The following is a 144,179-nucleotide window of genomic DNA, read 5'->3' on the forward strand; positions in this document are numbered from 1 at the left end:
ATATCACCCTAATTCGACTTATAAGTGACACAGGGATGAACATGATGAGGTTGATCACCGTCTTCCTCAAGAGGATAACTACTCTGAATCCACGGAGCTTCTCTGGACTCCTCACAGAGACTTCTCGAATCCACGAGGAAAGAAAACAGAAAATAGAAATAAATTCTAATAAATTCAAAATTGATTAATTAAATTCTAATAAACGAGTTCACAACCCTTTAAATAGGGATACCAAGCAATGGGAAAGAAATCAGAAGCAAATTACAACTAAAACTCCTAGAATTCGCGACTTACTATAAATAGTATACTTACTATTTATATACGGTCATGATGTCTACTAGTGCGCATAGTTTTCGGCCAAAAATAGTAAGTGTCCTGTTTGGCTTCACCAAACCGTTCTCCTAATTATTCTAAGCTCTTTTCACATTGGACGCAACTCCTAAAGCCTGACGGATGAAGAGTTATAATCACACTAAAACTTACTATTTATAGTAAAAATGAAATTAAAACAGGGGAACGACCATCGATCCATAGGTATTTCGCAAATCCGGCTTGCGCAACCCAGCATAGCAGGGTTGGTTGGCTAAAGCAGCTCGTTTTACTCCAAAATCATATATTTTACGCCCGATAACTCATTTCAGATTGTGAGATACGCCCGATCTAAGGTCTGACGGTCCAGATCACTTCTATCGTCGACCGGCCCTTTTCTGATCCATCTTGGCCATGAAACTGTCCGCGACCCGCTCTACATCAAGGTATCACCGGTAACACTCGACTTCCTTCTTCCTCTTCTTCTTTTCTCTCTCTCTCCGCGACATTGAAAGTCCATGAGATCATCATGTCATCTGGAAGATCAACAACATAAGTGTTGTCATTGATCTTTCGAATGATTGGGACAGGTCCAGTCTTCTTATTTTTCAACTTGTTGTACATCTTGGTTGGAAATCTCTCTTTGCGCAGATGGACCATAACACGGTCGCCCACCCTGAATACTTTTTGTCACCGGTGCTTGTCCACTTATTCCTTGTACTTCTCGTTTGAGGCATGTAGCTTGGTCTGCACTTCCACATGGATGCCATGATCTTGTCTGCCGTATGTTCTGCTACAATGCTCGTGCCTGGGTACTTGGGTAAAGGGACTAGGTCAAGTGTGTGGCGAGGCACTCGTCCGTAGATAATCTGGAATGGTGATTTTCCTGTCGAGCAGTTCACCATGTTGTTGAATGCAAACTCTACTTGAGACAAGGCCAAATCCACTGCTTCAGTTTTTCTCCTGAAATACAGCGAAGGAGGTTTCCCAACGTGTGATTCACAACTTCGGTCTGCCCATCAGTCTGTGGGTGGTAAGCACTGCTGAATTGAAGTCGTGTATCAAATCGAGTCCACAAAGTCCGCCAAAAGTGGCTAATGAACTTCATGTCACGATCAGAAGCAATGGTCTTGGGGACCCTATGTAGCCATATGACCTCCCTGAAGAATATATTCACCACGTGTATTGCATCGAGGGTCTTCTTATATGGGATAAAGTGCCCCATTTTGGAAAAATAATCTACCAGCACGAACATCGAATCTATGCCGCGTTGTGTTCGTGGGAGACCAAGCATGAAGTCCATTGATAAATCCTCCCAAGGACCGTCAGGCATAGGTAACGGGGTGTGAGGCCCGTATTCTGAGATTGCCCCTTGGAGGTCTAACAAACATACAATGTTGTACGACTTTTCCCACATCACGTACTAATTGCAGCCAGTAAATACCGCTCTTCCACAAGAGCTCGCGTCTTGTCTCGCCCAAGGTGTCCACTGACCCCACCTCCATGTAGCTCCTGAAAAATCTGTTCCCTTAGAGAACTTTGGGGGATGCACAATTGATTCCCTTTGAAGAGAAAATCGTCTTGTACATGAAAGTCACTGGGGTGACCTTCTTGGCACTTCATCTAAGAATCTTTGAAGTCCTCATCCTCGGCATACAGCTCCTTGAGACAGTCAAAGCCGACCATCTCGTTGCTCATCGTAACAAGTAATGATGCACGACGGCTAAGTGCATCAGCCACCTTGTTCCGCTGCCCTGACTTGTGCTTCAGAACTAATGTGAATTCCTGTAAAAACGCAGCCCATCTAGCATGCACACGATTCACGTTAGTCTGACTATTAATAAATTTAATGCTTGATGGTCAGTGTACAGAACAAACTCTCTTTGAATTAAATAATGTCGCTAATGTCGCAGCGCCTGAACAACTATGTATAACTCAAGCTCATAAGTCACCACTTCTTTCGGGCTTCGCTGAGCTTCTCGCTATAAAAGGCTACCGGCCTGCCTTCTTGTAATAATACTCCTCTAATTCTGATGTACGGAGCGTCACACTCAACCTTAAACAATTTGTCAAAATTATGAAGCACCAAGACCGGTGTTGTAGACAAATGATGCTTAATCTCATGAAAGCTCTTGTCAGCTTTATCGGTCCACTGGAACAGTCCTTTTTTCATGCAATCTGTTATAAGAGCGACTATGGTGCTAAAATCTCGCACAAATTGACGATAGAAGGTCGTCAATCCTTGCAAACTCCTCACCTCATGAATGTTTGTTGGGATCATCCATTTCCTAATGGCTCGCACCTTTTCATCCTCCACACGGATGCCTGTGGACGTTACAACAAATCCTAAAAACAACATCCTGTTAGTTAAAAAACTATACTTCTTCAATTTGAGGTACAATTTGTTAATTTGTAGGACCTGCAGCACCTGCCTGAGATGTTTTCTATGCTCCGTCTCATCCTGGCTATATATCAATATGTCATCAAAATATACCATCACAAATCGGCTAGTGAACGATTTTAGAACTTGATTTATCAAACGCATAAAAGTACTTGGTGCGTTCGATAGGTCGAAAGGCATGACCAGTCACTCATACAACCCTTCCTTGGTCTTGAATGTCATTTTTCACTCATCACCGGGTTGGAAACGAATCTGATGGTACTCGCTCCTTAAATCTAGTTTAGAGAACAGCTTGGTCTCTTCTATCATATCGAGCATGTTGTCCAACCATGGTATTGTGAACCGATATTTGATGGTAATTTTATTGATTGCCCTACTGTCGACACACATGCGCCAGCTTCCATCTTTTTTTGGCGTTAATAATGCTAGTACGACACATGAGCTCATGCTCTCTCTCAAGAGACCCTTACAGATCAATTCCTCCACTTACCCCTGAAGTATCTCACACTCCTTCGGACTCATCTGATAATGAGGACGGTTGGGCAAGCTAGCCCCAGGGACGAGGTCTATATGATGTTGGATGTCCCTCATGGGGAGCAATCCATTATGTATATCTTCAGGCCAGACTTTTTTGAATTAGTTTAGCAATAGTCTTAAACTTGGAGGGATGTTTGAGGGTTCCTCTTCCTCGCCCTTCACCACTACGGCATATACCTCACCAGTTTCCTTGGATTCTTCCATGAAATCCCAAATGGTTAAGAGGGAACTCCCCTCCACTTTAGAGACTTCAGGGTGGTTCTCTGGTGCCATAAGGGCAATGATTATTTTTCGACTATCCTTGACGAATACGCAGACATTGTCTCGTTCCTGATGGGTCGCATCACGGTCCAACTACCAGGGTCAACCGAGTAGCATGTGGCAAACTTTCATGTTGACCATGTCACAAAGTATTTGATCCTTGTAATTTTTGCCAATTGAAAATGGGATAGTGCATTGTTCAGTTACCTTGGTCTCATTCGCCTTTTTTATCCAACCAATTGAGTACAGGGAAAATGTTTTGGCGTTGGTAGCTGCAACTTATCCACCATCACTCTTGAAATGATGTTCTCGTTACTACCACTGTCTATGATCACATCATAGACCTTTCCGTTGACAGTGCATCGAGTACAAAATATATTGTGTCGTTATGGATATAATTTCTTTGTGGGGTATACAGTAATCACCTCACAACTAGAAATTCGTCATGATCCTCTCCCGTCACTTCATCGCCACCTGTTATTTCTTCGGAGGTTTGTTCATGTTCATCAAAGCCATTGTTTTCTTCTACGGCCTCATATTCAGAGGTTTGTTCATGTTCATCAAAGCCATTGTTTTTTTCTACGGCCTCATATTCAGTTGTTCAACCTTGGCCGAGCATAAGGATTTAAAATCCTACTCGTGCCCGCTGTTGTGGGTGCTGCACGTTGAGGTCTGGATGAGCCATTCCCCGTGAGAATTGTAATTGTTTCCACCATGTAGAAGCACCAGATTTTAATTTAATTATGATCTGGCACGTTCATATAATTAAAATATCTTTCTACTTCAGCTAGCCAATTGAGGAAATCTTCTATACGTAATAAACCATTAAAACTAAGAAGTTCAACCTTACCTCGGTAGTCTCTTTTAGTACGATCTAGATGATCGCCTCCATGGATTGGTTGTCGGGCAAAACCCTTATTAAGGTCCTCGCCGCTAGAACTTGAATCATCTAGTGTAGCCCTACGGTTTGCCACTGGTAGTGCTCTACGGAAATCAGGGTTGTGTCGTATAGCAACCATGGGTGGTGGAGCAACCATAGGTGGTGGAGCACCTCTTAGGGCTAGGGGCGGAAGTAGCGCATCTGCAAGACGGTCAAAGGTTACCTTCAGCCCTTGCATGGTCAACTAACTCTCCCGGTAGAAAGCTCCAATTCTTTCTGAAAGATAACGAATCCCTGTATCACCGTTCACAGGATTTTGATTCACACCTTCATTGTTTGCCATCGGCTTGAAGGGAATCCTCACTCTGATGCCAATTGACGCAGGGATGAACGTGATGAGGTCAATCACCATCTTCCTCAAGAGGATAACTACTCCGAATCCATGGAGCTTCTCTGGACTCCTCATAGAGACTTCTTGAATCCACGAGGAAAGAAAGCAGAAAATAGAAATAAATTCTAATAAATTCGAAATCGATTAATTAAATTCCAATAAACGAGTTCACAACCTTTTAAATAGGGATACCAAGTAATGGGAGAGAAATAAGAAGCAAACTACAACTAAAACTCCTATAATTCGCGACTTACTATAAATAGTAAACTTACTATTTATAGACGGTCGTGATGTCTACTAGTGCGCAATGTTTTCGGCCAAAAATAGTATGGGTCCTATTTGGCTTCATCAAACCATTCTCCTAATTATTCTAAGCTCTTTTCACGTTGGACAGAACTCCTAAAGCTCGACAGATGAAGAGTTATAATCAAACTAAAACTTACTATTTATAGTAAAAACGAAATTAAAACAGGGAAACGACCATCGATCCAGGGGTATTTTGCAAATCTGACTTCATAACCCGACGTAGCGGTGTTGGTTGGCTAAAGTAGCTCGTTCTACCCCAAAATCATATATTTTATGCCTGATAACTCATTTCGGATTGTGAGATACGCCCGATCTAAGGTTCGACAATCCGGATCACTTCTGTTGTCGATCGACCCTTTTTTGATCCATCTTGGCCATGAAACTGCCCGCGACCCGCTCTACATTAATAAAGAAGGAGTTATGACCATTTTTGTGGGATCGTGCGATTTTAGAAGAACTATGATTACAATTGATTGTGATATGGACTTTGGACCCACTTTTAAAAGGTCATATAATCTCCAAGTGAAATGGTTATAACTGTATTTGAAGTGCATTGAATTTTCTTTTTAATGAGCCCAAGATTCCCCTATATTCTACTTGTAATGCAAGGGTTATGACCCTTTTTGTGGGATCATGTGATGTTGGAAAAAGTGCGATCACAATTGTAATTTGGGCTCTAGGCTAAATTTTGAAAAATAATTTAGTCTTCAAATAAAAAGATTTAAGTTTTATTTGAAAGTTCGTTGAATTTTCTTTCTAATGAGTCTAAGATCACCCTAATGTGACTTGTAACGAGGGAATTATGATAATTTGTATGGGATTATGCAAGACTAAAAAAATTACAATCGCACTTGCGGTTTGGAATTTGGGGCTATTTTCAAAAGGTCAAATAGTTCTTAAATGAAATGATTATAGTCTTATTTGAAAGCTTGTCGACTTATCTTTCTAAATAGCTTAAGATTGTCCAAATTCGACTTGTAACGAAGGAGTTAAAGACCATTTTTGTAGAATGGGAAAATTTTGAAAAAATTACGATCATAAGCCCAACATCACCGTACTCTAACAAATATAATGAACGAGTTCTAGTTCTGATTTTAAAGTCATATCAAAGTCTAAATCATAATCATGGATTTTCCAGCATTTTGTGTAAGGTGAGTGGGTGAGTGTTAGGTCACCTACGTATAAGGTGGACCGACTGTGTAACTGTTTGGTTACCCATATATAAGGTGGCCCAATGCACGCACGGACATGCTTCTTCGCACTTGTAGTTATGAAAAATTTTGCAGCTACGGTTAATCATATAACGAAGTTTAATATAAAAAGAGCATGTTAATCATATAACGAAATTTAATATAAAAAGAGCATGTGTCTGAGTGGGACATGATTTTCATGAATAAACCAAACCCTAATATAAAATCTTAGCCCACTTCATCAAAGGGCGCCGTGCGTCACCAGATCGACATGACTCGTCTACGGGGCCTTAGAGTGGATGTCATTCACGATTCTATAATTGAGGAAACATAACCGTTTACAGGAGATCCCAGATATCACACCATGGACTTGATCATGGTGACACACGTGCAATCGAGTCGGATGGGTGAGACACGTGTGTGATGAAAGCTTTGGGGCGTCCGAGATGGGGGAGGGACGTTGGCATTTCTCCTCCCCTCTTTCTGCAATCTGGCATTAAAGAAAAGTCAGTGCCTTAATCCCCCGAGAGGAGAAAGAGGAGAGAAGAGAAGAGAGAGACCTTAAAAAGCTGCTCAAAATCCAAATCCAATGTCTCCTTCAGATGCCAACATCTTCCCCTTCAACGCCTCTGTTAGGAAACGGACGGAGGCCCCTCGCTGTCTCTGCTCGCCTCATTCGTTTCCCTCCAAGAAATACAAATCACTGGCGGAGATAATGCAAACGGCGCCGATTGTTGTCATGGAGAATGAGGATGAGGAAAGCAGCAACGATGAGAACGACGACAACGACGTGAGGTGCGAGCAATGCATGTCGGGAGATGGAGCTGAGGAGATGCTGCTCTGCGACAAGTGCGATAAGGGATATCACATGTACTGCTTGCGTCCCATCATTGTTCGAGTCCCTACAGGGTCCTGGTTTTGCCCCAATTGCTCTCGGAAGAAACGGTTAACAAGTAGGTTCGTCTTCTTCTTCTTCTTCTAAAATGGTTAAAAACTCGGCATTGTTTGTTTATTTTTGGCGATAAGCTGATGTTTTGAAATGTTATTGAACAGTGTTTCCGCTCCTGCAAACCAAGATTGTGGACTTTTTCCGGATTCAGAGGGGATTGGATGCCTTGGATAAATGTACTTCTCCTCTAGGTAATTGGTGCTCTTTGTTCTGTTTATTTATTATTATTATTATTTTTTTTGGACCATACATTTTCATCTTTGTTTTTATGGCATTCGCCCATTCTTTGATTTACTTTCAGATACTTTTTGTTGATTTCTTTTTGTCAATTGTTTATTTATTGTGCTTGTTATATATGTGCATTTCTTCATTGAAGAAATCTCAGGTTTGTTTGCTTAACCATACACAAGCAGCACGGCATTTCCATTTGAAAGGCAATTGTGTGGATGTTCCACAGTACTACAAAACCACATTGATGGATTAATCCTAGCCTTTTGTATTATGGACTTTTCTTCTTTGAATGTGAACCATAGACCATCTTTTATTCCACAATCTGTGGAAGGCCATAGATTTGATGAATATCATATTGTTTTCGGTGGGTCTTTCTGTTATCGGACTGAAAGGCACTGATATGAAGCACCCCCTTTAAGAGGATAGCCATCTCCTCTTAAGCAATTCTGGTTCATGCAAGTGAACTTGCCCATTGCCCCCCGGATACAATCCAACTTGAATTTTCTACTAAAAAGGAGATGAACTCAACCGTAATGGATTTTCTACACCTAGACAAATCTACAACGAGCCTCTTTTTTTTATTATTTATTTATTAATTATTATTATTATTATTATTATTATTTTGGTGGGGATTAACTGATCACTTTATTGAGAGGGCGCCAAAAAAAACATAGCATTACAACCTCAGTAAGGAATAGTCTTGTAATGAAATTATACAAGAAGCCCATTCAACAACAGAACTCTCGACTTTTGAGGATAACTTCCCCTTCTTTAGAAGCCTCGTTCCGAAAACATATACCATTTCTTTCCCCCCAAATGGCCTAAAGAATAAAATAAAATAAATAGAGGCACGTTTTAGATTTGTCTAGAAAACACACACACACACACACAAATGGCCCAAAGAACGGCTAGCAAGGCCAACTTCCAAAGATCCTGGACACTTTTGTCCAAGCAAACGCCATGCCAGATAAGGAAAAGTTCCTTAAGCGTTCTGGCATAGACCAAGAGATACCAAACAGAGCAAGAATAGACCACCAAATTTGCTTGCCATATGGGCAATGAACGAAGAGGTCATTAGCTCACTCCGCATATGTCTTGCACATAATGCATACGTTCCTGAGAATCATGCTACTCTTTTGAAGGTTGTCAATGATAAGGACCTTTTCTCTTCCAACGAGCCAACCGAAAGCCGGTACTTTTGGACTTTTGGGGGAGCTCCATAGTGCCACACAAAAGCAGTATGTCCACAAGAGTCTTCTTTTTCATTACTCCTAAGAAGATTGTAGAAGGACTGGACCGAGAACTGCCCCGTCGTATCTTTCGACCATAACAATCTATCCCTTTCTCCTCTAATTGACACATGATCTTGAAGGCACCTGAGTAGTCTTGAAAACTCTTCTACTTCTATATCAAGCATAGTGCTACGACATGGTGGATTCCACACCACTTGAGACCCGATGACGTTGAAACACTTGGCCACCATGGTATTGTTTTTCAAAGCAAGGTGTGCCACAAAGGAAAAAGCAGTTTGGAGAGAGCTCTCCCTGACCCACGCATCTTCCCAAAATCTAACCCTTTTCCCATTACCAACCATGAAAGCTATTCCTTAAATCATGATCGGAGTAATGCAGGCTATGCCTTTCCAAACTGAAGATGCTTTGTAAAGAGAGGAGACATTGGTTGTCTAGTTGCCAATCTCACTTACATATTCGCCCGTAATTACCTCGTGCCAACCACTTTCCTAAGAGTCCCATATCTCACCAACCACTTTCCTAAGATAGCCAAGTTCAGCAATTCAAGATCTCTAATTCCAACCCCCTCCCCTTTCGCATACGGTCTGCACAACTCTTTCCAGGCCAAAAGATGAAACTTATTCTTTTGCTCCGAACCTTGCCACTAAAAATCCCTTTGCAACTTATCCAGCTTGGCTATGACTAGCATCTAACATCGGAATAAAGACACAAAGTAAAGTGGAAGATAGACAAGACTGCTTCGATTAGAGTTATCCGACCACCAATAAAGAGATACCTTCCTTTCCATTTGGGTAATTTTTTTCAAATCTTTTCACTACTACATATAGGTGTTTAACTAGCTTCCCTATACAAAGGGGAATATCTAGATAGGTTAAGGTAAAAGATCCTGCCTGGAAACCAAAAATCCTTGCTAATCTCTTTAAATCAATTTGAGATGTGCACCCCAAGCATCTCACATTTGATGATATTGACTTTGAGGCCTGATACCACTTTGAAGCATAGAATCACCATCTACAGTCTATCAACCACATCATCATCCACATTCCAAAATAAAATAGTATCATCTACAAAGCGAGATAGGAGAAGCATCCTTGCTTACTTGGAACACTATTATAATGCCCACCTCTTGACCTTTCATAAGCATTTTGCTTAGTGCTTGTGCAATCACAATGAATAGGAAAGGAGATGGAGGGTCCCCTTGTCGAATCCCTCTTGAAGGTTTTAAATAACCTTGGGGTGCCCCATTAACTAACATCGAAAAATTGGTTAATTGGACAAATTCTCCCATCCATCTAATCCATTTCGAACCACATCCCCTTCTGCGCAACAATACTCCAAGAACTCTCAGTTGATGTGATCGTAAGCCTTCTCAATATCAAGCTTACAAATCACTCCACTAGAGCATTCCTTGAACGACGAATCAATGCACTCGTTAGCTATTAGAGCACTATCTAAGCAGCTGTCTTCCCTCAATAAAAGTGCCTTGAGTTTTGAAAATGATGGAGTTCAGCATAGCTCTAAACCAATTTGCTAGGATCTTAGCAAGGATCTTATAAGGGCCCCCGATTAAATTGATGGGCCTAAAATCCTTTGATAATCCACACTTGAGACCTTGGGGATGATCATAATGAAAGAAGTGCCCATGGCTGAAGACAAATGTCCCCTCTCATAGAACTTTGCCATGATGTCCATTAGATCACCTTTTACCACCTCCTTGAACACCTGATAGAAAGCTATTGGGAAGCTATGCAGCCCTGGAGCCTTTTTTTCCCTTCCTAAAGAGTCTACTGCTGCTTTTAACTTCACTAATCTGAGAAAAGCTTCTCTAGATTGAGTGAATCATCCTCTGCTATTAAAGCTTTGATAATCTAGAGTGGGGAGCTTCCAACCTGCATCTGAAAGGAGATTCTTGTAATAGTTTACCACCACTTCACATGCCTTTCTTATCAACCTTTCTTTCCCCCACTACCAAACTACCAATTTTGATATTTCTAGCTCTCGCACTTGCAATGTTGTGAAAAAAACTTGTGTTTTTATCCCCTTCTTTCAACCAAGTGGTCCTCGATCATTACTTCCACTTAATCTCCTCCTCCATAAGACTACTAGGATAGACTGGAGCCAACTTTATTCTTTTAGTTCTCTCTTTTAGTGTTAACAGAGTAGCTTCAACTTTCATATCAAAATCCAAAATTCCACTTAAATTTTCATCTAGTTCATGATCCTGAGCTCCCATCACCTCCTTTTTCCAACAAAGGATTTTCTTTTCAACAATTTGAGCTTTTGAGATAACTGATATCTTGTGATCCCACTAACCTCGAAAGAACTCCACCATTCCCTAATCAGATCATGAAATGCTTCCACTTCCAGCCATGCGAGCTCTAAACGAAAAGGTTTAGGACCCCAATTGTCTATATCAACTGACAAAAAAACTAGGCATTGATCCAACGCTAGTTTCGGGAGCGGTTGGGTGGCCTCAAGCAGGAACCTCTCCTCCCACGATGGTGAAATAAGAAATTGATCTAACCTTGATATAATTGGCTCAACTTGTTCATTGAACCATGTAAACCTTCCTCCTGATGTGGGCAAGTTAATTAGATTTTGCTAGCTGACCCACGTCGAAAAGTCGGTCATGCTTTTGGTAATACCTCCCCCATAGGACTTTCCAAAAGAAAAATGGGTAGTGTTGAAATACCTCCCCAAAGCACTCGTAGGGGTTGATTAAACCTACCTTTCATGGAGTCGTGCTAATTCCAAAAGTCTCCCCTTCTTCTAGCTTGTGTTGGGCCATGGACTGCTGTGAAGCACCAATCGAAACTTTTGGCTATCTCACGAAGAACCACTGATGCCGAGAGCTCCACTCCAAAACTAGGCTATATGGGCCTTCTATGAATGGGCTCTCACTAAAAATGAGATTCCCCAATAAGCAACGGCTGAAAAGCCGTTGCCAACACCCCCCTCCCCCAGTGGTGTCCCATGCTACGACAATTCCCCCCCTGTAGAGCCCACAAAACCAACCTTTACCCAATCCTTGGAGTTTAGACAATCCAAAATTCTTTCATTGACAGCTTGAAACTTTGTCTCTTGGAAGGAAACAACCCGCACCTTCTACCTTTGGCAAACATCCCTAATCTGAATCCTCTTATGAGGATATCCCATTCCGCACACATTCAGAAAGAATAAGTACAGGGATTAATTTGTAACGAGGATGTGAAGTTAACCAAAAAACAATTTCCTATGGTTCCAAAACATTATAGACACTACTTCGAGTCCTTGGATTTATAAGGCTCTCATGTGTTTTTTGCAAATTAGGCTTTTGTGGTATTATGGTTGGAATTGTCTTGATGTAGGGTGGTTTTGTAGGAAGAAGTTGAGAAGAATAGTTAGATGATTTTACACCATATGGTTACAAGAGGTTGGTTTTTAGGGTTTTCTTCCTCTACCAGAGAAAAACCCTTCTTTGAAGAACATTACTTTTGTTTTCCAGCCATGTTGCATCTACAATTTAGCAGCTACTGTGGCGGGTGTTGCAGTGATACTATAGCATGTACCTTAGCAAGTTATTGTAATGTGGCATGTACTGTGCACACCTTGCTTATGAAAGAAGTCCTAATTTTATAAAAAAAATTAGAAACAGTAAAAAACTCAAAAGAAGTCCCTTTTTTGGGCTTAAACATGTGTTTGGTAGACGTTGGATATGTAATGGCCGTTACAGCCACCATCGTTACCTTTGCGGTATGGGCCGTAATGGCCGTCATAGTCTCTCTCTCTCTCTCTCTCTCTCTCTCTCTCTCTCTCTCTATCCTCTCTCTTTTATTGAAAAAAATCATAAAAAACTCGTATCGGCCCTGTAATGGACCATTATGGCCTGTATGGGGGGTGTAACAGGCTTTTATGGGTGTTGTAACAACCGTTACGGGTCATTTTCTCTATTACGACTATTACGATCCCGTAACGTGTAACAGTTACCACCATTACGTTTATGTAACGGTCTTTATAGCCCTGTAATGGCCGTTACAACACACCATGTAATGGACTAACGAATGAACGATCTTATCATGGCCCAATTTGGCCCCCACTAGCCTTAATTTAGTAGGAAGAACTCAGATTCAGGTTCTTCTCCATGCATCCATAGGCACGACCTGCCTTTCGTAGGATTCACTTTAGGCTTTGTTGGAAGTTGGTCATGTAGGCTCACCCATCAGATTGCCACTTTTTTGTGGGACCTCATATCATTGTGCGATGTTGCTTTCTCCATCTTCTTGCATATCAAATTCATTGTCTTGTCCCCTATGTCACACTTTAATCTTTAATCGTCTGCCTCGATCTTTGTGGAGTGATTTATATGTTCCCATCTACTTTTTGATCAATGTGTTCATATTGCTTCAATGTAATCCTATCAAGTGTCTTCGATCCATTTAATGATCCATATGTTCATCATTTAATTGATCCATTTGCCAGTCCATTGTCTTTGTTTGTGATGAAATCTTTAGATATTCATTGTAGTGTTTACTGTATCGGCATCGCACCCTTGGGATATAGATACATATCGGTTATCACTTGGGATGTATCGCAGAATTTATCACACTTTTTGGGAAACATGTGAAAACATTGGGAAATTTGTCGAATTTTTCAAAGGTACTTCAAGGATTGTTAAAATATACACTAATGCACTTTTAAATCATAACATCACAAAAACAAGTGCACATAAATCATAACATTATAAAAATAAGTGCACATAATAGGTTTCCTTTGTATAGGATCTTAAGCTATGTGCTGTCTGGCTGGACTAATGCAAGTATATTCAAAGTTTATTCATATAATTTATAAATGTAAGAAGATATGTATGGAAATACAAGCAAGACATTCAAAACCAAAAGAAGAAGTAGAAAATTAGAAATATACATATGAATAATGTATGTGGCTGTGGTTCAGACCCACATAGAGCTACGCGGTGGCTTAAAATCATCCATAGTTTCTAATATTTATTAATTATATTAAAAAATCATCAAACACCCTAAAATGCTCTAAAAATGTGGTCAATGTCTCGCTGATAGAAAAGAAATTTCGAAAAAAAATATTTTTAATATTTTTAATTAAAAATATAATTTTACTCTAAAAATCTCCAAAACCATATGAATTAGTAGATTAGGCTTTATCATGCTTGATTTTGTGTTTGGGCAGTAAGATTGCAACTAATTTGGGAGAAATTGCAGAATTTTCTATTTTTTTCCCCAAATTTCCTCAAATTGGACCATCTACCATCAAATTTCGAAATCGAAGGTTCAAATCCTTAATTTACATGCAAAACATGAAGAATCAAGCATTTCTAATCTTTTGACATTGATTTGAAATAATTTGAAAAAATGATCGAAATGCGAAAGATTCACCGAATCGAAACCGACCCTAATTTGCTTTGATCTTGATTCTGGTTCGAAAGCTTTATTTTTCTCTCGAAAGATGAGGATGAACTGAAATCCACCCTTGAGGTGTTTAGAAGAGGAAAGAAGGAAGGTTTTTTTAGTTTTTTTCTCAACACAGTGTTGGTTCCTGATGGTATTGACGATATCCGTCGATATCAACATGTATCGTCGATACATAGGAAAAAAAGCTAAAGAAAAAGTAGCAATATAAATATTCGTGATATCACGTGATACATTTAGCGATATCATGGATTTTTGATACTGAAGTAGCATTTTGTATCACTGAGTTATGATACCGATAATATTGGCCGATATTATCGATACTGCAAATATTGATTCCTAGTGGATATTGTGTTTGCTATTTGAAAATTTTAGGTTCTTTTTAAAACTTAGGCATCTTAACTTTTCCAGTATAGATTAATAGTCACAATCCTCTAATCAATTGTCTCTTCTGCTATAAGGATGTTTGAAAGAGACATTGTTTGAATTGTTAATTTATGATTCTTTGCTACTGTCAGTTTCTTTTGCATGAGGAGGCTATGTTATGTCGATGATGTGAACCCATCCAACTGATCCAAAATTTGATGTGGCTTCTTAATAAAGTTTTGTTGCCTTTCAAAAAAGAAAAAAAGAAAAGAAAAAAAGCTAACTCACAATTGATGAATAAATGGTTCATTGATTCCACATCCTTGAGGAATATAGAGCATGCATTCATTATAATCATATTCCTCTTTGGATGGCAATCGATGGTTAGCACTTTTTCCTTAGTAACTAACCATCCAAAAGAGATTACTCTTAGAGTGCCAACCTCCATAAGTGGGTGATGCAGGACAATTAACCACTTGCTTTAAAAGCTCGAATTGATAGAGCATGGTGAATTAATCCCTTTATCTCATAGCCCAGGCCTCAAATCTATGGGTTAGGTCCTCGGCCGAACCCTCCTTGTGGGCCCCAAATTCATGGGTTCAGCGGGCCGCCCACCCTGAGTGTGGCCCTGCATTTCACAAGCTACCCCACTTGAGCCCAGTGTGAAAATGCTCCCCGCATTAATTACCCACGGTGAGGAGTCGCGAACACGAGACCTCCCCCTCTGATACCAATTTGTTGTAGGACAATTAACCACTTGCTCTAAAAGCTCAAACTGATAGAGCATGACGAATTAATCCCTTTATCCAATGACTCATGCCCCAAATCCATGGGTTAGGTCCTCGGTCGAACCTTCCTTGTGGGCCCCATCCATGGGTTCTATGCACTCGTGGGCCCCAAATCCACGGGTTCCGCCTCACACGAGCCACCCGCGTCACACGGCCCCCCAAATTCATGGGTTCCGCGGGCTGCCCACCCCGAGTGTGCCCCTGCATCCCACAAGCCACCCCACTCAAGCCCGATGTGAAAATGCCCTGCATTAGTGGGCCATTGTATTGATCCATAATGTTTTGCCCAAGCATTTCATTGAAGTATTCAACTAAGAAAAGACCCTATCTTTCCCTTCCATCATCATTTATCATCATTAATTGGAGTTCACACGTGATCTTGGAGCTTGACAAAACCCTTAATTTTTCCATATGCCATTTTTGTGGTATGAGGCGAAGCATGTCATCACCTCCCTCAACATGCCAAAGTATGAGGATGTAAGTTCCATATGGTCGGAGGAGGTAGGATAGAGCTTTTGAAAAACAATCAGTCCGTCAAGCCATACATCTTCCCAAAATTTAATCTTAAATCCATCTCCCATAACACGAGAGCCCTTTTGAGAGATCACAATGTCCTCCCATTAGAGCCTTCCAAACCTTTGCAGAGAGCTCACTTAAGCACGAGTTGTTTACTGGAGTTGTGCCTCGAAAAACTGTTGTGAATTTTATTCATGGATGACATGGATATGATATTGATGATCTTGTCCATAGATTATAATGACCATGTGTCGTAAATGGATAGATTGAAATGCCATAGTTAATTTGTAGAAGTACATAGTTAATTTGTAGAAGTACCTTAAGCATACATGAACATGGGATAAAAGAGAGGTATTCCTGTGGTTGCCCTTGGGAATATGAGATTGAACACAAAGGTCACTGACGAAAGAGTTGTGGGCCATGGATCTCAACACTTCGTTGTTCCATGATCACCTAGCAAGCTATAGGACCGACCTGTGGTTACTACTATTGTTGTTATTATGTGGTCATCTTGTGTGAGGGGATTGAAGATGAGTCACGATGGAAGGTCTTCATCGTTGAGTGTGACGATGAGTTGGTGTACCTTATTCTACCCCACATAGGAGTGTGAGTGTGCTATGGGAATCAATGTTTTAAATATCGTCGATATTAGCCGATATATTCCATGATATATCTTGTATCCCACCCGTGCGATACGAAACGCACAGGTAGTGGCGATATATCCCACATGTTTGATCCGGTGATTATTTTCAATTTCTGATCCGTTTTTTCTTTGTTGAGATTATGTTCAATCGGTGTAAAATGGTTACAAATCCATTGGTTCTTCATGTTTTGCATGAAAAATCATGGAGTTGGAGCCTTGATTTCGATATCCATTGGTTCTCCATCTTCTCCATGTTTTTTTTTTCCCCCGAAATTTTCCTTCAACCAACTATCAATTGAGACTAATTTCAAAATATTTAGGAGTATTTGATGAAATGATCATTACATACACTCTAATTCTGAAATTTGAGTATAGGTGGTCCGATTTGGGGAAAATTGGGAAAAAAAATATAAAAATTTCCCAAAATTTGCCAAATTGCTTGCAATGTTGCACTCCAAACATGAAATCAAGCATGTATGAGGGCTGATCTACTGATTTGTTAAGTCCTTGTCAATTTTTGAAAAATAAAAATCATTTTTAAAATTATTATTTTTTAATTTAAATATTAATCTTTTTCGAAATTTCCCTTCAACTAGCTGTGAATTAAGACTAATTTCGAAGTATTTAGGGGTGTTTGATGAAATGATCATCACATATACTCTAAATGTTATGCATTCAATTTGAATATGGCTGCATTAGTTTAGTTAGACAACGCATAACTTAGGACCCTATACGAAGAAAACCTATTATGTGCACTTCTTTTTTGAGATGTTATGATTTAAAAGTGTATTAAGTTTTTTTTTTTGAAAAAACAATCCCTGAAGTTTCATTGAAAAATTCAACCATTTTTCCCAATATTTCCCCATGTTTCCCCAAAAGTAAGATAAATTACCTGATAAAAACGATATATCCCATGCGATAACCGATACTTATCTGTATCCCAAGGATGTGATACGTAACGCGATGCCGATATTTCGAACACTGATGGGAATAACCTTCTAGTTTTGGACTTGTTGGTCACTTTCATTGGAGGACTAAGTTCAAACCTCTAGATTGAGAGGCCCATCATGCTTGGACTGCGATCAACTTGAGGATGTACTAGATTTGATTAGTCCTTAGACCTGAGGATATATGAGGAGTTCAAGGTCTTGATTACATGTGTTTTGATTCGCTTTAGGAGGTCATCATGTGGCCAACAAAAGAGGGTGTAGCTGGGTGCACACGTTAAGGTCTGATTGAGGCTCACATCGACCAACAAGGGTTCCACTAGTTTCTTAGGAACATCCTATGGCTTAGATTTTAAGATCAAACATTCCTCAAGTGGTTTTTCCACTTAGTCCAACACGGTTTTAAAAGGTTTTATAAATGTTTTCAACCATCAAACTTTTGTTTCAACGGTTAAAATGGTTTTTATTGCACTTAATGACCCCATGATGATTTTGATATGGGGTCCACCACTTGTTTCACATGGGTATTGGATCAATAGTGGATGGTTATGACAATGGAGGGATCGGATTAGATATTGGATACATGGTGAGATAAGATCACAAACTTCCAATGTAGTAGGGTATATGGAAGACTGTAGGGTGATAGAGTATCATAACTAGTGTCTCCTTGAAATCTTCACTCCTTATTTATAGATTCTATCTTAGAGGGAGAAGGCAACAATAGGAGAGCCTTGGACGTCCCATCCCTTACGGCGTCACTTGCAGAGAGAGGAGAGAGAATTCTGTTCTCCTTCCCTCTTTCCATCACACGTTCACATGTGTGGGGTTTGCCTTCGATGGTTCTTTATGTCTCCCTTGGCCCTGCTCCAAGGGCTAATGTGTTTAGCTGTCATTGTTCTCCTCCATTTGGGATGAATTTGGGAGAGACCTTTTGATTTAAATGAAAGGCATTGACAATTCGATGGTTTTTTAGCGGCATGATCAAGGTAATCCCAATGTTTTAAATATCGACGATATCGGCTGATATATCCCACGATATATCTTGTATCCCACCCGTGCGATATGAAACGCACAGGTAGTGGCGATATATCCCACATGTTTGATCCGGTGAGCATTTTCAATTTCCGATCCGGGTTTTTTTTTGTTTTTTTGTTTTTTGTTTTTGTTTTTGTTTTTGTTTTTTTTTTTTTTGTTGTTGTTGTTGTTGTTGAAATTATGTTCAATCCATGTAAAATGGTTACAAATCCATTGGTTCTTCATGTTTTGCATGAAAAATCATGGAGTTGGAGCCTTGATTTCGATATCCATTGGTTCTCCAATTTTTTTTTTTCCGAATTTTCCTTCAGATGTTTATGAAATATTAGTACATACCAGTGTTTTAAATAGCGGTAGCGTGTTGCGTAGCGTTCAACCCTCCATAGCGTGTAGCGAAATAGCGTAGCGTGTAGCGTAAGCTACACAATACTTCTATTTTTAAATTTATATATATATATATATGATAAATATTAAATAGTAAGAAAAAAGAAAAATATATAAAAGTCACTCTCTTCAAAAAAAAAACATGCATTACAGTGGACCCCACGCATGTGGGCCATGCCATACACACCATAGTGGACCCGCGCATGTGGGCCATGCCATACACACACCACAATGGTCCCCACACATGTGGGCCATGCCATACACACACCACAGTGGACCCCACGCATGTGGGCCATGGCCGCGCATGTGGGTCATGGCATAAAACACCACAGAGGACCCCCACACGTGGGCCGTAGCATAGAACACTACAGTGGACCCCACGCATGTGTCCCACGTGATGGTTGGATGAGTCAAATCCATGCCATAGACACCACAACCTCCATTAAAAAAAAATTGAAAAAAATGAAAAAATAACACAACATTTCAGTATAAATAAAAATAAAACTCATTAACAAAGATTAAAGGGCTAAAACATACCTTGAATAGAGATTTAATCAACTGAAAATTGATTTTTGGGAGTTACGTGTCCGCGCGGCTGCGAAAAGAGGGATACGCGATTTCTCACTTGTTTGGGCTTCAATGCTTCTGAAATTCCAGCAAGATGATGCTCTTGTAATTCCGATTGAACTCCAAAAATCGGATTTGAGAAAGGGCTCTTCGAAATCTTGGAATCAAAGCTTCAAAAATGAGGAACCTGCGGCTGCTGCGGCACCGCAATAGGGCTGTTCGAAAGCCCTAATACGATTGTTTTAAGTTTTAAAAAAGTCTTGTAATATGAGTCTAACACCACCTACTCAAAAGGAAAGATGGCTAGTCACCACCATTTAACAACAAGTTTTTAACTAAAATGACTTTTATTTTAAAATTCTTACGGTAGTCTTGAGGCGTACGCTATATACGCTACACGCTACTTATGTGTAGCATACGCTACAGCCCTGGTAGCGCACGCTACTGCGTATTTACGCTATTCCGCACGTTATGTAGCGTTTTTTGTACGCTCTGTCAATTGAGACTAATTTCAAAATATTTAGGAGTATTTGATGAAATGATCATCACATACACTCTAATTTTGAAATTTGAGTGTAGGTGGTCCGATTTGGGGGAAATTGGGAAAAAATAAAAAATTTCCCAATTTCTGCCAAATTGCTTGCAATGTTGCACTCCAAACATGAAATCAAGCATGTATGAGGGCTGATCTACTGATTTGTTAAGTCCTTGTCAATTTTTGAAAAATAAAAATCATTTTAAAAATTAATTAATTTTTATTAAAATATTAATCTTTTTCGAAATTTCCCTTCAACTAGCTGTGAATTGAGACTGATTTCGAAGTATTTAGGAGTGTTTGATGAAATGATCATCACATATACTCTAAATGTTATGCATTCAATTTGAATATGGCTGCATTAGTTTAGTTAGACAACACATAACTTAGGACCCTATACAAAGAAAACCTATTATGTGCACTTCTTTTTTGAGATGTTATAATTTAAAAGTGTGTATTTAAGTTCTTTTTTAACAATCCCTGAAGTTTCATTGAAAAATTCAACCAATTTTCCCAATATTTCCCCATGTTTTTCTAAAAGTACGATAAATTACCTGATAAAAACGATATATCCCGTGCGATAACCGATACTTATCTGTATCCCAAGGATGCAATACGTAACGCGATACCGATATTTCGAACACTGGGTAATGCTTTATATGGGATTTTATTTTTCTTTTTTGGAAAGACAATTGGATAGGAGAGGCATATTGCACGTATGTGTGATCTGGAATTTTCAAAACTATTTTCCACCGCGTTTAAAAATCCCAACATTGTCTAGATCATCTAATCTAGTTAGATTAAGCTGAAGGTTCTTGGCTTGTTCTCCTAAACTTTTGTGAAGATTCATTAGTCACTTCGCTCATTTAACACCTAACTTTATAGTCAAAATCTCTCACTAAACACCCAATTTTCAATCTAAAGCTCCCACCCGATCCTTAGAAACATGCCTAACGAACCAAGAAAGGTGTAAGCCTGTCTGAGACTGGCCTTTCACCCCTATTTTATTCTCTAGGTATTTGGGGTGTGGAAATTCAATTTCCATGCTACAGAGAGCTATTTTATGGGGCCTCTATGATGTGGAATCCAATTTTTGTGCCGTAGACTGCGATTTCTAAATATCAGATTCGTAGAGGAAATGATTATTATGAGAATCACATGTTCTGCAAACATCAAGCCATTTGATTCCACATTTACTAGAAAAGCAGATAGAATCATTTAGCGAATAAAGGTCACCAACTGGATTAACACTAGCAATATATTTATCACGACGTTTAATAATTAACCTTTTCCAAAATTATAACCATGTTTAGATAATCCAGAAACAAAACCAAACAAGGTCTAACATCTGGTGCGAAAGACAATTTTTCAAAACTTATAGGCCACCATCTACTAGTCTAAGCTTGAATATGCTGACTTCAATGACTTTGGTCCATGCATCCATGCCCAAGTGCAACCGCATGTCCTCAACTTGCCGAACTCCCTGTACCCTGCAAAGAACTAGACATGTGGTGGCAGTGGCACTAGAGTCTATGCACCGCATGTTTTATGGGATCTAGTCAACATAAGAGACTGAGCCAAACTTTTTCTCTTCTTTGTTATCCTTAAGGTCCCAACAGTTTTTCCTCATATAGCCAGTCTTGCCGCAACGGTAACACTTGCCATGGAACTTCTTCTTACAGCCTGATGATCTACCTTTCTGGATATTCTTCTTGGCAACAACCTTGGAAGTAGTAGGTAAATACCTCTGCTTGGCTATATTGCCTTTTCCCTCTCTTGTTCTTTTTCCTCTTGAGCTTACCTTTGGTGGTGATTTTTGGGTGTGATTCATGGATTGACTTGATAATCTTTTGGGTGTGATTCATGGATTGACTTGATAATCTCGTAAGGTCCTGATTCAGCCACTTGAAGTTGCACAAGCAACTGAATCATGGTCGAGTTGGATTCTGCATCATGTAATTCAAGACAAAAGGTTTAAAAACCTTTGGGAGATAATTCACGATCATGTCTATCTGTGTCCCGGTGTTAATGTTAACTCGAAGGATTTCCATTTTGTAGATGAGAGCCATCATTTCAAGCATGTGATTCCTTGCAGGAGTCATTTCACCATTTTAGTTGCAAGGAACTTCATTGCTATGAGCTTCCTTTGTGCCTTTGGCTGCCTGCCAAACATTTCCTCAAGGTTCTGCATCATTTCTTGTGCTGATGCTGGAGCACATTAGACATGGACCCCAGCATGTATCACTTTCTCATATCATTGGCACGAATCTAGAGATCATATTCATCTTTCGTGGCCATGGAACTTTTTGGACTGGGAACAAAAGGAGATGGTTTGGTCGCAACATATTTGTAATGCTCAACCATGAGCATCAAATCAAGTTGCTTATCCAGTATGGAGTTTCTCATTATTTGAGATTTCAGTAGGCAGATTAAAAATCGCTGATGCAGGACAATTAACCACTTGCTCTAAAAGCTCGAACTGATAGAGCATGGCGAATTAATCCCTTTATCTCATAGCCCAGGCCCCAAATCCATGGGTTAGGTACTCGGCCGAACCCTCCTCATGGGCCCCAAATCCATGGGTTCTACCTCACATGAGCCATCCGCCTCACACGACCCCAAATCCATTGGTTATGCAGGCCGTCTACCTCGATTGTACCTCTGCATCCCATAGGCCACCCTACTCGAGCCCGATGTGAAAATGCCCCCATATTAATCACCCCCGGTGAGGAGTCTCGAACACGAGACCTCCTACTTTAATACTAATTTGATGCAGGACAATTAACCACTTGCTCTAAAAGCTCGAACTGATAGAGCATGGTGAATTAATCCCTTTATCTCATAGCCCGGGCCCTAAATCCATGGGTTAGGGTTCTCAGCTAACCCTCCTCGTGGGCCCCAAATCGATGGGTTCTGCCCTCTCGTGGGCCCCAAATCCATGGGTTATGCGGGCCGCCCACCCCGAGTGTGCCCCTGCATCCAACAGGCCGCCCCACTCGAACCTAGTGTGAAAATGTCCCCGCATTAATCGTTTTGTCTGCATGTTTCGTTGACCATATGATGGTAACTAATTATCCACAAAGATTGCAACTTGTCATATGTTTTATCATTCCAACAATGCATGGAGAGAAAAATGCATCATGATAAGTAGTCATCTAAGGGCTCTGACTAAAATAATAGACTTCTTGGTGATAACTTGGAATCCTACCTAGGGATAGGCTGTTGCATGTGTCACTAGATGGAACTCGTCTTAGTTTGAGGTTGGGGCCAAGGATAGCTGACTAATAGTCGTCATCAATATACCTTCCGCCCTAAAAAGATAGTATGTGGCTGTTGGCCTATTTGTAGGCTTTGATTTGTCTAAACACCTCACCAAATAACTTCTTAACCTTAGCATTGGGCCTGTTTGATTGCGTGGATAAGAAAGAAAAAGAAAACGTGGGGTTAATTATTACCTTTTCCAGCAGTACTCACCATCGGATTCCAAAAAGAGGGGTATGTTTGATTTGTAATTGGAAATCCTATTTTTATTACACGATGGTCACCTCAAATCTTGTGCTACAAAATTGTCATTGATGCTAGGGCTAGTGATTATTGTATGGAATCCGGTGTTTCTTGCATGTCAAACAACAGAAAATGTCCCATCAGCGGAAAATGTTTTCTTTTCCATGGGTTCCACATAATCAAACAGGCCCTTAGCGAATCTCTAAAGAATATCTTGGTTTCCTATGAAATAGGAAAACAGCCCTCTCAACTAGAAGTGTAGGGTTTTGTGGATTTGGTCAAAGACTGGTGGTACTCGCTTAAGGTGGACGCTTACCTGGGATTTGTTATCTTTCCAAAATTAAAATGAAAGGAAAGCCGTGTGTATGGAAGAACGAAGTTTTGGGTGCTAGAGAGTAAGAATTGGGGTCTATTTTGGCAGAAATTCAAATGCTTGATATTATGGAAGAAGGTAAAGTTTTGGAGGAGGAAGAGGTGCTTGGATGGGAATCCCTATTGATTGAATATGGCAAAAGGTTCAAGGAAGAATAAATTAAATGGAAGCAGCAATCTAGGGAGGTGTGGCTTAGGGAGGTTGATAGAAATACGAAGTTCTTTCATAACATGGCTACTGTGAGGGCAAGATCAAACAAACTCTAAGCTTTAGAGGTGGAGGGGAAGTGAGTGGAAGAAAATTCGAAGGTGCGTGATGCAATTGTTAATTTCTACAAGGATCTCTTATTTGGAGAAGGTTGAAAGAGACCTAGACTCGACAACCTCACTTTCAAAAGGATCCTAGTGGAGGTGGTGGAAGATATTGAAAAAAAGAGTTTCTAATGATGAAATCAAGAAGGCTGTGGAGGCTCTTGGTATAGAGAAGGCACTGGGTTTGGACGGTTATTCGTTGGCTTTCTTTCAGGTTTTTTGGAAAACGGTTGAAGTGGATGTGAAGGCTTTTGTAGATGAATTTTTCCTACATGACTGGCTAGCTTCTAAGTTGGTGCTACATTTCATTGCCCTTATTATGAAATTAGTGGGTATCGAGAATCTTAAAGATTTCCAACCTATTAGCCTCTTATTTGTTCTCATTATAAAATTATAGCAAAATTCTAGCTACAAGGTTTCAAGCTACCCTAAGCTATGTGACCTCTAAAAGCCCAAGGGGCCTTTGTTCAAGGTCACCAGATTCTCGATAGTGCCCTGATAGCCCAAGAATGATTCAATGCTCACTCTAAAGCAAGTAAGCAAGAAGTTGTGTGCAAGCTAGATATTGAAAAGGCTTATGAGCACGTAGATTAAGATTTTCCAGATTACATGTTAGACAGGTTATGCTATGGCAGAAAATGGAGGTGTTGGATTAAATGATGTACTTGGTCGAATAAATTTTTAGTTTTAGTCAATGGGTCACTTTAAGGGGTTTTTAAATCGTCCAATGGATTTAGGCGGGGAGACTCCCTGTTGCTTTGCTTGTTTCTAGCAGTTATGGAAGACTTCAGTATGGTGATGGATAAGGCAGTTGTAAGGCACATCATTTAATGATTCAAGGTCTGCAAAAGGAGAGCTAGCTATATCTCACTTACAGTACCCGGATGCCACCGTTATTTTCAATGATGGGGATAGTGCCCAAGTAGTGTGTGTGTGTGTGTGTGTGTGTGTATAGGAATGCTCACTTGTGCACCAGTTCTCACAAGAACTCGTGAGAACTCATCTCCTATAATATGAGCCCAAAATCTGAACCGCCCACGTGATGCAACACCCCATGGAACGCCCAGGTCCCAACTTTTACCCTGATTCAAAACTTTGGTGGGCCATGACAAAAGAGAGAGGCAAATCAAGGGAGGAAACAGTTTCATTTTTCCATGGCCCACCAAAGTTTTGGATCAGGGTAAAAGTTGGGTCCTGGGGGTTTTCATGGCGTGCTGCATCACATGGATGGTTCTGATCTTCGGTTCATATTACGGGAGATGAGTTCTCAAAAAGTTCTCACGAGTTCTCGTGAGAACTGGTGCGCAGGTGAGCATTCCTCTCTACATATATATTGGCTTGGAAATGGCTTTGGGATTGAAGGTAAATGTTAACAAGTGTGTGCTGTTGGTAATAGGTTAATACATCAAGGAAATGGCGGAGCTAGCAAAGGTTTTTTTGGTTCAAAGAGGGTTCTTTCCCCTCAATGTATTTGGGTTTGCCATTGTGTGTTGGGAAGCTTGCTTTGCATCTTTGGGACAATGTGATTGAAAGAGTGGAGAATAAGTTATTTACCTCGCCACTTATCTTTGGGGGGAACATTAACCCTCATTAAAGCGGCTCTTTCGAACTCACCAATCTACCACCTTTCTTTGTTCAAATGCCCCAAATCTATAATGAAAAGACTGGATCGCTTAAGAAGGGGCTTCTTATGGCAGGGTGCGGAGGAGAAGGATAAGTTCCATTTGATGTGTTAAGAGGATGTGTAGACCTTTCTTGGAAGGGGACGCGGACATAAAAAAATTGGCTACCATGGATGAAGTGCTTATTGGGAAATTGTTAAGGAGGTTTGGGTCAAAGGAGGGTAGCCTTTGGAAGGAAGTTATTATTGAGAAATATGTTATGGATGAAAGGGATGGTGGACCAAAAATCTTCTCTATACAAAGCTGCGGGGTTATGGAGAGATACAATGTGTATAGGTGGGTGGTTTAAAGATGCGGTTGGTTTCGCTCTTGGGGATGGTAGTAGGATTAGATTTTGGGAGGATGTGTGGGTGGGGAGTTGAAGTATAAAAGTGGAGTTCCCATTGTTGGCAAGTATTGTGGTGGATGGGGATCTCTGGATTGGTGTTACTTATTCTCAAAAGTGGGGGTGGTGTGGACTCCGCCTCTTTAGGAGGAGGCAGATTTTCTATCTTTGTTAAATCGGCTTGTGGAGATAAGGTCGCCTTCATTAGCGAAGGACTCCATGATCTAGCTCATTGACCAAAAAAGGATCTTTCTTGGTTTGATCCTTCTATATCTTTTTGGAGGGATTATTGTCAAACTCCGTTTGGGCTCACACTTCTGTTGGCATTGTGGCACGCCTCCTAAAGTTGCCACTTTCGCTTGGTTGGTTGGATGGAACAAAGTGCTCACGATTGACAATTTGCAGAAAAGAGGGACGACCATTGTTAATATGTGTTCCCCGTGTATGTGCAATAAGGAGACGGTGGACCATCTATTTATTCATTGCCCTTTTGCTAGGAAGGTGTGAGATGATTTTCTTGGCAGTTTTGGTGTGAAATGGGTGAACCCTGGTTCTATGAAAAGCTTTATGTGCTCATGGAGCAAATGGGGAGTTGGTAAAAGCAAGCAAGAGTGTTGGAGAATGGCTTATGGCAGGATTTTGGTAGCTATGGGGTGAGCTTGACAACTGTTGTTTTTGGGACTCTTCCTTGGAAGCTTTGAAGGTCATTTCAAAAGTCAGGATGGATGTAATGGAATGGGGGTCTTTTTCCTTTTAGTGATCGGTCTTAGCTTAATGGCTTGTTAGGTTTTGGTTTGGTTTTTGCTTGGCTTGTATTTTTCTGGCTTTTAGCCTCTTGAAATAAAATATCTCCATTAATGCTCACCAAAAAAAAAAAACTCAAATGCTATACCTATAAGATTGTTTGTGCATGTACACAAAACCATATGGCCCCTAGCGCTGTAGGGTTGGTGTATTTTTTTAAATAGCATATGAAAAACTCATTGGGACACTCGGTTGATATAAATAGGCTACTCTAATCATCTGCTTGAACATGTGGACCATCCAATTACATATTTTAGGCTCCTAAAGACCAACTTGACTGTTGATTGTATACAGATTGTCATTGGGCTACTTTAGACTTGATATGGTCTATCTATAGTCTGGATGGTTCGAAGGTTCATATCGTACATTCAGTTAATGGGATTTGATGGGGCTGATGTGAGGCAGAGTACACTTTGATGGTTGGTATCCTCAATTGGCCAGCTTGAGTAACCTCGATGCATCTCTTGCGAGGCTTTAGATACATCAAAAAGACCTTATAACCAGTGTACGAAATATCAGTATCGCGTTACGTATCGCATCCTTGGGATACAGATACGTATCGGTTATCGCACGGGATATATCGTTTGTATCAGGTAATTTATCGCAATTTTTGGGAAAAATGGGGAATCATTGAGAAAATGGTTGAATTTTTCAATGAAACTTTAGGGATTGTTAAAAAAAGACCTTAATACACACTTTTAAATTGAATGAATAGGTGATGACCATTTAGAGTGTATGTGATGATCATTTCATCAAACACTCCTAAATACTTTGAAATTAGTCTCAATTGCAGCTGATTGAAGGAAAATTTCGAAGAAAAAATTTAGTATTTTAATATTTTTTTAATTAATTTTTAATTAAAAATGATTTTTATTTTCCGAAAATTGACAAGGACTTGACAAATCAGTAGATTAGCCCTCATACATGCATGATTTCATGTTTGGAGTGCAACATTGCAAGCTCCTAAATATCGAATTTTCTCCATATTTCCCCAAAATCAGACCACCTGTATGCAAATTTTGAAATTAAAGTGTATGTGATGATCATTTCATCAAATACTCCTAAATACATTGAAATTAGTCTCAATTCACAGCTGGTAGAAGGAAATTTTTGAAAAAAAAAACATGAAGAACCAATGGGATATTGAAATCAAAGCTCCAACTCCATGATTTTTCTTGCAAAACATGAAGAACCAATAGATTTGTAACCAATTGACATTGAATAAACATAATTTCAACCAAGAAAAGGGATCAAAATTTGAAAATGGTCACCGGATCAAACATGTGGGATATGTCCGCACTACTTGTGTGTTTTATATCGCATACGTGGGATAAAAGATATATCGTGGGATATATTGGCCGATATCGTTGATATTTAAAACATTGCTTATAACTAGCCCCAATTCAAGTGAACTTTATTTGGTACCCAAGATAGACTTAAAAAATTTCATAATAGAGTAAATTCCAAACCCTAAGGCCTCATTTGGGAAAAGAATTAAGATTTGAAAATTACTTTGTCGAGAATCTAACATGCCACCATCCACAATTTATTCGATTCTATTCACATCATTAGTTGTTTGGTTGTCCTACTTAAGATTTGAAGTTCAAGCATTTGTAAATTTATTACTTGCTTGGTTACTAATTTAAAGAATAAAGTGATTACTTATTCAGGTCTCATTATTAATATGGCCTTAAACAACGAGCAGCTTGGTGCAATAAATCTTACCAGGAGTCCAATTGTTGATTTGGACCATCAATCATGTGGACCAAACCTTTGATTGCCCATGACTCCCAATGATCACTTTGATCAAATAATTCTAACCATTTTATCATTGTGTAGGAAAATACAATCCCCATAGATTGTGCTTGATAAGGTCCGATATCGATTAGGAGTAGGACTGTCCAGCGGTCCCCCTTGCATGTTCCTCGAAAGAGTAACTTGGCTTGGATTGTTCACCATATGGTTCCCAATTAATTATATTGCAAAGGGTCTAATCATTGATCTGGATTGTCCATCATATGGGCCACACCTTTTGCTACCCTGGACTCTTGATAGTTACTTTTTAACGTATGGTTTTAACCATCGATCAGCAGCTAGGAAAATTAATGGTTCAGGGTGATCATATTTGGAAAGTTGCAATCATTGATCTAGACCATCCATCACATGGTCCCACCCTTCTTAATTATCTGGCCTTTCAAGAATTGCTTTAACCTGACAGTCAGAATGATATTTCAATAATCAATTTTCAGCAGGCAATCTAAACTATATCCTAATGGCCACAAAAATGGCTGGTCCACATTGATTATACTTATAGCTGTTCACCTGGTGGGCCTCACATTTAATTGCCTGTGCCTCTGTCATGTGGGCCCCACATTCGTGAGAGAGAGGGTGAAGAGAGGGAAGGGGATTGTAACTTGTTATAATTTAGTGCGAGCAACAAAAAAATGTTTCTTGAGATAATTTAGTATGTTATAACTAATTCAACTCCTAACTCATTTTATGCCCTATAATGAGGAAGGTTTTGAATATTGGTATCACATAGACTGCTGGCTGATAACCACGCGTGCTGCGAATTTATTTATTTATTTCTGAAAAATTCCAAATAAAAAAGCTGGAAAAATTGAAAATGGGAGGATGCAGAATTTGTATTTTCCGACATGGATGTGATGGTCTCATGAGCCATTCTTTGATAAGAATGTTGTCTGTCAGCTTTATCTGTTGAGTGTCAACCAATAGCTCCTAATTAAATGCAGTAAAGCATGATTTAATGGATTAGGATCAGTACATTGAAATACAAGAAAAAGACGTAAAAAAAAAAAAAAAAAAACAAAAAAAGTGATGGTTTACTGCTTCCAATTTTTTCTTTTTTTTCCGAAGTGGTCCGTTCTGCTTTGATTTCCCGAATACCATTCAAATCTTGTGTTTTGATCCTTAAAATAGGCCTTGATCTAATTAAAAATGAGCGTCTAAGCTTCCTCTATTGTTGCAACGAGGAAAAAGTGAAAAAAAATAAGGGAAATTGAAGATAACAAATCATAGTGGGACCTTTATGGCGGTGTCGGGCTTGTCGAAACCCCCACTACCCCCATGTATTGCATAATGGGGTTGGCCAATATGGTTGTATCATAACCAATATTCAAAACCATGATAATTAGGTATCCAAATGATATTGAACAAGCAAGAAGTCAACAAAAAATATCCCTTCATAATAATAGTTGAAGTCTCCCAATCTGTGCAAGGATGGTAGACGATCTATACATTAGAGGTGGGCGCTGGATATTTGGCTTCTTGAAGCACTACAAGCCCTTCTTGATTTGTGTTGACCATGATGAGAACTTTTTTTTAATGGTGATGCGCAGTGTTCGAATTGTTGATATCACTACGAGTTTCATTGGCCGGATATAAATAAACAATATTGTTATTGCCGAGAAATGCAGGGAAAATATGGCGAAACATGGGGAAAACAATGGAATTTTTTAATGAAACTTTAGAAGATGCCTAATACATGTGCATATTTAGGAATAAAAAAATTACAAAAAGAATGGATATATAATAAGTTTTCATTTAATGGGGGCCTAAAAGCATGTGTTGCCATAAGAAATGACTCCAATAGTAACCAAAATGAGTTTATATAATATAAATGCGGCTACTTGCAACATGAAACTGTGAGGTCCATTGTGATGTTTGTGAGGGATCAACCCTATCCATCCGTTTTGCCATATCATGTTAGAACATGGGCCCAAAAATGAGCCAGATCCAAAACTCAGGTGAGCCGCATGACAACAAACAATGAGGATTGAACGTCCACCGCTGACCGTGGAGCCCGCCTTGATATATGCATTACATATCTACTCCATCCATCTGTTTTACCATATCATTTTATGGCATGGGCCAAAAAATGAAACAGATCCAAATCCTAGGTGGACCACACCACTAGAAACAATGTTCATTGGACGCCCACCATTAAAAACTTCTTAGGGTCCACCGTAATGCTTATTTGCCATTCAATCTATTGCAAAGGTCACATAGATTTGGATGAAGGGAAAACTCAAATCCCCCTAAATAGTATTCAACAATAGTATCCATGTGGCCCACAAAAAGCTTTTAATGGTCATTCACCACCATTTCTTGTGGTGTGGTCCACTTGAGATTTGGATCTGCTTCATTTTTGGGTCCATGCCAAAAAATGATCTAGCAAAATGGATAGATGGTGTAGATATACAACGCATACACTGAGGTGGGCCCCACGGTCAGGGTCCCACCCACATTGGGTGCGATTTAGCTGTTGCGTTCGGACAGATTGCATACCGACACTGCCAGCAGCGATGTAGCTATTGGACGGTGCTCTGTGGGCCCCACAATGATGTATGTGTTTTATCCATGCCATCCATTGATTTTGGGACATTATTTTAGGGCATGAGCCCAAAAATGAGGCGGATCCAAATCTCTAGTGGACCACACCACAGGGAAACAACGGTGATTGAACGCTCACCATTAAAAACTTCCCAAGGCTTAGTGTAATGTTTATTTGCCATCCAACTTTTTGATTAGGTCACACAAACCTGGATGAAGGTAAAATAAAAATATCAACTTGATCCAAAAATTGTGGCCCCCCAAGAAGTTTTTAATAGTGGGCATTCAATCACCACCGTTTCCTGTGGTGTGGTCCACCTGAGATTTGGATCTACCTTGGATTGCTTGCTAAAGCCTTTCGCATGAACTTCTTTCTACGAGAAGGCGGGAAACTAGGTGTGGCCCACCGTCATGCTTGTGAGAAATCCACCCCGTCCATCCATTTTGCCAGATCATTTCAGGGCATGGGCCCAAAAATGAGGCAGATCCGAAAGTCAAGTGGGCTGCACGACAAGATATAGTGAGGATTGAATGTCCACTATTGAAACATTTGTGGGGCCACAAGTTTTGGATCAAGGCCATCAGGCTAATATTTTGTTATTTTCAATTCATCCTAATAGGAATGACCTTATGAACAATATTGATGGCATATAAACATCATGGTGGAACCTAGGGAGGTTTCAACGGTAGGCATTTCCCTACTCAATTTTTTCCTGTTGTTCAGCCCACTTGAGTTTTGGAGCTGCCTCATTTATGGCCCATGTGATAACATGATTTGGCAAAATAGATGGATGGGGTAGATTTTTGATAAACATCACGATGGACCCCAGAAACCCCACCTAGCTTTTCGTTGTAGGAAGTTCCTGCAAAAGGCTTTCCAAGCTTTTGTGCCGCTTTTCTAGCGATGTGGGTGGGACGGGACTTGGCTGTGGGGCCCACCTCAATGTATGTGTTGTATATCTACACCGCTTATCTGTTTTGCCAACTCATTTTAGGCAATGGGTTGAAAATTGAAGTAGATCTAACTCTTAGGCGGACCATTGACCACACCACAAGAAATAGTGATCATTGACCATTAAAAACTTTAGAATCTTTTTGTGGGCCACAAAAGTTTTGGATCAAGCGGATATTTGTCGTTTCCCTTCATCCAGGATTGTGTGACCTTATGAACAACTTGGATGGGAATTAAACATTATGGTGGACCCTAGGAAGTTTTTAATGGTAGGTGTTCAATGACCACTATTTCTTGTGGTGTGGTCCACCTAAGATTATTTCATACCTTTTGAAGATTGGCGTGTCGATTTACTTCATTTTTTGGCCCATGCCCTAAATAACATGGCAAAACAAATGGATGGTGTAGATACATGACGCATACATTGAGGTGGGCCCCACGGAGTCACACATTGTTGTTGTGTCCGCAAGTCATAAAGAAAAAAAGGAAAGGGAAACGACCTAAAACTAGATTCTAATTGAAGCATCTTCAAGCCCCTTCAACGTAGAAATCGGCGATTCTTTGCAATGGGAGGAATTTTCAATGGAAAATTGCAAGAAGATTGCTACAACCTTGCTAAAATCCACTACCTTATCGAAAATTTTTGGGCTATTTCATACCTTTTGAAGACTGGCGTGTCGATCTGCAATCCAAGCATTCTTGATCTTTCGAAACTACTTCAAAATGGCCAAAATTGAGTTTTCAAACAGATTCAAAAGAAAAAAGGTATTTTTCTATATATATATATATATATATATTCTAGTATTTACCCTAGACCTTGGCTCGATTTTGTCATCGATAATTGATGAAAATGTCGAAACTTTCACCATTTTTTTTTGAGAGATAAAAGAAACTTCATTAAATACAAAAAGAATTACAGAGGATAGAGGGAGTTGGACCACTGAGATAGCGATACAACTACACTCCTATGAAAAGCAAATTACGACCCTTCAGCTTTTCTGTAGTAGTTGCCCACTCAACAATTAACTGCCTCACCCTATAAGCTATGGATTCCACCAAATTTGAAATACCAATGAAACATCTCCCATTCCTTTCTTCCCATACGGACCACCATACAGCCAGGAGAGACATTCTCTATAGAATAGTTCTGCGTTTTCCCAATCTAACTCCGTGCCAGGCCTTGAGGAGCCTTCCTACTGAATCTGGAAAGGATCATGAAATCTTGAAGCGATGTAGAATTTCTGGCCAGATCTGATTTATAAAAGCATAGTGAATAAAGAGATGTTCCACCGATTCTTTGTCTGCCATACACAGTGTTCAAAATATCGGTATCGCGTTACGTATCGCATTCTTGGGTTACGGAAACGTATCAGTTATCGCATGGGATATATCGATTGTATCGTGTAATGTATCGTTGTTGTTGGAAACATGGGGAAACATTGGGAAATTGGTTGAATTTTTCGATGAAACTTTGGTGATTGTTAAAAAAGACATCAATACACACTTATAAATCAAAACATTACAAAAAGAAAAAGAAAAAGTACACATAATATGTTTTCTTTGTATGGAGTCCTAATCTATGTGTTGTCTAACTAAATTGATCAAGTATATTCAATGTCTATTCATATAATTTATAAATGTAAGAAGATGTGTGGAAACACAAGCAATACATTCAAAAGCAAAAGAAGAATCACTAAATTAGGTTACAGACATGTTTGATGTGATGTTTGAATACAAAGATTGCAAACGATTTGCGAGAAATTGGGAAATTTTGAATTTTTTTCAATTTTTCGCAACTCGGCCCATCTCCTTCAAATCTCAAAATCGAAGCTCCCAATCCATATTTTTTATGCAGAACATGAAAAATCATAAATTTGTAACAATTTGACACTAATTTAACATGATTTACAAAAAATAAGAGCATCAAAATTTAAAAATGCTCACTAGATTGAACATGTGGGATATATCGCACTACTTGTGCGTTTCGTATCGCTCTGGTGGGATACAAGATATATCGTGGGATATATCGGCTGATATCGTCGATATTTAAAATAGTGGCCATACAACATAGGCAGACATTCGTGGTATACATACCCCTTTTTCTCAAATTGTCGACAGTGAGGACCTTCTTTTTGCCTACTAGTCATCCGAATGTTGCTATCTTGGGCGGGACTTGGTATTTCCAGACAAAATTAGTCGTTGCCTCTTCTCTTGAAGAAAGATTACTGACTATTGAATCATAGAAAGACTTGACCGAGAATTTGCACGATTTGTCGATTCTTCATACTAGTCTATTTGCTCTGTATGGATCTTGTTTGATATTGTTTATGCGATTAAGTAACGCCACATATTTTTCCACCTCCCAATCTTGAAGATATCTTTTGCATCCTTTGCTCCACACAACCTCCCCTCTTAGGAGTGAGTAGCATTCACCCACTGATATGGACTGGTTTGGGGCGAGGCAAAATATATGCGGGAATTCCTCTTTTAGAGCAACCTCTCCCACCGTTCCCTATATCCATTCTTATACCTTGAAGGACATCCTTCTTTATGGATAGCACCCTCTCCAGAGGGCCGAAGCTCTGTAGCAGGTAGAGTCCTTGGTCCACCAATCTCCTTTAGATCGCCCGTACTTGTTTTTGATTATCATGTTACAAAGAGTTTCGTTCTCGGTCCCAAGCCTCTAGGTCTACTTACCTAAGAGAGCTCGGTTCATGCTTTTGAGGTCTTTAACTCCTGCCCCTCCATATTGGGTCTGTTTGTAGACCTCCTTCCACTCCACAAGGTGGAATTTTTTCTTCTCTTCCTTCCCATGCCATAGGAAGTCACGTCTTAGCTTTTCTAAGGTTACCATTATCGACGTCGGGCATTTAAACAGGGACATGAAACACAGTGGAAGGTTCGACAACGCTGCCTTGATAAGGGTGAGACGCCCGCCCAGGGACAAATATTTGCATTTCCATCTAGCTAGATACTTACCGAACTTATCGATGACCCTGTCCCACAACGACTTTGGGGGCTTTCCAATGCATAGCGGGAGGCCCACAAACGTAGTCGGGAAACGACTGACTGAACATTTGAAAAAGTCTGCAAATTTGATAACTTCTTCTTCCTCCATATTCACTCCGAACATCTTAGATTTTGCCATGTTGACCTTGAGACCTGAAACTGCCTCAAAATATCTGATCGTAGTTCGCAAGTTGCACACTTTTTCCTGGTCTGCTTCACTAAAGAGTAACGTATCGTCCGCAAACTGAATATGAGATATCGGATTATCCATACCTTCCACTTTGAGCCCGCTGATGATACCTTCGTCCTGGCCTTTGGACAACATTCTACTAAATGCCTTCCGTACAATTAAGAAAAGAAAGAGTGACAGCGGGTCACCTTGCCGAAGCCCTCTGGAACTGCTGAAAAATCCTTTTGGAGATCTGTTAATTAAGATGGAAAAGAAAGCTGAACCCACACATTCCCCCATCCATCTTCCCCACTTGCATTCAAAGCCCATCCGATGGAGCATATATTGGAGAAAGCCCCCGTCTACATGATCATATGCCTTTTCTATATCTAACTTGCATAAAAGGCCCTTCGATCTAGATTAGTGACTCGAATCTAAACATGCATACGCAATGAGGGCGCTGTCTACAATTTGTCTTCCTAGGATGAATGTGCCTTGGTTGTTGGAAATTATTTTACCCATCACCCCTTTCAACCAAGATGCCAAAACTTTGGCCAGAGTCTTATATGGACTACCGAGAAGGCTAATCGGTCTAAATTCCTTAAAAGACTGCACTCCCAGGATTCTCAGAATCAACGCTACGAAAGAGGCCCCAGTTCCTTTTGAAAGCCTCCCTCTATCATAGAATTCGTAGATGAAATCCATGACATCTCCTTTTAATACTTCCCAGAAAGATTGGAAGAAGATTATCGGAAACCTATTAGGACTAGGGGCCTTATCTCCCCCCAAGGCGTCCACCACTCCTTTCACCTCTTCCAAAGAGAAGGCGGCTTCGAGAGCACTGGCTTCCTCAGCAGACAAACTGTCTACCTGGAGATGGTCGAGGTTGGGTCTTTTCCAATCTTCTCCCCAAAGCAGGTTCTTGAAATAGCAGATGGCCTCTTTCGAAATGCTCTGTTTGTCTTTTATGCAGATCCCGTTCACCACCATACTGCTGATTTTATTGGATCTCGCACGCGCACTGGCTATACAATGAAAGAATTTTGTTTTTTTGTCTCCTTCTTTGATCCATTTGCTACGAGATCTGTCTCCAAGAGATTTCATTTTCCAGTATGCTTGCAGCATAGATTTGAATCAGCTGAACTCGTCTGGTAACGTCATCTGCTGTCCTCAGGCCATCTTCTGCTTTAATGTCTATCGCTTTCAACTCGGCAAGGATCACATCCCTTTCTTTCACCCTTGAATGAAGCTCTACCGCTTTCCATCTCTTGATCTTATCTTTTAGTAATCTTAGTTTGCAACATAGCCTGAATCCTGCATATCCTTTCACATTAAATCCTACCCACCATTCTTTAATTAACTGATGAAAGCCTTTTATCTTCAGCCACGAGATCTCGAATCTGAACGGCTTTAGGCCCCACTTTTGATCGTCTTCTGCAAGGATCAACGGACTATGGTCGGACGTAGGATTCAAGAGGAGAGACTGCGATAGAAGGGGGGAAGAATTCAAGCCAGTCAGTCGATACCATAAATCTGTTCAACCTGGACAAAATTGGATTTGTCCTCCCATTTAACCAAATAAATCTCGCCCCGAGCAGAGGGAGATCCACTAGTTCCTGATCTTCAATCCATTGAGAGAAGATGCGCATACCAACAGTTACCTTACCACCATGGGATCTTTCTTCTGCATAACGCGTAATGTTGAAATCACCACCTATGCACCAGGGACCACTGAATTTCTGCCTGGTAACATTTAATTCTTCTCAGAAATTCTTTCTTCTGTCTTCTTGATTAGGGCTGTAAACGGAGGTAATCAGACGAGAGATTGGAGGATGTCTCTTTCAGAATAACCAAAACTGAGAAGGTTCCACTCCAGTTATTCTCCAGGGTCCAAGATGAGGATTTCCACGCCACTAGGATTCCTCTTGCACTTCCTATAGCATTCAAGGCAACCCACTTAGCATCCTTTTCCTTCCAGAGAGTACCCAACAACTCGTCGTTGAAATTTTGTACCTTGGTTTCCTGAAAGCAAATTACGTCAGCTTTACTCCTATCGCAGAGATCTTTGAGGAGTCTTCTCTTCTGTTTGGACCCCACACCTCTAACTTTCCAAGATAGGATCTTCATTTAGGGACTTAGCTGCCCCGAAGTCCTTGAGTCCTGTTTGCCTTATTTGACCGCTTGTTTGAATTCAGGCTCAGAATAAAACTTTGCAGCTCCCTGTTGCTGTATGTCTTGGTGGGATATTTCCTGGGAGTTCTTGTCCTAAGCATTGGTTTGCCACGTTTCACCATTTTATTGATGATAAAGAGTAGTTGTTAGCTACAGTGTCCACCCGTGATAGCTGGCAACGATAACTTATCAACGATATTTTCTAATTATCAAAAATCCAAAAAAATTGGTGAAATTTCGTCGATACCCAGAAGAGATACAACATTTGTGGTGTTTAGTTTTGGAGAGCCAATGACAACGAAATTATCAGTGACAATTCAATATTGTCGCCGACAACTAAAACACTAGTCAAGCGCCACCAAGCCCCTTTTTATCTTATTGGCTGGAAATGTCCATTCCTGAATTCACAAAGCAGTTTTGGTTGAACTTGGTCATATGCTTTCTCTATGTTGCTTTTGATTATAATCCCATCAGATCATATATTTTTGCCATCTGAAATCTTTTGTTTTGCTGCCACAACCCTATCTACTATCTGTCTTCCCTTTCAAGATTAGTTTAATATGGCAAAACCATGGATCTTCTAGATATGGAGGGCTAGAACTTCCACGTGACTCTTGCAAACTCTGCTCATAGCTCACTAAATCCATCAGTCAACTCCTTCGCACCCTTGAATCGACTCGATTCCTCTTCTTTGGAGTGGATTCAATGGGTCAACCCTCTTATTCCAAGTACTAGCTTGGGTCATTTGAGTGATTTGGGTGATCATTGAATTTATATAGTGATAAGAAAAACCACTTGGCTGATTCTTTATTTTCTTCTTTTGAGATGGAAAAACACAAATTATAGGTTATGCTTTTTGTTCACCCCTCTAGAATGGTCCTTTTAGGTTATTCCCAAAACTTGTACCATCTTTTACTATCTCTACCCCAAGAAGAAGGGAAAAAATAAAAAATCCTCGAAAAGCTAAAAAAGGAGGTTTAAACATTTTCTTGAGAAGAGGTTTTATTCTTTTTTGAAACTCAAGTCCTAGCTAGTAGTGAGTTGGTTCAAGTTGAAGGTTCTAAAAGGGCAAGAGGAAGGCCCAAAAGGCCGTGAATGGAGGAAGCTAGAAAAGATTTAATGACCTATGGTTTAGGTGATGATATGGTCCTTGGTAGAGTGGAATAGTGGAACGAGACTAGTGTATTCGACTTGAATTACTTGGGAGAAGGTTTAGATGTAGATGATGATGATGAAATAGGCTGAAGGTGAAAGAGTTCTCTCCAATGCACATTCTCTAGAAATATAGTACTTTTATTGTTTGTGCAAAATATTCTCATTTCTACATTTATTTATTTCTGCTTTCAATTTTCTGGTTATTTGTTTTGTTTTTATTTTCAGACTTAACTAGTTTGGTTGTTGGTGGTCTGGGTTTATATATGCTGTAGGTTTCTTGAATTAGTAGTTCAGTACATCACATCATTATGCGAAACAGTGAACTTATGTTGTGTTGCGATTATTGCAATTTGTGAATGAAACCTAGAGGAATCATTACAAAAACCTCAAGTTTTATAAGATGGATGTTTTCTATATTTTCTCACTCATTCTAGGTTATCAGTAGTTTTACTAATTTTCCCAATCTTTGTCTATTTAGAAACTGAAAATGAGTCTCATGAGCCCAACAACTTGACTCCCTAAGGAGCCGAGTTGTGCTTGAGTCGTGAGTTGAGCTTGAACTCCTTTCCTCCACCCACTAGCCAATTATGGCAATGTTCTTTCAAATTGGTGATATCTCTGGCTTTTGCAATTATGGAAATTGATGCAACCAAAAGGCTACACCAGCTGGCTGATCAAAGAGCTAATCAATCCAGCCATTGGGATTGTCTTGGTTGATAGTTTGGACCACATCCATGGTTTGATGATATATGTGATGAAGTCAACGGTCAGCTTACTTTGTGAGGCCCATGAGATTAATTGAATGCTCATCAAATTTAGTGGATGTTTTTTTTTTTATTTTATTTTTTATTTTTTTTATTTTTATAAATAAAAAAAAAACCAGTTTTTAGGGTTGGATTGGGTCACAACCTGTATTTTCGTCACTTTTTTGTTGGGATCCAGATTTCAGGCATCAAATAATGTCAAAATGACACGAAACCTGTTTGGTAGCCTATTGGCATTAGATGAGCACTAGATCATGCAATTCAGATGTTCGTTCGAGTGAGCTATGGCCAATTTATGGAAGGCCTATTTAGTTGTGGCGGGATTCAAGGATATTTAAGTCATTTTTATTGTATGAGGGTTTTCTCTTCTTTAAGCACGTATAAGGCCTATATGCTTAGATGTGTAAAGGCATTAGCACTGGGAATAAGAAAGTTTTTTGAGTTTTGGGTGTTATTTGCTTTGGAAGAAGAGGAGAGAGTGGGTTTTGTCATCTCTAGTTCTTGAATAGAGGATTCTGGTTCTTCCCGCAATCTTTATTTTCTTTTTGTTTGCTTCTTTTATATCCTTTACAGTTGGATTAGAAACGAAATTGTAAAGGATTTCTTCATATAGGATAATGGTACTATGCATTACCTGATGCAAGACAATTAATCACCCCCAGTGAGTAGTCTCGAACACGAGACCTCCCGCTTTGGTACCACTTTGATGCAGGACAATTAACCACTTGCTCTAAAAGCTTGAACTGATAGAGCATGGTGAATTAATTCCTTTATCTCATAGTCCAGGCCTCACATCCCTTGGGTTAGGACCTCGGTTGAACCCTCCTCGTGGGCCCCACATCATATGGGTTTCACCTCACATGAGCCACCTGCTTCACACAGGTGGGGCCCACCTCACACGAGCCACTTGCCTCACACGGGCCGCCCACCCCAAGTGTTCCCCTGCATCCCACAGGCCATCGCACTCGTGCCCAATGTGAAAATGCCCTTGCATTACATCCCGTGGCAGGTGTGCTATTCTATTGGAGGAGTCTAACCTCCCACTCGCAATTGTATTGCTTCTTGAAGTATCTGAGTAGCTGATAATGGTCTTCTCGTGTTGTGGCTCGCAATTAACTCCAGGTAATCCACCACTAGCCTTGGATATATGGCTGGATGGCATGGACTCGAGTCATCCATATTTCTTGTTCTTGACTACGTCTACTGTCAATGATTCTGTGCAAAAACATTCTCGCTTCTTGATGCCCTTGATTATAATTCTCCATTTGCAGGTCCTATGTTCAATTCCAGATCTTTGTTTGGATGATTGTTCTTGACATGCCCAAGCATCCAATGGCGCTTGCCTCTTTTTCCAGATTCTCTGGAACTCTGTTGAGACTAACACTTGAATGTTTTAGTGCCACAGAATTCCAACAATTCCATATCTTATTTTCTGTAATATCTTATTTTTACTTGCATTTCAGTGTCTACTGCCAGTCATTGCTCATATGACCAATGTTGTCTCCTTATATAGGTTATTTTTTCTGTCTAGATGCCAGGAAACGTCGGAGGCGTTCCACCCCTTTAGTTATGTGTAAGAAGAGGAGGAGATTATTGCCATTTAGTCCAACAGAAGATCCTGTTCGGAGGCTAGAACAAATGGGTTCCCTTGCTACAGCATTAACGGCATTGCGGATGGAGTTCAGCAATGAGCTCACTTACATGCCTGGCATGGCTCCCAGATCTGCTAATCAGGCCAGGCTGGAAAGGGGTGGCATGCAGGTATGAACTTTTCCTTCAGAATTTTGGGATTTACGACAAGAAGTAATTTACGCTTTTCCTTCCATTTGGTCTATTCTTACTCTGTTATCTACTTTATTCTTCTAGGTTCTCTCAAAAGAAGATACAGAAACATTAGAGTTTTGCTCAGCAATGTGCAGAAGGGGGGAATGGCCTCCCCTTGTAGTAGTTTTTGATTCTTGCGAAGGGTATTTTCAATCTTGGTCTTGTGTTTCAGCATGTTAGTCATCTTCTTTGTGGGACTGGGGGATAACAAACTCTGCTGTTGGGTGCAGTTTCACTGTAGAAGCCGATAGAAACATAAAGGATTTAACCCTCATCACGGAATACACTGGTGATGTTGACTATATCAAGAACCGGGAACTTGACGATTGTGATAGTATGATGACCCTCCTTTTATCAACAAACTCATCTGAGAGTCTTGTTATATGCCCGGATAAACGTGGAAATATTGCTCGCTTCATTAATGGCATTAACAATCACACTCCGTAAGTCATATCCCATCTCATTTTCATTTATGTATCAAGGTTTTGCTACTTGTGGGGTCCCCATTTATTAAATGGTGGTGACTTATCCACTTTACTCATGGCACCCGTGCAAGTCAATGTGGAACTTCCAAATCGTGGGTCGTACTGTGGGAACATATATTGAAAATCTCAATGATTGTAGGGATCTTAACCATCTTATATTTTGGACTTCTTCCATTTTCTATTCAACAGACCATTTGATGGCCAACCAGTGGATTTAGTTATCCAATGCATTTTTTTCTTGGGAAACATTCCATCCGATTAAGTGCCCCGACTATGGCATAGTCGCATCTGTAGTGGATGATTCACCACCATTTTAGAAATGGTGAAAAATGCATGTGGTTCTCCACCCTTGTTATTATTATGAACTGTTAGTTATAGATACTCTCATATTCTATATATAGGTATGCTTTTATTTCTTCTATTTTATTATCCTTATTTTTCATGTAATTACTGCACAAATTGGATTTTTGGCTTTATATTGCAGTCTACTACCATAGTTTCCCTAGTTTAGTTTCTCCTTCTCCTCTGTTTTTTTTTTTTTTTTTTCCCAATGGTCTATTTTGATTTCCCCATTGAAAATTGCATGTCGAAACCTGCCTGGGAATATTTATTATTAATTGAAAACACCAATTCCTCTCCTCTACTTGAAAAGTATTTGTTGTGGTGCAGGGATGGTAGGAAGAAACAAAATCTTAAATGTGTCAGGTATAATGTAAATGGTGAGTGTCGGGCCTTACTTGTTGCCACCCGTGATATTGCTAAAGGGGAGAGGCTATACTACGATTACAATGGATATGAGCAGGAATACCCAACTCAGCATTTCATCTGACTTACTCTACAACTACGGAATTTCCTCTAACCAGTCCATGCAAAGTGTAAATCAGGATCCGAACGGGTCATTTTTGAGGTAGTTATTTGAGGGATTCTTTTACAGCCCATTTGGTTCTAACGCTGAAATCAGCACCATTCCTTCTCTATTTATTGTGGTTGGACCCTTCATTGTTTGTCCAATGTAACAGTGACCATTCCAAGGCCATGAAAGATATGGGATTAAATTAACATGGAGTGTCATTTCCAGTTCTCAGTTAAGGATAATGTCTTCAATTTGCATCATTTTGAAATGCAGATGTCAGAATGAGTCGATCTTAAGCTTTTGATTTTCGTATTCAGTGAGTGACTTGTCTTTCAGAACTCCCAACTTTTCTCTGATGTGTGCGTGCAGTAGTTGCGCATTGTTTTGGAGTTCAACAGTAAAGTTTAAAGAGCAGCTGGCCTTGTGCAAGTGCTCTTGCCACCTTGTGGCAGAGCAGCATTTTTTCAGATCCAGGCTACTCATGAGGTTGTTCCCACTGTGTTGATGCCCTGGCCAAAAGAGGGAAGGTTGGTCTGCTTTCTTTGGGCCACACTCAAATTGTGAATGTGGACTTCTACACATTGAAATGTTTGTTGAGCTGATAGATCTGATCTATGTAGTGAACAAGGGGGCATCTACATGGTGGGCCCACCTAATAAGTGGCTTTGATCTTGATCCCATTTTGGCTTGCCTGTGTCTACATACATGACTGCAGTGGCACACGCTTGAGTTTTGCCACCCTGGGCTTAACTCCAAAATCTTTGGGATGTTTGAATTAGCTCTTTGCTGCAATATGGATGGAATACTCATCCTTTAGTGATGTTGTGCTTTTACTTACAGGGGAACCAGTTCCACATTTAAAGGGTTCTTTCTTCAACTTGTGCGTTTACTTGGGATTGAATGTTGCCTACCAATATGCCACATTTACTGGGTTCTTCCTTGAACGTGAAGATGGTGGATGTGGACCGCTTTACACATTTCAATTCCTGTTGATTTTCACGACTCTTCTCATGGAAAATGGTTACCTTCCAATGATCCTTGCCTTATTGGAAGCCAAGGATCGTTTGAATTGAGAGATTGTAATGCCATCCATGATCCATAGTGGGGTACACCCTGATCCATAGCTCAAGTGGTAGACTGAGTGAAAGATACCTCGTTTCAACACTGAGGTCTTGGTATCGATCCCTAGTGGGGGTGGCTAACAGTGAAGTGTGAACTGACAGTGGGGTACACTAACAAGCTAACAAAAAAAAAAGAGATCCATAGTGGGGTGTATCTGTCAATTAGCCTGGATGGCCCACTTGATTATTGTTATTATTATTATTATAATTTTTTTTTTTTTAAAGAAGAAGAAGAAAAAGAAAGCACAAACATTTTGATGAATGCAGTGGCACGTTCCTTGGACCATCCTATACTGAGTCCCATAGTGGTGTCCAGTCGTGATGCATGTGTCGCATGTCTATGCCGTCCATCCATTTTGCGAGTGCTTCTGGGGTCCACCGTGATGTTTGTGATAAATCCATCCCGTCCATTCGTTTTAGGAGATCATTCTAGGATGTTATACCAAAAATGACATGGATTTAAAACTCAAGTGGGCCGCACGAGAGGAAACAGTTGTGATTTAGTCACCACCGTTGAAACATTTTTAAGGCCACAAAAGTTTCTTATCATGTTAAGTTTTTCATGTTTTCACTTCATCCCATTGGGAATGACCTTATAAACCGTTTGGATGGCATATAAAAATCAAGGTAGAGCCCAGAAAGATTTCAACGGTAGAAAACTATTTCCTCAGTTTTCCCTCTCGTGCGGCCCAGTTGAGTTTGAAATCCATGTCATTTTTGGTGTAATGTCCTATAATGATCTCCTAAAACGAATGGACGGGATGGATTTATCACAAACATCACGGTGGACCCCACTTACCATCCCAGCGCAGGAACTTCCTGCGAAAGCCTTTCGCAGGAAATCCCCGTCCCTGAGGGCATGGGGAGCGGATTAGGTTAGACCCCGGATCCACTAAGGTGGGTGCGACCCCTGACTCTGGGGCTCGCTGTGCTGTGTGTGCCTTAAATCCACACCGTCGAACCATTTTGACAGCTCATTTTAGGGCATGATCCCAAAAATGAAGCTGACTCAAATCTTAGGTGGACCACACCACAGGAAGCGGTCAGCTATTGAATCCTCACCATTAAAAACTTCATGAATTCCACCAGAAAGTTTAGTTTCCATCCAACCTGTTGTGAAGGTCAAAAGCACCTAGATGAAGATACCATACAAATGTCATTTTGATCCAAAGCTTTTGTGGCCTGCAAGAAGTTTTTAATAGTCAATCACCACTCTTACCTAAAATGAGCTTTCAATAGGGACTGCGTGGATGTAGTAAAGCACATCACAGTGGGCCCCACAGTCAGGGGTCCCACCCATTTTTGGTCATGCCCTCGGGAGTGGATCCGGGTCTCACTTAATCCACTCCCGAGGGCATGAGCTTAAAAATGCAGCGGCGAATTCTCAAGTGGACCACACTGTAGAAGCAGTGGTGATTTAACACCTACCATTAAAAACTTCTTGGAGACCACCACAAGGTTTATTTGTCATCTAATCTGTTGATAACATCGCACAGACTTGAAAGAAGGGAAACTCTTAATACCAGCTTGATCCAAAATTTTTGTTGCACACAAATTTTTTTTAATGGTCAATCACCAGTTTTTCCTGTGGTGTGTTCTACCTGAGATTGGATCTGTTTCATTTTTGGGCTCATGGCCTCAAAAGAGATGGAGAAACAGTTGGACGGCGCGGATATAAGATACACGCATCATGGTGGGCCCCAGAGTCAGGATTCACTCACCTCCATGGATCCCACACTGTTGATGCATGTCTTATATCCACCATCCGTTTTTCCAGTTCATTTTAGGGCAGGAGCCCAAAATTGCAGCAGATCCAAATCTAAGGGGGAACCGGTTGGGTACCAGCCCCACCTAGTCCAAAATGAGGCAGATCGAGTCCCCGACTGCTTTCAGGGCTTCAGTGGACCACAAAGTGTGGATTGAACGTCCACCATTAAAAACTTCTTGGGAGCTGGAGAAGTCTATCTGATGTTTGGTTTTTTCACTTCATCCACGTCTAAATGACCTTATTAATAGGTTGGATGGTAAAAAGTCATCACGGTGGCCCTTAGAAAGGTTTCAACGGTGGATGTCATTATCAATGCCGCTTCCTTTGGTGTGGTACACTGGATCAGTGGACCTGCCTCATTTTTAAGATCATACATTAAAATGACCTGAGAAAAGCGATGAACGGCGTGGATAAAACGCTTACATCACGAAGGGCCCCACAGAGCCCTGCCCAGACGGACGGATTACCGTCCAGGCGGGGGTAGGACGCAATCCGCGTCCCTTCACGGACACCCGAACTTCATCAACCCAGAACTCACAATCACAGCTAACCTTCGCCCCCACCCCTTCAAATACCATCGACGCCAAACTCTCTCTCTCTCTCTCTCTCCCTCTCTTCCTGCCTATTTCCATCTCACAGGGAGAGATTCGCCTATTTCCATCTCACAGAGAGAGATTCCAAGGAAGGAAAGATGGCTCGGAACGAGGAGAAAGCTCAATCGATGCTGAACAGATTCATAACGTTGAAGAACGAGGAGAAGAAGAAGCCAAAGGAGCGCCGCCCGTTCCTAGCCTCTGAATGCCGTGATCTCGCCGAGGCTGACAAGTGGCGTCAGCAGATCATGCGCGAGATCGGGCGCAAGGTCGCCGACATCCAGAACGAAGGTCTCGGCGAGCACCGTCTCCGCGACCTCAACGATGAGATCAATAAGCTAATTCGCGAGAAGTCCCACTGGGAGCGCCGCATCATTGAGCTTGGTGGCCCCAATTACGCCAAGCACTCTGCCAAGATGACTGACCTAGAGGGCAACATCGTCGATGTCCCCAACCCCAGCGGTCGTGGCCCTGGTTACCGCTACTTTGGTGCTGCCAAGAAGCTGCCTGGCGTTCGTGAGCTTTTCGAGAAGCCCCCCGAACTCAAGAAACGCCGCTCCCGTTACGACATCTTTAAGCGGATTGACGCCAGCTACTATGGCTACAGGGATGACGAGGATGGGATTCTCGAGAAGCTGGAGGGTCCCTCGGAGTCTCAGATGCGGGCTCAGGCCTTGAAGGAGTGGCAGATGATGGAGGATATCAAGAAAGAGGCAAGGAGGTCGGTGAAGAGTGGGGATGTGGCAGGGGCCACGGAGGTGACTCCGACAACCATCTTGTTTGAAGGAGAGGAGGATGTGGTGGATGAGGAGAGGCGGGCAAAGGAGAAGGAAAGCAGGATGGAGGAAGAGGAGTTTGTTGTGCATGTGCCACTTCCGGACGAGAAGGAAATTGAGAGGATGGTTGTGGAGAAGAAGAAGATGGAACTGTTGAGTAAGTACACAAGTGACAATCTTTTGGAAGAGCAGATCGAAGCCAAGGCCATGCTTAATGTTCAGCGGTAGTCGATTCTTCGTCTTGCTTGCTTGTGGGTACTCTTTTTTTTTTTTTTGCCCCTTTATGCTATTAAACTTGGATTTTGGTATTAGTTTCTATGGAATACAAGGATGAAAAAAAAGTGAGAAGTTTTTTTTTTTTTTTTTTTTGTTCTTTTATATTGTTATTATAGTTTCTTTAATTTACATGTTCCTACCGGGGTCAAAGGTAAGTTGTTGCTGTGATATGCTATAAGATGTGCTATCTTGATTTTTGGCATGTTTTCCTTTTTCTTTGTATAGGAAAGAGCACTTTTGCTCCTCTTGGTTGACATTTTAAGCGTGGCTACATCACCTGAAAGCTTTTGGTTCCCTGCCCAACTGATGACTCTCCCTCTAGCCTTTTGGAACATATCGATGGACGTTTCTGCTTAATTGCAGAACCTCCTAATCTTTTGTTCCTCGTTCCTTCCAAATCAACAAGAACCCTAACAGATTGGTGAGTTACCAAAGGAATTTTTTTTTTTGGCCCCATCCACGTCCCTACCATACCATGACTGAATAAAAACATCTATTGACCCTAGCATCGCTTATGATACCCCAATGATTCGAAACTCCTTCCAAACATCCCCCGTGTTAGTGACAATGCACAAACCAATGCTCCACTGATTCCCCATTACACATTTATAGAGTAGAAGATGTTTGTGATGTTCATCTTCCTGCTCAGGTGATTAATAATGAGGACTTCATTCTTGCCAATTAGCCATACAAAAGTGATTGCCATTGATAGTCCCAAGCATGGATATGAATATCGGTAGCGTATCGGCCGATACGGCCATATTGTATACATATCGGCATGAGATGATATGCGATACAGGGTCGTATTTGCCCAATATGAAAAAATTGACCTTTATCAGTCTATTTTGGCCCATATTGGCCGATACAAGGCCTATCGGCGCACTGATACGAGGCTAATACGGCTAATGCTTTCATAAAAGTCCAATTTTGATTTTTGTTTTTTTTTTTTTTCAAAATTTCACTTATGTCTCCTCTTTGTTATTTATTTATTTGAAAATGTATTTAAACTATGGAAGAAGCTTAAAAACTTATTTTAAGCTAGATCTAGACCTATTTTGGGATCAAAATAAATGATTTGAATGGGATTCAACAAATGGAAGCAAAGTGGACCATTATGGAAAAAATCGGAAAGAAGAGCAAACCTTCACTTTCTTTTTTATATTTTCATCATCTTTTTATTGTGTTTCAATGTAATTGGCCCTAGTTCACCAAATCATGCTTGATTTGTGTTCAATTAGGGCCCATTTAGTTGCCCTTCAACAACTCAAATCAATAGACAACATTCTCATCAAAGAATGATCCGATACACCATTGAATATATATATATATATATATATATATATTCTTGGATATTTCATTTTTTCCCCTATTTTTTTACTTAAAAAAATTCTGACCGGTATGGACCAACACGACCCGGATACCGATACGCGACGCCATATTGTATCATTTTTCTGCTAGGCCAATACACCTACTGATACCATTATTCAAAACCACGGTCCCAAGTAGCTCCAAACATGGGCCATGAAAGCCCACTCCTCCCTACCAACCCCCACTAATAGTAATGTGGGTAGTGATTTTACAAAGAACTTCTCCATTCTTCAAACATCTGGGTGTACATTGGCTGTAGAAAATGAGTTCCAAATGCTTTTGAGTCATAAGAAGAACCTTTTGAGCACTCTTTTCTGCTTTCCTATTGAGTCCAAGAAGCTTGGTTAGGATTATGTGGTTATGCAGAAAGAATGAAGTACCTAGTTCTAGCCACTTGAGATATGCTATTTGTGATGTGAATCTATTTTTGGGTACCATGATTGTCTCCCATTCAGTTTGTTACGGTTTATCATATGGGAGTTACATTTAGATGATCTAGATGTGCATTTTGGCCACGATAAAACTATGATACCCACTGAATATAATTTTCGTTGGCCAATCTCGAAGCACACCACTTGGAACACAATCAAGCACTGTAGAGCACCTTAGTCATGAAAAGGTCAAAAGTAAAATACCGGTCTATAAAGCCCTTTACTGATATTAGATTCACCATGGAAAGATGATAGTATGGATTATGTTATGAGGAAATCGATAACGTTGTGGGTTTATGATTGAAATTGTTGATCATTTTCTAAGATGGTTCAGTTCATTTCTTATAAGAAGATCATTTTCTAAGATGGTTCAGTTCATTTCTTATAAGAAGGCTACATGTTACATGTGAGGCTTGTTTGGATGCCTGTAATTGGAATACACTGAAACTAAAAAATTGTGTTTGGATGCCTGTAATTGGAAGCATTGGAATTCTGCAGAGTATTCACATTGACCTTAATTTGATTAATTATATTAGTTTTGAAATCCCAAATTAGTATACATACGTGACATGAATGATTTTAATAAGCACATTGGAACTTTGGGGAAAAAATGAGAAAATTTCTAGCCTCAGGTGGGCCACAAAAGCAGACCCACTATATGGTTCAAACCTTAGATGATGAAAATGAGAAACATAAATTCTTTAGAGTCGTATGAACCCAACTATGCAAAAAAGACGAACGACTAACTAAAAATGTTGGAAACAACACACTGAGGATGCAATCAATCTCCCACAATGATGGAAAAGAAAAACATCTCTACAAAATAGGTAGCACTACGATGATCAGAATTGTTGATTTGGTGGGATGGGCTCAAAAGGAAAAACAATCACACCGTCGTGTATCAGCTGTTGTATCCACAACCAATGGGTCCCGATTACAATAATATATCAATAAGGTTCTCTCCTTTTTCAATGACTGATCCACGATGAATCATGGCGATCATGTCAGCATTCCTCACTGTAGTCAGGTGATGGGCTACAATGACAGTGGTTCAGTTGACTCCATTGAAAGCACTGTCGCTTCATCTAGGAGGAGGATTCATGGGTCCTTTTAGAATTGCTCTGCCTATAGCAATCTCTGCTTCTGCCTTCCTGCTAGCTGAGTTCTGTGCTCCCCCCTGTGAACACACACACACACACATACACAAAAGGCTCTGCAAGTTTTTCTTTTTCATCTTTTAAGTCCCTTGATCCATGCTTCATAACTGAAAAGTCCCTATATTTTGACGACTGGTGCAAAGTTTCCCTTTGTGGCGAAATGGTTGGATACAATGTGACTTTCTTTCTGTATTCCAATCCATTCTGACCAAAGAAGCTCTTAGTATGCTCTCTCTAATGGTTGAACCCCCTTTTTATGTTTTGGTCATGCAGTGCCTATCAATTGGTATTTGCAGTATTTCCAGATGATATTTTGCTCTCTTTAAAGGCCAAGCTCAGATGTAAGCACTTCCGAATTCATTTTTCCCTTATTTGGAGAAATATAATATTCAATCCTCCCAACCAATAAACAACAATTATGGACATTCAGCATTCACTAACCATAAAAGTTCAGATATATGTAATATATTATGATTTTCTTTTTGTTAGTAATGAGAGAAGTTGCATCAAGCGAAGTCCTGGAATCTCCAATAGAGGCACCTATTTTAGAAACACTCTCTTTGTAGGAACACCAAATCTTTTAACAATATGCTTTAGCGAGAGGATAAATCCTAACTTCTGTTAAAAGATGAAAGCAAGCTTCCAAAATTTTATTGGGCCTGTCCATGGCCAAATGTTTCTATAGATATCTCATCGAACCATTTATTCTTTTGTTGTCCGGAACATAATCTTGATGCATTCCAAAGAAGTCATATATTAAGAGTCATCTGGAGGTGGAAGCTGTTTGTCAAACATGCTAGCATGTTGGTTTTCAATTGGATGATTCCTTAAGAGCTTCACTAATGATCGAGAAATTTATGAAATTGTGACTTTATGGTTTAGGGAAAAGAAAGTTATAAAGCGGAATTACCTTTAAAAAAAAAGTTTTAAAGCGGAATGGAAGAAAGTTTATTGTTGGTACCTTGAGAAGGGCTTCAATGGTCAGATTGGATGAAAACAAGCCTATAGAAAGTTAGCTTTGAGAGTGATGGCTTCTTATAAACTTGGGTCTTATTTTATGCAATTCCAATATTTTAGAGCATTTGGAAAGCTTATAAGAAATTGTGAATCCAGAAATGTCATCTGCTACAAATGGATAAAGTGAGAAATAAAACCCTGTGCATGGTCTGGAATGACATTGAACAAGTGATTTTTATTTTATTATTATTATTATTTTTTTTTACTGCAACCAAATCAAATAAAGAGACATTAATTTGGAAATGGACCTTTTAATTGAAGATCAAATCATTAATTTTCTACACAGATGGAACAGAAAGTTTAAAATAAGGGTTGTAGATTAATACCCAAGAGTTTTAGATTTAGTGGTAGTGAAAACATTGGTTGTACCTTAACCAACTTTTCTGTATGCCCCAGGGTGCATGTGTTGTGGCCTGAAAATCTGGCCTCTCCAATTAGTCAATCCTCCTTAACCATCCACTCTTCCTAAGGGCCTGTTTGGATACCACCAGATAAGTTACTTTTTCTACTTACAACAGTAGATAAGTGGCTTATTTCAGATAAGTTTGGTTTATGATTAGTTATAGGAAACTTTTTTTTTTTTTTTTTACTTAAAAGTACTTTCTTGCATGCCCATTGTAATACAGAGGACAAAATGGTGCATTTGCTTAGCCCACGAGGAAATATGAGATTTTCGGGATAAAAAAGCTGTAACCTAAAAAAAAACGCTACGAGTCACTAAAAGAAAAAAAAGCTGTGGGAAATATTTGGGGCCAAAATTTGATGCAGGACCATGATCAAACATGTTCGTAATGCACAAAAATTTAGCATAGTTAACCGATCAACCTTTGTGGTCGACATGTCGAAATTCTACCAAAAATTCCATATTACTTGCTGACTGATTTATGCCTGTTTAGACAGGTTGAAATAATGTTCCAGACTGCTTGCTAACTGATTTCTGTCAGTTTAGACATGTCCAAATACTCTTCAAGAGGTCAAAATACTGTTCGATCTGTTGACCAATTGGGTCGATAGGTCGAAAATCAAAGGGAAAAAAAAGAAGCTATGGGCAAGATTTGGGCCAAATATCCAACTTTCTAACTTGATCACTTTTGCATGTCTATTGTTGGTTTAATTTTTAGCATTTATAGATGGACTATCAGTCCATTTGCTTTTGGCATATGGAAAAATGTGTTTTTTGAGGGTTTTTTTTTTTTTTTTTTTTTTAAAAAAAAAAACAAACGTGGGTAGATTCGGTGCCAAAGTTCCAATGTGCTAAATTCGGTCAAGTGTGCATGTGTATTGTAATGTTATTTCTTTTGCTCTTTTAGATAGATGATGACAGGTCTTTCCTTTCTTTCTTTTTCTTTTTTTTTTTTTTGATAGATGCTGACAGGTCTTTTTTTTTTTGAGAGAGAGAGAACAGAAATTTGCATTAAAAGGAGGAAATACAAGGAGGAAATCAACCCACCGAGATAGCGGATCAATTGCCCTCCATACAAAAGAAAATTACAATCCTTTAAAAGCACCGCATTGGAAGTCCACTCGAAGATATAATACTGAACTCTTTTCACTATGGACCCCATCGAATTAGACTCCCCCTTAAAGCATTTACCATTCCTTTCTTCCCACATTGCCCACCAAACTGCCATGAGGGTCATTCTCCATACCAAAGTTCTTTGATTGCCAAGTGTAACACCATACCAAGCTTTGAGCAACCGACCCGTCGAATTTGAGTGGACTCAGGACATCGAACCAAGAGAAAATAGCTGACCATATTTGTTTGATGAAAGGGCAGTGAATGAACAGATGGTCCACCGATTCTGCATCTGCCATACAACAAAGACAAATATTGGTGATATTCATTCCTTTTTTTCTCATATTATCAACTGTCAATGCCTTTCTTTTACCGATCAACCAACCAAAGGCCGCAATCTTTGGAGGAAGCTTATATTTCCTGGAGATGGAGTTGTAAAGGGATTTAACCAAGAAGGTGCTCGATTTGTCAAACCTCTACACCGGCCTATTTGTTCCTGTCTGATCTGGTTTACCTTGGCTAATACAACTAAGAAGAGCCGCTAACTCTTCGATCTCCCAGTTATGAAGATTTCTTCTAGTGGAGAGGTTCTACATTATGTTGTTCCCATGAGAATAATAACCATCAACTACTGAAATAAGCCGATTCAGGGCCAAATGATATATGTTTGGAAAAGCATCTTTTAGAGCTTGATCTCCCTCCCGTATATCTTCCCAAAAGCGAGTATTGTTGCCATTACCAATGATGAAACCAATACCTTTGAGAATCTCCTGTTTCATTTCTAACACTCCTTTCCATAGAGCCGAAGCTCCATAAGCTGTGGAATCTCTAGTCCACCACTCTCCTATTGATTGGCCATATTTGTTCTTAACCAGCGAATTCCATAAAGTTCCAGTTTCAGTTCCAAGTCTCCATGTCCACTTGCCTAAAAGGGCCCGGTTCATACTCTTGAGATTTCTAACATCTGCACCGCCCTTCTTGAGTTTGCTGACACACCACCTTCCAATCGACCAGATAGAATTTCTTCTTGTCCTCCTTTCTAGCATACCATGGAAAGTCTCGTCTTAGTCTTTCAATTGCATTTGGACATTTGAATAAGGACATGAAATATAAAGGCAGGTTTGAAAGCACCACTTTTATCATAGTGAGATGACCCCCCAAGGATAGATACATGCATTTCCATCTAGCAAGATATTACTCAAATCTGTCTATGACTTTATCCCATAGGAACTTTGGAGGCTTACCCACGCATAAAGGGAGACTGACATATGTGGTCGGAAGGCTTTCCATTGGGCAATCGAAAAAATCAGCATAATGAGATGTCTCCGTTTCATCCATATTGACAGGTCCTTTTGCTTTGCACATATAAAAATATGAGTTTTTTGGGCTTAACAAACATGTAACTTACAAAATAATAATAATAATAATAATAAGCTTTGACTTACTCCAACAAAAACAAATAAAATAAAGCGGTGGGTAGGATTTCGTGTTAAATTCCAGTGCACTGAATTCAGTTCATTTTGCATGCCCATTGTAACAAAAAAAATTTACGCGTATAAAATGAGGACCTAATGGTGCATTTGCTTAGCACATATGGAAATATGAATTTTTCAGGGTAAAAAAGCTTTGACCTACCAAAAAAAATGAAGAAGAAAAAACCTATTGAGTAACCACAAAAAGATTTTTTTAAAAAAAGCTGTGAACAAGGTTTGTGGCCAAATTTCCAACTTTCTAACTTGGTCACTTTTGCATGTCTACTGTAACATTATTATTATTATTGTTGTCATTATTATTTTGCGCTTATGGAAGACGACCAGTCCATTTGCTTTGGACATATGGGAAGAGAAAAAAAACCACCAACACTGCCAGCAGAATCACAAAGTCAGTGGTAGAAGATTGGTTCATATCAGCCTGTATTGCCCCATGACTGGGATTTCTGGCCCAACCCCATATGTTTAACAACTCCAATTTCACATACTTTAAATCTAAATCTCCCACTAAAAATTTGACAGTGTAAATGGAATGAGGAGGCACATGAAGACTTTAAAATATTACCTTAACATATCTTAAGAGCACAAGCGAATTTATCATGCAACTTGCCATGATTTAAGGAGCGCCGCTGAATCGATTCTAATATTCAAAGTTCATTGTGATGAAATTCCCTAATTATTTCTAGAATTTTTGTTTTATATTGGCCTTTTATGAAACACACGTGATCCTAATTCGTCCTCCTCCTTGGCTCGAATCAATTCTTCAATTTTCTTTGAATTTTTCATAATATTTTTTGAATTAATTTCTGAATTCTGAACTATTCATGATTCTTAATATTTCCCAAATTTGAGGGATTTATCTTTTGTTTCCATGTTGGCTCATCGAGCCTTTTTGAGTTTTTAGAGCAATTTAGTTGATTAGCTTCAATTGTGGAATGCTTTTTGGCATGCCATGATTCGGCCATGGATAAAAAGGATGAGCAACGGTCGGTGGAATGCTTTTGTGGCAGCCAATAATTGCCATGATTCAATTGTGGAATGCTTTTGTGGCATGCCATGACTAGTTCCTCCTCACCCCATGGATCTTCTTTATCATAAATGGAAAACACATGATAGCAGAGTGCTTCAAAGCCCTTAGGTTTATGGATCTTGGGTTTGGATTGGCAAAAGAGTGCCATGTAGATAAATGGGTCGAAGGCATTGTTATCAAATGCAATCGCACATGCGTATACTGTTGATCAAATCACATATGCCATGATGGCATATGCGATCCTTGCAAGTATGCCATGACATACATTTATATGCAATTGTTGGAGGAAAAATTTAACAAGTCCCTTGAGTCGGTTCAAGAGTCGGAAAAGTTAATGAAGCAATAGCTTTGACTCGTTGGATGCCGAGTCTGGATGAAGCCCAAAGTCCAGAAAACGCCGCATGGAGAGATGTATCTCGGACCGTGAGGCTCCTGACCCAGCCGTAGCCTGAGTGTCTGGAGTCATGAAGTGAAACCTCTAAGGAGGAAGTGCATCTCAAGGCTCAATCGAAAGCCTCATAGAGGAAAGCCCAAGCCGACCTAAGATCAGTTGGCCTTAGAGCCGCCCGAGCTTTAGTCCAACCCAAAGATTGAGTCGGTCAATAAAGTAGGTGAAGATTGGCTGTAAAACTTGTCTCGGCGCAGGCATGTTGAAGAGATAAGTATCAGCTGTGCTATATCGCTCCATATCCGGAAGTTACCTAGTAAAACTCTAGATCTCCACTCGAGATTTTCGGGAGATAAATTAAGATCCCGAAAATCCAGGAACATCATGGATTACGAATCCCAAGAGATTGAGATATACTCAAATTACGGAAACCATACGGGGTACGACTTTATTATAAATAAGAATACTTACATGGTGAAAGGTAAGAGAAACGCTCACCCTAAAACCTTAATTCAAAGACCCAGATTCTGACTTTGCCATCGGAGGGTCCCCTGGTAGAGCAAGAGTCACCTTTTCCTTCTACTTGTGCAGGTTCCAAGGCCATTAAAGGGGGTGAGCCGAAAACAGCATCAACAACGATAAATATGTGATCGCATATATGAGTATGCGATCGCATACTGCACATGTGATCGCATATTTCCCAATAGCCAAGAGCAGAAGATTTTTATTTTTATTTTTTATTTTTTCAAATTGGAGAACTTTTGCCTATAATTAGGCACTCATATCCCCTCTATTTTCACTATTCTTTACTCCAAAGCTGTAAATCTTTTACTCTTTCTCTTCTACACCTCTTGCTTTCTTACTCTAATCTCTCTACAATTATTTCAATTATGTTTATTTTTTGTATTTTATAAGTTGGGCTTACTTTTTGTAAATTAAGTTGTAAGCTATAACTTGTAAGTTGTTTCAAGTTATCCATTTATCATTAAAATTTTTTTGTTCTAAGTTTATAATAATTAGTTATCTTTTAATGTAGCTTGTTGATTGTTTTGTTAAAATTTATATAATATAATATAAGTAATTAAATATATCACTTGATGAAACACTCAAACTATAATGAAATAAGTAAAATAACCCAATCCAATCATGTGTACTAATTAGATGAGTTTTTCCCTCCTTTTATTTATTTATTTATTTATTATTTTTTTTTTATAGAATTTTTAAAATCTTTTTTTTTTTTGAAAGCATATGCTGATTGCATGCAATCACATATGCAATTTGACAACATTGGTAGAAGATTATAGGCTCTTGATGGATATGGTTGATATTCTGTGGAGGAGGAACATCGTGTTTTGGAAGTGGGTTGTTGGTAACATTCGGGCAGTTTTGGATAGTGGGTGCAAGTATTTTCTTGCTATCAATGAGGCCTTGGATTTCATAATGGAGTCTCATGCAACGGTCAGTGGTGCGGCCATGTCCTTGATGAAAGGCAATGTATTTGTTCGGGTATATTTCTTTACTTTATACAAAAATTATTTCAGTCATTTGTGTTGGTGTGTATGCAACTACGCATCAAGCTAAAACACTGTAAACACATCAAGCTTATTAATTATAGTATTAGTTTGAAGGATGCCTTGTATCGCTTAAATGTTAGCGAGAGCTTGACTTGATATTTATCTTGATCCTTTTTCCTTATTGTCAATCCGTTTTGGGTTAAATATTTCAATATGGTATCAGAGTCAAAGCCACAATGTATTTCGGCCGTGCCACGCAGGGGTCACACCACCTGTTGCTAATTGCCAATTGATATTGGAGTCAAGAGTTATACAGCGATTGGCCCGTGTAGGGATCACATGATCCGTTTGTTACCTCCACGCTGACCCACATAATATCTCCACCTGGAATCCATATCCTCTGCTTGTCACAAGTAGGAAAATCCTGCTTTCCTGCATATTGATTGGTCTACATTGTCAACATTGCTGCATCAAATGCCGTGTGTGATAATGAGGTTCAATTAGATTGGCACAAGCAATATTTGATTTTTCCTGCTTGGCAAGCAGAGGATCTGGATTCCTCCCTGTGAAGCATTTATGATGGAGGGCCTATCAAAATACACATGTTGTTGGGAAAATAGCACAAACACAATAAGTGCAACCAATTCTTTTCTGTGTGTGTGATTAAAAATAGGCAATAATATCAACAAGCTAGTACGCACCAAACAACAAGTAAAATCACAAACAATCACCAACAATCAAGACACCAAATTTCTACGTGGAAAACCCTTCAATGTGAAGGGAAAAACCGCGGGACCTCCACTACTAAAAAACAATGGGATTACAACAATGTCTTCTCTAGTAAAACATAGAGGCTCACAGCAACAAAATATCATCAAGAACATGACATTCTTGGTTCGTCACAACAATATTCATCATCTAGAGGTGGATTCCAACATGAACAATAAAGAAAGATCTCACCGAAGTGGGTTGATGTTGGTGCTTCAAATTCTCTTTCCATGCACTAATAAAAAAACCGAAACTATAGACTTGTAGCATCTGTTGCCGGGATTCACCTCCTAAAATTTGAGCAAAAACGGACTTCAAATGGACCTCCAAATCAAAGGACAAAGTGCTGCCCTAAACCCGTCTTTCTCACAACAAGAGATTTTCTCAATGGCTTCTTTGACACACCACCCCAGCTGCACCGAACAGGCCATTCCAAGGTTTTTTTTTTTAAAAATATAAAAACTTCAAAACTTACCAAAATGTGCCTCACAAAAGAAGGAAAACAAGGCCCATTTGTTGGGCTTGCGTGGGTCCTAGATTAATGAGGAGGAACTTCACCCAACACTTGCACTACAGGGAATCTGTATTCTAGAAAATGCTCTTCATCCACTGTTTTCTCTATTTGTTATTCTGAGCATGAATCAGTGGAGCATCTTCTTTTTGGATGTAGATGGACTGCCCAAGTTCTGTTTGACAGTGGTCATAATTTCAAGGATGAATCCACACTTATTGCTTCTATTTCTAAATGCACCGAACAGCTTTTAGCTATGCCAAATAATCATTCTACCCATCCTTCATTATTGGCAAAGTGTGCTGTCATTAGCTGGGGTATATGGAAATGAAGGAATGACTTGATGTTTCAGTCTACAGTACATCCTCTCTAAAAATCATTTCTTTATCTAAGGCACCACTTTTTCTTCCTCTAAAGATCAAGATCAGTCCCTCTTTAAACCAACAGTACTTAATCCACCTCTTTCTAATTAAATTAAAATCTCTAAAACAATTCTGACAGTGCTTAAGTACTGTTCTAGAGAGGGGTTGCAAATAGTGATGTTTAGAAATTAAGTTACTTATTTTAGTGAAGCCAATAATATGAAAGTTAGTCCTGCTAACCGGAATGCAATAACACCACTCGAAGGCACAAGTGCTCCATGCATGCCTAGAAGAAACACCTATATAAAACACAAGGTGAAAAGTTAAAGCCACAAACAAACACTGTTATAAGAAAACATAGAAACAGGACATGAACCCATAGCTTCCAGTACTAGACAACAACACAACACAGACACGATTGATATTATTTTATGCTAAAGCATCAATCGCCATTCGCTAGTGGAAGTGCATGTACACTTAGCAACAAGACCCAGCACACACCCCAACCAAAATTCCAACCGGAATGCAATAACACCCATTACAGCAATGGTCGTTCATGATATTGCATGAGGAACCGGAACAGCCATCATTTCTGCCGAGTCCACCTTCCAGCATTATCCTTGACAGAGGAGTCCCTCTGTTAGTAACCCCATTGCCTTTCTGACAGTGGGCAAAGGCAGAGGGAGCAAAGCTGGCCACAAGCACCATGGCCACCAACATGAGCAAAGTAACCTTCTTACTCTCCATCTCTACCTTAATCTCTTGCTTACTTCTGAATGTGTATGTTGTATGCCTCTCCCTCGACTCCTTTTTATAGCCACGGAACACCGCATGAATGCAGATGCATGCGGAATGAATGCATGTCTTGACCCCACCCCCCAAAAAAAGAAAAAAAGAAAAAAGGAGAGCATGAATGCAGATGCATGCGGGTTTCCTACGAAAGCCTTTCGCTGGAAGTTCTTGTGCCAGGATGCTAGGTGGGCCCCACCATGAGTTTGGGAGAAATCCATCCCTTCCATCCATTTCGCGAGATTATTTTAGAACATACGACCAAAAATGAGGCAGATCTAAAACTCAAGTGGGCCATACAAGAGGGAAAATTGGGAAAAGAGTTTCCTACCATTGAAACCTTTTTGGACTCCACCTTGGTGTTTATATGCCATCCAAACCGTTTGTAAGGTCATTCCCACCCAGATGAACTGAAATCACAAAAGCCTTAGCCCGATATGGAGCTTTTGTCGCCACATGAATGTTTCAACGGTGGTCACTAAATCCCCAAAAAACTCATATTTCCTCATGGGCTAAGCAAACGCACCATTTTGTCCTCTGTTTATAAGTGCAAAAAGGACAAAATAATAATAATAATAATAATAAGAAATCTGTTACAACTAGCATGTATAAAAGACTGAATTTGTATGGAATTCCCCGCATCTATCCCGGCCCTAATTTTAATGTTAGAGTTATTAACTCGATGAATTCGGTGTGCCTGGTTCGAATACATGAAACTAGCGCCTTACCTAAACCTTAGGGCCTGTTTGGCCGGCTGGATTAGATGGGCTTAGGTGGGATGAGAATTGCATCTGGTCCTGTGCCAATTTCACTCCATGTCTGGGAAGAGCGGAACAGCGTGGAAGTAGGTTAGATGGAATCGTATTGGGTCCCATGCCAATTTCACTCAATGTTAGCAAGTTGGGTAGGTCCCACCATGATGTGTGGGCTATATCCACACTGTCCACCCATTTTTCCATATCATTTTAAAGCATAGGCCAAAAAATCAGGTAGATCTAAAGCTCAAGTGGACCCCACCATAGAAAGCAACAGGGATTGAATACTTACCGTTGAAAACTTCTTTGGGGCCACATAAGTTTTGGATCTTCCTCATTTTTAAGCCCATGCCATAAAATGAGGTTACAAAATAAATGAACGGTTTAGGTACAACGCATGTGTGTTATTCTCAAAAGTTTCAAATGATGGTGGGTATATCCTTTCAATGTACCACCATATTACAAACAAAGCAGGGAATTAAGCTCATTCCATGGTAAAAGGGAACAACCCCTGCCATGGGTGATAATTATGTTTTTCGAATCCCATCCTACCTAATCCTTTCCAATGCAACTGGCCAAACAGGCCCTTAAGTCCACTTAAGGAAACTAAGTTAGGAAGGGTGCTCAAAGAGAAGTACTAAAACTTGGGGCTAAATTGAAGTATTTTGAGGTGCTTGAATGAGTAAAATCATGGGAATTAGGGGTATGGAGAAATTCTATCAAAATTGAGGAACTAAGTGCAATTTTTAAAGAATTATAGCATTTGGGCTTTTATAGCTAGCCCATAGGAGAGCCTTGGGCCTTATAGGCCCAACCCATAAGAGAAAGCAAGAGGTGGAAGGTGGAAGCTATAGGTGGAAAGTGGAAGTAAGAGCGGGGAGAGGAGGTAGTTTGCTAAGTGTTATTAGGTGAAATTAAAGAGAGAGTTCTAGAGTTTGGGAGGAAGATGAAGACCTAAAAAGGGGTTTTGAAGGCTTTCATGCTTGATAAATTCAGCCAAACAAGTTACTAACCTAAAACTTGGGAGGAAGCAAGACTGAGTGAAAGATACCTCATTTCAACACTGAGGTCTTGGTATCGATTCCCTAGTGAGGGTGGCTAATAGTGAAGTGTGAACTGACAGTGGGGTGTGTTGGGAGAGTTGCACAACAACCTTAGGATCTCGTCTCCCAAAAACACCAGAATTATAGGATATAATAAAGCAATGAAATAAATCAAAGCACAAACCACACGACATAAGAGATTTTACGTGGAAAACCCTCGAAGAGTTAAAAACCACGGGACCTCGTCCAGGGCAACAATTCACTATGAAGTAGAACGTTACAACCGATCACCAGCACACACCGCTTGGATCAAACCTTCTTCACTCACGTAGGAGCGGATGAACAATAAGAGAATAAAGAAAACGGAGAGATCTCAACGATCACAATGACGTAGAAGTGCTGAGACGTCGACTGCGAAGTAGATCACCTATATGACTAGAACCCTCCCTTCCGCAAGCTTCCTCTCTCTCTCTCTCTCTCTCTCGCCTTTGATAACCCTAAAACCCTTTAGAAACCCTCTTGCATTGCCTTAGAATAACCCTAAGACCCCTATTTATAGTTTGGGAAACTCCTTTCCGCACCTCGGTGAAAATCGCCTCAAATGTACGTAGTCCGTATCAAATCCGGACTGAATCTACGTAACCCTCGACTGGTCGAGCGGCCCACTCGGCTGGTCGAGCCTGACCCTCGACTGGTCGAGCACCATGAAATTTCAAAATAAATAGCTCACTGGACTTTCAGTCGAGCATCGCTCGATTGGTCGAGCGGCCCACTCGACCGGTCGAGCAATGCTCTCGACTGGTCGAGAAGCGCGGTAATCCCAAGATTTGTGGCATCCGATCTGCGCTATATATCTTCTGAACTAAGGAGGAAAATCTCATCGAATCTCCCCCTTTTAGACTTAGGAGGAATTCGTCTTCTTCAAGCCAGCCAGGTTTCTACAAACCCCAAACTTACCCTTAAGCAATGCCTTGGTCAACATCTCTGACCCATTATCGTCCGTGTGGACCTTCTCAAGCTGTAACATCTTATGTTCTAAAGTATCCCTGATCCAATGATACCGAATCTCTATGTGCTTCGACTTGGAGTGCTGACTTAGATTCTTGCTCAAGTGTATAGAACTTTGACTATCGCAATAGACCACGTGCTACTCCTGCTTCAGGTTAAGTTTTTGTAAAAACTCTTCATCCAAAGCATCTCTTTACATGCTTTTATGACTGCAATGTACTTGGTCTCTGTCATCGACAATGCTATGACCTTCTATATCTTGCTCTGCCAAGAGACCGCTCCCCTACAAATGTGAACATGAACCCTAATGTAGACTTTTACCTGGATGAGCCTCTTAAATACCGCAGTATCCACTTCACCGCTGCCCAATATTCTTTGCCAGGATTGGCAAGATACCGGCTGACAACGCTAACCCGCATATGCTATATCTGGGCGCTACACACCATAACATACATCAAACTTCCTACCACTGATGCGTAGGGTATCTTCCTCATCTCATCCACCTCTGCCTTCGTCTTGGGACACTGCTTGTTACTCAATTTGAATTGACCATCCAGTGGAGTACTAACCAGCTTCGGTGCATTCATATTGAACCACTTTAGGATTTTCTCAATATACTGCTCTTATGACAGCTAAAGCTTTCTGTTGGTTCTGTCATGGGTTATCTCCATTTCTACGATCTGTTTAACCGGGCCCAAGTCTTTCATTGTAAATGACTTGCCCAACTCGTGTTTCAGCCTGTCAATCTTCTTGATGTCTTTACCCATGATGAGCATGTCATCAACGTATAACAACAGAACTAAGAAATCACCATCTGAAAACTTGCGCGTGAACACACAGTGGTCCAACTCCGTTCTGTCATATTCATGCTTTAACATGAATAATTTGAACTTCTTGTACTATTGCCTTGGAGCTTATTTCAGCCCATACAAGCTCTTCCTTAGCTTACACACCATATGCTCTTTGCCCTTGACTTCGAACCCCTCTGGTTGGTGCATGTAGATCTCTTCTTCTAGGTCACCATGAAGAAAGAGAGTTTTAACATCTAACTGCTCTATCTCTAAATCCATGCTAGTCGCTAACCCAAGTAATACCTGTATGGATGTTATTTTCACCACTGGTGAGAATAGCTCCTTGAAGTCTATACCTTTCCTCTGACCAAACCCTTTCAACACAAGTCTGGCCTTGAACCTTGTTTGTGAATTCTTCTGCTCAATCTTCTTTCTGAACACCCACTTGTTGCTCAGAGCTTTCTTGCCCTTAGTTAATTTCACCATATCATAGGTATGGTTCTTATGCAAGGATTCCATCTCCTCTTGCATAACTTTAACCACTTCCCCTTATGCTCGTCGGCTAGGGCCTCAGAATAATCTTCTAGCTCTCCCTCATCAGTGAGCATAATGTACTCATGCGGCGAGTACCTCTTGGACGGATATTTGTCCCTAGATGACCTCTTTACCTGTGGCTCAATAGGTGGATCAAGTGGGGGCTGCTCCCCAGTCTATCTTCTGTAGGAATTCTCTCGTCCTCTACACATTGCTGTACCCCCTGTCATCAGGCACCATGGGAGGAATAACCAGATCCATGTCTTCTAGCTCATCTGAACTAGACTATGACTTTTATGGCTTACAGATGTCTTCTATATATTGATCTTCAAAGAAAACCACATGTCTGCTCCTGATGAGCTTCTTCTCGGTCGGATCCTACAATTTGTATCCAAACTTTTCATCACCGTACCCCAAGAACACATATTGCCTGATCGTCATATCAAGTTTGGACCTCTTGTCCTTAGGTACGTGAATACGATGGATCTTGTCCAGTCCACACATTCTCAGGTACTTCTCTATTCAACGGGGCTGATGGAAACTTGTTTATTAAATACACTGTCGTGTGCATTGCTTCTCCCCAGAATAGCTTGGGCAACTTTACATGGGATAACATGCATCTGATTCTCTCTACATTGGTGCAATTCATTCGCTCAGCCACACCATTATGCTGAGGGGTCTTGGGATGTCACGCCCCAAACTCGGAAAACGGGCTCACAAAATTTTCGATCGCCGAATCCTGCGTCGACAGCCTCTGTAGTGTCCCATTCTCGGATTCCGGCACTCATATGCTAGATTCTGATCCTAGGATCATATAAAGAGGATTTTTAGTATAAATTTTTTTTGTAATGGAGCATAACCACAAGCATAACTAAGTCACAAAGCAACATCACCACATATCCACTATATCAAAAACATTAAGTACAATACGAAAAGAGAAATACAGGGTGATCAAAAGCTCTAAAATGATCAGATGTGCACTCTTGCCTCAACGCTGCTGCTGTCCAATGACACCTGCACGCAACGGTCTTGTATAAGCTTACAAAAGCTTAGAGGATGGTGTAAGTGTGTGCGCAAGGCAAGCGCCAAGTATACAATATCAGAGTAATGCGAAAATATGTGGGTAAGTCCACGAATGCAATCAACTATACCAAAACGATGTGATGCAAGGCATGAATGTTATCGGCCAGACCAAGGCCATGCGATGCGAGACCTATGTAGCCAAATGTCATATGCGAGATGCAAAGCAAGCATGCCAGTCCTCATCAAGTACACATATCAGTATAGTTCCTCTCTAGATATCACCGGGGTCTAATACACTTCACACTGACTGCCTCCTCCCTAGCTGCATAGTCAAGCAAGTGGAAGAGACCATACTATCCGCCTGACCAGTAGTCTGCCAATACCTACCCGGCTCGTCGATGGCGGACTCATTTGCGAGCTGGTTAAACTCAACCTAGCTTATAGCCCCCTCACTCGGGTGGATAGGGCCACATCTCTTTCCAATCGACCACGACACAGTGGGAGATGCGGCCTACTGGTATTCGGCACTCGGGCGCTCGTGTATCCACTCGGTTTAGACGTTGGAGCATTTCTTGGTATCAAAAAGGTTCTGAAATTTTTACCCAAGGACATCCTAAGTACCCATAATGCTAGAACCAATATTTCCGGTATCCAATACGACCATCCACGATGTGTCTGTAGAGGTCACGACCCTGATGTCGCTAGGGCGTGCAGTGATCAAGTCACACATATGCAAGATGCATGAGTCACACCGTATAATCATGCCACAATCCTACGCATACTACGCGATCATGTGGGGTACTTCGTCTCATAAGGAGTCCCGTAAATGTTTCAGCAAAACGGCTTATGCTATGATCAAACATTCCTCATATCGAGCATACATATGATGCGTATGGGCATGAATCATGGAGCTATACTAAGCATGTTACAAAGTGGTGAACCATCAATAAGTATGAGCCTACCAATGGGCTCTAGGGAGAGTTATAAAGTGGACATTTAACCAATATTATTCTTACAACGTGGACGTCAAACCAACATTGCTCCCAAGGCATGGCCCACCATAAAACATCATTACACACACCATGGAGGAATCACACATTGCAATGGACCTATGTACATCTTATTGGGCCTCGACCCATAGGCCTCGAATACATTAAATGGGCCGTATCATATGGGCCTTATATAATCAAGTGGGCCACATCAATGGGCCGCACTAATGGGCCTTATGTACATTACAATGGGCCATAACCCATGGGCCTTAGAATTCATCACAATGGGCCTCATAACATGGGCCTTACATTTACAGCAAGGTGGGCCTCAACAACTGCCTCATACACATCAAGGTGGGCCTCAACAACGGGCCATAAATATGGGCCACATCCAAATATAAGTGCTGATAATGGTTTTTACCATTAAAATTCCTAAGGCCCACCATAATATATATATTTTCCATCCAATCTGATCTGAATTAAGAGGAAAACAAATTTCCTACTGACCCAAAACTTCTACAATCCCAAGGGATTTTTAATGGTAGACGTTCAATCCTCACTATGCAGTGTGGTCCACTTGATAAATAGATTTGCCTTATTTTTAGATTCAAGCCTCGAAATGAGCTTTTAAAATGGTTGGATAGATTGGATGTAACACAAGCTTCATGGTGGGCCCATAGATGGATGGCGAGGGTGAACAGGTGGGGCCTACATAGCCGTCCAGTAGCCCAGCCAAATGGCTGGACGACATTGATAAAACACATACATTCTGGTGGGTTCCATCATCCATGGCAGTGGACGGTGTGAATAAAACACATACATCATTGTGGGTCCCACGTGGGGCCCATCATAATGTTTAAATGCCATCCATTTCATTGATAAGGTCACGTAGACCCAAATAAAGAGGGAAAACAAATTACATGTTGATTCAAAACTTCTGGATGCCCAAAAAGGGATTCCAATGGCAGACGTTCAATTCAATTATTCCCCATGATGTGGGCCATTTGAAATTCAGATCGGGCTGATTTTTGGAGGGGGGGCCCACGGCCCTAAGGGGCATCAAATGCACGGTATGGATTGCCCGGAACACATCACGGTGGGGCTCACGGTAGGGACCGTGGGTCCTGCTGTCCGGCCGTTCGCCCGCCAGCGCAGGATGCTGCTGCGTCCTTGGGTTGTCAGCAACAGCAGCGCCTGCTGCTGTTGTGTTTTGTTTTTTTGTTTTTGAAAAAAATGAAATTATGAGGTTTTTCCTAGGTGGGGCCCACATCAGGTGAATCCAGCCCAACCACTGGATTCCAGGACTCAAGATGGATCAAACAAGCCCAATATGTAATGTGTTTTTAGTGGGTAAAAACATCAAGGTGGATTTCAACGGTAACAACTACTATTTTCAACGCTATGGCCCGCCAGAGAATCAGATTTGCTTCTTATTTTGGCTCAACGCCTAAAATAATCTGGGGAATGTAATGGATGGCGTGGATTTAATCAATGGATCAAGGTGGGGCTTGTATGAGTGACCCACCCCAAGTTTCAAAGCAAACTGATATTTTTGTTTCACCGACAGTGCACCTTACTGTCCGATCTCGCTCCACTCTGAAGACGTGTCCAGCGTCCCTGGACGTTGGACGGTTGTGTATGCAACAAATCTAAGGTGGGACCCACCCACAGGCGTGCTACCTAGGTGGACCACCAAATAGTTGGATGGTGTGGATAAGACATACATCAATGTGGGGTCCATTCAAGTGGGCCTCACAATCACATCATCATATAAAATAAATAAATAAAAAAGAGGGAGAGAGAGATAGAGATAGAGAGTGGGACACGTATGATGGAGGGACCCCGGCACTATGGGCCCTCCCTTGCATAAACATACATCAAGTGGGTCCCAATACATATGGGCCCACCCAATCAAGGATCAACGGTGGAGATCACTTCTCCACCAAAATGAAAGGTCTAGATGACCCTATTTATGTAAGGAAAATAAACATCATGATGGGGTCCATGGAGGCTAGGCTCATCATGGAATTTAAAGTGAGCCATCGGCCACATCTAGGGTCCAAAGTGAGATCCATACCATCAATCGGTAGGCCTTACTTGGCCCATCATCAAAATAATGAAATCTAGCCTATGGAAGCACCCACCGTTCGGTCTTCTCAGTCCTTTGGAAAGCCAATCTCCTTATGCTTCACTTTGATGGAGGGTGATGAGGTTTGAATGGCTAAGATGGTGGTTTTTGGGGTGGGAAAGGTGGGCCACACAAAGTCACTTTTCTCCTTCACATGGAATGCTTGGACGTGAGTTCTCTTGCTTACTTGGGATAGAGTGTTGAGAAAGAGAGAGAGAGAGAAGAGGTTGTAAGGAGAGAGAGAGTGATGGATGTGAGTGATGGGTGAGGTGATGTTGTACTTGACATGTATGGGTGTGTAAGGGAGAGAGTGAGAAAGAGTTGACTTTGGGGTTGCTTAACTTGAGGAGAAAGAAAGCATTGATTGATTGATTGATTGATTTGAGTGATTGATTGATGAGACATATTGTAGAGATTCTCTTGGGATTACAAATGCGCGGTGTTTCTTCGAAATAAACGCCGGCGCACATCTTCTTGCCAGGGTATCGGATCGGTGTGTAAGGCGTGGCGTTGGAACCTCGGCGACGGTGCGGTCGTAATGGTACAAGTCTTGGATTAAGCCGACTCAATTCTATAGGATACGACTTAGGGTCGTGCGCAAACGTCGATTATCAGTCGCAGGTTGCCGGAATTCGACGGGAAGGATCGCGAGATTCGACGGAACAGTACGGTTTAGGATACGGGTCTTACATGGGAACCGTCTGTTCATGTCGTATACCCAGGGACTTACAATACTCATGAAAGTCACCAATGTATTCACCATTATTGTCAGTGTAGATGCACTTTAATGATCTGCATGTCTCTCTCTTGACCATAGCATGAAACATTTTAAACACACCAAAGACCTCATCCTTGGATTTCAAAGCATAAGCCTAAACCCTCCTAGATGCATCATCTTTAAAAGTGAAAAAATACAATGCCCCACCTAAGGTTTTTATCCTCATAGGACCACAAACATCAGAATAAACCAAATCTAATGCATGCATCTTATTAACATGGGAAGTAGATTTAATAAATGAAACTCTATGTTGTTTCGCTAATAAATAATCAATAAAGGTTTTGATTGGTATACCTGTCAGGTCTTGAAGGAGCCGCTTCTTTACTAGTAGCTGAAGCCCTTTTTTTTACTCATGTGGCCTAGACAATTGTGCCACATGTTAGTAGCTGAATCTTCTATTGCGTTCAACCCACCCTTGCACACATTGACACTTGCCTTGTAAAGGGTGCAACACTTCTTCCCTCTGGCCGCGATCAATGAACACTTGATGAGCTTTTAGCGCCCACCAACAAATCGGCTTTCATAGCCATCATCATCCAACTTTCCCATCGACATCAAGTTGAGGCGAAGGTCTGAAACGTACCTCACATCCCTGAGAACCAATGTACAACTCACATCGGTCTTCACACAAATATCACCGACCCCTACGATCTTCGATACGCTAGAATTTCCCATATTCACGATCCCAAAGCCACCTAACTTGTAGCTTGTGAAGAAATCCTTGCATGAAGTTACATGAAATGAGGCTCCCGAGTCTATCACCCAGTTAGTGTCCTGACTTGTAGCCATGAGACAAACATCATAGTCTTGTGAAAGTATAATTACAACGTCACCTTCTGAAGTGACCACAGTGAAGTCTGATTCATCTTCCTTCTCATTTCATTTTCCTTTCTTGTCATTCTTCTTTTTACGACATTTATGCTTGTAGTGGCCCTTCTTGGCACATTTTCAGCATTCAATATCCTTCCTGGTACTCAACCTGCCTCTTGATTTATCTCGGGCCTTTCCGCCCTTTCTGCTCTTTCCTCTCCCTCGATCTTGTATCACAAGGGCCTCTTATTGAGTAGACCCCTGAGACTTCCTCCTTGTCTCCTCATTGAAGAGACAACTAGTTACCTGTTCCATGGACACCTTTCCGTCTGGCGCGGAGTTACTCAGAGACACCACTAATGTCTCCCAACTGTCAGGCAATGAGCTAAGCAATAACAAAACTTGTAGTTCATCGTCCAGGACTATCTTCATAGCGGAGAGCTGGTTCAATATGTTGCTGACCTCATTTATATGCTCAGCCACAGAACCACCATCATTGAACTTGAGATTCACAAGTCGTCTTATTAGAAAAATCTTATTGCCGGCTATCTTCCTCTCATACATCCCTTGGAATTTCAGCCATAGGCTAGCGGTTGAGGTCTCCGTAGACACATGGTGGAATATGGAATTGTTCATCCATTGTCTAATAAACCCCACCGCCTTCCGGTCCAACTTCTTCCAATCATCATCTGACATATCCTTAGACTTTGCTGATATGCCTTGAATTGGAGCATACAAGACCTTGCAATAAAGCAAGTCCTCCATCTTACAAGTTCATATTTAACATCATAGTTCTATAGCCTGGAGGCTCACCTGATATTTGTATCAGACTACAACTGATTATAAACAACCATTAATCTCACAAAGAAGCAACATTTACCGTCTTAATCCCCCAATAGCTCTAACCAAAATCAAACTACACAGGCATCTTTCAGAAAGCTTGCCACCAAATAACTGTTATCTATAACTAGTCTCAAACATAGTATAAACACCTGAAAAATCCACTCAACTCAATATTTAATTTTGGGGCAATAGAAAATAATTTAAATGTTTAAGGAGCTTTGCTAAGTGCACTTGTGTGCAATAAAGCTCATGTACATGCCACACATGACAACATGGCACAACAGGTCCAAAATCCAATCCATCCTCTAAAAAGGAACCAATGCATTGATGGCCCAGGAAAAGAATCAGGTTGATCCAGTTAGGCAGGCCACTATTTGCAAAACATATGAATGACTCTGAAAAACTTGGCTGCAGTTTGCTAACCCATCCACTTGTTTCCAATATTGAGGCCCATATGCTGTGTGGACCAGATCTACTTTTTGAGAAAACAAGTAGAAGGTAGGACCAACATGATGGATGGATCGCATCTCTCACCTATGTGCTTACACGTGTGGCTTGTACATGAGCTTTACTTCACATGAATGTGCACTTAGCAAAGCTCATGTTTCAAGAGCATAAAACAAAACTCATCACACTGTATGCAGGCAGACGATCCAAGCTCACTTCATGGAGATCATTATTTGAAGCAATCTATTAGTGCATGAAGTCTCAGTGAGAGTCTTGCTGGTGGCAAGGATCTTAGACATTCAACTTGCAAAATCATCGAGTTAACTAACCCAGTTTTAGAACCACATCTCTTAACAATTTTTACTGTCTATACCACAGATGTAGCATTCTAGAGGATTGGAATCCTTAACTTTAGTTTTCAAATTTTTCCATGAACTCTCTAGTTTAGCCATTTATTTGAATTCAGCTTAAATTGATACAAGAGATGTTATTGGATTGTGAGGTTTGCTTAAATGCAACGACATACTGGGACACTAGCTATTTGATTTTATTTTCTATTTTTTATTTTTCTGAAAACACCCTGGGATTGAATATTTCAACCCTTAGATTATGCAAAGGCTATGGTAATAGTTCATGTTCAAATCAAAAGAGCTAAATTATCAAAGAACTGAAATAATACAACTAAGAGCTTTAATTTGTGGACTTTCCACCACAAAAGGTGAGGCTTGACATATAAACAGTTTGGATCATTTGAAGATGCCAGATTCAAAGGCAAGGATCCTACTTATCACATTACAATACAAAATGCATTTGAGCAAACATCTTGCTTGGCAGTGTTTTTTTTTTACGCCAATGAAAGTATTATACCATTTAATTTTTTAATAGGATGCATACATTTCTAGGAGCTGGTTCGCTTTCAGATTCATTTTACTAACAAATATGTTTATGTCCTCTCTCTAGAGAGCTTGGTAATTGTGCTATTTCTGTTCATTATTTGTGCTTTTGAATTAGCTTAAATTTGTCTATTTATCTTATGTTTATTGTCTTATTGTGCATTGCAATTTGTATACTTAGCTTAATATGTGCATTGCTTAGTTAATTATTGTGTATTGTAATATGTATACTAAGCTTAATATGTGCATTGCTTAGTTAATTATTGTGCATTGTAATGTGTATACTTAGCTTAATATGTGCATTGCTTAGTTAATTATTGTGCATTGTATACTTAGCTTAGTTGTGATTGTGATTTGTGAGTTAGATAATTAGTTACCCATTTGAGGATTTCTATGTGGCCATACATAGATATAGTGTATTTTTGGTGATATAGAAATTGTTCAAATTATCCCTTTTTGGACAATTCAAGGTTAGATGAATAATATGCTTTCATATAACCTATTTAAATGTTCATGCCTGATCCGCGGTCCATCTCCTCATTTCTTTCTGGATATGTTTTTTCCGTTTCACATCCAATGGAAAATATCTTTACATTGCTTTACATATTTAGCATCGGAATGTAACGTAAGATCAACTTATCTAGAGAGGCATGGGGAGATGCTGCCGGATTTTCGGTGTGGAGGTTTAAATGGGAATATAAAAGTATTACAATCTATCCAACCTTGGATGGGTAACTAATTTTGGGTTTAATTGTTACTTGTAAGTTAGATAATTAGTTACCTGTTTGAGGATTTATATGTGGCCATACATAGATATACTGTATTTTTTGTGGCATAGAAATCACTTAAATTGTCTCTTTTTGGACAGTTCAAAGTTAGATGGATAGTATGCTTTCATATAACCTATTTAAATGTTCATGCATGATCCGTGGTCCATCTCCTCGTTTCTCTCTAGATATGTTTCTTTCGTTTCGTATCCAATGCCAAATATCTTTACATTGCTTTAGATATTTGGCATTGAAATGTAACGTAAGATCAACTTATCTAGAGAGGCATGGGGAGATACTGCCAGATTTTTGGCGTGGACATTTAAATGAGAATATGAAAGTATTACAATTTATCCAACCTTAGATGGGTAATTAATTTAGGATTTAATTGTTACTTGTAAGTTAGATAATTAGTTACCCATTTGAGAATTTCCATGTGGCCATATATAGATATAGTGTATTTTTGATGGCATAGAAATCGCTCAAATTGTCCCTTTTTGGACAATTCAAGGTTTGATGGAGAGTATGCTTTCATATAATTTATTTAAATGTTCACGCCTGATCCGCGGTCCATCTCCTCATTTCTCTCTGGATATGTTTCTTTCGTTTCGTATCCAATGCCAAATATCTTTAGATTGCTTTAGATATTTGACATCGAAATGTAACGTAAGATCAACTTATCTGGAGAGGCATGAGGAGATGCTGCTGGATTTTCAGCGTGGACGTTTAAATGAGAATATGAAAGTATTACAGTCTATCCAACCTTGAATGAGTAACTAATTTAGAATTTAGTATAACTCTGTTGGCATTAGATTACTAATTGTAACACCCTGAAATTCGGGGGTCGAGCATAACTCAGCTCCCGAGTTCCAAAACATCACTTATGCAACATATTTAATGATGGATGTATGTTGTCTGTATTAGTGCATAAAACATGGAATAGATTAAGCCAAAGTGCAGATATAATTCAAGGATAAGTGAAGAAAGCAAGCGGAAGACTTATAGAAATAAATATGTACATGTGCGAATCCCTGAAATACATACACATACCAGGTCGAAATGTAAGTGTTGCTATCAAAATTACAAGTATCAATTTACATCATTTAATTCCCAAAAGAAATCCCAGCATCCCACGCATCAGAACAAGGCTCACTAGAACCCGTCTGAAAACTGCATAAAAGAGAAAGCAGCCTCATCATCATCCATCTCCCACTCTGCCTCAGAAGTCGCATCAACATCTGCAACATCAGCAACTAAGACAGAGTCTGGTGGGTGTTTAAACACCGCCCCAGAACGTGGGAGTGAGTGATCAACTCAGTGGAACAATAAAGCACAGGTTAACATGTTATTAATTTAATCAAGCAGTAATGATAAAACAGAACAATTAAACATATCCTAAGTACTCTTGTTAATGCAAGGATGTATGCAGAATGATGCGTGCCCTCACGCGTACACCCTCAGCGTCTTCATCTTACGTTACGCATGACATCGCCTCAAAGTGCGCCACATCTACAAAGCACATGCAAATGCGGTGCATGAACATGATTACCAAGTTGTTATTAGTCCTTTTCATACAGCAGGATTGGGAAGCTAAAGTACCTTCCTCATATCACCATCCAAACAGTGATCCATACTAGGGTCGTCAGTCCTAGACATCTCATACGATCATATGGTTTTAGGTCGTTGCAAAGGGCTCGTCACCAATCAATGCACGCCTATCATACCGTCGTTACCACAACAAGGCTCGTCACCTCAATGCGGTATCCAGGCATGCTCGAGGTCACTACAAAGGGCTCGTCACCAATCAATGCAGGCCGACAGCACGAATATAGTGTCCCATACCACCATAATCGGCTCACGAGTTTGGTTGCTCACTGGTCACTACGGGGAGGCTCGTCACCCCAGTGTAGGCCGACAGCTCGACCACGGTGTCCCATACCACCATGTCCGGCTCATGAGTCTTAGCGGATCAAGGTACCATGGTTAATAGGATTTCATCGGTAAGTCTGGTACCCTAGATTCAAGCAGTAGCGTCCATACATGGTGAACATACATCGGATAATCGAGTTACTTGACGAACTCGATTAGCACAAGCGCACGTTGGGTTGAACGACATAGAGTGCGCAAACACTTCGCGTGGCCAAACCACTGCCGACAACTCTAATACGATTCGGGTTCGTCTAATCACGTCCTACGTGGCGAAAGCAACCTCAACCACGAACTTAAGGCCGATTACCGATTTTCTGGACTAATGCATAGTCCCACACACATTCCACTACAACAGGTATTCACATCTACAATTTAGAATAGTAATGAAACAACAACTCAAATCATATGGTATGTAAGCATCTGAAGAATATCAACTTAACATGGATTTAAGCATAAGTAAGACTTGATATTAAACAACAAGGAATGTAACTTATATGAAGGAAATCATACACACTAGTGGGAGAGTTGAGAATCGCTTCTCAAAGCCCACAAATAGTATAATATATTACACTTTAGATCATTCAGGCATTTCTACAAACACTTAGAGTACATAGTTCAACAAACATGACGTATGTTGAAATACACGCATTTGGACAATTCCTTTTACCAAGGAGTTGTCGCACATACATCTAGCATAAGTACACGACAAATAATCATGGCAATCACATGTTCATATTTTATACGCATACGGTACTTTATACATACACATAGAATACACAAATCTCAATGTAACACATGCATATCAGGAACGCAACATAAACATAACATATGACATGTGAAATTTCATCCATAGTAAGAATAAACCATTAACTGGCATTGAAAGCCTTGAAAACCATAACCTATACAATTAAAGTTCGCACCTTAAGCCAGAAAAGAACACCGAACTGATTTCAGATGATATGTCTTCGTCAACGGTGACAGAACAACCTAAGACAAGAATAGAAATGAGATACAACAACACCAAGACTATTCTAAGCTCTAACACAGATTAGGGTTAGGTTAACTTACCCAAAGATGAACTCAGAATCGCCGGAATAACGATTCAAAGTGAAGGTTTAAGGATGAAGAAGAACATGAAAGAATCTAAGATGATTCACCAACTTCTCTCTCACTTTCTCTCTCTTTTCCTCTCTCTCAATTAGCTAAGGTTAGGAAATTCGTATGGAAAAGAGAGCTAGGGTTTTAAGATCTATAAATAGGCCTAACATTGATGAAAATAACCCCAGGGCCAAGGTATACTTAGGGTATAACCAAAACCGGCCTTTCACGATCCAACGAAGCACTTCCGGTAGGCCTATAACCACGAAAGGTCGGACTTAAGCTCACTGACCATGGATCTTGGTCAAGCTGAGTTTTCGTACCGACCGGGTCTTCAGATCAGCCGTGGCGGACCACACTCAATTCAACGGTCACTGAATCTCGATCAGGTCCACAAGCACAAGGACATGCCTGGGCCACCTTCCCTGATCAGAGGGTGAAATTGAGTCAGAATCCAACGGTTAGATTGCTTAAAATCATCGCGCAAGCGACACGACTCAGATTTTATAAAATCTTATTAAATTTCTAACCGTTCTCACACTCTTCACTCCGAACTCAATCAAATTGACCCAGAACATCACCTGGACTTGATTTTGAAGGTGATGACCAAGTCCAACCAGGCGACCGCAACAGCCTAAGATCATCGCTATCGGACTTTCGACGCGCGGTCTAGGTCCGATTCAGAACTTCCAAAAATTTTCCAGAACAACTGGATTTAGCAATGAATCTCAGATTTCAGAGTAACATAGCGCTAACTAATCTACAAGTTTAGAGCCATGCAGATCAAATTTAAAGTGATTGATACGAATTTCACAAGCTATCGAGTATAGCGCTAATTACCCCAAAAATAACTACTAGGGAAAGAAAAGCATAAAATTTTTCGGGTCATTACACTAATGCTAATATGATTTAGAATATTTCAACTATCAGATGGAAAGTGAGGGTCTTTCCAATACCCTGTACTCAGCCCCTGGTGGTCGGTCAATTACATCACCGATAATCCTTGAAGATGAAGGATTAGGTCTTGAACATGAAGAGGTTCCCGTCAACGTCATTGATACTAGTACCACACAGTCACATGTTGTGAAAAAAATGAAGAAGAGGTCAGAAGTGTGGGAAGATTTTAAAGAAGTAACTTTGAAGAACGACCAAGTGAAGATACAATGCAAGCACTGCAAGAGTCAGTACACTAAGCAAGCAGATAGTTCGACCACAATGTTGAAAAAACATATTTCAAAGTGTTATAAAAAAGTGAGAAGTGTGGTAAAGCAACAAACACTTTCATTTTCTCAATCTGCAGGGGGTTCGTCAGTGTCCATTTACAAGTATGACAAAGAGTTGATGAATGAGTAGATGAACAAGTTAATTATTTCAGATGAAAGACCATTTCAGATTGTAGATATTCTTGCTTTTGTTAGACTAGCCAAATGCCTTAACCCCAAATACGAGAAGGTCTCTCGTACAACAATCAGGAGGATGTGTATGAAGATGTATAAAGGCAAGAAGGTCAAGTTGAAAGGAGAGTTAGAAATGATTTCCTGAATTAGCCTGCAATCAGATTTGTTGACGGCATCTAATCAACGAAAGGGGTATACGTCCCTAACTGCTCATTACGTTGATGCCGAATGGAGGCTTTGCAAGAGAATAATAAACTTTTATTATCTTGCGCCTCCTCATACTGGTTTGATGATTTCAGCCTGCATACACAGATGTCTAATGGAGTGAGGAATTGAGAAGAAGATCTGGACAATTACACTAGATAATGCCTCTACAAATGATAGCGTGATAATGAATTTGCGCAACCAGTTTAAGGCCACCGGTGACCTGTATTTTAGTGAAAAGATATTTCATGTTAAGTGTTATGACCACATCCTAAACTTGATTGTACAAGAAGGCCTTAAAACAATTGATCCCATGATCGAAAACATAAGAGAGAGTGTGAAGTATATACGGGAGTCACTTTCACGATTACATGCATGGAATGAGATCGTGAAGCGGTTGAATTTGTCAACTCAGAGAATGATAAAGTTGGACGTCACGACACAATGAAATTCAACTTTTGAAATGTTAGATTCAGTGATTGATTTAAGACCTGTATTCTCTCACTAAGCGGAGCGTGATAGTGCGTATGTTTGGTTGCCTTCTAAAGATGATTGGCCAAGAGCTGAATCAGTTCGTAAGTTACTTTCTATTTTTTACAACATCACGAAGAAATTTTTGGGCTGCAAGTATACAACAACAAATATATTTCTGCCTGAACTTTGGAAGGTAAAAGATGCCTTGCGTAAAAGTAGTAGTGGATAAGACCTTTTACACTTCATGACCATGAGTATGCAGGTAAAGTTTGATAAGTATTGGTTTGAGTGTAGTCTGGTAATGGGTGTTGCGGTCGTTCTTAATCCCCGATACAAGATGATTATGGTTGGCTTCATATGTAATAAGTTATATGATGTGATGGGTGTCACTGAGGCCGAAAAGATTTCTGGTGCAGTTAGTGAATTGTACAATTTGTATGTGTGTGTCTAAAAGAACAATCTCCTCATGTGGGTTCTAGTTCTATTGTTGATGAATCGCATGAAGACACGTCAGATGATTTCATGTCTTACTATGCACAACTGAAAGAGACTCAAGTACAGATGCCTAGATCAGAACTCGAAGACTATCTCAAGGAGGATCTTTTAGTTCTAACCAAAGGTGATGATTTTAATATTTTACAGTGATAGAGGCGAGATCTGGTAAGTTATAGTACCTCGTGCTCTCGTTAATGGCACGCGACATATTATCACTTTCAATTTCAACTGTGGCTTCAGAATCTGCTTTTAGTACAGGGAGTAGGGTTGTAAGCAAGTATAGAAGCTCACTTACACCTGAATCGGTTAAAGCGCTCATTTGTACTTAGGATTGGCTGCATCTGATGTGGGGGAAAGAGAACTCTATTATAAGGAGTTTGATGAAGAGGAGAGTGACAAGATTGATGAGACAATACCTGCAGCTGCAATATGATTTTGATGCCTTTTATTTCTATTATATCATGTTATTTGTAATTTTATTAAAATAGTTACATTGAAGTTTTATGGTTATATCTTATGGGTGGATGAATATTTTACTTTTTTCATTAGTACTATTCAATTTGATAATTTTGTTTAAATCTCTTATTATATTGTTAGGTAATTGCATTCATTCATAACTTTTAAATTTATTTTTATCCTAAGCTAACCAGATATACACTAGATATGTCATCGGAAGATGATGCATCTGCGGATATTTGAGATTATAGAGTCCAAATCTACTCTCAGGATGGAAAGATAAAGTTGAAATGTAAGTTGTGTGAAAAACAGTTTGTCAATAAAACAAATCGACTCAAATTACATTTGGCTTGTCGGGGAGGAGACGCTGCATCATGTACCAAAGCTCCTCAGGAAAGTCTGATTTATTTAGAGCCATTCTCGATTCTAATATGAAGACTTCCTACACCCCTCACTCTACAACTACAACCAATACAACTAACCAAATAATATATAAAAGTAGGCATATTATAAATGAAGAAGGGTTTAACAGAGGAACTGCAACTGCCTCTGGCTCTAGTTCCAGGCCTTCAACCACCACAATTAGTAGAGAAGAAGAACAAGAGAGAATTTTAAGGGAGCAAGAAGAATAGGATTATAAAGAGGCCGTCAAAGAAAGTATACAAATGGCATACAGATCAAGAAGTACTAGACAATCACATCCACCTCTGAGACAATATGATGATGAAGCAGGCCCAAGTAAACCATTAAAGTTTCTTAAAAGTCTTGCAGCATTTTATAGGTGGTTGGAAATTCCGTACAAATCGGATCATAAAAAGCGTCTGAAAAAACTTCTTGCATCTGTGAATAAGGATGATGGGATCCCCACCATCCAATTCAGCATAGGTGAACGACCATTTTTTGGACACATCTAGCTCAGAGTCGACCACGAGTTCTCCTGCAGTTGAATCAGTAAAAAGAGAACCGAATGATGAATCTGGCGATGAAGGTGGAGGTGGAGGAGGGGGTTACTATTATGGACAAGGTTCATCTAGTTACTAACCACAAAGGCATTCATCATATAGAGGGTATTGAATGTATGAAAGTTTTACCTACTCTATGACTCAGTAATCAGTATTTACATCTAAGAAATTTCCTATTAATCTCTTTTCAAGAATCTTAAATTATGTGAGATTCAGATGGTGGGTTTCTCTAGTTCGGTTCTTTTGCTTCATCCTTCTCTCTAAATTTAGTGTTATCATTTTATATTTTGTTGCCAAAATCTTATACTTTGAGAGTGACCCATCTTTGCTGGTTGAAGCATTGACTCAAGGTCATGGGTCATATCTGGTTCCACATATCCCAAGATGTTATCTGGTAATCGCTTGATCATTGTTTGTCTACTATATTTTCTTTTGACCAAGTGCATTATTATCCCATTTGTACAAGCTGAAAATGCAAGGATACTGTTGATACTTTCGAGCTAAGCATTATATAATTTCTCTGCCAAATACTAGTCTTAGATTGAAATGGCCCACCGTTTGCATGATCGACTATTCTACAAATGTGACACATTGCATAGATAGGAAATGGCTACATCAATACAGCCGCTATATCTGATCATGTTTGCTCTGATTAAAATGCTAGTTGAAGATGCTGAATGGTGGGGAGTTTTGTGTCCATTGGGTGTCCAGGCCAATAAAAAAAGTTAAGATGCAAGTAAACTATTACCAAGCACCTCATGACTCAGCAAGAGCGATGCCAATTTTGTTTTGAAAACCCAACAATGCCAAAACATCTTGTTGTTGCAATAGCGAATTTCACATATTTGATGCTACCATAGTGGCAGCCTATTGTGCAAGGTCATTGTTGCATCTTACCAATGCAGGTTAGTTCAATATAATCACTTTTCTTAGAGTCTTTATAGTGTAATGCCCTTGTTGCTTGTAATAATTGAATACTCCAGTGGAGGACTTAAAAAGAGTATGAAGAAATCAGTGACATTCATGTTTCTCTAAAAAAAACAAGAAGCAGCTTGATATTCTCTTGAGTTGCTATCCCTTGGATGACAAATAAGGAGGCCCAATCACCACTAGATGAACAACGCAACATTCTTCACTAGTTATTCTTTCATATCATCACTATATTTTTCTTCAGTATCTTTTTATCCTAAATACTAATATGTTGTTTTCTTCCTTTACAGCATGAGTCGGCCACAAGAACTATTGACAATGATGTATGGGATGAAATACGCAACTTCAAAAAATGCCTTCTTATGATGTTTGCGAAACAGGACAAGGATGTCGTGTTTCTTGAAACTATGATGGGGTTGGCAAAGCAACAACGTCATTGCTTGGTCGAGTGCATTCCTTTACCTCGTGATATTGCTAAGGAAGCACCTCTATATTTTAAGAAGGTTAGTTGTTTTTATATAATTCATTCTTTTCAAGTTCACAACCATTTCTCATGCTTCTAGCTTCAATCTTCTTTTCTATAATAGGTTAGAAACCTAGTTTTCCTTTATTTTGCTAAATTCAACCAAACCTATACTTGTTATATATTATTTCCTTCACGATAGTTTTCATGCAATTACATCCTTTTAACTTGCCATAAGTTTCAGATATGGTCATCTGATATGCATGTGTTGGTACCCTACATCAACATGGAAACTAGGAGAACCTAATTTACTTGTGTTTTTGACTTTTGGATTTTCGTTCACACATGTCACACCACACACACAAGCACACGCATAGTGACATACATACACACACAGGGAAACAATCACATGTAGTTGCCTAAACCATTGTTGTTGAGGTAGAAAGACTCCATTGGGATGCTTGGTCAATCCAATTGTCGTTTGATGCTAGGCCATTGATATGAATGTCATGGAAGGAAGCTATAATTTCAATTTGACAATGCTTATTAGGGTCATGGAAGTTTTCCCTTTACCTCTACAGTGATTAGTGGTGTGTGAAGGTCTGTCCATTTTTCAAACTTTGGATCCATCTCCAAATCCTCTTAAGCCTTTCAGGCTTCCTGTTTGATTTCCTCTATCCACGGCACTACTTAGAGCATTCCATTTGTGGCAGCTAGCTTTCTCCCTGCCTTTTATGCTTCTTCACCAATCAGACTCATAACTCGATACTCTTTTACATGTTTGTTGAAAGAATGCAATTTTTTCTTGATTCTCTAGGCCCTTTATATACACTCTATCTTGATTGCTGTTTTTATCAACTAACGAGCAGCTATAAAGAAAAGTAGTTGTATTGTTAATATGTTCTCCAATCTTATAATCAAATAATCAGTTGGATGCTTGAAAGGATAAGGTATCTGCTTGCCCTCTTCCTAGTCATCCTTGAGACTTACAACGCTCGACATTGCCTGGTTTTGAAACCAACTACTAGTTTAGATTTTACAGCGAACTCTACTAGCTAGGCTACAAACTAACCTTTGTTTTTTTCTCTAATGCATGTTTAATAATGTATTAGTTGGGTTAATATATTAACAACATTTTACTTATTGTAGAAACCAATCTTTGTACTTGATTCTTGCCATAACTTCTCTTTGCAAGCTCTGTTCAAAATTTTTTATGAGGTTGAGTTACAATAACTTGTTAAGTTGCAAGAACATAGGAAACTTTGAAACTTTCTGTCATCTGATTTTCAACCAATCCGAACCTGGTCAAATCCGATCTGACTTAGTTTTCCTGACCGAGTCGGACTCGGATCGGTTAAGGTCAGCATGAGTTAGGATCGGATCAAGTCAGATGACCCTGATTCGGTCTCGGATCGGACCGAGTTTGAGTCAGGCCATGCAAAACTCGGACCGATTCGGGTTGGACCCAATCCGAGTTGACTCGTTCCGATGCCTAGCTCTAATCTGCATGCCAAAAAATAATATTTCAATTTATCACTATCATTAAACCGAGATGGTGACATTTGCATTCCAATACAAAAAATAAAAAAAAATAAAAAAAAATAATAATATCAATTTATCACTATCATCCACTTGAAAATTGTGACATGGACATTTAAATTAAAAAGAAAAAAAAGAGTATTACATGAACTATATATATAAAGAGAGAGAAGAATACTCACCTGGACACCTTCTTATGTGAGCACCCATATGCATAGAATACTCACCTGGACACCTTCTTATGTGAGCACCCATATGCATTAGACATCTTCTCTCTCTCTCTCTCTCTCTCTCTCTCTCTCTCTCTCTATATATATATATATATATATAGTTCATGTAATACTCTTTTTTTTTCTTTTTAATTTAAATGTCCATGTCACAATTTTCAAGTGGATGATAGTGATAAATTGATATTATTATTACTTTTTATTTTTGTTTTTGTTTTCTATATTGGAATGCGGATGTCACCGTCTTGGTTTGATGATAGTTATAAATTGAAATATTTTTTTTGGCACATGGATTTAGAGCTGGGCATTGGACTGAGTAGACTCAGATTGGGTCCAACCCGAATCGGTTCGAGTTTTGCATGGCCTTACTCGGACTCGGTCCTATCCGGGATCGAGTCAGGGTCATCTGACTTGATCTGATCCTAACTCATGCTGTCCTTAACCGATCCGAGTCCGACTCGGTCAGGAAAACTGAGTCTGATCGGATTTGACCAGGTTTGGATCGGTTGAAAATCAAATGACAAAAAGTTTCAAAGTTTCCTATGTTCTTGCAACCTAACAAGTTATTGTAACTTAACCTCATAATAAATTTTGAACAGAGCTTGTAAAGAGAAGTTATGGCAAGAATCAAGTACAAAGATTGGTTTCTACAATAAGTAAAATGTTGTTAATATATTAACCCAACTAATACATTGTTAAACATGCATTAGAGAAAAAAACAAAGGTTGGTTTGTAGCCTAGCTGGTAGAGTTCGCTGTAAAATCTAAACTAGTAGTCGGTCTAGAACTCAAAACCAGGCAATGTCGAGCGTTGTAAGTCTCAATGATGACTAGGAAGAGGGCAAGCAGATACCTTATCCTTTCAAGCATCCAACTGATTATTTGATTATAAGATTGGATAACATATTAACAATACAACTACTTTTCTTTACAGCTGCTCGTTAGTTGATAAAAACAACAATCAAGATAAAGTGTATATAAAGGGCCTAGAGAATCAAGAAAAAATTGTATTCTTTCAACAAACATGTAAAAGAGTATCGAGTTATGAGTCTGATTGGCGAAGAAGCATAAAAGGCAGGGAGAAAGCTAGCTGCCACAACTAGAGTGCTCTAAGTAGTGCCGTGGACAGAGGAAATCAAACAGGAGGCCTGAAAGGCTTAAGAGGATTTGGAGATGGATCCAAAGTTTGAAAAATGGACAGACCTTCACACACCACTAATCACTGTAGAGGTAAAGGGAAAACTTCCATGACCCTAATAAGCATTGTCAAATTGAAATTATAGCTTCCTTCCATGACATTCATATCAATGGCCTGGCATCAAACGACAATTGGATTGACCAAGCATCCCAATGGAGTCTTTCTACCTCAACAACAATGGTTTAGGCAACTACATGTGATTGTTTCCCTGTGTGTGTATGTGTGTCACTGTGCGTGTGCTTGTGTGTGTGGTGTGACATGTGTGAACGAAAATCCAAAAGTCGAAAACACAAGTAAATTAGGTTCTCCTAGTTTCCATGTTGATGCAGGGTACCAACACATGCATGTCAGATGACCATATCTGAAACTTATGGCAAGTTAAAAGGATGTAATTGCATGAAAACTATCGTGAAGGAAATAATATATAACAAGTATAGGTTTGGTTGAATTTAGCAAAATAAAGGAAAACTAGGTTTCTAACCTGTTATAGAAAAGAAGATTGAAGCTAGAAGCATGAGAAATGGCTGTGAACTTGAAAGAATGAATTATATAAAAACAACTAACCTTCTTAAAATACAGAGGTGCTTTCTTAGCAATATCACGAGGTAAAGGAATGCACTCGACCAAGCAATGACGACGTTGCTTTGCCAACCCCATCACAGTTTCAAGAAACACGACATCCTTGTCCTATTTCGCAAACATCATAAGAAGGCATTTTTTGAAGTTGCATATTTCATCCCATACATCATTGTCAACAGTTCTTGTGGCTGACTCATGCTGTAAAGGAAGAAAACAACATATTAGGATTTAGGATAAAAGATACTGAAGAAAAATATAGTGATGATATGAAAGAATAACTAGTGAAGAATGTTGCGTTGTTCATCTAGTGGTGATTGGGCCTCCTTATTTGTCATCAAAGGGATAGCAACTCAAGAGAATATCAAGATGCTTCTTGTTTTTTTTTAGAGAAACATGAATGTAACTGATTTCTTCATACTCTTTTTAAGTCCTCCACTAGAGTATTCAATTATTGCAAGAAATAAGGGCATTACACTATAAAGATGGTAAGAAAAGTGATTATATTGAACTAACTTGCATTGGTAAGATGCAACAATGACCTTGCACAATAGGCTGCCACTGTGGTAGCATCAAATATGTGAAATTCGCTATTGCGACAACAAGATGTTTTGGCCTTGTTGGGTTTTCATAACAAAATTGGCATCGCTCTTGCTGAGTCATGAGGCGCTTGGCAATAGTTTACTTGCATCTTAACATTTTTTATTGGCCTGGACACCCAATGGACACAAAACTCCCCACCATTCAACATCTTCAACTAGCATTACATTCAGAGCAAACATGATCAGACAAAGCGGTTGTATTGATGCAGCCATTTCCTATCTGTGCAATGTGTCACATTTGTAGAATACCCGGTCATGCAGAAGGTGGGCCATTTCAATCTAAGACTAGTATTTCGTAGAGGAATTATATAATGCTTAGCTTGAAAGTATCAACAGTATCCTTGCATTTTCAGCTTGTACAAATGGGATAATAATGCACTTAGTCAAAAGAAAATATAGTAGACAAACAATGATCAAGTGATTACCTGATAACATCTTGGGATATGTGGAACCAAATATGACCCATGGCTATGAGTCAATGCTTCAACCAGCAAAGATGGGTCACTCTCAAAGTATAAGATTTTGGCAACAAAATATAAAATGATAGCACTAAATTAGAGAGAAGGATGAAGTAGAAGAACTGAACTAGAGAAACCCACCATCTAAATCTCACACAATTTAAGATTCTTGAAAAGAGATTAATAGGAAATTTCTTAGATATACATACTGATTACCGAGTCATAAATTAGGTAAAACCTTCAAACATTCAATACTCTCTATATGATGAATGCCTTTGTGACATGTAACTAGATGAACCTTGACCATAATAGTAACCCCCTCTTCCACCTCTACCTTCATCGCTAGATTCATCCTTCGGTTCTCTTTTTACTGATTAAACTGCAGAAGAACTCTTGGTTGACTCCGAGCTGTGTGTCCAAAAAATGGTCATTCACCTCTGCTGAATTGGATGGTGGGGATCCCTTCCCATCGTCCTTATTCACAGATGTAGGAAGTTTTTTCAGACGCTTTTTATGATCCAATTTATACGGGATTTCCAACCGCCTATAAAATGTTGTAAGACTTTTAAGAAACTTTGATGGTTTACTTGTGCTTGCTTTAGCATCATGTTATCTTGGAGGTGGATGTTGTTGTCTGGTACTTCTTGATCGGTAATCCAGTTGCATACTTTCTTTGACGGCTTCTTTATAATCCAGTTCTTCTTGCTCCCTTAAAATTCTCACTTGTTCTTCTTCTTTAGTAATTGTGGTTGTGGAAGGCCTGGAACTAGAGCCAGAGGCAGTTGCAGTTCCTCTGCTAAGCCCTTCTTCATTTATAATAGGCCTACTTCAATATATTCTTTGGTTAGTTGTATGGTTGTAGTTGCAGGGTGAAGGGTGTGGGAAGTCTTCGTATTATAATCGAGAATGGCTCTAAATAAATTGGACTTCCTGAGGAGCTTTGCTCCATGGTGCGGCGTCTCCTCCCCAACAAGCCAAATGTAATTTGATTTGATTTATTTTATTGACAAACTATTTTCCACACAACTTACATTTCAACTTTTTCTTTCCATCATGGGAGTAGAATTGGACTCCATAATCTCAAATATCCACTGATGTATCATCTTCCGATGACATATCTAGTGTATATCTGGTTAGCTTAGGACCAAAAAGATTAAAGTTATGAATGAACACAATTACCCAACAATATAATAAGAGATTTAAATAATATTATCTAATTGATAGTACTAATGAAAAAAGTGAAATATTCATCCACCCATTAGACATAACCAATCTCATCCTCCACCACTCTAAAATATCAAAATCATCGCCTTTGGAAGGCATCAACATCATATTGCAGCTGCAGGTACTGTCTCATCAATCTTGTCACTCTCCTCTTCATTGAACTCCTCATCAATAAAGTTCTCTTTCCCCCACATTGGACGTAGCCAATCCTGAGTATAAATGAGCACTTCAACCGATTCAGGTGAAAGTGAGCTTCTATACTTACTTATGACCCTAAAATATTCATCCACCCATTAGACATAACCAATCTCATCCTCCACCACTCTAAAATATCAAAATCATCGCCTTTGGTTAGAACTAGAAGATCCTCCTTGAGATAGTCTTCAAGTTTTGATCTAGGCATTTGTACTTGAGTCCCTTTCAGCTGTGCATAGTAAGACATGAATTCATCTAACATGTCTTCTTGCGAATCTTCAACAGCAGAACTAGAACCCACATGTGGAGATTGTTCCTTTGCGGCACACACATACAAATTGTATAATTCACCGACTACACCCGAAATCTTTTCGGCCTCAGCAACACCTATCACACCATACAACTTATTACATATGAAGCCAACCATAATCATCTTGTATTGGGGATCAAAAACGACCACAACACCCATTACCAGACTATACTCAGACTAATACTTATCAAACTTTACCTGCATACCCATGGTCGTGAAGTGTAAAAAGTCTTGTCCACTACTTTTGCGCAAGACATCTTTTACCTTCCAAAGTTCAGACAGAAATATATTTACTGTTGGATACTTGCAGCTTAAAATTTTTGCACTATCACACTCCGCATAGTGAGAGAATGCAGGTCTCAAATCAATTGCTGAATCCAACATTTCAAAAGTTGAATTCTAACGTGTCGTGATGTCCAACTTCATCGTTCTCAGAGTTGACAAATTTAACCACTTCACGATCTCATTCCATGCATGTAATTGTGAAGGTGACCCCCGTATGTACTTCATACTCTCTCTTATGTTTTTGATCGTGGGATCGATTGTTTTAAGGCATTCTTGTACAATCAAGTTTAGGATGTGGGCACAACACCTAACATGAAATATCTTTCCACCAAAATACAGGTCACCAGTGACCTTAAACTGGTTGCACAAATTCATTATCACACTATCATTTGTAGAGGCATTGTCTAGTATAATTGTCGAGATCTTCTTCTTAATTCCACACTCCATTAGACATCTGTGTATGCAGTCTGAAATCATCAAACCATTATGAGGAGGCGCAAGATAACGAAAGTTTATTATTCTCTTGCAAAGCCTCCATTTGGCACCAACATAGTGAACAGTTAGGGACATATACCCCTTTCGTTGATTAGATGCCATCCACAAATCTGATATTAAGCTAATTCGGGAAATCGTTTCCAACTCTCCTTTCAACTTAACCTTCTCGCCTTCATACATCTTCATACACACCCTCCTGATTATTGTATAAGAGACCTTCTTGTATCTAGGGTTAAGGCATTTGGCTAGTCCAACAAAAGTAAGACTCTCTACCATTTGAAATGGTCTTTCATCTGAAATAATTAACTTGGTCATCCACTCATTCACCTACTCTTTGTCATACTTGTAGAGTGACACCGACGGACCCCTTACAGATTACGAAAATGAAAGTGTTTGTTGCCTTGTCGCACTTCTCGCTTTTTTATAACACTTTGAAATATGTTTCTTCAATGTTGTGGCCGAATCATCTACTTGCCTAGTGTATTGACTCTTGTAGTGCTTGCATTATATCTTCACTTAGCCGTTCTTTAAGATTATTTTTTCAAAATCTTCCCACATTACCGACCTCTTTTCATTTTTCCCACAACATGTAATTGTGTGGTACTAGTATCAACGATGTCGACGGGCACCTCTTCATGTTCAAGACCTAATCCTTCATCTTCAAGGATCATCGGTGATGTAATTGACCGACCATCAGGGGCCGGGGACAGGGTATTGCAAAGTCCCTCACTTTTCATCTGATAGTTGAAATATATTAAATCATATTAGCATTAGCAATCTAATGCTAAAACAGTTATACTAAATCTTAAATTAGTTACCCATTAAAGGTTGGAAAGAATGTAATACTTTCATATTCCCATTTAAACGTCCACGCCGAAAATCTGGCAGCATCTCCCCATGCCTCTCTAAAAAAGTTGATCTTACGTTACATTCCGATGCCAAATATCTAAATCAAGGTAAAGATATTTGGTATTGGATACGAAACGAAAGAAACATATCCAGATAGAAACGAGGAGACGGACCATGGATCAGGCATGAACATTTAAATATGTTATATAAAAGTATACTATCCATCTAACCTTGAACTGTCCAAAAAGGGACAATTTGAGAGATTTTTATGCCCTCGAAAACACACTATATTTATGTATGGCCACATAGAAATTCTCAAACGGGTAACTAATTATCTAACTTATAATTAACAATTAAATCCTAAATTAGTTACCCATCCAAGGTTGGATAGATTGTAATACTTTCATATTCCCATTTAAACGACCATGCCGAAAATCCGGCAGCATCTCCCCATGCCTCTCCAGATAAGTTGATCTTACGTTACATTCCGATGCCAAATATCTAAAGTAATGTAAAGATATTTGACATTGGATATGAAACGAAAGAAACATATCCAGAGAGAAACGAGGAGATGGACTACGGATCAGGCATGAACATTTAAATAGGTTATATGAAAGCATACTCTCCATCTAACCTTGAACTATCCAAAAAGGTACAATTTGAGTGATTTCTATGCTACCAAAAATACATTATATATATGTATGACCACATAGAAATCTTCAAACGGGTAACTAATTATCTAACTCACAAATCACAATCACAATCACAACTAAGCTAAGTATACAATGCACAATAATTAACTAAGCAATGCACATATTAAGCTAAGTATACACATTACAATGCACAATAATTAACTAAGCAATGCATATATTAAGCTAAGTATGCACATTACAATGCACAATAATTAACTAAGCAATGCACATATTAAGCTAAGTATACACATTACAATGCACAATAATTAACTAAGCAATGCACATATTAAGCTAAGTATACAAATTACAATGCACAATAAGACAATGAACATAAGATAAATGGACAGATTTAAGCTAATTCAAAAGCACAAATAATGAACAGAAACATCACAATTACCAAGCTCTCTAGAGAGAGGACTACAAACACATTTGTTAGTAAAATGAATCTGAAAGTGAACCAGTTCATGGAAATGTATGCATCCTATTAAAAAATTAAATGGTATGGTACTTTAACTAGCTTACAAAAAAAAAGAAGAAAACATTGCCAAGCAAGAGGTTTGCTGAAATGCATTTTGTATTGTAATGTGATAAGTAGGATCCTTGCCTTTAAATCTGGCATATTCAAATGATCCAAACTGTTTTTGATCCAAACTGTTTATATGTCAAGTCTCACCTTTTGTGGTGGAAAGTCCACAAATTAAAGCTCTCAGTTGTATTATTTTAGTTGTTTGGTAATTTGGCTCTTTTTATTTGAACATGAACTGTTACCATAGCCTTTGCATAATCTAAGGGTTGAAATATTCAATCCCAGAGTGTTTTCAAAAAAAATAAAAAATAGAAAATAAAATCAAACAGCTAGTGTCCCAGTATGTCGCTGCATTTGAACAAACCTCACAATCCAATAACATCTCTTGTATCAATTTAAGCTGAATTCAAATAAATGGCTAAACTAGAGAGTTCAAGGAAAATTTTGGAAACTAAAGTTAAGGATTTCAATCCTCTAGAATGCTACATCTGTGGTATAGACAGTAAAAATTGTTGAGAGATGTGGTTCTAAAACTGGGTGAGTTTACTCGATGATTTTGCAAGCTGAATGTCTAAGATCCTTGCCACCAGCAAGACTCTCACTGAGACTTCATGCACTGATAGATTGCTTCAAATAATGATCTCCATGAAGAGAGCCTGGATCGTCTGCCAGCATGCAATGTCCTGAGTTTTGTTTTATGCTCTTGAAATATGAGCTTTGCTAAGTGCACACTCATGTGAAGTAAAGCTCATGTACATGCCACACATGCAGGCACATAGGTGAGAGATGCGATCAATCCATCATGTTGGTCCTACGTTCTACTTGTTTTCCCAAAAAGTAGATCTGGTCCACACAACATATGGGCCTCAATATTGGAAATAGGTGGATGGGTTAGCAAACTATAGCCAAGTTTTTCAGAGCCGTTCATATGTTTTGCAAACAGTGGCTTGCCTGACTTGATCAACCTGATTCTTTGCCTGGGCCATCAATGCAATGGTTCCTTTCTGGAGGATGGATTGGATTTTGGACCTATTGTGCCATGTTGTCACGTGTGGCATGTACATGAGCTTTATTGCACACAAGTACACTTAGCAAAGCTCCTTAAACGTTTAAATTGTTTTCTATTCCCCCAAAATTAAATACCGAGTTGAGAGGATTTTTCAGGTGTTTGTACTATGTTTGAGACGGGTTATAGATAACAGTTATTTGGTTGCAAGCTTTCTGAAAGATGCCTGTGTAGTTTGATGTTGGTTAGAGCTATTGGGGGATTAAGATAGTAAATGTTGCTTCTTTGTGGGATTAATGGTTGTCTACTATCGGTTGTAGTATGATACAAATATCAGGTGAGCCTCCAGGCTGTAGAACTTTGGATGTTAAATAAAAAACCTGCTGACAATCTGATTCTATGTGCACATGGCCCACCTGATGATGGGACAATTGATTTTTGTGCATGCCCTGGATATTTTCATGGGGCCCCCCCTTGTGAATGCTTATAATGTCGTCCACACCCAAAGCGCACAATGGGTTGTAGGTTATGCTAGCCTGCAACTGGTTGCAGGTGAGCATTCTTGCTGAAAGAGTATAGAGATTTTTTACATTGCCAATCCAGGTAGTGTTGTGGAACATCTGTGCAGTGCATCAAGTGTACCCTAATCGTGAAGAGGGAGCATATGCAAAAATAGGTTGGTCAGCTTATCAGGTGGCCACCCCTATATGAAAAGATCATATCAACCCATCCGACAGTCCAGTGGATCGCATGAGTAGCGGGCAGCGGGCCATGGCTAGCCTAGCCGACGAGCCATGACTGCACACTCGCACAACGAGCCATGGCTGGCCTGGCCAACAATCCATTCCATACATCCATTGAGATTTGAGCTCTTAAAATTAAAAAAAATTAAAATGGAGTGGCCTAGTAGGTCCTACCTAATCGGGATCAGGAGTGGTGTGCCGGGCTGCGGAGTGAAGACTCTGAAGCCTAGCCAACAGTCCATTCCGTACACACACACACACACACACACACACACACACACTCACACACATGTGCTAATAAATCCGGTCCGGATCGGGTCAGTCCGAATCACATCCAATCGGATCGGATTCCGGATCAGGTCGGTTCGGAACAGGGCCTATCCAGATTCGACCTGAAAATATTTAATATCTAGATGGGGCTACCCGATCTTGACCGTCGGTTCTGTTCGAATCGGGTCGAATTGGGTTGGATCCACTGGATCGGGTCTGAAATGCCCAAGTACTACCCCTGCCTGTTCTGAGCTCGCGACAGGTGGAGGCTCCTAGGGCCATTGAGGGGCCACCATGATGTATGGATTTCATCCACACCATCCATACATTTTTCCATATTATTATAGAGTGTGGGGCCAAAAATAAGTCAGATCCAATTCTCAAGTTGACCACACCAAATGAAGCAGCGGTTCTAAGGACACCCACCATTGAAATCATTTTAGGGTCCACCATATTTTTTATTTGCCATCCAACATGTTAATATGGTCATATACAACTGCATGAAGTGAAAAAACAAATATCATCTTGATCCAAAACTTCTATGACCTCTAAGAATTTTTCAACGGTAAAAATGTAATCCTTAATTTGTGGTCTATTTGAACCTAGTATCTTTGTCATTTCTGGTTTCATGATCTAAAATGATATTTAAAATGTATGGACAGTGTAGATAGAATTTATAAAACATTTTGGTCCCTCAGTAGCTGTCGGAGCCTTTGCCTGTCCCGAGCTTCGAACAGGCAGGGGTAGTACTTAATCCGCGCCTTATTTTTGTTGTTTTCTGTCACGCTCCCAAACCTAGAAATCGGGCTCACAAAATTTTCGATTGCTGAATCCGGTGCTAACAGCCTCCGTAATACCCCATTCTCGGCTCTCACCGCCCATACACCAGGTTCCGATCCTGTGATCCTACAAGGAGGATTTTTCAACGTACATTTATCTCATAAGAAGCATAACCACAAGTATACTCAAATCACAAAGGTAACATCATCATCATATATCCATTAATATAAACATTTGAATACAATGCTGAAAGGGGAATACATATATCGAAATCAAAGCTTTAAAAGACCGCTGCATGCTCCCTGCTCAACGCTGCTGCAACCTAACGCCACCTGCACGCATCTATTATGCATAAGCTTATAAAAAGCTTAGAGGGTGGTGAAAGTGTGTGAGCAGTATAAGCGTGCTCAAAATGTTGTATCAGAGTAAATAGAAATATTGGTAAGTCCACGAACCATACAATATCAGAGTAAGCAGAAATACTGACAAGTCCATAAAAATATCATCAACCTTATCCAGGATATGCGATGCAAAGACATAGCAAGCCAATGTCATATATTTAGAAAGTAATGTAAGTCAGCTATGTAATGCAGCGACATAATGAGTCAATATCAGATACCGATGATGCATTACCATATGCAATTCTGAAGAGCTACGAATATCATCGGCCTCATCTAAGTCATATGAATGCAGAAACATAGCAACCCAAAATGCCACATGCCGATATGTAATGCAATATGCAATATGTGGTGTAAATGAAATGACCAAGCTGCAGTGTGAAGTCGGAATGATAGTACGTGGTATCGCAGGCTATGGGGCCTATCACAAAGTACTTCTATCCAAACCAGTCCCATACCTAAATTTGGGTAGATAGACTCAATGTGGTAAGCTCCTGATCTCAGGTTAGTCGTGCACCCCAACCGAAATCTTGGCCATTGCGAAGATGTATATAATAAATAGCTGCGCACCACCAGCCCGAGTGGATAGTGAATGAATAAATGAATGTGCAATTTCTGCTCAATAAGTCCACATATCAGTACTGTACATCTCTGGAATCATCATCGAGGTCTAGTACACTCCAACTTAGCTATCGCCCTAGCCGGCGGTGTAGTTCAGCGAGTGAAAAAGACCTTATTACCTGCCTACCAGTAGTATACCAATGCCTACCCGGCTTATCGATAGCGGACCCATTTGGGAGCTGGTCATACTCAGCCTAGCTTACAGTCCCCTCACTCTGGCGGATAAGGCCATGCCCCTCCCAACCGACCACGACACAGTGGGAGACGCGACCTACTGGTATTTGGCACTTGGGCGCTCATGTATTCACTCGGTTTAGACGTTGGGGCGTCTCCTGGCCTCGGAGGTTTAGGGACTTTCACCCACGGACATCCAAAGTGCCCAAATTTTCAAACCAAACATTTTCAGTGTCCTATCTGGCCATCCACGACATGTCTGTGGAGGTCACAGCGCTGATGTCGCTAGGGCATACAGTAATCACCATCATACAATGCGAGATGCATGAATCATGTAGTCCAATCATGCATCAATCCTGTGCATACCGTGCGCTCATGTGGGATAACTCCACCTATCAGGGAGTCCCATAAACCATCAGTACTATAGCATATGCAATGGTTAATCACATCTCATAATAAACATACAGATGATGCGAATGGGCATGTATCATGATACTATGCTGTCACATACTCATAATCAGTATCAATAACCGGCATCGATAATCGACCTCGACAATGTGGACATTTAACTAACATTGCTCCTAAGGAATGGCCCACATAGAGCCTAACATATATTGGACCCATGGCCTCACATAAGGGCCTAATATACAACACCGTGGGCTTCAATCAAGAGCTTAATACACATCACGATGGGCCTCTTACATGGGCCTAATATACATCACAACGGGCTCCATCGCCTGGCCCTTAATGCACCACAATGAGCCTCATCACATAGGCCTCACATACATCACGTAGGCCTTAAATGCATCACAATGGGCCTCATATACATCACAATGGGCTTCATCACATAGGCCTTATATGCATTAAGTTGAGGCTGAATGCTCATTACAATGGGCCTCAAATATATGCCGCATATACATCACATTGGGCCTCGACAATCAGTCTCGATATTCAACCTCAACAATCGGCCTTAACCATTAGAATCGACCTCGACAATTGGCCTCGGCAATCGAAATCGGCCTTGACAATCAGAATCAGCCTCAATAATCAGAATCGGCCTCGATAATCGGCCTTAACAATCGGAACCGGCCTCAATAATCAGAATCGGCCTCAATAATCGAGCTTAACAATCGAAATCGACCTTGATAATCAAAATTGGCCTCAATAATCGGGCTTAACAATCGGAATCGGCCTCAAAAATCAAAATCGGTCACGATAATCAGAATCAGCCTCAATAATCAGAATTGGCCTCGATAATCGGAATAAGCCTCGATAATCAGAATCGGCCTCAATAATCAAAATCGCCTCGATAATCGGCCTCAATAATCAGAATCGATAATCGACCTCTACGCAAGGCGGGATACATAGATAAACAACCGATAATGGGCCAAGAAATATCGATGAGGCCCAATTGTTTGAGGCAACCCACTAGAGAATGATGAGAATGGGCCTAACCAGGCCTAAGGGAAGGTTATAATGTGAACGTTTAACCATCATCGCCCATTAATGTGGACATGTAACCATCATTGCTCCCAAGGAGTGGTCCACATAGAGCCAAACATCATAGTGGACCCATAGCCTCACACAAAGGCCTAATATACATTGCAATGGGCCTCACTCAAGGGCCACATATACACCACATCGGGCCTCACCAAATGGGCCACAAATACATCACTTAGGCATCATTAAATGGGCCTTATGTAAGATGGACGACGTGAATATAAAATAGATGGATGGCATGGATATAAAACAGATGCACGGTGTGAATTACAAAGGATGACGTGGATATAATACATACACTATGGCAGGCCACATACATCAAGGCCCACCATCCTATACACATGGACGGTGTGGATATATGCAACACATCAAGGTGGGACCCACACGTGTAGGTAAAACACTTGCTGCACGTGGGTCCCAAACAGATGAATGGTTGTATAAAACACATACTCCATGATCAGACCCACCTAACTAGGCTGTTGGTCGAATAAATGGACAGTTGAGATGTAAAACAGATGAACAACATGAATGTAAAACAGGTGGACAGTAAGGATGCAAGGCATATACGTCATGGTGCAACATCATCTCAAGATGGATGGTTTAGATTAAAACACATATATCATGTGGTCCCACGCCCATCAGCTGGATGAACGACGTGGGTATAAAACATATACATAATGGTATGGCACATACATCACGTGGGCTTTACAAGCACGGATGGTGCAGATACAACGCTGCCTCATGGTGGGCCACTGCACATGCTGACGTCATCAGCAGCAATGGGACCCACAGAGCCGTTGACGCCACAACACAGCTATATAGCTGGTGTGGTAGTCCACCCAATCCACGTCCAAATAAAAGGTGGGTCCCACGTGGGGCCCACCATATACGTATGATATGTATATAATATATATAATATCATATTATACTATTATATTAATACTTTATTTTTATTTATATTATATGTGTATATATATATATATACACACACGCACACATATATCTTGTTGAAGATCTACAGCGTCCAGTCCAGGCAAGCTAAACGGATGGCCTGGATGAAACAAACACATCAGGTGGGTCCACATGCAGGGCCCACAACAATATTTTATTATTATTATATATATGTATATTTTTTTAATTTTTTTAGAAAAGACCTCCAGCGTCTAGGCCTTAAACGGCCTGAACATGAAACACCTAAATCATGGTGCCCCCCAGCAATTTGGTTGGACAGTGTGATAAAATACAAATGTCAAGGTGGCCCCCACCCCCTTACACATGTGTAGGGTGGGTCCCACACAAGTCATAAAATCATCTCTTCAAATGGCCGGACAGTATGGGTTTAACGCATACCCCATGTGTGGGATCCACGCATGGACAGTTGGATGAAACACATTCATCAGGCGGGACCCACAAAACTTGTTGACACCAAGCACAGTAGCCACATGCTGTTGGCCGTCCAGCAGATGGATGGGCCACATCCAAACAGATGCAAAGGTGGGTCCACACGTGTGGAACCTACCAACATGAGTGGTTAAAGCTAATACTTATATTTCCCTTCATCTGGGCCGTCCAATGGACCGACGGCAAGGTGGGCCTCATAATCAGATGGTCAAGATCGTCTTGCATCATGGTGGGCCACAAGGCATCACAAAAAAGAGAGAGAGAGAGATAGAGAGAGAAATGTGAAGGGGAGGGACCCCGCCACTATTGGGCCCTCCCTTATACAATGCATACATTAAGTGGATCCCACAACAAGTGGGCCCTCAAATCATCAAAATCACATAAATCAAACCTTAGAAGAACACCCACCGTCGATCTCCTCTTCTTTCTTCCACCAACACGATCTAGAGCTCTAAGGGGTGGATTTTAATGGTTGAGATGGACTTTGGATGGTGGGGATGGGAGATAGGAAGGTGGGCCACACCAAGCTCTCTCTCATAGAGGTTGGAACATGAGTTGCTTGGGAGAGATGAGAGAGATAAGAGAGATGAGAGATATGAGTGATGGGAGTACTTGTGTAAGGGAGAGAGTTAACTTTGGGGATGGGTAATTGTACTTGGGGATGGGTGTGAGTGATGGGAGTGACGTGTACTTGATTGATATGATTGATGGGATTAATGTGATAGATTTTCTTGGGATTAGCAACACGTGGCGTTTTCCTCGAACTAAACGCGGACCCACATCTCTTGGCCCGAGTATCGCCTCAGCGCTCGAGACGCTGCAACAGAACCGTGGCGACAGCGCGGTTACAAGGATACAAGTCTCGGGTCGAGCCGACTTTGATATACAGAACATGACTCAGGATCACACGCAAACACCGATAACAGATCGCGGGTTGCCGAAATTCGACCGGGAGGACCGGGGAAGCCTACGGAACGGTACGGCCTAGGATACGGGCCTTACATTTTCTATATCTCTGGTTTGATGATAGTGATAAATATTAATGTTATTATTGTTACATCCAGTAGGTTGACGTAACCAAGTTCTGTGGGACCCACCATGATTAATGCGTTATATCTAAATCCTATGTTCATTTGGGGAGAATGTTTTAACACTCCAACCCAAAAATAAGACAGATCCAAAGCTAAGTGGACCCAACTTCATAATGTAGTGGGGATTGAACGCCTACCATTAAAACCTTCTTTAGGTCACAGAATTTTGGATGAATCTAATATTTGTTTTTGCCCTTCATCCAAAAATGTGTGACCTTATAAACAGTTTGGATGATAAATAAACATCACGGTGGACTTTAGGAATTTTTTTTAAAGGTGGGAATCATTGTCATCACATATTTTTGTGGTGTGGTCCACTTGAGCTTTTGGATATGACTTATTTTTGGGTTTATACCTTGAAATGATCTCGCCAAATGACGGTGTGGATGCAATAAATACATCATATCATCGTAGGGTCTGTAAAATTAGTGACATCAACACACCACATTATAGACATAGTGGCACACTACACAATTGGCTTTTAGTTGGGCATGCTCCATCCACCATGGACCCAACTGATCAATGGTCCAGATCGCTGAACCTTGGGTTATTATGAATGAAAAGAAGTTTAACTTGCATTTCCCTCTTATCTGGCACATTTATGACATGTGATCCATGTTAATTTGCAATAGAGTTAAAATCTAACTCAAAAATCAAGCATAAGTCAACCTTGTAACAGGTGAGCTCCATTACATACATCTCATCCATGTTTTTTTTCCTATCATTTTAGAGCATGAGCCCAATAATGAGACAGATCTAAAGCTCAGGTGGGCCACACACTAGAAAATCTTAGGGTGTCCCGAGTTAGGGCGGCTACCCTAGGCTTGTTCGATCGATCAGGGTGAACACGGACGACCGACAGTAGCTGGACTCTACGGGATGCTTGCACCCAATGCCGGTGGTACTAGGGTTCTCTAATGTTAATCAAATTAGTCCACTAGCCGACTGATCATGTCTGACATGACCAAATTGAATCTAAGATACCACATTCCCAATGGATGATCCATTCATAATCGTTAGTGTGATATAATCCTCCTAAGACTCATATGCCGGGCATGGTGTTATAAGACACCGTGTTCGAGCTGTCGGCCTACGCTGGGGTGACGAGCCTCCCTTTAATGACCAATGAGCACTAATGGAGGTGATAGACCATTGTTCAAACGACCTCCGTCAAATTATCTGACCGATGGTTGCGTGCTAGAGTACCGTTCGAACGACTTAGGCGTGAATAGAATTGGGTAACACCCGGGAACTCGGGATCATGGTCTCTGTACTCGGGTGCCGATTTTTTGGGCATTACAATAGCGTACAAAGTATAGAAAGGGCAGTTGAAAGAGAAAACTGAAAGATATCCTCAGCTAGCTAAGGTGATTAGATGAATGACCAGGTGGAATGTCCTTGTTACATAAGTTGCAGCATCGAGTACTCTAAGCCATTAATTTCAGAGTCTTAAAGAAATACAAAGCTCCTCTACTTCTCTCATATCAAGAAATTATCACAAAATTTTGGAGTACACATCAAATTTCTCACAACAAAACAGGTGAAATTAGCCTCATAGTCAGAGCAACATAAAACAAAAACCATACATTAAAAATACACACATGGATAAAACTCATAGGATATTGATCCAATCCATCAATCCCATAAAAGTAACCCTGATATTCCCATTCTCCAAACGAAGCTTTGTATCCTGTATTCATACTACCATTAAAATTATGAAAAAATAAGAAAATATGATAGAAGAACAGAGTCACCAAAATCATATCCATTAAAAAACCAATATCAAGTTTGGTGGTGTAAGAAATGAGTTTTTGTTTGATGCATTCAACTTTTGAATGTGTGAAGACGTAAATCTGAAACCTTCTCAAGAGTTGGCACCTAATCCACCTTTGTTTGAAAACAATAATATACAATCAATTAGCATTCAATTTAGCAGTTTCTAAAGCAAATAGATCATCAGTTGGTTCAAAGAACAGTATGAATATTTAGCAATCATGGACGTGAGTGATAGTCAAATAAAAGATAGGTTAATCATGTAGAAAATAAAACTTTAAGTTAACAATTGTGGTCAATCTAACAGTGATGTAGAATGAGTGCATCTTGTATCTTCATTGTTGAAGTGTTAGATTCAGCATGACATCTCCTTAGATATGCCTGGTAGTATATATCATGGTGAGGAATTTGTGATGAAGCTAGTAGGAATAGAAACAAGCAACATCAAACAAATGAGTATAAATACAAGTGGGAGAATCATATGCAAGGAAAAAAATGTAACAAATTACATGCACACTATCCAAAAAAGGGGGTTCACATTTCAAAAAAAAGGGTGCAAAAAATCAACTACCATAGCACAAAAGAATTCAATTCCACACACAGCAACAAGAAAAACCCACCTCAGAAAATCCTAATTCATATTAACAAAACAAACGAACTCACACATAATTGGAACTTAGACCCTACATTTGCATGCAAACACATTGCATAGTATTAGAAATTGTCGACATTTTTGGTGATTATCAAGGACAAAATCAAGTAGATATCCAACATAAATACTGGAAAATCCAAAAAAAGAAAAATAAAAAAGAGAATACCTTTTTTCTTTTGGATATGTTTGAGAGAGTAGATTTTGGCACCTTCCGAGGAGTTTTGGAAGATCATCGATGTTTAGATTGCGGATTGATGATTCTAGTCTTTAAAAGGTCCCAAATAAACCCAAAAGTCTTCGATTATGGTAAAGAATTTCAAGGATTTCAACAAGCTTTTTGTCATCTTGTTGAGATTCTCCAACAAAAATTCCTCCGATCCTGTAATGAATCAGCGTTGAAGATGGCTTTGAATGGGGGTTTTAGGTTAAAAAGGAAAAGGGTTTCTATTTCCTTTTGTTTACGCAGGAGAGAGAGAGAGGGAGAGAGATTGAGAGGGATGGAATCGGGAGTGAGGGAGCTGGAGAGAGAGAGGGAGAGAGATCGAGAGTGACGGAGCGGGAGAGAGATCGAGAGGGAGGGTCGGGAGTGACGGAGCGGGTGAGAGAGAAGGAGAGAGATTAGGAAAGGAAAATAGGATTTTGCTTTTGGTTTTAGAACTGATTAAACCCGTTTCAAATTTGGAACTGCCATGAGCTGTTCTAGAACAAAACATATGGTCGTTCCAAATTTGTAATTTTGGTGTAATGCATTATCATGTTCATAAAACCAAGATATAAATAGAGGAAAATATGCAATATTTGACACTCAACCATAACTCATTCTTGTTTGTGAGATATGATTGTTTTAAGTTTCTGACAGTCCGGATCAGTTCCCCTTCGGATAGGGCCTTCTTTGGTCCATCTTGGCCATGAAATTGTTCGTGACCGCTCTACATCACCTTTTTGAGTTTTTTGAGCAATTTCGTTAATTAGCTTCAATTGTGGAATGCTTTTTGACACACCATGATTTGGCTGCATAGAAAAAGGATGAGCAACGGTCAGTGGAATGCTTTTGTGGCAGCCAATAATTGCCATGATTTAATTGTGGAATGCCTTTGTGGTAGCCAATAATTGTCAAGATTCGCTTTTGTGGCATGTCATGACTAGTTCCTCCTCACCCCATGGGTCTTCTTTAATTTATCATGAATGGAAAAGACATGATAGTGTTGAGATGTGGAGCCACATCTGGAAGGCAGCTCGACCAGTCGAGTGCCCTGCTCGACCAATCGAGTGGCCCACTCGACCAACCGTGGACTAGCTCGACTAAAAGTCCAGCGAGCATCGGTTTTTTTGGTTACGCAGTACTCGAACAATCGAGGCCCATGCTCGACCAGTCGAGGGTCCGCTCGACCAGTCGAGGTTACGTAGATTCGTTTCTGGATTTTGCACGGACTGCGGATTTTTGAGTCAGTTTTCGTAGAGGTGAGAAAGGGGAGTTGTTTAAACTATAAATAGGGTTCCCTAGGGCTTTTCTAGGTGGAATGAGAGTTATTCCAAGGTGTGGGCAAAAGATTCTCTGTACTTCCATGGGAGATGTTAGTATATTGCCTTATAATCTTCGTTTTTCTTCACATTGAAAGTTTGCATCTATGGTTTTTTACCCTTGTTGGGCTTTTTCCACATATATCTTGTCTTGTGGTTTGTTTGGAATGCTTTGAATCTTATTCTAGTTTATATTTCTTCTTGTATATCGTTTGTGGGTGAGACCAGAGATTGGATCTTAGTTCACTGCGTTGTTGGCATGCTGCGCAACAACTGGTACCGGAGCTATTGGTTTAGTTCTATTGGGAGCGATGACGGAAGAAGGGAAGACTAGAATTAAGAAGTTTGATGGTTCAAACTTTGCCTTCTAGAAGATGCAGATGGAAGATTATCTGTATCAGAAAGACCTCTATATTCCTCTAGGAGGAAAAGAGAAGAAACCAAAAAAGATGACAGATGATGAATGATTTTTATTGGACAGAAGGCTTTAGGAACGATACGACTCTCTTTGTCTAAGAACGTTGCCTTCAATATATCCAAGATGAAAACCACAAAAGAATTAATGGAAGCCCTAACTACGATATATGGAAAACCCTCAGCGTCCAACAAGGTTCATCTTATAAAACAACTATTCAACATGAAAATGTCAGATGGTGGGAGCGTGGCTGAACATCTAAACAAGTTCAATACAGTCACGAGCCAGTTGGAATCCGTTGGCATTGTTTTTGAGGATGAGGTCAGGGCGTTATTGATCTTGTCCAATTTTCCAGACAGTTGGGATGGTTTGGTGATTGATGTGAGCAATTCTTTAGGGTCGACAAAGCTGAAATTTGATGATGTAGCTAGTCTAATTCTCAACGAAGAATCTAGAAGAAAGGCACTAGGAGTTTCAGGGGATTCAGGGAATACTCTAAACGTTGAAGGAAGAGGAAGATCACTGAATAAAAGAGACAATAAACACGGACGTTCTAAGTCGAGTAAGAAGTCTAAGGGACCAAAAGACAAAGACAGGTGTTGGCATTGCGGGAAGAAGGGGCACATAAAACATGATTGCAGGGCGCTCAAGAAATAAGAAGGAAGCTTTCAAGGCGGGAAGGATTCAGTGAATCTATCTGAGGAGAGTAACACAGAGGCATTGATCTTGTCTCTTGATGCGAGGAATGAGTATTGGGTCATAGACTCAGGTGCTTCGTTTCATGTCACTTCATGTAAGGAAGTTCTGCATGATTATGTGTCAGGTGACTTTGAGAGAGTCTACTTAGGTGATGATGAGTCGTGCAATATCGTTGAAAATGGAAATGTTCATATAAATCAGAAAGATGAAACAACTTTGAAATTGAAGGATGTCAGACATGTGCCGAGTTTGAGACGGAACTTGATCTCAGGGGGGCAGTTAGCCGATACCGGACATGTGACGACATTCACCAGTGATTACTGGAAGATCATAAAAGGTGCCTTGGTGAAATCTCGAGGCAAGAAGGAAGGTACTTTATACGTGACTTTAGGATCATATAGTTCACTCACAGTCGCATCAACTGGAGTGAATGGGTAGTTATGGCATCAGAGGTTAATACATATGAGTGAGAAGGGGATGAAAGTACTATTGTCAAAATGGAAGCTACAAGGGCTGAAGTCTATTGACGTGGAATTCTGCGAGGACCGCGTGTTTGGCAAGTAGAAGAGGGTAAGTTTCAAGAAGACAGGACGCGCTCTAAAGACGCATCTGTTGGAGCTTGTATGCACTGATGTGTGGGGATCGGCATAGGTATCATCTCTTGGTGGCTCACGTTATTTTATTTTTTTATTGATAATGCTAGTAGAAAACTGTGGGTTTATTTCTTAAAACACAAATTTGATGTATTTAATATATTTAAGAAGTGAAAAGTTATGGTAGAAAATGAGACAGGTAAAACAGTAAAATGTCTCAGATCAGATAATGGGGGAGAGTACTATGATAAGAAGCTTGAGGAGTATTGTGCAGTAAATGGAATCAAACATCAGAAAATGATTCTAGGGACACTACAACAGAATGGTGTGGCTGAGCGCATTAACAGGATCATCCTTGAGCGCGTTAGGAGCATGAGGTTACATGCAGGGTTGCTTAAGAAGTTTTCGGCAGATGCTGTGAATACTGCCACATATCTCATTAATAGAAGTCCCTCAGTGCCATTGGATGGTGGGTTACCAGAAGAAACATGGACTAGGAAAGAAGTGAACCTCGCACATCTCAGAGTGTTCGGTTGCACTTCATATGTTCATATTGATACAGAGCACAGAAATAAGCTGGATGTGAAGTCCACGAGGTGCATGTTTATAGGCTATGGGCAGTATGATTTTGGCTACAGGTTTTGGGATACAGAAAATAGGAAAATCATTAGAACCAATGATATAGTCTTCAATGAAAAAGTGATGCATAAGGACAGTGTGTAGGAAAATAAGGCTGAGGAGAAAGAATTTGTAGAGTTAGAAGAGTTACCGGACACGGGTGTTACAGTGTCACATGATGATCATGCACAGGAGCATTATGAGGCAGAGCCACAAACACCGGTTGTGAGGAGGTCTACTCGGGAGAGAAGACCCACAATCTGATACTCACCCTCCTTCATTATCTACTATTGACAAACAATGGTGAAGCAGAATGTTTTGAAGAGGCATTACAGTCAGATACACGGGTTAAGTGGGAGCAGGCCATGGATAATGAGATGGACTCTCTTGAGTCTAATCGTACATGGGAGCTAGTCACTCTACCTAAGGGTAAGAAAGCTCTTCATAACAAGTGGGTTTACAGACCAAGGAGGAGCATGATGGTTTGAAACGGTACAAGGCTAGATTGGTTGTGAAAGGGTTCCAATAAAAGGCAGGTATCGACTTCACTGAAATATTTTTACTAGTGGTAAAAATGTTTATGATTCGCATGGTCTTGAATATAATGGTTACAAAGGACTTACATCTAGAGCAACTAAATGTTAAGACAACCTTTCTTCATGGGGACCTTAAAGAAGAGATATATATGCATCAGCCGACAGGATACGTGACACCAGGAAAGGAGAACAAGGTATGTAGACTGAAGAAGAGTCTATATGGCTTGAAGCAGGCCCCGAGGCAGTGGTACAAGAAGTTCGACAGTTTCATGTCGGGAAACGATTTTAGGAGATGTCATGCAGACCACTGTTGTTATTTGAAGAAGTTTGATACGTCGTACATCATCCTTCTTCTGTATGTTGATGATATGCTTATGGCCGGTTCAAGCATGAAGGACAGCTCAGATCTCAAAAGACAACTGTTTAGAGAATTTGCCATGAAGGATTTAGGAGCTGCAAAACAAATCCTAAGCATGAGGATAAAGTGTGATAGGTAAAATAAGAAACTAGTTTTGTCACAGGCAGAGTACATAGCCAAAGTACTTGATCGATTCAATATGGGAGGTGCTAAGCCGGTTAGCACTCCATTAACTAACCACTTCAAGCTATCTAAGGAGCAAGGTGTAAAGACGTAGGAGAAACGGGACTACATGGCTAAAGTCTCATACGCGTCAGCTATTGGGAGTCTCATGTATACTATGGTGAGCACGAGGCCAGACAGCTTGAAGTGGACCCTCAAACTAGTTGCAGATATCATCCCAAGAGAGTTGAGAAACCTCACCAATTCAGGGACCCGACAATTATTGCTACAATAGGTGGGTTCCCTAAACCCTATATTCGACTAGTTGATTAGTTGAAAATCTCAGCCGAGTCAACTCAATAGTTATGCATTGAGATCTTGGAATCCTTTATTCAGGTGCCAGTTGCAGCCATTAAACGAAGATCCACCATTGGCTGGTGGATCATCTTCCTCAAATGATGGAAATACCCACCTTCTCTAAGTGGGCCCCACCTCCAGATCCGAGAGTTAAATGGGTGGACCAGGGCCCCATAAGTGCATTCATGACCCTTGATTGAAATAATGCAAGCTTGATCTAATCCCGTGGCCATAAAACACTATGGATTAAGTAGTCAAAAACGTAACTGATCGGCTGATTAAGTGCTGATCCTTCTAGGCTTCCACAAGGCTATAAATAACCTCTTAACTTTTAGGGCAACCGTCTCTAAAAATGGAAAGTTTGAAAGAGAAAGGGAACGCCATTTCTCTATTGCCCTGAATCGAGTCGACTCGGTTCGAGTCATTGCATCAGGCCAAGCTCGTCTAGTTCTGTTGTTGATCGCCTGCAGCAGAGAAGCAAGAGGAGATGAAGAGAAAGTAGAGAAGAAAGAAGAGATGAAGGAAACCTGAAAATGAGGAGGGAGAGAGAGAGAGAGAGAGAGAGAGAGAGAGAGAGAGAGAGAGATGGGTCGCGGGTCGAGTTTTCGCCGAGTCGGGTAAGTTCGACCCACTGTCTTGGGGTCGGTTGGGCCCAGCTAGCTACTGGCTGTAGCTGACTTGAGCGAGCAGGAGTAGAAAGGGAAGAAAGAAGAAGATCAAAGAGAAAAGAGGGGAGAGTGTTGTTGCCGAGGCTACAGGCGAGTCACGGACTCGAGTCGAGCTATGTTAGGGGTAGCCGGGCCATGTATGTCCGAGTTCGGGTCGAGTTTAGGTTGTTCAGGCCTTCTTGCTAACTCCCCAAACAAGTTGAAGGCTGTGAGGAATAGAGGAAGAGAAGAAACAGAGAAAGAGAGGGAGAAGAAAGGGAGTTTAGCACGCGTGGTCTGCTGAATTGGGGAGTGTGACTCGCTGCTGAGTCGAGGTTGAATCAGGACGAGTTTGATTCGGGTTTAAGGTTGCTGGACGCCCCATGAATGAAGGAAAAAAGAAAGTAAGAAAAGGGAGAGAAAATGGAGAGAAAAGAGCAGGAAGGAAGAAGAGAAAGAAAGTTACTATGGTTGTTTCACTCCCATCGAGTTGACTCGGTTGGTCCAATTGAGTCTGTCTATTTTCTGGATAGTCAGTAAGGAGAAGCATGAAGAAAAGCAAAGGGAAGGAAAAAAGAAAGTGGAAAGAAGAAGAAGATGATGGAAAGAATAAAAAGAGAGAGAGAGAGAGAGAGAGAGAGAGAGAGAGAGAGAGAGAGTTAGTTTGGGCATTTCATTCCAAGTCGACCCCACCGAGTCGGGCTGACTCTGTAACCCTAACGTCCACCTCTGAACATGACTGATTGAGAAGAGAAAGGAAGGAGAGAGACGCCATCGCCGAGTTGAGCTATTAAGTCGACTAATGTGAGTCAACTCGCCTTCCCCAAATTGGATTTTTGACTTACCACTAATTGTCATTATTATGATTATGATGATTAAATGATTAGCTATTAGTAGACTATTTATGCTAATATTAGTTATTATGAATAAAAATATTAATTATTAAATATTAGTATTTTGTTTATCATTTAAAATATTATCATTATACCATTTAATATCATCATAATTATTACCAATATCATCATAATTATTACCATGTTAGCCAGTATTAATTATTCCATTATGATAATAATTATTTTGTAGTTACCCATATTATTAACGTTGTACTTAATTATACGTCAATTATAGTTCATATCCTAAAATCTAAGCCTAGACCAAATGAACAGAAAAAAACCCTAAACCTAAGAAATTCAAAACCTAGGTTATGATCTTATCCATAGATATGATCTAACTGTACTATTTTACAATTCATGATAGGATCCGATCTTAAACTGTGTGCACGAATTCCAACAAGCGTTGAAAAGTAAACCTGACTCTAAGGTGAGGATTACCTTCAAGCTTTTCTACATCATGATAATTATCTTAGTTCAGTTATTTTATTATTTACTTAATTTAATCTTTAGTAAATATGACGAGGAATGTTAGTTTCTATTTGTGTGAATTCTTCCTAAATGGTTAATCATTGGATTTACATTCAAGCGTTTGAACATGCTATATATCGTAAATTCTCTATCTTAGTTTAAATGAAATATTTCATATGAATGAGCTTGTGATCACTGTATGGTGTATGTAAAGGTCCTCGAATTAGTGGTCATTTGCAAAATGATTAAATGAAATTATACGGTAGACTTACTATCTTATAAATCATATGTCGCCTAAGTGGCTTTTGGGAAAACCCCCTTTTTATCACATCCTTGGGATGAATCGCTTGCCTTATGTGGCTTGATGTAATATTTGCCCTATGTAGCTTTAACGAACTGTCTTCGTATAATCTTGCGATGGTAAGTTCCACTTGTAGAACTACAATTGGCCACTAGTTGAGTAGGTTACCTTTAAACATCCTATTTATTAGCTTCATGAGCCAGGGATGGTGGAATGGGACACTATGCCCTGAGCTGTCGGCCTATGCTGGGTGACAACCCCCCATAGTAACCTTTGAACTTCCTTAAAATGATGGATTGAAATTGGAATAATAATAGTTGGACTAATCATGCATTTTTATGGCATATATTATGGTCTTTTCTAGGTGGTTAGTTCTCCTTGGGCGTACCTTTGTGTACTTTTTTAGGTGACTAATTTTCCATAGGTGATCTATGTTATTTGGTCTTTTTCGGGTGGTTAGTTCTCCTTGGGCGTACCTTTGTGTACTTTTCCGGGTGACTAATTCTCCTTGGGTGATCTATATTATATGGTCTTTTCCGGGTAGCTAGATCTCCTTGGGTGTACCTTTGAGTATTTTTCCGGGTGGCTAGTTCTCCTTGGGCAACCTCATTGCATTGTCTTTTTCGAGTGGCTAATTCTCCTTGGACAACCTCATTACACAAGGATTTCAGCAAGATTTTCGTCATCTTGTTAAGATTCTCCAACAAAAATTCCTCTGATCCCGGAATGAATCGGCGTTGAAGATGGCTTTGAATGAGGGTTTTAGGTTAAAAAGGAAAAGGGTTTCTATTTCCTTCTGTTTATGCAGGAGAGAGAGAGGGAGAGAGATTGAGAGGGATGGAATCAGGAGTGAGGGAGCTGGAGAGAGAGATCGAGAGTGATGGAGCGGGAGAGAGTTCGAGAGGAAAGGTTGGGAGTGATGAAGCAGGTGAGAGAGAAGGAGAGAGATTAGGGCTGGAAAATATGATTTTGTTTTTGATTTTATAAATTTGGAACCGTCCTAAGCGGTTCCAGAACAAAAAAATTAGCTGTTCCAAATTTACAATTTTAGAGTAATGCATTACCATGTTTATAGAATCAAAATATAAAAAGAGAAAAATATAAAATATTTAACACTCAACAATAACTCAGTCTTGTTTGTAAGATATGTCAGTTTTAAGTTTTTGATCGCATGGATCACTTCCCCTCCCGGTAGGGCCTTCTTTATGCATCTTGGCCATAGGATTGTTCGTGACCGCTTTACATCACCCTTTTGAGTTTTGCGAGCAATTTCATTGATTAGCTTCAATCGTGGAATGCTTTTTTGGCAGGCCATGATTCGACCCCATAGAAAAAGGATGAGCAACGGTCAGAGGAATGCTTTTGTGGCAGCCAATAATTACCATCATTTGCTTACGTGGCATGCCATGACTGGTTCCTCCTCACCCAATGGGTCTTCTTTAATTTATCATGAATGGAAAACACACGATGGCCATGAAAGAAGACCGTTGGATTTTTCATTTTCAACCGTTAATTATATATCCACTAATCTGTTAGTCAGTTAATCAAATAGGTGTAGTTTCTTGATTATGATACATCCAAACTGATACTTCTAATTTGGACCGTATAACTTGAATGCTTGTATGCCACGTATGCAAGTTCCATGTGATTTCTAAATGCCTGCGTATCATCAATCACTGTCTGCGTATCATCAATTTCAGGTACGCAATCCGTCACGGGTTCCACTATCTGCTTCTCTCTGCGTTGATACTCCCCCCATATATTCTTACCTTTTGCTACTAATTAGTACAAAGTTAGGTTAACTTTTTGCTAAAACTAAATTTATAAGGGGTATTATATCAATTAACTTGGGTGTAGATGTTAGTTACCCCGGGAGAAAAGAAACAGGAGCAACGATCAGATAGCAGCTTCATTATAACTTCCAATACAGCTACTCTTACCTCCTAACTTATCATATTATAATAATATCCAATCCGTACAAAATGTGAATCACTTAATTTAAATCTATTTTTATTGAACTTATTAATTTTTGGATCATAAAAATACTCTAAGTAACAGTATCAGATGTTGTCCATTTCTATTGTACTAATCTCTAAATATAATTTTGGACCATCTGATTTTCATCCCAGATAATTTTAATGATTTTTAAAACAGTTTTGAAGGATAGGATTTTGTATACAGGGGAATTATTAGCGGAAAAAAGGACTGATGCATTATAAGTTATGATACAACCGATGAATCTACGCGGAGTGCACTTTCAATCTGTTGGATATTATTTACGCGGTTTCTGGTAGGCGCGACAATCGAGAGCGTGTCAGTGTACTTCTCGGGACTCGAACCTGCTGGTATTAATCTCGAGGTTCCGCACACGTGTCTTCTTATCTAGTTTTACCGGAAATGGATTGGCTACTCCCCCTGCCATCAGCCCGCGGCTGATGGTCGGTGCTCTGTGGGGCCCACCTTGATGTATGTGCTTCATCCATTCCGTTCATCTACTTTTAAAGATCATTTTATGGCTTTATACCAAAAATTATATGAGATATGAATCTAAGGTGGACCACACCACAGGAAAACAATAGTGATTGGATATCTACCATTAAAATCCTCATAAGGCCCACTGTACTGTTTATTTGACATTCAATCTGTTGATTAGGACATACAGACCTAGATGAAGGGGAAAAACAAAGATCAGATTGATCGAAAACTTTTATGACCCCCAAAAAGTTTTTAATGGTCGACGCTCATTCAAAACTGTTTCATGTAATGTGGTCCATTTGAGATTCGGATATATCTCAATTTTGATCTCATACCATAAAATGATATATAAAAATAAATGGACGGCATGGATGAAACACATATATCATAGTGGGGCCCACAGAGCACGGACCATCAGTCATTGGCCGGTGGCAGGGTTTCCACGTCAGTCTGATTCTTTTCACCTAAGCTTTGGCATGTGTGCTAGTCGCACGTGAGAACCATGACGTGCAAAGAGATGGAGCGAATTGGGTACCGAGATCGGTCAGGCCGTGACCGTGAGGCCCACCTTCATTTATGTATTATAAATCCACGCCGTCCATCTATTTTGCCGAATCATTTTAGGCTATTATGCTAAAAATGAAGCAGATCCAAATATCAGGTGGAACGCATGACCATAAGAAACAATAGTCATCAAATGGCCAGCAAAGAAAAAAAACTTCACCGAGGGCATGATAATACTTGTTTTGCTGTATTTTAAAATAATTTTAGTTCAAAATTTAAAATTTAATTTTCCTACCATGTTTCTATATTGAAAATGTTTTTCCTTTTAGTTTTGCTCTCTTGTCCGACTGAAAAGATCCAAAAAATTGTTCATGCATATAAAAGGTGTAGTTTTATATAAGACTTGAGTTGTCAATAAATAATAGTCATTTGGGTTTCGCCACCTCTTAACAACATATGCACTAAGCCATACCATAATCGTGTGATGTGGGCGCTCTGGCTAGGTCTAAGTGTAGGTTAATGTGTGAAATGAGAGTACACTCATCTTAATGATTTTTAACTAACGATTTATTTATTTATTTTTTCAAATGTTGCCTATGTAGAGACCGACAAATAAAATAAAATAAAATAGATTAAAATAATGTTAATTTTATTAAATTGAAAATGGTGTTCATTATTATCGATAAAGTAAAAAATAAATATAAAAATATAAAAGAGATGAATACTTGAAATTGTCTGAATGAACATGTGGTACAAGTAAATGGTCAACAGGATGTGATTAGAAGATTTGATTTCTCAAGTAAGAATTCAGTTTATCGAGATTCATAGTTAGAGGGTTGTTGATGATTATACTAATTTTACAGTACTGTAGTGGTAATGTTGAATAGTAACGTTCTATATTAAAATTAAAGCTAGTCTAGGGTATATTAAGATAAATTTAAATTTTATTGTAAAAAAGATATGTTGTATTTGGCATATGGCATTGAGCTCTTTGTTGCATTTTTCTTTTATAACTTTTAGATGTAGTACAACAGCACTGGTTTTTCTTATTGGTCAAAATCTATTGTAGTTATGAATGTCATGTAGTCTTCTCATGGGATCTCCCTAAATTTGAGATTACTTTTAGGTCTCAACTTTTACGAAGATGCTTTTGAAAATTAAAATTTTAAGGACACCGCTGCGTCTACATTTTGCTAAACTAAAATATATCCACCTTTTCGCCTATGATACCCATGAATATTTGTGAATGTACTGGGCCCTGGATGGAATCTACTCAAATATTATTTTGATATTTAGATCTTTGAAAATTTATAATCCCCTCAGGAGCTTTAAATGTCTTTAGAAAAATATACCAAAGAATTGTAAGATACATCTAAATCAGCATATTTAGATTTGTGATAAAATATCAGCATCCCGCGTTAATGACAGAAGACGTATCACCGAAGAAAACAAGTAAAAGATACCGAATACAATTCTAATAATACTGAAACCTTGCTGCTAACAAATGGCGTGTGCAGTAAAAAATGGATGTACACGCTACCTATCAATCATGAGATTTTGTCACTTGCGTGGACTGCTGTACTTGTAATCCAAGATCCAAAGGATGGACGCCTGAGATCTCCAAGTTGAGGATTTTGCGAGAAATGTCCATCCATCACTGTGGGCCCACCATATAAAGTTTCTACATAGCTGAGACATAGGCCACACTTGTACAAACTCAGCACCTGAGCCTCCTATGCATATCTTGTACATGTGGCACAAATGTGCAAGATCTAGACGTTCATCCCTTGGGCCCTACCGTGGATGGGGGTGAACCATAGGAAAAGCCTTGCACGATTCTATACCAAAGAATCCCACTGCATCAAACTCTGTGGGCCAACATTAATGTATTCTAGAAATTCAATCCGTCTATCAGTTGTTTACCCATTTAAGCCCATATCCCACATATGCATTTGATCCAAAAATTTTGTGGCCCCAAAAAGTTTTCAACGGTTGGATTTTAATCCTCACTGCTTCCTGTGTTGTGGTCCACTTGAGCCTTTAATCTGGGTCCTTTTTGGTCTCATGCCCTAAAATGATATGTTAAAATGGATAGATAGCATAGATGAGACATATACATCACGGTGGGCCCCACAGAGCCTAGAGGGGGTAGCACCCAATCCGCAAACCAGGTGGATCGGGCCCACAACAAAAATTAGGGCTATACATGAACCAAGTTAGATTGGTTAGCACGCTTGGCTCGAAAAAGCTTAATTTGGCTCGGTTAGGAACTATCGAGTTGATTTTTTTAGCTTGAAAAAATTTTAAACTGAGTTTGAGCTTGCACGAGCTCTACTTGAGTTAGATTGAACCCCAACTCAAATCAAACTTGGATCAAACCAGTTTGGTGACTCGGTTACTTTGATATTAATGCTGCTCACCAAGTGTTTGATGAAAAGACTCAATAAAGTGTCTGCTGGTGGCAAGGACAATATGTATATGAAATATCTGTCAACAGCTATTGCTGTTTTATGTACAATAAGAAATTGAAAGTGAACTTCATGTGTTTGTGAAAATGTTACACAGGTTTGATCTTGGCTCGAACTCAGTTCAAATTGGCCCGAGCTGTTAACTGAATCGAGCCAAGTTGGCCAGTCAAGCTCAAGGATCGAGCCAAGCCGAGTTCGAGCTGGGGTCAGCTAGTGGCTGAACCGAGTCAACTCGATTTGACTTGTGATACACCTCTACCAAAAATTAAGCCATTAGAAAATTCAGGTGGGCCACATCATCATTCCTGACGGCATGTCCCACCAGGATTTTGGATTTGGCTGATTTTTGGAGCAGCCCATTTTCTTGACATTGTGGTTCTGATGTACGGTTTAGATGGCAGACATATTGCAGTGGGCCTCACGTATAGTCAACACTATAGGACTAAACGTCATAGATGGATGGTTATACAAATGTAAGGTGGACATTCAGTGGGAAAAATTAATCCGATCCGCCCAATCTTTCGAAGCATGGCCCACCTACAGTAGGCCTTACGAATGAACGTTGTGGATCTCATATAAAGTGTGCCACGTGTACTGTATCCTTCCCATCAGACACATCTTTTGTAATCACATTTTTCTTTATTAACTCATCTACGAGTAGTATCAATTGCTTGATGACGCCATTAACGGTGATTGAATATGAATGAATTATCTTCCTTAGCGTTCTAAGCTTTAACAAGCTACACGACTTTTCTGCCAATGTGTCGCATATGTAGAACATCCGGACGGTGAAGACTGTTGGCCCCCATCATGAGATCACCAGGCAAGAAAAACAGGCTGATCTATTTACTAGGTGGGCCACAATTGCACGTTATGCAATATCAACAGCCACTTACTGATTCCATTCATGTGGGCCATATGATCATCAGATTGTTCTGATTTTTATGGTAGGTGATCTTCATGATGGCACCCAGCTTTTCCTCGGATCGGATGCTCTACAGATAAAGTAATAATTATGAAGTGAGGAACTGAGTTTGCAATGTTATCATTCTCATTGAAAGAGATGATGGTTCCTTTGACATTCCTTTTGAAATTTGAAGAGAAGAATTTGATTTCCCTCGCTTTGGGTGGACACCAAAATCCTAGTAAAACAAAGATTAGGCAGAGATCGCTAAAGAAGGAAAAAGAGAGGGAAAAAAAGAGAACAAAGAGGGTAAAGATAGAAGAAATTTGAATTTTGAAGGTATGGATGTGGGCCACATCTCATTATTGTTCGTCTGTTTATTAGGGGACATTGGACAGCCAAAATCCGGGTGTCCTGGATTTCATATGTTTGTATTACAAAAAAGCTTGTACTCGCTTGGACGTTCATCAGGTTTGGCCCATTGGGAACATATTTTGGCCCAAAAATCGAGCCAGTTCACTTATCAAGCAGGCAGTGAATGCATGTTGAATATGGACCGTCGGATTGACTTCTTTTAGCCATCTGTTTCTTTTCTTCTTGGGTGGTCCACCTATCTAGAAGATCGGCATGATGACATTTGGATCAAAGAGAAGAGCGGCTTGGATCGCTTACTCGTCCCATGTTTCCACGTGGGAGAGAAGTGCCAAAAAAACGTGCTCTCGCTGGAATTCACCCAGCACTTGTCCTTATCAGATCCATGCATTATTGAAAGCAAATGCTGTCTAGCTAAGCTGCTTTTGGCTTCCAAAACATAGAGAACTGCCATAACTAGAGATGGAAGCAGCCATTTCAATCCAACTACCGCCACATATGTGGGAAAGATCGGAGCCGTTCATCTACTTCACCCTTCTGCGTATGTGATGTGGCCCAAAAATCAGCTCATTCTGTTCATCATATGGGGTACAAGCGTTTGAAAAAAATGGACGGTTAAAATTCAAGACATGCCTGTGGCCCACCCGATAGCAGATTGATCCTGATTCTTTTGCCACGAAAAATACTACATGTGCCCGTCCGATTAGATGAACGGTCCAGATCTCATGTCTAAATGCCACTTGCCAACCGTCGGAACGTCAGCCATCCAAATGGCTACTCGCGTGAACGGCCACAATACTGCTCCATTGCAGTTCAATAATGAAGGGCGCTACGTCTCCGTCGGGTGCATGCTAAAACCTTACCCAATTCTTATCAATAGGTGTCTGATTCAGCACGCGTGCAGAGCCGTACATATTCACATGCGGGCGTACATTGCAAATATGAGACACGTGTGTGAGATCTAAACTTTCCATAAGGTTGGAAATAATAGCTTGGATCTTACGCCCAAAATCAGGAAATCCCTCTCCTCAGATGGGCCACAATTTACGTCATGAAGGCTTTTTATTAACCATTCATTTATTTTGCTATTATGTGGCCCACCTGAGGGGTGGAATAGCCTTATTTTTATGGTAGAAGATCTAATCAGTGTATCTCGCCTGATGGAAAGGTTAGATCTCACACACTTATCTCATTGTGACATGTTTCTTAGATGAATATGTGCGATTCGCACATGCGGGAGGAATTGGCAAAGCTTTAAGAAACCTTTGCAGAGATGGGTATGGACTGCCAGCAACACGTACGATAAGGAAATAAAAAAGAAACTGGTCAAGTAAGAGAAACAATGAGAGGTTTTGTAGCCCCACATGCACATGTTCGCACACGCCTTTACATGCAACACGCGTGCCAACAGGACACGTGTGAATGGTTTGTACTGTGGCAACCACCGTGAAATTTACATAGCACAAAATCTAGCAGGTTTACTCATTAGGTGGGCCACCACTGCACACGAGTTTTAAAAAAGTTTTTTTTTTTTTCGTAAACACCTCCCTTTTACGTATTCTGCATTTGAAAAATAAAAATAAAAAAAAATCTCTTGCACATGCGTGTTTAGCAAAGACATTGGATCTTCCGTGGGATTTTGGTTTTGATCCGAATACCCGTGAATCAATGTGGTTAGGAGCCCGTTCCTTCGTGTAAAGTAAGTTTGTTTAGCCATGAAACCACTTTTTTCATTATTGAGTGAATAAAATTATCCTATTTCACATCTGCCCCTGGCATGGCGGTCTCTAAGGAAGTTTTTATTTTTTTATTTTTTCAAAGAGATGTGTTCCCCGTCAAAAATCGAATTCAACCCACCCATTAACCGATTTGGTGCATTTATTTTGATCTGACAATCGTGAACCCGTGTGAAAGTTTTTTCTATTCTTTGTTTGTAGTTTTATATGTCACAAGCTTGTAAATTAATAATAATGCACCGGATAATGCGGAAAGGATTTTGGTAATGGGGAGTTATTTGATACTCTAATAGAGTATGATGCTTGATACACGGGTGCTCATAAATTGTCCTTGTGGCATACGCTAGGTTGCAATTCGATTTGGGAGCGGATTAACTGTTACTTACCTTAATCGTGCAGGGCTCACATGATTTATTGGTTGTATATCCACGCCATCCATCTGTTTTTACGACTCATTTTAAGAGGCGGTGCAAAATCTGAAAAAGATCAAAATTAGAGGTGTACACAAATCAAACCGAGTCAAGCTGTGCCCAATTCGACTCTAATTGGCCCTAGCTGACCCCAGCTCGAACTCGGCTCAAACTCTGTCCTTAAGCCTGACTGGCTAGCTCAGCTCGGTTCAGTCAGCAGCTCGGGCGAGTTCGAGCCAAGATCGAGCCAAGTTCACCTGTGGGGCATTTTCACAAACACATAGAGTGTACCTTTAATTTCTCACGGTATATAAAACAAAAGCTGTAATTTTCGTGTATTTCATCAAATAGTCAGTAGGCAACATTAAAATCAAGATACAGGAGTATTTGTTTCATATTCATACATTTTTTGCCACTTGCCGACAATTTGTGAGTCATTTCATCAAACACTTGGTGTGCAACATTAATATCAAACTAACTGAGTCACCTAACTAGATTGATTTGAGTTGAGGTTCGATCCAAGTTGAGTCAAGCTCGGGCAATTTCGAACTCGATTCAAAATTTTTTCAAGCTCAAGAATCAGCTCAACTCGGCTCAAACTCAATTTTGAACCGAGTCAAATTAAGCTTTTTTAAGTCGAGTCGAGCAAGCTAACCAAGCTAAATCGTTTCGTGTACAGCCCTAATCAAAATGTCAGGTGGACCACATCACTAGATGCAATGATGAAGGACCGTGAAAAACTTTATGTAGGCAGTAAAAGTTTTGAATAAAGCTAGTCTCTGTTTTTTCCCTTCTTCAGTCAAGGTACTCTTGACATGAAAGCAAATATACATTACCAAAACCTTACCATGGCCCCTTTGGAATTTTAAACAGTGGGGCACTCAATTACCATTGTTTCATGTGGCATGGTCCACCTAAGATTTAGATCTACTTAATTTTTGGAACCACATCCTAAAATGATTTGGAGAAACAAATGAACGACATGAATATACAAAACATCATCGAGGTGGGCCCCACAGTAAGGGTAGTATGGCCCACTTGAGTTTTTGATCTGTCTGATTTTTTAGTGAAGCGGACTACATCCAACCCACTTGGATAGTAAGTTGTTCGATTAGTTTTATGTGAGGCCACCATGATGTATTTATTTATCCTCACCACCCATCTTTTTTTTACATCATGTTAAGATATATGCCTAAAAATGAGATAGATCCAACTCTCTAATGAATTAACCACATTAAATAGTAAGCTTGAGTTGCATGAAATGCACCATCATTAAATGCAAGTCATCTCTGGTGTAATCCGCAATAGCATGAGAGCATTGGATCTACCTCATTTTTACTCATACCTTAATATATCTTAACATGATATGAGAAAAGGGATGGACAATATAGATAAATGGATTCATCATGGTGGGCCATGCAGATTTGGTCGGACGACTTATTATCCAAGTAGGGTGACTTATTATCCAAGCAGGGTAGACACAATCTACTTCCGTTTCTTAGATCCATATCCTATCGTGGTCTTTCAAAATAAATGAATAGAGTGAATTTGTCATAGACATCTCTGTAAGCCCCACACTGCGTCGGCACACGAATATCTATGTGCCCAATGTCATAAGCAATCTGCTCCCTTTCTCAGGAGTTTTGGGTCCATCTTGATAAGGTGAGAGAAATGTTCACACGTGACCTTGTATTGCTGATCGCAAATGGGTCATTCTTTTATAGCATCCGAGCTGTGCAAATGGTGGGCCACATCAGGAGAGCTACATTGGATGATGTTCTGTCACAGTGTATCTGTGTGGCCTACCCAATGAGTGTGTCATTACGAGTTTTACTTTAGATGATTTTCTTGATGGTGTCCACCATTTTCATGTCTCGGATTCTTGATCTTTAAGTGATTTATTTTCTATTCATTGCCTTCAATCATAACATATTAGTAAGAAGTGAAAATTGTTGGATGTTAAATTTACCAATACCCAATAATCTATGTATTTTTTTTCCAATGAAAGAATATTAGTCAGTTATGAAATTCATATTCGCTTTTGCCCCTTTGGTTCCACACAGGAATGACATTGTGGGACCCACACATATGAGGAGTAGATAGTCATTGTGGGATTTGATTTGATGGTACTGTCAAAGATGGGGACCACTCAAATCCCATAGGTTGTACTTGTCTCAAGCTTGATAAAGGTGAAGGCCCTCGTGTATGTATGATGCAAGGATTGACATGATGAGGTCAAGCACCGTCTTCTTCAAGGATAATTACTCTGAATCCACGGAGCTTCTCTAGACTCCTCACATATGCTTCTCGAATCCACGAGGAAAAATACAAGGAAAATATAAATAAAATTTAAATAATTTGTAAATTGATTGATGATCCAAACAAACGAGATTACAACCCTCTAAATAAGGATACTAAGTCTTAGAATAAGTTTCGGAATTAAACTACAACTAAAACTCTTAGAAATCATGACTCACTATAAATAGTAAACTTACTATTTATAGACGGTTGTGATGTCTAGTAGTCATCATAGTTTCGGCCAAAAATAGTAAGTGTCCTATTTGACTCAACCCTGATTTTCTCCTAATTATTCTAAGCACTTTTCATATCGGGCACAACTCCTAAAGCCCAGCCGATGAAGAGTTATTAAAGAAATGAAATTAAAGATGGTATTTCACAAATTTGGAGTACGCTAGCTCATCCTACCCCAAAATCACATATGGTGAGTTGGATAACTCATTCCGATATGTGAGATACATCCGTTTTAAGGTCCTGACGGTCCTGATCACTTTTGCTTTCGATCGGGTCTTTTCTAATCCATCTTGGACATGAAACTATCTGTAACCCTTAAGAACAATTTAGAAAGTCCTAATCATTTTCATACTCCCGATTACACTCAGTATATATACTACCTAACCGGAATAGGAAATAAATCGCGTACTTACACAATTTTGTGTGTCTTCGATGAGACCTTTAATGGCATTGACAACCATCACGGACCAGTCAATAACATCGAAGATCCTTCGATGCATCAAGTAGCAACATCCAAAACTATCCAACAATCAACTAGGATTTTTCTAAAATTTTCCAATGGGATCGAGCATTTGTCGACCGTATCAACATTTGCTCGATGGGATTAAGTGGTTTGCCGATGTCATCGACATACCCATTTCTGGACAGATTTAAGACATTGACAACAGAGGTTACAAAGGGGTGAACGACTTAAGTGTGTCCCACCATTATGTTTATATGAAATCACCCATGTTAAGCAAGATTGGAAATAACACTACGTGAAAAATGGAAAAAAAAGGACGAATTCTGAGATGGTTTTGGACTGTCTGCAAAATTCCTTGGTTTAAAGACGGTTTAGAGACGGCCGTAATGTAAGACCCGTAACCTAGCCTGTACCATTCCATAAACTTCTACGGTTCCCTCTAGTCGAGTTTCGGCGACCCGGGACGAATAGATAGCATTGGCGCATGCTCTTGAGTCACATCCTGTAAACCCAAGCCGACTCAAAATGAGACCTATGTCATTTTGATCGTGCCGTCGCCGCGGTTCCGACGATGCGTCTTGTGCGTCAATACGATGCTCAGATTATAAGATCCGGCCCGTGCATTATCTAGACCGTTGATCGCTTGATTGTGGGACCCACCTATCCCTATTGTTGTACTTCCCTAGAAACATTAATTACTATGATGTCACCCTAGGGGTGACATCACCCTACCATACCACCTTACCTTCCCTTTTCCCCATAAGTCAAACTCATTAATTCCCATTACCTCACCATCCCTCTCTCCCATCACTCCCTTACATCATTTCTCTCTTTCAATTCTCTCCATTCCAAGCAATCCTTCCATGGAGCAACCCACGTCCATGGCTCCCATGAGAGAGCTAGTGTGGCCCACCTCCCTATCTCCCATCTCCACCATCCAATGATCATCTCCACCATTGAAATTGTTTCTTTGGGGCTCTATCATGCATTGGCGGAAGAAGGAAGAAGAGATCTCGAGGTGGGTGCTCCTTTCTTTCCTCTCATTTTTTTTTGTGATGTGTGGCCCACTTGGATGAATCCCATCTTGAGGTATGTTTTATCCCAACCGTACAAGTCATGTGGACCCTACTTTATAGTGATGGAAACCCACAAATATCAAGTTGATTTAAATATGGTGGGCCATGTTCATGTGGGACCCACCTTGGTGACACGTGGACCACCTACACGTAGGACCCACTATGATGATTGTGTTATACCTATGCTGTCCAACGTCCAAGGGACGCTGGACAGGGAGTGGCTAAAGTGGTGTGCGTGCACTGAAATGGTGGTGTACTAATAAGCAAAGGAGAGGAAGAAGAATAGTATTTGGAGGTGGGCTGCTCATGCAGGCCCCACCTTGATGTATGTATAAAATCCACGCCGCCCATTTCACTTCTCATCTCATTTTAGGCGTTGAGCCAAAAGATGAGGCTAATCTGACAATCAAGTAGGCCATACTGTAGGAAATGGTAATTTTTACCGTTGAAAACTCACCCAACGATTCTAGATGCTGAAAAATACTCAATATTGGTCTTGTTTGGTCAATATTGAGCCGTGAGATGCAATGGTCAGGATAGATTTTCCTGATGAGGGCCCCACCTAAGAAATTCCCTAGAAAAATTGGATTTAGAGAAAAAAAAAAAAAACACATCATAAGGCAGCAACGCTGCTGCTGTCAGAAGATTGCATGGGCGGGCGGACGGCCTGGCTGGACCTCACGGCTCCAGCCGTGGGCCCCACGTGATGCATTTTGAACATCGAAACCGTGCATTTGATGGGTCCCCATGGACCAGCCGTCCATCCCAAAAATTAGCTGTATACGGAACTCAGGTGGGCCATACCATCTAAAATCATGTGATAATATGCCTAAAAATATAAAATCATCTGGTGGGGCCTCCTTGAGTTTTGGATGTGATTGAAACTTGGTTTGGACCCCTAATTATATGGGACACCTATAATGGACGGAGTGGATCTGATTAATGTGGGCCCCATCTAGTATAAAAAAAGAAAAAATTTAATAATAGCAATCAATATGCTTTGACGTCCAGAAGGGTCTGGACGTCCATCGTGAAATAGGGAGGGCCCCCTTGGCCTCAATTGTGGATCTACCATGATGTATGTTCTACATCCATGCCGTTCATTTAATAGGTCCCCTTTTATGATGCGTTGGTTCCAAAAATTAGTCATAAAAAGTTCTCGGATGGCCCACACCATCACCTTTCATGCAGTGGTGTACCAAGTCACATGGAATCAACTGCTGGGGTCCACATGCAGCTTGGATCCACCTGAAACTCGGTTTGGGCCCTTAAATTGGTGGGACAGACACAATGAGTGGGTTGGATTTGTGAACTACATCACGGTGGACCCCCAGGACCATATAACCATACCAAATATATATATTTGGTGGACAATAAATATTACAGTGGGCCAAAGGCCCACGTGACCTTATAAACTAGTTGTATGGTAAGTAAACATTGCAGTGGGCCCCTGGCCCATGCGACTTTATCAACAGATTGGACGCAAGTAAACATTTCAGTGGGTCCCATGATCATGTGACCCTATCACAAGGTTAAAAAAAAAAAAATAATAATAATAATAATAATAATAAAAATAAATAAATAAATAAATAAATAAATAAATCTACAGTATCCATATCTCATTAATGTCTGTAAAAATGAAAAATCCATATAGGTTACAATGGATATAAGACCTTATCAACAGGTTGGATGCAAATAGATGTTATAGTGGCCCAAGTTGGATGATAAATAAATATTACAGTGGGCCCTAGGCCCATGTGACCCTATGACTAGTTTGGATGGAAGATAAACATCATGTTGGCCTCATTTTGGATGGACAGTATGTTGGGCCCTAGGTGGGGTGGAAAATAAACATTTTGGTGGGTCTTACTTAAGACTTATTTATGTATGTGTTGTGTCCACAACTGTGGACCTCCATCATGGAACATGTGACTTATCTATTCCTTCCATCCCTATGGGACCCACTATGATGCATGTGTTTCATCCAACCGTCCAACCATTTTTGGAAAATGATCCTTTTTTCTTAGGTTTGGGACGAAAATAAGTCAGATTTACTTATCAAGTGGACCATAGTGCACGGTGAGGATTGAATGACTATCTTTGAAATCTTGAGACCCTATGATTAGATTAGACGGGAAATAAATGTTATGGCGGACCTTGAAAATTTTAGTAGTGGAAATCATCATCACCACTTATATTGAGTGTGGCCCATTTAACATACATGGGGCCCATTGATGTGGCCAATTTGATGTATGTATGACCATGTTATGAGGCCTACTTTGATGTATGTTGTGGCCCATTTGTAATGACACGTTTGATGTAATTTTATCCAATCCATACAGTGTAGGCACCCCATTATGATATATATATCAGGGCCCATGGGTCGAGGCCCATTAGTGCTGCTATTTGATACAACCCACTTGATGTGTACGAGGCCCATTAGGGCGGCCCATTGATGCAAGGCCTATTGTGACATGTATTAGGCCCATGACGCGTGACCCATTTGATGTATATAAGACCCATGGGTAGGGCCCACATATTATGTATTTGAAGCCCATGAGCAGAGCCCACCTGAGGTTTATATATGGGCCCCATTAATGTGGCCCACTTGTATTCGAGGCCCACGGGTTGCGGCCCATGGGTCGTGGCCCATTGTGATATATACTCGGCCCATACGTCGTGGCCCATTGAGATGTGTTTCCGACCCATTTAGTGAGGCCATTGTGAAATATTCCTACTCTTGTGATGAGGCCCATTGAGATGTATTTCTGGCTCATTGATGCGGCCCACTTGTTGAATTGAGGCCCATTGGTGTGGCGTGCGGCCCAATGTATCGACCCACCGTGATGTGTAGGTCCACGTGCTGTATGTGTAAGGCTCACCTGTGATGACTATTTGAGGCCTACTTGTTGGATATTTGGGCCCATCTTATGTTTGACTCTATGTGGACCACTCCTTGGGAGCAATGTTGGTTAAATGTCCACATTGCTAGGCAGTGATGGTTGGATGTCCACATTGTGACCCTTCCTTAAGCCTTATCAGGCCCATTCTCATCATTCTCTTAGTGGGTTAACCCAAATAAGTGGGCCCCATTTACCATGGACGGATGGCTCCATGCTACCAGATTTGATATAACCATGGTCGAGGGCTGATCTTTATATTATGATTGATCAGATGTTCATCTATGGACCCAGTCTTGTCTATGTGACCGGTCGTCGGTGTTGATTATCGAAGCTGATTGTCGGTGCTAATTATCGATGTAGATTATCGGTGTCGATTTGTCGAGGTCGATTGTATTGGCCGGTTCCGATTGTCGAGGCCGATTCTGAGTATCGAATTCGATTGCCATGGCCGATTGTCAAGACCTGCATGATGTATATGTGACCCGTAGTTGAGGGCCATTGTGATATGTATTAAACCTATGATGCATGGTCCATTTAATGAATTCAAGACCCATGTGTAGGGCCCACATGTCCTGTGTTTGAGGCCTATGGGCAAGGCCCATTGTGATGTATTCATGGCCCATGGGCAAGGCCCATTGTGATATGTATTAGACCCATGAGCAGTGTCCCACCTGTTGTGTATATGTGGCCTTTGAGTAAGACCCATTGTGTTGTATATTAGGCCCTTGTGTGAGGCCGTGGGCCCATTATATGTTTGACTCTATGGAGGCCATTCCTTGGGGGCAATGTTGGTTAAGTGTCCACATGGTCGAGGTCGATTATCGATGCTGGTTGTGGATACCAGTTATGAGTATGTGACAGCATAGCATCATGATACATGCCCATACGCATCATCTGCATGTTTGTTATGAGAGGTGGTTGATCATTGCATATGTCATTGAGCATGTTGTTATGAGACTCCCTGATAGGTGGAGGTTATCTCACATGAGCACACGGTATGTGCAGGACTGAGAGTGGATTGTATGACTCATGCATCTCCCATTATGATTACTTTACGCCCTAGCGACATCAGGGTCGTAGCCTCCACAGGCATATCGTGGATGGCCAAATAGGACACCGAAAATGTTTGGTTCTAGCATACGGGCGCCATAGATGTCCCTGGGTGAAAATTCCTAAACCTCTGTGGCCAGGAGACGCCCCAACGTCGAGACCGAGTGGATACATGAGCGCCCGAGTGCCAAATACCAGGAGGCCGCGTCTCCCACTGTGTCGTGGTCGGTTGGGAGGGGGTGTGGCCTTACTCGCCCGAGGGTAGGGGGCAATACTAGGCTGAGTTTGACCAGCTCGTGAATGGGTCCGCTATCGACGTGCCGGATAGGTATTGGCAGACTATTGGCAAGGCGGATAGTGAGGTTTCTTATGCTCACTTGGACTGTGCGGCTGGGAGAGCGGCAGTGCCATTTGGAGTGTACTAAACCCCGGTGATGATCCCAGAGATGAACCGTACTGATATGTGGATTTAGTGAGCAGGAGTTGCATACTCATTCATGCATTCATTCATTCACTATCTACTCGGGTTGGTGGTAAGCAACTAGTTGATACGTGTGCCTTCGCAATGGCCAGGATTTCGGTTGGGGCGCGCGACTAACCTGAGATCAGGAGTCTACCACATTGATTCTGACTATCCAAATTTAGGTATGGGACTGGTTTGGATAGAAGTCTCTTGTGATGGACCCCATAGCCTGCGATACTACGTACTACCATCTCGACTTCACACTCCAGTATGGTCATTCCATCCGCACCGCATATTGCATTACATCCGCGGCATATGACATCTTGGGTTACTGTATTTCTACATTTATATGGTTTAGATATGACTGACGTATTTGTGAACACATAAGAAATGTATATTGTATTGCATCCTCTACATTTGATATTTGGCTCTTTATGACTCCTCGTTTGCGTAGCTGTTATATATTGCGTATATATCGATTGGCTCATGGACTTGTTCATATTTCCGCTTACTCTGTTATCGTATGATCTATGATCTTGTGAGTATTTCTGTTTACTCAGATAATTCCTGCTCTTGTCAGTATTTCTCCTTATTCAGATATTGTACGGTTTATGGATTACCAGTACTTCCAGTTTGTATGATAATGGCATTGTATTGAATACTTGACACTTATCTTGTGCACATACTTACACCACCCTCTAAGCTTTCTATAAGCTTATGCACGATAGATGAGTGTAGGTGGCGTTAGGTCACTGCAGCGTTGAGCTTGGAGTGTGCAGTCATCTTTTGGAGCCTTGATGTTCGATATATGTATTTCCCTTTCAGCATTGTACTCAACTGTTTATATTAGTAAATATGTGATGATGATGTTGCCTTTGTGATTTATGTAAACTTGTGGTTATGCTTATTACGAGATAAATGTACATTGGCAAAAAAAAAAATCCTCCTTGTAGGATCCCAGGATCGGAATCTGGCGTGTGAACGCTAGGATCCGAGAATGGGGTACTACGGAGGCTGTCGGCACCAGATTCGGCAATCGGGATTTCTATGAATCCGATTTTCGGATTTGGGGCGTGACACGTAAACCGTCTCTAAAATTTTAGACGGCTCTTGACCGTCCTTAATATTGTTTTAAAAATGTTGAACGTCCACAAATCATTTAAGACGGTCAGAATCCATCGTTAACTGAGAAGAAAAGACAGCTATCGACCATCTGGAATAAAAGACGGTCTTTGACCGTCTTATATGCGGTCATCTGAGACGGTCAAAGACCGTCCGCATTAGAGACGATCATTGGCCGTCTTTTACTTGTAATCTGAGACTGTCAAGGATCGTCTGTATTAGAGATGGTCATTGGCCGTCTTTTACTGGTAATCTGAGACTGTTAAAGACCATCTGCATTAGAGACGATCCTTAGCTGTCTTATTAGTGGTCATTTAAGACTGTCAAAGACCGTCTGCATTAAAGACGATCCTTAGCCGTCTTATAGCCGTCATTTGAGACTGTCAAAGACAGTCTGCATTAGAGATGGTCCCAAACCGTCTCTAATGCTCAGGTCAAAAATTAAGAACAAAAAAATTATGAATTTTGAAAAGAAAAAAAAGTTGAGAAGCTTAAAAAAATAATTAACAATGTTTAAGAAAAATTTAAATTTTGGAAAAAAAAATTGTGATTTTATAAAAATCTAGATTTTGAAAAAAAAAATTAAGAACTTTGAATAATGTTGATAATTTTGAAAAAAAAAAAAGATTTCATAAAAAAAATGATATTTTGAAAAGGAAAATTTTAAAAATTAAACAAAATTGTGAAAAAATTGATGAATTGTTAAAAAATATATTTTTTAAAAAAGAGAACTAGATTTTGTATTTTGACAAGAAAAATTAAAAAGTTATATAACAAAAGTGAGATTAAAAAATGATATTTTGAAAAAGAAAATTTAAAAAATTAAACAAAATTGTGAAAAAATTGACAAATTGTAAAAAAATATATATTTTAAAAAGGAAAACTAAATTTTGTATTTTGACAAGAAAAATTGAAATACAAGAAAAATTGAAAAGTTAGATAATAAAAGTGAGATTTTGATTTTGTGTTGTATATCCTTGCTGCCCTTGTGTTTCTCCAACACATTTTTGGGCCAGGTATAAAAAATTGTGTAGATTTAAATCTTAAGTGGACCACACCACTGGAAAGAATGATAATATAGTACCTCGCCATTAAAAATTATAAAGAGCCCATCGTAAGGTTTTAGTAATTTTTATTTGCAATCCAACTTGTTAATAATGTAAAGAAGATCTAGATGAAGGTAAACTACAAAGATCAAATTGATCCAAAACTTTTGTGGCATTCAAAAGATTTTTAATAGTTATTCATCATTGTTTTGATTGGTATGGCCCACCTGAGCTTATTGAGTTCTTATGATTTGAAATCACATCTTAAAATATGATGGAAAAATATATGGATGGTGTCGATATACATAAAATATATCAAGGTGGGCCCTACACGGTTAGAGTAACACCCATGAAAGAGTTACCTAAATAGTAAAATGGTACTAGTAAAATGGTACTATAAGGTCACCTCATGGGAACTTCCCATGAGGTTAATCTATGTGCGCCCCACCATGATGTGTGTAGAACATCAACACCATGCATTTGATGTGTCCCCTTTTAAGTCTAAAAATCAGTCATATACGAAACTCAGCCATCTAAAACTATGTGAAGACATCCCCAAAACATATAAAAGCATTTGGTGGGGCCCACATTAGTTTTGGATGTGTATGAAACTTGGTCTGACTCCTCATCCAAGTGGGACACACATAATGAATGGGCTGGATCTATGAACCACATCTAGGTGGGCCCAATAAATGATTATGAATGTTTTAATGGGAGGGTAACCCTCTCAACTATAGTATGTGGTGTGGCCCACTCAAGTCATGGATTGACTTTATTTTTAAGGTCGTGGCCCACCATGGAATGGTGCATCTGACTGACGGGGCAGATCCAAAGTTCAAGTGGACCCACATAGAAAAGAGTGGGATAGTGACACCCACTATTGAAACCTTCTTAGGGCCCGCCACGATGTTTATTTGAGATCCAACCTGTTTATAAGTTAATACAGACATGGAATAAGGTGGGACATACACATAGTTTTGATGTGTCCCTTTTAGCTTATGAGATATCTAAAAAATCATCCGTATACGAAACTCAGGTGGGCCATACCATCTAAAACTATGTGAAGACATTTAAAAAAATATAAAAGCACTTGGTGGGGTCCACATGAGTTTTGAATGCAGCTGAAACTGGGTCTGACCCCTCATCCAAGTGGGACACACATAATGAGCTTGATCCGAAACTTCTCCATCTCCCAAGAAGTTTTTAATAGTGGAAGTGCAATGCCCAATTTGTAGTCCACTCAAGCCTTGTTCCTGCCTAATGTTTTGCATGATACCTTATAATGATATGAGAAAAAAGATTAGGTTATAGGGCTCTATAGGGCCTACAAAAATATATGTTTTATATCGAAGCCGTCCATCTATTTTGAAATATTATTATAGGGCTCTATAGGGCCTACAAAAATATATGTTTTATATCTAAGCCGTCCATCTATTTTGAAATATTATTATAGGTCATGAAACTAAAAATCAGGTATATTGAAGGCTAAAGTGGACCACACGGTAGGAAACATGGAGATTAAATCACATGTGCTTCCTATGGTGTGGTCCTCTTGGGCCTTCAATCTACTTTATTTTTGGGATCATGTACTAAAATTATTTATTAAAATTGATGGACAATGGATAAACAAAATACATCATGGTGGGTCCCACAGAGCTCTAGACAGGACATCCATGTCTGTCTTACCCCATTCACACCCAAAATTGGGAAACGGATTGACTACTCTCCCAGCCACCAGCCCCGTGGCTGGTGGTCGGTGCTCTGTGGACCCCACCATGATGTATGTGTTTCATCCATTCTGTTCATCCATTTTTAAAGATCATTTTATCGCTTGATCCTAAAAATGAAAGGGATATAAATCTCAGGTGGACCACACCATATGAAAACCATAGTGATTGGATATCCACCATTAAAATCCTCCTAAGGCCCATTGTACTCTTTATTTGACATCCAACATGTTGATTAGGTCATACATGCCCAGATGAAGGGAAAAACAAAAATTAGCTTGATCCAAAACTTTTATGGCCCCCAAAATATTTTTAATGGTCGACGCTTATTCAACATTGTTCCCTGTAATGTGGTCCACTTGAGATTGGGATACACCCCATTTTTGGTCTCATACCATAAAATGATATGTATAAATAGATGGACAACATGGATGCAACACATACATCATGGTGGGTCCCACAGAGCACCGACCACCATTTCCTAAAATTGGGCGCACGCTCAAAACAGAGCCGCGCCCAAAAATCTCTCCATTTCTCTCTCTCTCTCTCTCTCTCTCTCTCTCTCTCTCTCTTACAGGTTTCCATTCTAGTCTTCTTGAACAATCCAAGCCCTCTCAGGAAAATGCATTCCTTCAATCTCTGATGGCATTTAATGGTTAGGGTTTTCTCTCACGCCTCGTGCTAGGGTTTTCAGCGCCTCTCTACCTTCCGCATCAAGAAGAAGCTAGCGAAGAAGATGAGGCAGAACAGGCCAATACCTCACTGGATCCGCTTGAGGACCGACAACACCATCAGGTACAACACGAAGTGCAAGCACTGACGTCGTACAAAGCTAGGGTTTTGAGACCCTTGAAGGTTTTCCCTTTTTATATCGTCGAATTAGGCTTTTGATTTTTTGCTAAAAGACATGAAATCGCAATCTGTTTGGTTTCTTTCTTCTATTACTCCTTTGATATTTGTAGGAAATGTGATTTATACCGATTTTTCGGTAATGCAATTGCCAAAGGATGGATTGATCAGATGTTGATGTATCGTTTATAGTTTCAATAGCTTCAGTTCTTTTGATTTAAAAAAAAAATAATCTCTGATGGCATTTTCATAAATTTCATAGCATTCCTCTGTTATAGATCTCGTGCTAAATGCACGAACTGATTATCTTTATTTTTTTTTTAAATACATGATATCATTAGGGTTAGGGTTTTTAATTTATTGTTTTCCTTCTCATTTTATTTCTGTATGAATCATTTATTCATGAACTAGTAATTACTGATTCCCATGATATGATATGTTTTGTGAATGTGCTTTTTTTTTTTTCTCTAGGTAAGATTGGAAAAGTTTAAATTAAAATAAAATCTATGTGAAAGGAGAAAAAGAGTTAACTCATTAGGGGATCATAAAATCCCATTCACAGTTGGAAAAATAAAAGCCACTGCATCAACTAAATGGATCCTTTTTAAAAAAAAAAAATGGTATTCGAGGCTTTTGAATTGTGATGTGTACCGAATGTTTAACAAAATGCCAAAGGAAACATGCATACCAAATGTTTGAAATGATAACTAACAGAAACTTGATTTTTTCTTGTTGTTTTGTACCCCATGTTACTCCCACTGTTAGTCTTTGTTGATTGTGTTTAAGATTTTAATTTCTAGGAAATAATTATGCCATGTACTGAAAGAAGTGCAAATATTCCAGCAATAATTAACTCTGTAAGGAGCTACAATTGTTCTATTATTAGGCTAGAGGTTTGAAAAACAATGGCTACAATACCAATGGTTTCGATTTTACCCCACCTGCTTCTCTTCTGGCTGAGTTTTCAAGAAAGGTTTAGTGTTATAATTCATGTTGATTTTTGCATAATGATTTTGACATTTCTCTATAAATATGACTGATTGTTGTTTTCTTGCAATTGCATAATGATTCATGCTGACATTTCTCTTTTGGCTGAGTCTCCATGAACTTTCTACCATTCTCTCGTTTGGCCGCATCTATTCTGTTGATGGCTGGTTAACCTTTGAGCTTGTTGCAGATCAAGATGAGTTTTTTATGATTTCACTAGACAGGCAGCAATTCTAAAGTCTTTAACACGTCGTTCATATTTCACAGTTTCTCTTATCAAACTTGTTCAGGCAAATTGGTTAGGAGAATCATATATTGGTTCCCTGGAAGCATTTGATGGGGAGTTAGTTTCCCTTTCGCCAATGGGATATCTTTGAATGTGGATTTGTCAAAGGTTTTCTCTAATATTCCTTCTCCAATTAAAAGATGAATTTAGCTCTATCATCTATTTGTTAAGAGGCAAATATTCCAGAATCATCTATTGTATGTATTACCTAATCTTTATAGGAAGAGATGCAAATTTTGGGCAGGCAGACAAAGAAGAACCCTTGCCTTATTGGAGAGCCTGGTGTCGGGATGATAGATATTCCAGAAGGGCTAGCTCAACACATTGCTAATGGGGATGTACCAGAGATTATTGAAGGAAAGAAGGTGAGGGATAAGGATCATTTGATAAATCAACTCGAGTTTAAGAACCTACAAGGTTTTATGCTACTTGGTTTCATGCTTGTTTTGAATCTATTTTTCTCCACTTTCTATTTTTAAAGATTCTTGAATTTGTTGGTTTTGATTTTTCTATAAATATCTTGTTTCTTTTACTTTTATCTTCTTCTTTATTTTTATTTTTATTTTTATTTTATAGTGGCCATTCTTGATAATATTGTATGGGTTTAACTTTCCAAAAATAAAAAGATGGTATGGGTATGAAAAAGTGGTAGACACTCATATGGTTTTGTAGATATTGTTGCATAAGGAATATGATACTTTTTCATTAACTATGAACATGAGCTACCAGCTTTGAAACTGAATCTATCATTAGTTTCATTGCAGAAGGGCGGTTACCTGATCTTTATAAGAAGACATAAATGTGTTGCCTTCAGTTTCATAAGTTTATCTCATAGTTAACAATACCCTATTATTCACCAACATTCATTTACCATGTGTGTTTTATCTATGAAACTCACAGTGATGTTTGTGTTATATCTACTCTATCCATTCCCTTATCTTCACTCATCTCCTTGCCATCTGTTTGTTTTGTTCGAAAGCTTACAAGAAATGTATTATCTATTAGTCCACTCTGTATCCTTTTTTCTATATGACTCTGTTTTCAGGAACTGCAAACGGAGAAGTAATTGGTAGTGGGCATCAAGAGCTGGGGCTATATCTCTTTGATTCTCATACTCGCTCTCAAGTTACTAGTTTTTCTTTTCTTTTTTTAGTATGAACAGAAAACTTCGTAAGTAGCATTGTCACTTTAGCCATCCCTCATTTCAAGTACAAAAAATGTTGTTATTTATTTCTATTACTTGTAATTCATTGTCATGTGATATTTGGATGGAGACTGACACTCTATTTTTCAACCAAAATTACTTTTTTTTTGCCATAATCAAAAGGCTAGAATTGTCCCAGCTAGAAGACTTTAATACTATACACAAGGAAGAATTTAAAGCTACATGGTTGGTCTCACTCTCATCTTATATTCCATCAGATGTCCATACACGTGGTTGGCTGGCAACATGTGACATGTGTAAAGTTGCTTCTGGGGCTCAAAAACCACCATCTTAGTTAAGTTATTGAATGCAAAAAATTTATCCCATTATTTAGTTACACCAACAATCAACATTTTTAGCAGCAGTAACCATTAGTTAGAACTTACTAAGTTCTACTAATTAGAGTGGCAGGTTCACATGACAAGCTTGCTAACCATTACTAGGACTTGTTAACCCAGTGGTGTTTCCCGCTGTGACATATGTGAAAATGCACCGGGTATGCATTCATTTTTTTATTTTTTTCACCATGAAGGTCCTTTTCCTTGAACTTAAGAAAGAATTGAACTTATTTTTATTTTTGGAAACTGGATGTAGCGTTCTTTTACTGCGATATAGATGGGAGTTCCCTTTGCTTGCACTAGGACATGACCGTACATGTTGGAGGTAAAAGAACCCATGGAAGGTATCTACAATTGAGGCAGAGGGTTGAGGTTAGTTTTTGTCTTAGAGTTCCCTTTTTTGTCTTCTATCAGATTTACTTATGATGTAGTGCATCTTGATTTTCCAAAATCAATTGAACTCCATTGCTCAACACTTACTATCCTTTCTTTAAATGCTTGAAGATGTAATGAGACTTGAAAATCTCAAGCGTTTACAATCCCACTTTATCATTAGGGCTGCTTTTACCGGGTTTGATGCAGAAATCGTCGCCAACTTCACAGAAAGACAAATAACATCAGTGGCCACAGATTGCAACCTGGATTTAAACAAGGTTCGAGGTGCCGTCAACAATGCTAACAGAATCCTCCAGGTCAGATTGTTGATTGGACCTGATTTTATTTAAATGATCTTGATAATCCATTTTATTTAAATGAGTAGACCCGGATGTACATCAGAGCTATCCGGATGTTGAGCGGGGGTCCTTGGAAGGTGGGAACCACTGTTATGACCATGATGAAGCTGCCCATTTTCTATGGACAACATTGGAGTGGCCTGGCCATTTGGACAGGCCATGTTTATATCTGTATTTGCTCGAAATTGATGGAGCAGATCCGGATGTGCGTCGGAGCTATCCGGATGTTGAGCGGGGGTCCCTAGAAGGTGGGAACCGCTGTTCTGACTATGATGAAGCTGTCAATTTCCTATGGACAGCAATGGAGTAGCCTGGCCATTTGGATAGGCCGTGTTTATATCTGTATTCGCTTAAAATTGATGGAGCAGATCCGGATGTGCGTCAGAGCTATCCGGATGTTAAACGGGGGTCCTTGGAAGGTGGGAACCACTGTTATGACCATGATGAAGTTGTCCATTTCCTATGGATAGCATTAGAGTGGCCTGACCAATTAGAGCAGGCCATATTTATATCTGTATTTGTAGGGACCACACCCTTAACCTATAACCTAAACCTATTCTCAAATCCCAAAACCTATAACTACAACGTAAACCTTAACCTAAACCTATAACCTATAACCTAAACTTAATTCCCCAAACTTTAACCTACAACCTAACTTAAACTTATACTTATAACCTAAACCTATTCTCAAATCCCAAAACCTATAACCTAAACCTTAACCTAAACCTATAACCTATAACCTACAACCTGAACCTATAACCTACACTCAATTCCCTAAACCTTAACCTATAACCTAACTTAAACCTATACTTATAACCTAAACCTATTCTCAAATCCCAAAACCTATAACTATAACCTAAACCTTAACCAAAAACCTATAACCTAACTTAAACCTAAACCTATAACCTTAACCTAAACCTAAACCTATAACCTTGACCTAAACCTAAACCTATAACCTAAACCTATTCTCAAATCCCTAAACCTATAACCTAAACCTAAACCTAAACCTATAACCTAAACTTATTCTCAAATCTCTAAACCTATAACCTAAACCTAAACCTATAACCTATAACCTAAACCCAAACCCAAACCTAAACCTAAACCTTAATCTAAATCTATAACCTAAACCCATAATCTATAACCTAAAACCTAAACCTAAACCTAAACCTAAAACCTAAACGTATTCTCAAATCCCTAAACCTACACCTAATCCTAATCTCAAATCCCTAAACCTAAACTTACACCTAATCCTAATCTCAACTCCCTAACCTAAACCTAAACCCGATCCTGAACCCGAATCTGAATCCCTAAACCTAAACCTAAACCTATAACCTAAACTTAATTCACTTAACTTAAACCTACACCTTAAGCCAAACGTATAACCCGAACCCGAACTTGAACCTGAATTCCTAAACCTAAACCTAAACCTTTAACCTATAACCTTAACCTATAACCTATAACCTAAACTCAATTCCCTAAACCTTAACCTATAACCAAACCTAAACCTAAACCTATAACTTACACTTATAACCTAAACCTAAACCTAAACTTGTAACCTTAACCTAAACGTAAAACCTAAACCTAAACCTAAAATGTAAATATATTCTCAAATCCTTAAACCTCAACCTATACTTATAACCTAAATCTATTCCCAAATCCCAAAACCTATAACTATAACCTAAACCTTAACCAAAAGCCTATAACTTATAACCTAAACCTATAACCTAAACTCAATTCCCTAAACCTTAACCTACACCCTAACCTAAACCTATACTTATAACCTAAACCTATTCTCAAATCCCAAAACCTATAACCTAAACCTATAACCTTAACCTAAACCTAAAACCTAAACCTAAACCTAAAATCTAAATGTATTCTCAAATCCTTAAACCTAAACCTACACCTAATCCTAATATCAACTCCTTAACCTAAACCTAAACTTGAAAACCCAAACCTAAACCCGATCCCAAACCCAAACCCGATTTCTTTAACCTAAACCTTAACATATTCTCAATTCCCTAAATCTATAACCTAAACCAAAACCTAAACCTTTACCTAAACCTAAACCTTAACCTTAACCTATAATCTAAACCTAAAACCAAAAACTTAAACCCAAACCTAAACCCGATCCCGAACCTGAACCCGATTTCCTAAACCTAAACCTTAAACTATTCTCAATTCCCTAAAGCTATAACCTATAACTTAAACCTAAAACTATAACCTTAACCTAAACCTAAAACCTAAATGTATTCTCAAATTCCTAAAGCTAAACCTACACCTAATCCTAATCACAACTCCTTAACCTAAACCTAAACTTGAAAACCCGAACCTGATTTTCTAAACCTAAACCTATAACCTAAAAGTAAAACCTAAACCTAAACCTAAAACCTAAATGTATTCTCAAATCCCTAAAGCTAAACTTAAGCCTATAACCTAAACCTATAACCTACAACATTAACATAAACTTATAACCTAAACCTATAACCTACAACATTAACCTAAACTTATTCTCAAATCCCAAAACCTATAACCTAAACCTAAACCTTAACTTAAGCCTAAACCTATAACCTAAACCTAAACCTTAACCTAACTTTAACCTAAACTTATAAACTTAACCTAAACTTATAACCTTAACCCATAACCTAAACCTATACTTATAACATTAACCTAAACTTCTAACTTTAACCTAAACCTATTCTCAAATCCCAAAACCTATACTTATAACCTAAACCTAAACCTATAACCTATAACCTAAACCTATACTTATAGCCTTAACCTAAACTTCTAACCTTAACCTAAACCTATTCTCAAATCTCAAAACCTATAACCTAAACCTAAAACTTAACCTATAACCTATAACCTATAACCTAAACTCAATTCCCTAAACCTTAACCTATAACCTATAACATAAACTCAATTCCCTAAACCTTAACCTATAACCTATATCCTATAACCTAAACGCAATTCCCTAAACCTTAACCCAAAACCTAACCTAAACCTAAACCTAAACCTATAACCTACACTTATAACCTAACTATAATCTAAACCTAAAACCTAAGCCTAAAACCCAAACGTAAACCCAATCCCAAACTCAAACTCGATTTCCTAAACCTAAACCTTAACATATTCTCAAATCCCTAAACCTAAACCTAATCTCAACTCCCTAACCTAAACCTAAAACTAAACTTGAAAACCCAAACCTAAACCCGATTCCGAACCTGAACCCAATTTCCTAAACCTAAACCTTAACCTATTTTCAATTCCCTAAAGCTATAACCTATAACCTATAACCTAAACCTAAACCTAACCTAAACCTATAACCTTAACCTAAACCTAAAACCTAAACCTAAACCTAAAATCTAAATGTATTCTCAAATCCTTAAACCTAAACCTCTAATCCTAATCTCAACTCCTTAACCTAAACCTAAACTTGAAAACCCAAACCTAAACCCGATCCTGAACCCGAACTCGATTTCTTAAACCTAAACCTTAACCTATTCTCAATTCCCTAAATCTATAACCTAAACCTAAACCTAAACCTTAACCTAAACCTAAACCTTAACCTTAACCTATAACCTAAACCTAAAACCTAAAACCTAAAACCTAAACCTAAACCTAAACCCGATCCCGAACCCGAACCCGATTTCCTAAACCTAAACCTTAAACTATTCTCAATTTCATAAAGCTATAACCTATAACTTAAACCTAAACCTGTAACCTTAACCTAAACCTAAACCTTGACCTAAACCTAAAGCTTAACTCAATTCCCTAAACCTTAACCTATAACCTAACCTAAACCTAAACCTAAACCTAAACCTATAACCTTAACCTAAACATAAAACCTAAACCTAAACCTATACTTATAACCTAAACCTATTCTCAAATCCCAAAACTTAAACCTTAACTTATAACCTAAACCTAAAACCTAAACCTAAACGTACACTTATAACCTATAACCTAAACCTAAACCTAAACCTAAAACCCAAACGTAAACCCGATCTCGACCCCGAACCCGATTTCCTAAACCTAAACCTTAATGTATTCTCAAATCCCTAAACTTAAACCTACACCTAATCCTAATCTCAACATCCTAACCTAAACCTATAACCTACACTTATAACCTAAACCTAAACCTATAACCTTAACCTAAACATAAAATCTAAACATAAACCTATACTTATAACGTAAACATATTCTCAAATTCCCAAACCTATAACCTATAACCTAAACCTAAAACCTAAACCTAAACCTACACTTATAACCTATAACCTAAACCTAAACCTAAAACCCAAACGTAAACCCGATCTCGAACCAGAACCCATTTTCCTAAACCTAAACCTTAACGTATTCTCAAATCCCTAAACCTAAACCTACACCTAATCCTAATCTCAACTCCTTAACCTAAACCTAAACCTAAACTTGAAAATCGAAACCTAAACCTGAACCCGAACACGATCCCGATTTCCTAAACCTAAACTTATAACCTTAACCTAAACCTATTCTCAAATCTCAAAACCTATAACCTAAACCTAAACCTAAACCTATAACTTATAACCTAAACTCAATTCCCTAAACGTTAACCTATAACCTAATTGATGCAGGACAATTAACCACTTGCTCTAAAAGCTTGAACTGTTAGAGTATGGTAAATTAATCTCTTTATCTCATAGCCCAGGCTCCACATCGCATAGGTTAGGACCTCGGCTGAACCCCCTACGTGGGTCCCAAATCACATGGCATGCCCACCCCGAGTGTGTCCCCGCATCTCACGGGCTACCCCACTCGAGCCTGGTATGAAATGTGCATTAATCACCCCCGATGAGGAGTCTCGAACACGAGACCTCCTCCGTAGGCCGCACCCACCCTGAGTGTGCCCCTGCATCCCACAAGCGACCCGACTCGAGCCTGGTGTGAAAATGTCCCTGCATTAATCACCCCCAGTGAGGAGTCTCGAACACGAGACCTCCTGCTCTGATACCAATTTGATGCAGGACAATTAACCACTTGCTTTAAAAGCTCGAACTGTTAGAGTATGGCAAATTAATCCCTTTATCTCATAGCCCAGGCCCCACATCGCATGGGTTAGGACCTCGGCTGAACCCCCTACGTGGGCGCCAAATCACATGGGCCGCCTACCCCGAGTGTGTCCCACATCTCACGGGCTACCCCACTCGAGCCTGGTGTGAAATGTGCATCAATCACCCCCGGTGAGGAGTCTCGAACACGAGACCTCTTCCATAGGCCGCACTCACCCCGATTGTGTCCCTGCATCCCACAAGCGACCCCACTCGAGCCCAATGTGAAAATGTCCTGTATTACTAACCTAAACCTAAACCTAAACCTATAACCTTAACCTAAACATAAAACCTAAGCCTAAACTTATACTTATAACCTAAACCTATTCTTATAACCTAAACCTATTCTCAAATCTCAAAACCTATAACCTAAACCTATAACCTAAACCTAAAACCTAAACCTAAACCTACACTTATAACCTATAACCTAAACCTACAACCCAAACGTAAACCCAATCTCGAACCCGAACCCGATTTCCTAAACCTAAACCTTAACGTATTCTCAAATCCCTAACCTAAACTTACACCTAATCCTAATCTCAACTCCTTAACCTAAACCTAAACCTAAACTTGGAAACCCAAACCTATACTTGAACCCGAGCCCGATCCCGATTTCCTAAACCTAAACTTATAACCTTAACCTAAACCTATTCTCAAATCCCAAAACTTATAACCTAAACCTAAACCTAAACCTTAACCTAAATCCCAAAACCTATAACCTAAACCTAAACCTTAACCTATAACCTAAACCTAAACGTACACTTATAACCTATAACCTAAACCTATAACATAAACCTAAACCTAAAACCCAAACGTAAACCCAATCTCGACCCCGAACCCGATTTCCTAAACCTAAACCTTAATGTATTCTCAAATCCCTAAACTTAAACCTACACCTAATCCTAATCTCAACTCCCTAACCTAAACCTATAACCTACACTTATAACCTAAACCTAAACCTATAACCTTAACCTAAACATAAAACCTAAACCTAAACCTATACTTATAACCTAAACCTATTCTCAAATCCCAAAACCTATAACCTATAACCTAAACCTAAAACCTAAACCTAAACCTACACTTATAACCTATAACCTAAACCTATAGCCTAAACCTAAACTTAAAACCCAAACGTAAACCCGATCTCGAACCCGAACCCGATTTCCTAAACCTAGACCATAATGTATTCTCAAATCCCTAAACCTAAACCTTAATGTATTCTCAAATCCCTAAACCTAAACCTACACCTAATCCTAATCTCAACTCCTTAACCTAAACCTAAACCTAAACTTGAAAACCCAAACCTAAACCCGAACCCGAACCCAATCCCGATTTCCTAAATCTAAACTTATAAACTTAACCTAAACCTATTTTAAAATCCCAAAACCTATAACCTAAACCTAAACCTAAACCTAAACCTTAACCTAAACCTAAACCTTAACCTATGACCTATAACCTAAACTCAATTCCCTAAACCTTAACCTATAACCTAACCTAAACTTAAATCTAAACCTATAACCTTAACCTAAACATAAAACCTAAAACTAAACCTATACTTATAACCTAAACCTATTCTTATAACCTAAACCTATTCTAAAATCCCAAAACCTATAACCTAAACCTAAACCTTAACCTATAACCAAAACCTATAACCTAAACCTATAACCTAAACCTAAACCTAAAACCCAAACGTAAATCCGATCTCGACCCCGAACCCGATTTCCTAAACCTAAACCTTAACATATTCTTAAATCCCTAAACTTAAACCTACACTTAATCCTAATCTTAACTCCCTAACCTAAACCTATAACCTACTCTTATAATCTAAACCTAAACCTATAACCTTAACCTAAACATAAAACCTAAACCTAAACCTATTCTCAAATCCCAAAACCTATAACTTATAACCTAAACCTAAAACCTAAACCTAAACCTACACTCATAACCTATAACCTAAACCTAAATCTAAAACCCAAACGTAAACCCGATCTCGAACCCGAACCCGATTTCCTAAACCCAAACCTTAACGTATTCTCAAATCCCTAAACCTAAACCTACACGTAATTCTAATCTCAACTCCTTAACCTAAACCTAAACCTAAACTTGAAAACCCAAACCTAAACCCGAACCTGAACCCGATCCCGATTTCCTAAACCTAAACTTATAACCTTAACCTAAACCTATTCTCAAATCCCAAAACCTATAACCTAAACCTAAACCTTAACCTATAACCTATAACCTAAACTCAATTCCCTAAACCTTAACCTATAACCTAACCTAAACCTAAACCTAAGCCTATAACCTTAACCTAAACATAAAACCTAAACCTAAACCTATACTTATAACCTAAACCTATTCTTATAACCTAAACCTATTCTCAAATCCCAAAACCTATAACCTAAACCTAAACCTTAACCTAAATCTAAACATATAACCTAAACCTAAAAACTAAACCTAAACCTACACTTATAACCTATAACCTAAACCTAAACTTAAAACATAAACATAAACCCGATCTCAAACCCGAACCCGATTTCCGAAACCTAAACCTACACTTAATCCTAATCTCAACTTCCTAACCTAAACCTAAACCTAAGCTTGAAAACCCAAACCTAAACCCGAATCTGAACCCGATCCCGATTTCCTAAACCTAAACTTATAACCTGAACCTAAACCTATTCTCAAATCCCAAAACCTATAACCTAAACCTAAACCTAAACCTTAACTTATAACCTTAACCTATAACCTAAACTTAATTCCCTATACCTTAACCTAACCTAACCTAAACCTAAACCCAAACCTGTAACCTACAATTATAACCTAAACCTAAACCTATAACCTAAAACCTAAACCTAAACCTAAACCTATAAACTACACTTATAACCTAAACCTAAACCTATAACCTATAACCTAAACCTAAACCTAAACCTAAACCTAAACCTAAACCTAAAACCTAAATGTATTCTCAAATCCTTAAACTTAAACCTACACCTAATCCTAATCTCAACTCCTTAACCTAAACCTAAACTTGAAAACCCAAACCTAATCCCTATTTCGTAAATCTAAACCTTAACCTATTCTCAATTCCCTAAAGCTATAACCTAAACATAAAACCTAAACCTAAACCTAAACCTAAAACCTAAATGTATTCTCAAATCCCTAAACCTAAACCTATACCTAATCCTAATCTAACTCCTTAACCTAAACCTAAACTTGAAAACCCAAACCTAAAAACCTGAATAAACTTTCTACAATTCTTCATGATTATGAATTATGATGTTTTGTTAGTTGAATATTTTTTTATTAGATGAAAGGCACAAAAAGAAAATTGTTAGTGATTTTTTTTTAAAAAAAATTTAATGCAAGAAATTTTCTAACGCCTTTAGGCGGTCTATATTTTTCTAAATATTCAAATCTGAGACGGTCCATAACCGTCCTTCTAAGGTTCATCAGAGACTGCCTATAACAGTCCTTTTTAAATCGTCCTTTTTAAGGACGGTCCATGACAGTCCTTTGTAAGGACGGTCCAAGACCGTCTTTTGAAGGTTCATCAGAGACGGCTCACCATAGTCCTTTTTAAGGACGGTCTATGACCATCCTTTGTAAGGACAGTCCATGACCGTCCTTTTAAGGTTCATCAGAGACTGCTCATAGCAGTCCTTTTTAAGGACAGTCATGGACCATTCTTGTTAAGGATCGTCCTTTTAAGGTTTAGCAGTCCTATAACGTCTATATTTATTGACGGTCCATGATCATCCTTCTTTAGAGACGGTCCATATCCATCCTTTAAATGTCCATAGAAATGACGGTTCATGACCGTCTTTCAAGTAATACAACACCCCGCAATAAGCGGCTCTTGCGACGGTCCAAAACCGTCCTTTATTGTGTTTTGGGACGGTTTTCAACCATCCTTTTTTCACAGTTTTGGAATATTCAATCAGCTTTTTTCATGTTTTATGAAAAAAAACAAGTTTGAGATAAGGGATTTGAAATTTGAGAGAAGGGATTCGAAAATTCGAAAAAAAACAAGTACACTTTAAAGTGGAATTTTAAACATCTCTTTTGAATCGCATGTTGTGGTTCACTACCCAACGCCATACATGTACAACCAAGGGCAATACCGACCCATGAAGAATAAAGAGACCCTTTTCTGATAGTAGGGAATCAAATAAACTAAAACACACCTGTAGTAATTTCTCCTAGCTGCTAGGCTGCAAGTAGTGGGAAACTCGCACCCTTTCCTGATTCAGGCATTGCTTGACCTGAGAATTTCCGCAAAAAGTAAAAAGTCATGTTCCTGACTGGTACTAAAAACATACATTCATTTTTCTAAAGGGAATTGATATTGACGTCCACCCTGGCTAATGTCAATGATTTTGTTTCCCATTAATGGAAAGAAGATATGATTTTGTACCAATGCATAACCAAAAGTAGAAAGGGTGGGTGCATCCATCGATCATGGTGGGCTGTGGGTGTAGATAGGTTTCCCTTTATAAAAACTTGAAGATTCTAATAAAGCCGGAATGACCTTTAACTCATATTCCATAAAGGAATCTTCGTAAATCCATTTTGAAGCCTTTTGAGAATAGTAAGCAAATTCAAAGTCCTTGTAGAGATCCATATCTTTCTCAGGACAACTACATCCTTTACTAATATCCACAAAGAAATCCAGAACATTCTTTACTAGGCCTTGATCGATCTGCTTCCCATTTTGCTCTTGATTAATCTGAAACATTAAAGTATTTGTCAACCGAGTTTGAATGAAAGGAACTAGTACTACATTTAAGATACAGGATTCTACATACCAAGGGTTTAACAGCATCTCTGAATTACCAAAATCCTCTCCGCATTATCCGGTGCATTATTACAAATTTATAAGCTGGTGACATATAAAACTTCAAACAAAAAATAGAGAAAACTTTCACATGGGTTCACGATTGTCAAATTAAAATAAATGCATCAAATCGGTTAATGGGTGGGTTGAATTCGATTTTTGACGGGGCACACATCTCTTTAAAAAATAAAAATAAAAATAAATTTTTTATATAAAAAAACTTCCTTAGAGACCGCCGTACGAGGGGCAGATGTGAAACAGGATAATTTTATTCCACTCAATAATAAAAAAGGTGGTTTCCGGGCTAAACAAACTTACTTTAGGAAGGAACGGGCTCCTAACCACATCGATTCACGGGTATTCCGATCAAAACCAAAATCCCACTGAAGATCCAAAGTCTTTTCTAAACACGCATGTGCAATAAATTTTTATTTTTATTTTTTCAAATGCAGAAAACGTAAAAGGGAGGTGTTTATGAAAAAAAAAAAACTTTTTAAAACTCGTGTGCAGTGGTGGCCCACCTAATGAGTAAACCTGCTAGATTTTGTGCTATGTCAATCTCACGGTGGTTGCCACAGTACAAACCGTTCACACGTGTCCTGTTGGCACGCGTGTTGCATGTAAAGGCGTGTGCGAACATGTGCATGTGGGGCTCCAAAACCTCTCATTGTTTCTCTTACTCGACTCGTTTCTTTTTTATTTCATTGTCGTACGTGTTGCTGGCAGGCCATAC

General features: G+C 39.6%; 2 protein-coding genes, 2 long non-coding RNA genes and 1 pseudogene across 8 annotated transcripts; 4 read left to right on the forward strand and 1 right to left on the reverse strand.

Annotated features, from left to right (window-relative positions):
* The first annotated feature begins 6,512 nt into the window (after positions 1-6,512).
* On the forward strand, positions 6,513-42,945 carry LOC131234779 (probable Histone-lysine N-methyltransferase ATXR5). 2 transcript variants are annotated; one of them, XM_058231734.1, is made up of 6 exons: positions 6,513-7,228; positions 7,329-7,415; positions 40,996-41,243; positions 41,349-41,449; positions 41,537-41,749; positions 42,461-42,945. In XM_058231734.1, exons 1-6 carry the CDS (start codon positions 6,865-6,867, stop codon positions 42,618-42,620), a joined length of 1,173 nt encoding a protein of 390 aa, XP_058087717.1. In that variant the 5' UTR covers positions 6,513-6,864; the 3' UTR covers positions 42,621-42,945. The 2 variants fall into 2 exon arrangements, with proteins under 2 accessions (XP_058087717.1, XP_058087718.1); XM_058231735.1 differs by having other exon boundaries at positions 6,515-7,228; positions 41,014-41,243.
* A 3,116-nt stretch (positions 42,946-46,061) lies between these two features.
* LOC131234747 (uncharacterized) lies at positions 46,062-57,205 on the forward strand. Of its 4 annotated transcripts, XR_009165766.1 has the most exons (3): positions 46,063-47,153; positions 47,404-47,599; positions 50,408-50,443. XR_009165766.1 is itself a non-coding variant. In XM_058231689.1 (2 exons), exon 1 carries the CDS (start codon positions 46,225-46,227, stop codon positions 47,128-47,130), a length of 906 nt encoding a protein of 301 aa, XP_058087672.1. In that variant the 5' UTR covers positions 46,062-46,224; the 3' UTR covers positions 47,131-47,153; positions 56,960-57,205. The 4 variants fall into 4 exon arrangements, 3 of the variants coding, with proteins under 3 accessions (XP_058087672.1, XP_058087671.1, XP_058087670.1); XM_058231689.1 differs by lacking the exons at positions 47,404-47,599; positions 50,408-50,443 and adding an exon at positions 56,960-57,205 and having other exon boundaries at positions 46,062-47,153; XM_058231688.1 differs by lacking the exons at positions 47,404-47,599; positions 50,408-50,443 and adding an exon at positions 56,970-57,205 and having other exon boundaries at positions 46,062-47,153.
* Positions 57,206-88,459: 31,254 nt separating this feature from the next.
* On the forward strand, positions 88,460-129,983 carry LOC131234673 (large ribosomal subunit protein eL39-like; annotated as a pseudogene).
* A 1,109-nt stretch (positions 129,984-131,092) lies between these two features.
* LOC131235048 (uncharacterized) lies at positions 131,093-131,627 on the forward strand. The gene is made up of 2 exons (XR_009165899.1): positions 131,093-131,369; positions 131,483-131,627. It is a non-coding gene; the product is annotated as an uncharacterized LOC131235048 (long non-coding RNA).
* Positions 131,628-142,583: 10,956 nt separating this feature from the next.
* LOC131234942 (uncharacterized) lies at positions 142,584-143,201 on the reverse strand. Its single transcript, XR_009165846.1, has 2 exons — positions 143,027-143,201; positions 142,584-142,874 (listed from the first exon to the last, which is right to left on the reverse strand). It is a non-coding gene; the product is annotated as an uncharacterized LOC131234942 (long non-coding RNA).
* Positions 143,202-144,179: the final 978 nt, after the last annotated feature.

Source organism: Magnolia sinica, chromosome 19, assembly GCF_029962835.1.
Source record: "Magnolia sinica isolate HGM2019 chromosome 19, MsV1, whole genome shotgun sequence".
Taxonomy (NCBI): domain Eukaryota; kingdom Viridiplantae; phylum Streptophyta; class Magnoliopsida; order Magnoliales; family Magnoliaceae; genus Magnolia; species Magnolia sinica.

What these genes read in the sequence shown, in the direction of transcription:
- LOC131234779 (XM_058231734.1), top strand. Translation starts at nt 6,865, where the DNA reads ATGTCTCCTTCAGATGCCAACATCTTCCCCTTCAACGCCTCTGTTAGG. An exon ending in TCGGAAGAAACGGTTAACAA is followed by an intron (nt 7,229 to 7,328) that starts GTAGGTTCGTCT and finishes GTTATTGAACAG; the next exon opens with TGTTTCCGCTCCTGCAAACC. An exon ending in TAAATGTACTTCTCCTCTAG is followed by an intron (nt 7,416 to 40,995) that starts GTAATTGGTGCT and finishes CTCCTTATATAG; the next exon opens with GTTATTTTTTCTGTCTAGAT.
- LOC131234747 (XM_058231689.1), top strand. Translation starts at nt 46,225, where the DNA reads ATGGCTCGGAACGAGGAGAAAGCTCAATCGATGCTGAACAGATTCATA.